The sequence below is a fragment of the Primulina eburnea genome, chromosome 10 (assembly GCF_022965805.1).
Source record: "Primulina eburnea isolate SZY01 chromosome 10, ASM2296580v1, whole genome shotgun sequence".
NCBI lineage: Eukaryota > Viridiplantae > Streptophyta > Magnoliopsida > Lamiales > Gesneriaceae > Primulina > Primulina eburnea.
In genome coordinates this window covers 34658775-34796323 of record NC_133110.1, presented here as the reverse complement: position 1 = coordinate 34796323, position 137549 = coordinate 34658775, and the positions used below count along the sequence as shown (strand labels likewise).

Genomic DNA, 137549 nt, shown 5'->3' with positions numbered 1-137549 from the left:
AAAAAAAAAAAAAAAACCTATTGTATGCACCCCAAATTATATCAATAATTTGTTTTATTTTTCACTTAGGCATTTTTTTGTAAAATTACTTATGTTCTTGTATATATTAAAATTATGAATTCGATCGTTCTCTCATATCTTGAATATTATTACAAATTTTAATTTGTTTATGTGATAAGAAAAACTTTAAATCGTGATATTTAAACATTAAAATTTTATTGATGTTTATTAAATTATTTGGTTGAAAATTTTGATGTAATTATACTAAATTTTCACCAAAATCGCAGAGGTAAAAAGAGAAAGAAAGTTTGGGGTTTTGGAATCTCACTTTGATGGCCTTGTAAATATTGTCGGCAAACATTTAAATGAGGGGGGACCAGTCAAAGAAACGTGTAGTGGTTGGTTGCAGGAAATTTTACGAGAATTACGTAGAAGACGGAAGACGCGTTTTATACGCGTTTTCACACTAACATGAGGCTCTATAAATAGAGCTCCCTTCTTCATTCTGAAATCATCCCTTTTTCGAGTTTTTTCTCATCTTATAAGCATTTGAGAGCTTAGTTCTATAATATTTGTGAGGTGTTTTGTTCTCCTGTATTAAAAGAGTGTGTGTTCTCTTTGGAAACACAGTGAGTGAGTTGTACACCACAAAATATTATAGTTGAAATTCTTTTCATCTTGCCCGTAGTTTTACCCTAATAATTTTTAGGGGTTTTCCACGTAAATCTCGGTGTCCAGTTTATTCTTTATTTTCGGGTTTTATTATCTCAAATTCTGCACGTGGGACCAACAAGTGGTATCAGATCCTTGGTTTAAAATTTCTTAAAATTCTGAGTATGCTCTGTGGTTGCAGCCTAGACTGATCTTCCACATCAGAAAATATTTTTTGAGATTTTTAATTTAAAGCGGGATTATTTTGTCCAGTCTACTAAATTTTTGTAGACATGATGGCGGAAAGGTACGAGATAGCAAAATTCAACGGAAGCAATTTTATATTATGGAAAATAAAGATACAAACAGTTTTAAGAAAGGAGAATTGCTTGGCGGCTATTGGAGATAGACCGGTGGAAATTACGGAAGATGGAAAGTGGAATGAGATGAATGATAATGTTGTTGCCAATTTACACTTGGCTATAGCAGACAAAGTTTTGTCAAGTATCTCTGAGATAAAAACAGCCAAAGTTATCTGGGATACTCTGACAAAGATGTACGAGGTCAAGTCCCTACATAATATGATTTTCCTAAAGAGAAGGCTTTATACTCTTCGAATGACGGAATCCTCATCGATAACCGACCATATCAATACACTAAATACTTTATTTGCCTAACTCACTTCCATGGGACATAAAATAGGAGAAATGAACGTGCGGAGCTTTTACTTCAAAGTCTACCAGATTCATATGATCAACTTATCATCAACATAACCAACAAGATTCTTATGGGCTTTCTAAGATTCGACGATGTCTTAACTGCGGTTCTCGGAGAAGAAAGCCGACGCAAGAATGAGGAAGATAGGTTGGTAACCTCGAAATAGGCAGAGGTTTTACCGATGATAAGAGGAAGCATGGACCGTGACTCCAGTGGGAGCCAAAGACGAGGTAGATCAAAGTCGAGAAGTAAGAAGAAAAATATTTATTGCTATAAATGTGACGGTAAAGGGCACTTCAAGAAAGAATGTACGAGTATCGAAAAGAGTTCTCAAGGAAATGTGGCCAGTACTTGAGGCAGTGGTGAAATATTATTCAGCGAAGCGGCAACTGTTGCAAAAGGCAGGCACAAATTTTGTGACACATGGATTATGGACTCAGGAGCGACATGGCACATGACGTCTCGGAGAGAATGGTTTGATCATTATGAACCAGTCTCAGGAGGATCTATATTCATGAGAAATGATCATGCCTTGGAAATCGCTGGAGTCGGTACTATCAAAATTAAAATGTTTGATGGCACCATTCGCACCATACAAGAGGTACGACATGTGAAGGGACTGACGAAAAATCTGTTGTCCTTGAGGCAATTGGATGACATCGGGTGCGAAACTCGGATCGAGAACGAGATCATGAAAATTGTGAAGGGTGCGCTTGTGATTATGAAGGCGGAAAAAGTTGCTGCAAATCTGTATGTACTTTTGGGAGAAACACACAAAGAGGCGGAACTAGCTGTTGCGACAGTTGGTTCAGGAGAAGAATTAACAGTGTTATGGCATAGAAAGCTCGGGCATATGTCAGAACGAGGGTTGAAAATTCTCTCAGAACGGAAGCTGCTGCCAGGACTTGCAAAATTGTCACTACCCTTTTGTGAGCATTGTGTTACCAATAAACAACATAGCTTAAAGTTTGACACTTCTACTGCCAGGAGCAAAAGTATATTGGAGCTGATTCATTCAGATGTTTGGCAAGAACCGGTTGTATCCCTAGGAGGAGCGAGATACTTTGTCTCGTTCATTGAAGATTTCTCTAGGAGATGTTGGATGTATCCAATCAAGAAGAAATCAGATGTTTTTCAGATCTTCAAAGATTTCAAAGCGCAGGTTGAACTTGATTCTGAAAAGAAAATCAAGTGTTTGAGGACTGACAATGGAAGAGAATATACCAGTGATGAGTTTGATGCATATTGTCAACATGAGGGCATCAAAAGGCAATTCACGACGACTTACACACCTCAACAGAATGGAGTGGCAGAGCGGATGGACAGAAATTTTTTGGACAGAACAAGAGCTATGTCGAGGACTGCGGGTCTAGACAAGTCATTTTGGGCGGAAGCAGTCAAAACCGCTGGTTATATTATCAATCGTTCTCCTTCAGTGGCGATTGATCTGAAGACTCCGATGGAGATGTGGACCGGGAAGCCGACATATTATTCTCATTTGCATACATATGGAAATCATGCGTACGTTCTGTACAATGAGCAAGAAAGATCAAAGTTGGATTCGAAATCCAGAAATGTATCTTTGGGTTATGCTGATGGAGTATTGGGATTTCGCTTGTGGGATCCTACTGTTCACAAGCTTGTCATCAGCAGGGATGTTATCTTCGAGGAAGATAAAGTAAAGGGAGACCTTTGCACACCGAATTCAGAAACTACTATTTTTCAGGTGGAAAATAAGACGGACGGTTTCAGAGCATGAAGAACAATAACATGTTGAGTCTGAGGTGTCAAATGTGATGCAGTCAACTCGAGACAGAAGACCACCATGTTAGCTTTCAGATTATGTCGCTGAAAGCAATATTGCATATTGTCTATTATTAGAGGATGGTGAGCCATCGAGTTTCCACGAGGCTACTCAAAGCTCTGATGTATCTTTGTGGATGATAGCAATGCAAGAAGAGTTGGAGGCATTAGACAGAAATAAACTTGGGATCTTGTTACACTAGCACGAGGGAGAAAAGCCATTGGAAACAGATGGGTCTATAAGATCATGTGTGATGGCAATAACCAAGTGGAGCGGTATCGTGCTAGATTAGTGGTAAAAGGTTATACTCAGAAAGAATGCATTGACTTCAATGAGATATTTTCTCCTGTGGTTCGGCTTACAACAGTCAGAGTAGTGTTGGCATTGTGTGCGGTGTTTGACCAACATCTAGAACAACTAGATATGAAAACGGCATTTCTTCATAGAGATCTTGAAGAAGAAATCTATATGCTCCAGCCAGAAAGTTTTGCGGAAAAGGGCAAAGAGAACTTGGTTTGCAGGTTGAACAAATCTCTGTACGGCTTCAAACAGGCGCCGAGGTGTTGGTACAAGAGATTTGATTCCTATATCATGAGCCTTGAATACAACAGACTGAGTGCAGACCCTTGTACATATTTCAATAGGTCTGGTGATGATTATATCATTTTGCTGTTGTATGTGGACGACATATTGGTAGTAGGCCTCAACAAATATCAAGTCCAAGAATTGAAAGCACAATTGGCTAGGGAATTTGATATGAAAGACTTGGGACCAGCAAACAAGATTATTGGGATGCAAGTTCACCGAGACAGAAGCAACAGAAAGATTTGGCTTTCTCCGAAAAATTATTTGAAGAAAGTCTTGCAATGCTTCAACATGCAAGATAGTAAGCCAATATCGACCACTCTTCCTGTTAACTTCAAGTTATCCTCCGAGATGTATCCTATTAGTGAAGCAGAGAGGATGGAGATGTCTCGAGTACCATATACATCAGCAGTGAGAAGTTTGATGTTCACCATGATCTGTACAAGACCGGACATTGCTCAAGCAGTGGGAGCAGTTAGTCGGTATATGGCGAATCTTGGAAGAGAGCATTGGAGCACTGTTAAGAGGATCCTTAGATACATTAAGGGTACCCCGAATGCTGAATTATGTTATGGAGGATCGGATTTTACACTCAGGGGCTATGTCGATTCAGATTATGCAGGTGATCCTGATAAAAGAAAATCTACTACTGGTTATGTGTTTACACTTGCGAAGGGAGCAGTAAGCTGGGTTTCAAAACTACACACAGTTGTAGCGTTATCTACAACAGAGGCAGAATACATGGCAGCTACTCAAGCTTGCAAGGAGGCAATATGGATTAAAAGGTTATTGGAGGAGATCGGGCACAAAATAAAATGTTTCTTTGTTTTGTCACAGTCAGAGTGCCTTGCACATAGCAAGGAATCCAGCCTTTCATTCGAGGACGAAACACATTGGAGTCCAATTTCACTTTGTGAGGGAAGTAGTAGAAGAAGGAATTGTGGATATGCGGAAGATTCATACAAAAGAAAACATAGCTGATTTTCTGACCAAGCTAGTGAACACTGATAAGTTTGAGTGGTGTAGATTCTCAAGTGGCCTAGCAGAGACGTAAGCAGCAGGTAATGGCAAGATTGAAAGGATGTGTGGAGATGTGTTTGATTCTCAATCAAATCTCCAAGTGGGAGAAATGTCGACAAACATTTACATGAAGGGGGACCAGTCAAAGAAACGTGTAGTGGTTGGCTGCAGGAAATTTCACGGGAATTACGTGAGAAGATGGAAGACGCGTTTTATACACGTTTTCACACTAACATGAGGCTCTATAAATAGAGCTCTCTCCTTCATTCTGAAATCATCCCTTCTTCGAGTTGTCTCTCATCTTATAAGCATTTGAGTGCTTAGTTCTATAATATTTGTGAGGTGTTTTGTTCTCCTGTATTAAGAGAGTGTGTGTTCTCTTTGGAAACACAGTGAGTGAGTTGTACACCACAAAATATTATAGTGGAAATTCTTTTCATCTTGTCCGTGGTTTTTACCCTAATAATTTTTAGGGGTTTTCCACGTAAAATTTGGTGTCCAGTTTATTCTTTATTTTCGGGTTTTATTATCTCAAATTCTGCACGTGGGACCAACAAATATTGAATACCATTGTTTTATCACCAACTCTCAAAGGAAACATTTTTTTATGCACACCAATCAGGGTTTTACCAGTGGCTAAGAATGTCTTCCAAAGATCAATGGAGCATCTTGATCTTCTTCCATATCTAGTATCACGAAGTCAGCTAAGAAGATAAATTTGTCCACTTGTACGAGTATATCCTCGAAAATTCCACGATGATATGTTAGGGACCTATCTGCTAATTGCAATATGATGGTGGTAAGTTTAATACTTGCTCCTAAATATCAAAGTGTTCTATTAACATGATAACCACCAATAATACAAGGCATAGTAAAACTCACTGGATCTTTTAATTTTTGTCGTATTTTCTTTTGGAGAATCGCATTGTACTCTTCAGTCAAATCTTGCAGCTTCAAATATTTTGACATCACGTCCTTAATGAATTTGGTATAGTTAGGCATTTGCAACAAAACATCAGCAAAAGAGATGTTGATATGAGAATCTTCTTGAAATTCTCAAGGAACTTAAAACTTATCATCAAGTACTTGTTTTTTAAATTGCCAATGATATGTTAGAATTGCATTTTGTAGTGGTTGTTGTTATGGCAAAATCACGGGCTTACTACTCTTTTCTTCCATAGACTTGTCATCCTCAAGTACCACTTTGCTACTTTATTCTCTTCATCGGCTTCAACCATTGGATCCACAATTCCAATTTCCTTCACACTTCTCAAAGTAATATCCTTACATTGCTTCTCGGGATTCATTGCAATATTACAAAGAACTGAACACTTTGTTGGTCCTTTATCATAACTGCAAGTTTTCCTATTTGAAACTCAAGAGATTTCATCGTGTCACCCATGTTACTCATATGTGTCTCAATATTATCCAACCTAGACTCAGTCTTCTCGATTCTTTTTGATGATATAGATACAAAAGTATTCATCAAATATTTTAAAGATGGTCTACCCTCACCTTTCTGATTATTGAACCATGTAAGAGGATTCAAAACATTTTTATTGTTGGCATACAAAAAAATTTCATGATTACGCAAACCAGGATTATAGTATTTAGGCGAAGGGTTTCCTCGATAGCTACCATAATTCATATTATTGACATATTGAACTTCCTCGGTGCTAGGTCCTTCCTCAGTAACTATTGCAACTACTTCAGGTGCTGATTGATTTCCTTTGTTCATTGATATTATCTATGTAGTAAGTGCAGTTAAGCAGTGAGTAATGTGATAGTATCTACCCCATGAACTCAAGCATACTTCTTCACTAAGGATCTCTAAGAAGGTAATTGAAAATTATTGATGATCATATGATCCATCATGTCATAGGCTTGATCAGACATTTTTACAAAGATCGTTACACCAACAGCCACATTAACTGACATCCCTGTCGAGGTATTCAACTCATTATAGAACAACTCAATTTGAACACAATCTTCATAATTATGGTTCAAACACCTCCTAAGAAAATCTTTGTAGTGTTCTCATGCTTCATAAAATTGCTCGAACTCATGTTTTCTGAATGTGTTAATCTCAATCTTCAGTTCGACAGACTTGGCTGTTGGAAAATATTTATCAAGAAATTTTGAAGTCATGTCTAGCCATGTGGTAATACTGCCTAATGGTAGTGACTGGAGCCAATTCCATTCATGATCCATGAGAGAAAATGGAAACAAACTCAATATAATAATATTTTCAGAAACACCATTAAATTTTACCTTATCCGCAATCTCCAAGAAAGTTCTAAAATGAAAGGGGATAATATGTAGTGTCTGAGCCCCCCAAACTGATTTTGCTTCACCAAATTAATCAACGGCAACTTCAACTCTAAATTTTTGGTATTGGAAATTCCACGAACTATGCTCTAATAATTGTTATTGTTGGGATCGAGAAAGAGTTTAGAGGGGGGATGAATGGACTATTTCAAATTTTCTTCTTTAAAATGTTTATTTCAACCATTTTTAGGCGGTTGAAAATTCTTCTCAAGCGGTTGGAAATGTGAACAACTATTAAGTGCAGAAAACGGTTCACAATCTCCAATAGAAACTTAAACATGCTAACATGCTTAATCAACAATTAGAAACTGGAAAAGTAAGTGCTTGTGAGAAGTAAAGTGACACAAGATTTTTTATGGATGTTTGGAGAATGAATACTCATACGTCACCCCTTCTTCCTCCTTAGGAAGGATTTCACTAAAAGACTTTGGCTTTACAAACTTCTTGCAACAGCGCACTCCAATCAGGACTTATCTCACTGTCTGTTTTGGAACTCTTAGTGATCACTTTACACTACTGGATATTTAAGAACACTTAGTTCACCAGACACCAAGACTAAATCGAAAAAAACCGAAAGGTTACTGATATGAATAATCAATTTGGTTTGAGTAGCACGAAAATGATCCTTAGATGATCGAATGTATTTCTTTTCATAGCATGCTGAAAGAGTGATGAAGTATGTAGACTTTTTAGCGCTCGGAGATCTTTGAAATATGCAATCTTACGATAATTTTTCAGTTGTCAAGAGGTGTGTCTGCTTAGCATACTACTCCGTTAATATACACGATTTCCTTAACAGTTGGAAAGGACATGCAACGTTAACCTGATCCTCTGAACAGATGTGTTGCTATCGACTTTATGAGCATTAAATGTTCTTCAATAAACGCATTTAATGTTCTTTTTGCTCACCATAGTTCTGAAGCACTTTCTAAGAGGAGTTCCTTCTATAGAAACTGTTTTCATCTTTAGAACTTGAAGTCTATACTTGATCTTCCTTTTTCTGGGATAGAGATATAAATGTAGATCATTCTTAGAACTGACGTAAGGATAAGTTGATTACGAGGCGGTGTAATACTTTGATTGTATAGAGCCGTTCAGAGAATGTCTTTGAGCAATAAATGGTTCTCTTTAATGATCTGATCAAGCTTCTCTTTATTCAGATGATAGAATTTTCCAGCGGTCTGAAATACAAGCGGTCGAGACTTCTTTGAGCTTTAGCAGGTTAGAAAGATATTACATATGTTGAGCTGGGCGGTTGAACTGATACATGTCACATATATAAACCGCAGCTGTTTTCGTGTTGTTTTGTTTTTGCCATACACCAAAATTCTTATGAATAATAATTTCTTAATAATTTCTCTCTTTTTGGTGATGACAAAACCTAGCTGCAAGGCTATGTAACACAATAATTTTGAAGGAGATATATAAGAGCAAAATATATTGTATTTCATTAAGTAAATGAAATTACAACATACAAAGTAACCAACCAACTTAGTGTTTCTTTGGACCTGAACTTTGTTCTACTGTTTTTGCCTTTTCTCCCTTTCCTTTTAACTCATGTAATTCTTTCATAAGAGATAATTCTGCTTTTTGAATTACTCTTTATCGCTCTCTTTCCCCATTTGACATCACCATGAACAAGGAAAGTCATAATCTCTGCAAGCTGAGCGCCTTGGGCATCTATGCGTTGTTCTAGATTCGTTTGAACACGAGTCATTTGCTCTGATAGACCAAGGCATAGGTTAATATGAGCAAGATTATGTTTTGCTTGCTGGAGGGAGACACTTGTTTCCAGGGAGGAAAGATCATTGCGAAGAGCAGACTTCATGTCCTAACAATTTTTTTTTTAATTTTTATATATACTTTTAGATTTGTAATGATTATATCACTCTAATACAAAAAAAAAAAAAAAAAAAAAAAAAAAAAAAAAAAAAAAAAATTCATGAAAAACCTTTTAAAGATTTTAATTTTAATAAAATCTCTACATTTTTCTCACAAGTTGTTTCAACACCAAAATTTTAATATACATGTACGCATCGAATGCTAGCTTTTTAAACTTAACATTCCCAAATAGTCTCAAAATATTACAAATCGTTAGATCTTAAATTGTTAAAAATATTTAGATAAAAAACAGTGAAGCCTAACAATGTCGATAATATCATTGTCATAGAATATTTTTATAACATAAGAAATGATAGACTATTAAAATTAGTATGTAGTTTGAAGAGTTTTAGTGAACAATCTTTCGAGGAGGTGGAAATACAAAGTTCAGTAAAGATAGAAATCTATGGAGTCGATGAATCATGGAAAAGTATCTTATCATACATTTATACAGATATTTTGATCTTTTACCAAATAAAATAAAATCTTCTTACATAATCTAGGTAACCCAATTTTTATTGATGTTTTTTTTTTTGTCGAACATTTTCAAAATTGTAAGCCCTCGGACAATTTTTGAGTTCCTTTACAGCTAAACAGGCTGTAAAATTTATAACCGTGGAATAAAGGACTTCCACAAAAGGATAGATGGAGTCATTATTCTTGTCCTGAACTTCACTTATGCCAATTATATGTATGTTTGCTCATTTAGAGCGCATCATTCTTCTCAAGTTTTCACCTAAAAATGTCATAAAGTACAAATGAAACACAAACTGAAAGGGATTTATTCAATCACATAGTTACAGACCAAAAAGAACCTAACAGGCAAGGTGGTATTGATAAATCATAACTCATAGATGCACCTGATTTATAGGAAGACTTCATCAATGCCTAGCATCAGCGATATCGAACCAGCTTAACAAGACAGAACATCATGCTCAAATATAAGCAAGAGATCCACAAAACACACAACCAACTATAAATAGAAACAGCATATTAATCTTACAAGACCAAAACATAGGATATGACTAACACACGGATCTCCTTCTCCTCACGCCTCTACTTTATTATAAAGCATCCATATCCAGCCCTGCTACTTGTGGCATCAATATTTAGTTCTTCCATCGCCCTCGGTGATCACATCTTTAAATGCACCTCCACTCGGGATCATAGGCAAGACGTGTTCTTGATGAGGTACAATTACATCCAACAAGTATGGTCCAGGGGTATCCAACATCTTTTGAATTGCTGCCCTTAGATCATCCTTCATTGACACACGAGCGGCAGGTACATCACAAGCCTCAGCAAACTTAAGCATATCGGGAAAAATCTGAGTCTCTTTCGCAGGATTTCCAAGATATGTATGTGCCCGGTTAGACTTGTAGAAACGATCTTCCCACTGGACCACCATTCCCAGATGCTGATTGTTTAGTAACATAATCTTGACCGGAAGGTTCTCCACTCTAATGGTGGCCAGCTCCTGCACATTCATTATGAAACTCCCGTCACCATCAATATCCACAACGACAGCATCTGGTCTTGCAACGGCAGCTCCAATGGCTGCTGGAAGTCCAAACCCCATAGCCCCCAAGCCACCGGAAGTCAACCACTGCCTAGGCCTGTTGTACTTATAATGTTGCGCAGCCCACATCTGATGCTGTCCAACACCAGTGCTAATGATTGCATTTCCACCGGTCAGTTCATCAAGAATCTGAATTGCGTATTGAGGAGGAATAGCATCACCAAATGTCTTATAACCCAAGGGATACTTCATCTTCTGCTCTTTTAGTTCCTCCCTCCAGGCCGAAAAATCAAGATTAACCTTACCCACTTCCCCTTTCTCCTCCAATATCCAATTCAAACCCTTGAGAGCCGGTTTAATATCCGCACAAAGGGAAACATGTGGTTGCTTGTTCTTACCAATCTCGGCCGAATCAATATCAATGTGAACAATTTTAGCTCGACTAGCAAACGCCTCCAACTTACCAGTCACGCGATCATCGAACCGAACCCCAAAAGCAAGAAGCAAATCACTCTTGTCCACGGCATAGTTTGCATAAACAGTACCATGCATTCCCAGCATTTGCAAGGCCAACTCCTCGTCCGAGCCAGGAAAAGAACCAAGTCCCATCAACGTACTCGCCACAGGAATTCCTGTGAGCTCCACAAACCGCCTCAACTCCTCGCTCGAATTCAAACACCCACCACCCACATAAAGAACCGGCCTTTTAGACTCGGATATCAACCTAATTATCTGCTCTAACAACCTCTCACTAGGTGGCTTAGGTAACCTAGACAAGTAACCAGTTAAACTCATAGGCTGTGCCCAATTCGGAACTGTCATTTGCTGTTGAATATCCTTAGGAACATCAATCAAGACTGGACCAGGGCGGCCAGACCTCGCGATGAAAAACGCTTCTTTCACAATTCTAGGTATATCCTCAACATCCAACACGAGATAGTTGTGCTTGGTAATGGACCGAGTTACCTCGACGATGGGGGTTTCTTGAAAAGCATCGGTACCAATCATGCGGCGGGGAACCTGGCCTGTGATGGCGACGATCGGGACACTATCCAGGAGGGCATCAGCCAGCCCGGACACCAAATTGGTGGCACCAGGGCCGGAGGTGGCGATGCAGACTCCAGGTAACCCGGATGCGCGTGCATACCCCTCGGCGGCGAAGACCCCACCCTGCTCGTGGCGAGGAAGGATATTCCTGATGGTCTTGGAGCGCGTGAGCGCCTGATGAATCTCCATCGACGCGCCACCAGGGTACGCAAACACGTCGGTGACGCCTTCCCGTTCCAACGCTTCCACCAGTATGTCGCATCCCTTTCTCGGCTCATCGGGAGCAAATCGGGAGATAAAAGCTTCTTCTTGTCGCGTATCCCTCTCCGGAGAAGATAGGACGTTACAGATTCGAAGTCCCCGGCCACGGGAGACAAATGCTGTTGCCTTCTGGGTATTACGGGGGAGACAAAGGGCATATCTGGCAAGAAGCTTCGGCGAATTGGATGAAGAAGAGAAAGTGGATTGGTTGCGCATGGCGGAGGAGGTGGAGGTCGGAGCAGCAGCCGCCATTATGGACGGTGGAGATGCACGGCGGCGTTGTATATGTGTGTGTATTAGTAGGGTTGTCTGGATAAAGTATTAAAGAGAGGAAGCACATAGATATCCATATATATATATATTATAAAATTTAGTGGTGGTGGTGAGCCAATTACTTAATTTAATTTTATATATATATAAAAAATTAAATTTATTAATTAATTTATGGTGGTTGAAAAATTTAATACTAGCATATAACCACAATGAGGTTGTGTGCGTCTTATTATAGCCTTCTCTATTATATACGAGGTTGGGTCATTCATATGATACCTATGTCAATATTGTTATTTTTTATATTTTGAAATAATATTTGATCATCCAACAAAAATAAATATCAAGCCTATGTTGAAAATTAAGATGTTTGTATCTCGAAATTCTGGTCAGATAAAAACAAGGCTATAAAAAGCGTGAAGCGCGCTGAAGCACGGATGTCAAGCTCCAAGTTAAAGCGAGATTAGCACAGCCTTAAGGGTGAAAAACGTTTTTATCTTTAGTGTAATTGTAATTATCTCAAACTAATAAATAGATAAAATAATACATATGATAAATTTAAGTCTGATGCATTAATTCTCATTTTTATAAAAGCATACAAATATCAAAATTACAATATTTATTTGTTTTTGCAACTAGATCAAATTAAAAAAATACTAAATATGTGTCGAATCATTATCAGACATGTTTAATCATAATTAAAAGTAAAAAATAAACATCTAAATTATGAACCTAATTTATTATTTTAAAATAAAAAGACATAACTTCAAAATAAAAAAAAATTAAAAATAAATAGATGCGATTAATTGTGCTTAAGTACACTTAATTAAACGTCTTAATTACGTTTAATTAGGTCAAACTACAATTTAACTGTTTTTTTCGCTTTTCTCTGAAGCAGGGCGTTTTTGTCGAGTTTCAAACTTAAGCGGGCTTTTTACAACACTGGATAAAAATCGGATTTTATCTTTTTGAGAATGAGGATCTTCAGATAATAGGTTAGAAGATTAAACGATTTAGCGTTTTTCTTAAAAAAATATATAATTGGAGGTTTTTATAATAATATCGAATTGAATTCATGGATGTGAGATTTGATATTAATTTAAAATATATTACATTGACTCAAATATTAATAGTCGATGATTTATTTATAATCCAGTACTATAATTTTAAAAGCTTATCAACAATTTAATTCTCTCTAGGGTTGCGACTCGCATAAGAGCTGGCCGCCTGTTTGTGCAGGGTTTGATTCGTATGATCCTTGGATTCATACGGTGGTTCTCTGATTTCTAGTATAATGGATCCGAGTGAGATTTCCTGCCTAGTGAACGAGATGAAACTTTCATGCACAGATCCGAAGGAAATTGTGAATCTTGAAGAAGCGGACGTCCGGATAGGGGAGGAACGCTTATCTCGTTGTCTAGTAGCCAAAGTCTTCGTGTCAAAGACCATTAACTGAGAAGCTTTTAAGCAACAGATGCCTCGCACGACACAGACTGAGAGACATGTGATCATTGAGGTGACAGGTGAAAATACTTTTGTCTTTGAATTTTATTCTCAACGAGATCGGAATAGGGTTTTGAATGGTGGCCCGTGGAAATTTTCTCGAAATATCCTAGTGTTTCAAGAATTAATTGGGTTGAGAAATCCAAGATCCATTCTTTTAAAGGAACAATTCAACTCCATAACTGTAACGTCTCACTCATTTTTAAAATTCTACTGGATATTTTTTTAAAAAAAATAAAAGCTCGCATTTTCGAAATAACATTTAAAATGATCTTAAATATTCGACCATAAAAATAGCGTCATTTAAAAATAATCAAACTCATCTTTTAAAATAATCATATTTATTTTAACATAAAAATAGGCATGCTGTCATACTGAAAATATCATTTAAAAATACTCATAAGCATTTGCCAATAAAAATTATAATGGGAAATAAGCGAGTAAAAATCCTAACATCCAAATCATAAACGTGGAAAATTTTCATCTCCTCTCAATATCATAAAATCATAAATGCGCGGAAAACGTGTGGTCCTCGGGTCGTGTCACCGCACCAGTTCTGACTACTCAGAGTTCGGCACCTCCAGTCTCCTCATCATTAAGCTCACCTGCATCACACACGCCTAGTGAGTTTAAAGACTCAACACACCTGTACCAGGAATAACAAGTACATATACGTAGCACACAGCAGTGAAAAATATCATACTCAATATTATATCTTTTCATGAACTTAAAAGCATTCGTGTCAGCAGTAAAAATCATATATGTAAACGTATCCTTTCAAAAAATGGTAATAATCATAGCATGTCATCTCATGTCATCATATACGTAAACGTGTCGTGTAAAAATCATATCGTGTAAAATCATATCATCTCATGTCATCATATACGTTCGTGTCGTGTAAAATCATATCGTATTAAAATCATGTCATCTCATGTCATCATATACGTATACGTGTCGTGTAAAATCATGTCATTTCATGTCATCATATACGTATACATTTTCTTTTTAATTGAATTCAGTTCATTAGCTGTGACTTTCGTATCATCATGTCATCATGTCAGTCGATGGATCCATCTACGTATAACCACAGTACTGGGCGGCGGGGACACCAGCGACACTCTCACCCGTCAACTGGGCCTTGGCCTATCATATCATCATATCATGTCAATGGAAATACGATCGTCGGGCTCCCTCTGGGGCCTTCTCCCGTAAACGGGCTCCCTCTGGGGCCTTTTCCCTCACGATATCTCCAATCATATCATCATGTCATCGTGTCATCGTATTAGTCACAACTAAATCACTTCCTTCAAAACGTGTCATCATATTCATCACTTAATAAAATCATGCATATACGTAATTTTTCCTTTAAACCAAGCATGCAACGTATTTATCGTAATTACATAAAAATCATGAACGTGATGCATAAACATTTAAATCATGATAAGATGTGCTCAGGGCGCTGCCAAGACCAAAATCTCACCTCGGGTGCAAAATGTCCATTTTGCCCCTGGAAACCCCAAAAATGACCGTTTTGCCCTTAGACGTAAAATTTCACGTTTGTGACCTTTTCTTAATTTCATTGACTCTAACATGTCCCAAAAAATTATTTAAGCCTACAAGAATTTTCCCATATTTTTATTTGGCTTAAATAGATGACCTTTAAATTAATCCTTAAATATAACATCTTAATGCGTTTTAATCCCGTATTAAACCAAACCTTAGCATAAAATTTCCAAATTAAAAACTTAGAATTCTAATAATTATTTGAACTTAAATATAATTTTCCATAATTTTATTAAGCTTAAATCTATGCGTTTCAATTAATTCTTTAATTAATGTTTCGTACGGCGATTAAATCCCGGATAAATCCAAAACTCCTTATTTTGCTCTGAAACTTACCAAACTCCTAAAAATATCCCAAAACATATTTAAAATCATTCTTAGACGTAAATTCGAGTCCATTTCATAAATTAACCAATTCTTTTTAAAACTTGGACAGGAGTCCCGACTTTAACCCGAATCGAACCGAAACTTAACCGAATTATCCCCAACTTTTTACCATACCTAATACGCATCTAAAAACTCTTAAAAACCCCAAAACCAGATCCTAAAACCATCGAATCAGGAGCCAGCGAGCTGCTGGAATTCTCAGCACCCACTTTGTATAATCATCTTCCAACACATGGCCCCAACTCATAAATGTTTTAGTCCTAGCTTCTCCAGCACTTAATTGATCGTTATTGCTCACCATTAGGACTCTAATGAACCTCCTAAACTAAGCTTAAACGAGTCCCATAATTCCTGCACAAGCCACGTACAGAAACTTTCAAACCAAACCCACATAAATTTATATCTTAACTATTTTGGTTCTTGCTTCTCTAACACTTAACCGAACTTTATGGTGCACCATTAGGGACCCTAATGAACCCTGCTGGACTCAATAGACACGAGCCTACAACCCCACGACAGCTACACCAGGTCTACAGCCTCTCGCAACTCACACAACCCTTGTTCCTCACGTAGTGCTCTCTATCATCACTCCATTCCCAACGCTCAAGCGACTCTCCTCCTCGTTCCAGCTGTGTTCAAACCTCCCTTGACCGTGGTTCAGACCCCTCACGATCTGTTCCAGGTTTCGGGATGCCCTTGCACAGCCGAGACCGAACCCATCCTCGATCTAGCCCTTAAGCATGCACTAGCGCCCGAAGGAACGGCTTTTCCCTGCATAGACCTGAACCGAGACTCTCTCAAGTTATTCTAACATAACCCTCGACATGAACAGCTCCTTATGACCCGAGATCGGCAGCAGCCCCTTGCACCCAAACATCAAACACGTGATTTAAATGCATAAAATACGGTTTTTCATGAATAAGACGAAGCATAAACGAAGCAACAACGGGTTTAAACATTTTTCATATGCGAGCACACATGTAATAGCATATAATGGCATGAATGATGCAGAAAGAAGGATACAAAGCGTGCCTTTGATGTTTGATGAACAAAAACGAGACGAGGGAGACACCGGGAGAGTTTTAACGCAAGAACAAGCCAAGGTCGAAGCTCCTTGATGTTGCTGCTGAAAGAAAACGAGAGAATGGAGATACTTAGCGTGCCTTGGTGAAAGTTCTTGAACAATGATAGAGGAGCCAACCACCGAAGAGACTCTTTGCTTGAAGGAGAAATGGTACCACCGAAAGCTTTGAAGCAGCAAGTCACTAGAAAGTTGATGATTGGAGGGAAGTGTCGGTTGGTGTTTTTCAAGAATAGAGGCTGGTGGGAGTGAGGGTGTCGGCTATTATGAGGTGGGGTAGTTTAGGTTTAGTTTAAGTATAGTTTATGTTAATTAATATATGTGCTAATGACCCTCAATTAAAATAAAAAGGTTTTAAGATGAATAAGTTTAAAAATATGCCCATTAAATCTAAACACACTCCCGAAAAATATTTCGTATTGGAAAGTTTTTGAAATTATTAACCGAACCCTAAAAAATTCTCCCAATTCGATAAAATTTATGTATCGTTAAAAATTAAAATCAAACGGATAAAAATATCCAATAAATTCTAATTCATGAAAAACATCTTTAAAACATCTTATATTAATTAATAAAAATTAATCGTGTAATAAAATAATTTTTCCTGAAAATTCTCCGGTATCTGATCTTCGTTTGAGCGCGAAATGAAATTTAAAAATCTATAATGCATGAACCTTTAAAATTTCATGAAATAAATCCTATTATGCAATCATAATGTATAAAAATAATTTGACACAATTTAATAAAATAAACATGCATTTTATGCTTTAAAATAATTTAATAAATACCAAAGAAATTTAATAATTTGCATGCATGTGGTTCACGTGGACTTTTAAATTTTCGGGACGTTACAATCTCCCCCCCTTAAATTGAATTTCGTCCCCGAAATTCGTTTATCCTCAATAAACAAAAAAGTTTAGACTCTTAATTCTAGAATCCCAATATTCCACGCTTCCACTGCGCTACTCTGATAAAATAAATGTTAAGATGTCCTTACATCCTCAACCCTAATAATATTTGCCTACCAAAATTCTCGATTTCGAATCACAAATCAAAATGACTTAGGGTGATTTAGTTCTATTCTACTATGGTCTCAAACTTCCCAATATTAGAAATGATAGTCCTAATTTTTATTGCGTCTTACTTTTCTTATACTATACCAATAATGTTCATTGACTTATTACATTGTATTTATGCAGTTTGACCTAAGAAATCTTAGCACCAAAATTTACTGATCGACTTCTATCCTTGGTATTACACTTAGAAGTTAAACCTTACTTCAACCCCATAATAATATTAACCTAAGATCCTTGAATCAAATCTTGTCTTACGGCACCAAACTTACGTCACTTAATTATTTAAAAATTCATCCCAAATATTAAATTGCTGCAAATCTTAATCCTCGAGTAATGTTAATCCATAACACCCAAAATATACAATATCAATCTTCTACCTAAATAATAAAATCATTCTAGCACCAATTACATATTTAAACTATTATCTTCCCAATTGCAATAAATTTGAGGCCTTAGACTTTGGACTTTTCTCATTGAAACGAATGTCGTATTCTTACGTATCCTCAATGCTTAATTAATTCTATCATATAAAACTTAATAAGTTCTCCTATGATAATGATGGACTAACTCTAATAAATCAACTTCACCTATAACCCATAAATTCTAGAATCTTCATATCAAAATTGTAGATTTCTTACTCTATATATAAAAAAATTTTAATATCCGTTCATTGATAACCTATGATGAACACAACTCGTTTCATTTGGTTTTTATTTTACCCAAAATTTTCGTACGAACACTTATTTCATAAACTTAAAATTCAAGCTTACGCGACCCAAATAATATTAGATAACATATATTCACTTATTCTCAAGTTCCTTAATGACTTTCAAAAAATTTCTTAAAACCATGTGTAGTGACCCGTTCCAGAATCACCTACTAATCAAAAACTAAGCATGCAATTAACCTAATTAACAATAATCAGAGATAACAGCGGAAAAGTCAACAACAAAACCGATTATACAACCCAATCGAAGTCTAGAATAACTCAAAAATAAAAATACCCAATACAACCATATCGAATCAAAACAGTACCGATAAACTAAACCAACCAGCTACTCAACGTCCTCCTCCTGCTCCTCCTGAGCTGTCCAACCTGCCCCGTGGGAATGGGGTGTCCAAGAATAAACAAAACCGAGGACGTGAGCGATAAGAACGCCCAGTACAAAAGTATGAGTATACAAACCTATATGAAATGCACATGCTATGATATGATACCAGGGTAGTCAAGAAACAGGAATCACAAAGGATCTCAAAATGCTCAGTCTAGAGGCGCCAAGTGGATAGTGCCGCGCGGTCCAACCTCTGGGTCACTGCATCCACTACAAGACAGACGTGGACCTAAAATGTCCCGGACCACCGAAGCCCTCCCGACCCGTCGGCCACTGTGTACTCTCGGTGTCCATGCGTCCACAAGACAGGGCTGAGCGGCCCCAAGATATAGCTTATCTCGAAAGAGATACAGCTCAACAGCAAAGGCTATCTCGAAGGAGGTACGGCTCAACATGAAATGCAACGTGCAGTAATAAACGTGACATAATAGCATGCATCATATGACATATATCAATGCACCACATAATCATGCAACACATATAAGAATGTATACTCAACCAGGATATCTCGGATAGTACTTTCGTACCTCTATCACAGCAAGCCTAGCCTTACGCAACACCGCTAAACAGGTCTAGCACAAGCCTACGCATCAAAAGCATACTCAATCAATACTACCATGCTTGACTAGCAAAACCAGTACTCCCTAGTACTACCAAAGGTTTAGGGTTTACCTTCGTCCGTCGACAGCCCTTTGATGTCGATTGCCTCGTAACTCAGGCGCCGCTACGCTACTACTCCTGGCAGCTCTTGGCTATCGCTCGACCAACAACTAACCCTAGAAACCTTCCAAACTCTCCAAAATGAGAGAAAACTCAAGAAATTGGCAAGTCAAAAATGAGAAATCCGAGCACTATTTATAGGCCATGTTCGGATCCTCCGAACAACACTTCGGAACGTCCGAACGCTACGTGTCCAATGGCTCTTGACAGCTCATGATCGGATCCTCCGATCATACACTTCGGACCGTCCGAACATGCACGTGTCCAGCTGCTCTTGACACCTCATGATCGGATCCATCGAACCCACTTCGGACCTTCCGAACTCTTCGGTGCTTCCGAACCATCTTCGGTCCGTCCGATCATGACTCGGTCAAAATTACACATTAAACCTTCTTAATCACCATTACTCCGTTAATTACCCAATTTGGAATTCGGGCTACTACACCATGTGTTTACCTCAATTCTTATATGCGTCTATCAATAATCTAACCATCGATCATACCTAATAAATTTTTTTTTTTTTAGAAAAATTAAATTCCACGAAAGATATAATTTTAACTCTTAAGATCACGATTAAAAATTATGATACATCAAACTTAAATTCCCAAAATTTTGTTAGTTTCCATGTCTAGTCTTATAACCTAACTAACTGATCAACTTTATCTTAAATTGTTATCACTCTAAATTCTTAATTTGCCATAGTATTAATTCACTAACGCTTAAATTTTCAAGCCCAATGTTGATTTATCCTACGAAGCCCTTGATTACCATTCCTTATAACATTATAACCCAAGTATATAAAGGTGCTAAATATACTTCAAGCCTAAATCATCGAAAGTTCTCATCATTTAAATCATTCAGTTCTCACTTACTGCTAAACTTGTCCTCCAAATTTCTAAAAAAATTAAAAAATTACTTCTTACTTTCCTCGAATATTATCCGAATTTGTCCTTAATCTCGAGAATCCAACAATTACCCATAATTTCTTGGCGTTCCTAATTTCATTTTATATGTTTCTAGTAACATAAAGTTAATAATTTTAAGCTTATTAAACCCAAAATAAATTCTCATAACCTCGAAAAATTACTGATTTAACCCAAGTATTCCTCTAAAGTTCGAATTTAATCCTCAAAATTTAAAAATTTGCAATTTGATCCTTAAAATTCTCGAAGATTACAATTTTTGCCTTATAACTCTTCGAAATTTGCATTTTTTTTTTATAAAATTTTCGACTTGGCCTCATTAAACCTTAAAATTCTCAAAACTAAAAATTTAATCCCAAGTTTGGTAAATTCGAAATAGTCCCTTAGAATTTTATTGTTGTACTTAGGTCCTCAAATTATTGGTTAATACAGTTAGGTCCTTAAAATTCTCAATCCATTCAATTCAACCCTTAGGTCCCACTAGGTAGAGCATGTATTCTAAATAAATTCTAAGTTTAATAATTCCAAAGATCCTCGTAGTCTTCGAATCATTATTCCTTGTATAAAATCCTCAAAAATTAACTCAACTTGCAACAACGAACCATCAGTAATTTCTTAGAAAATCTACAAGTTCAAAAGCATTCAAAATTTTCAAGATTAATCTATGACCCATAAGGAGGACATCAGTACTACTGACTTAAAAATCAATATAGTCAAATCGTTATCAATCTCTCCTAAAGCTCAATATTCAAATTCTTAGACACGTCCAATTCCAAACGTAACCAACATGCAATTTAATCAATTTTTTTTTTAAACAGTAAATCCTTAAATCATAAAAGCAGTTTAAACATATACCGTAGATCATCATAAAGCGTAAATCATGTTAATATGCATGTGATAAAAGTAAATCATTTAAAACATTTAAATCCTAAAAACTTACAGACTTGAGGCTTGAAGACTGAGCGGCAGAAGCTGGCGGTGGCACAACCCTATACAGGACCCTTGCTCTGATACCAACTGTAACGTCTCACTCATTTTTAAAATTCTACTGGATATTTTTTTTAAAAAAATAAAAGCTCGCATTTTCGAAATAACATTTAAAAATACTCATAAGCATTTGCCAATAAAAATTATAATGGGAAATAAGCGAGTAAAAATCCTAACATCCAAATCATAAACGTGAAAAATTTTCATCTCCTCTCAATATCATAAAATCATAAATGCGCGGAAAACGTGTGGTCCTCGGGTCGTGTCACCGCACCAGTTCTGACTACTCAGAGTTCGGCACCTCCAGTCTCCTCATCATTAAGCTCACCTGCATCACACACGCCTAGTGAGTCTAAAGACTCAACACACCTGTACCAGGAATAACAAGTACATATACGTAGCACACAGCAGTGAAAAATATCATACTCAATATATCTTTTCATGAACTTAAAAGCATTCGTGTCAGCATTAAAAATCATATATGTAAACGTATCCTTTCAAAAAATGGTAATAATCATAGCATGTCATCTCATGTCATCATATACGTAAACGTGTCGTGTAAAAATCATATCGTGTAAAATCATATCATCTCATGTCATCATATACGTTCGTGTCGTGTAAAATCATATCGTATTAAAATCATGTCATCTCATGTCATCATATACGTATACGTGTCGTGTAAAATCATATCGTGTAAAATCATGTCATTTCATGTCATCATATACGTATACATTTTCTTTTTAATTGAATTCAGTTCATTAGCTGTGACTTTCGTATCATCATGTCAGTCGATGGATCCATCTACGTATAACCACAGTACTGGGCGGCGGGGACACCAGCGACACTCTCACCCGTCAACTGGGCCTTGGCCTATCATATCATCATATCATGTCAATGGAAATACGATCGTCGGGCTCCCTCTGGGGCCTTCTCCCGTAAACGGGCTCCCTCTGGGGCCTTTTCCCTCACGATATCTCCAATCATATCATCATGTCATCGTGTCATCGTATTAGTCACAACTAAATCACTTCCTTCAAAACGTGTCATCATATTCATCACTTAATAAAATCATGCATATACGTAATTTTTCCTTTAAACCAAGCATGCAACGTATTTATCGTAATTACATAAAAATCATGAACGTGATGCATAAACATTTAAATCATGATAAGATGTGCTCAGGGCGCTGCCAAGACCAAAATCTCACCTCGGGTGCAAAATGTCCATTTTGCCCCTGGAAACCCCAAAAATGACCGTTTTGCCCTTAGACGTAAAATTTCACGTTTGTGACCTTTTCTTAATTTCATTGACTCTAACATGTCCCAAAGAATTATTTAAGCCTACAAGAATTTTCCCATATTTTTATTTGGCTTAAATAGATGACCTTTAAATTAATCCTTAAATATAACATCTTAATGCGTTTTAATCCCGTATTAAACCAAACCTTAGCATAAAATTTCCAAATTAAAAACTTAGAATTCTAATAATTATTTGAACTTAAATATAATTTTCCATAATTTTATTAAGCTTAAATCTATGCGTTTCAATTAATTCTTTAATTAATGTTTCGTACGGCGATTAAATCCCGGATAAATCCAAAACTCCTTATTTTGCTCTGAAACTTACCAAACTCCTAAAAATATCCCAAAACATATTTAAAATCATTCTTAGACGTAAATTCGAGTCCATTTCATAAATTAACCAATTCTTTTTAAAACTTGGACCGGAGTCCCGACTTTAACCCGAATCGAACCGAAACTTAACCGAATTATCCCCAACTTTTTACCATACCTAATACGCATCTAAAAACTCTTAAAAACCCCAAAACCAGATCCTAAAACCATCGAATCAGGAGCCAGCGAGCTGCTGGAATTCTCAGCACCCACTTTGTATAATCATCTTCCAACACATGGCCCCAACTCATAAATGTTTTAGTCCTAGCTTCTCCAGCACTTAATTGATCGTTATTGCTCACCATTAGGACTCTAATGAACCTCCTAAACTAAGCTTAAACGAGTCCCATAATTCCTGCACAAGCCACGTACAGAAACTTTCAAACCAAACCCACATAAATTTATATCTTAACTATTTTGGTTCTTGCTTCTCTAACACTTAACCGAACTTTATGGTGCACCATTAGGGACCCTAATGAACCCTGCTGGACTCAATAGACACGAGCCTACAACCCCACGACAGCTACACCAGGTCTACAGCCTCTCGCAACTCACACAACCCTTGTTCCTCACGTAGTGCTCTCTATCATCACTCCATTCCCAACGCTCAAGCGACTCTCCTCCTCGTTCCAGCTGTGTTCAAACCTCCCTTGACCGTGGTTCAGACCCCTCACGATCTGTTCCAGGTTTCGGGATGCCCTTGCACAGCCGAGACCGAACCCATCCTCGATCTAGCCCTTAAGCATGCACTAGCGCCCGAAGGAACGGCTTTTCCCTGCATAGACCTGAACCGAGACTCTCTCAGGTTATTCTAACATAACCCTCGACATGAACAGCTCCTTATGACCCGAGATCGGCAGCAGCCCCTTGCACCCAAACATCAAACACGTGATTTAAATGCATAAAATACGGTTTTTCATGAATAAGACGAAGCATAAACGAAGCAACAACGGGTTTAAACATTTTTCATATGCGAGCACACATGTAATAGCATATAATGGCATGAATGATGCAGAAAGAAGGATACAAAGCGTGCCTTTGATGTTTGATGAACAAAAACGAGACGAGGGAGACACCGGGAGAGTTTTAACGCAAGAACAAGCCAAGGTCGAAGCTCCTTGATGTTGCTGCTGAAAGAAAACGAGAGAATGGAGATACTTAGCGTGCCTTGGTGAAAGTTCTTGAACAATGATAGAGGAGCCAACCACCGAAGAGACTCTTTGCTTGAAGGAGAAATGGTACCACCGAAAGCTTTGAAGCAGCAAGTCACTAGAAAGTTGATGATTGGAGGGAAGTGTCGGTTGGTGATTTTCAAGAATAGAGGCTGGTGGGAGTGAGGGTGTCGGCTATTATGAGGTGGGGTAGTTTAGGTTTAGTTTAAGTATAGTTTATGTTAATTAATATATGTGCTAATGACCCTCAATTAAAATAAAAAGGTTTTAAGATGAATAAGTTTAAAAATATGCCCATTAAATCTAAACACACTCCCGAAAAATATTTCGTATTGGAAAGTTTTTGAAATTATTAACCGAACCCTCAAAAATTCTCCCAATTCGATAAAATTTATGTATCGTTAAAAATTAAAATCAAACGGATAAAAATATCCAATAAATTCTAATTCATGAAAAACATCTTTAAAACATCTTATATTAATTAATAAAAATTAATCGTGTAATAAAATAATTTTTCCTGAAAATTCTCCGGTATCCGATCCTCGTTTGAGCGCGAAATGAAATTTAAAAATCTATAATGCATGAACCTTTAAAATTTCATGAAATAAATCCTATTATGCAATCATAATGTATAAAAATAATTTGACATAATTTAATAAAATAAACATGCATTTTATGCTTTAAAATAATTTAATAAATACCAAAGAAATTTAATAATTTGCATGCATGTGGTTCACGTGGACTTTTAAATTTTCGGGAAGTTACAATAACATTCCATTAGCGTTTATGCATGAAGAATTATTAACAAATCTTGGCCGCCAGATAGGGCAGGTTATTGAGGTGGATCGAGGAGAGAATGGGACATTCCTGGGTCGCTTTGCCAGAATTAAAATCCGTCTAGATATCACGAAGCCGCTGAGAAAATGCTTGTGTATTAGCGTCATGAGGGAGGAAGAGGACCCCATGATTTTACTTGTGTATATGAAAGGCTTCCAGACTTATGCTATGCGTGTGGCAGGCTAGGCCACTCACTTCGAGATTGTGAGGACGAAACATCCAACAAAGTGGAGCTTGGGTTCGGAGCATGGATGAGGGCCTCCTCCCACAAAGGGAATACTCGAGGCAGTAGGAATGTGGGGGTCGAACATGATGGTCCACGAACTGATGAGAATTCCTCGGAAGCATCGGACCAACCAGACTCTCAAGCCTTGATCCACCTAGATCCAGATAACAACGGGAATAGGACTATGACAAACGACTATCAGCCTTAAGATAACCATATGATAAACCAGCCTGTGGTGGGGAGTACGAATATACTTGGGGATATTGAAATAAGGGACATTATGATCACCCCAGATCGGATGGCCAAACAACCACTCGAACAGCCCCAAAAGTTTGGGCAAGTTGAGAAACCGGATTTATCTGATTTGGTAAGTGTTGGGCTACAAACAAATACAAATCCTACAACTTAATCGAATAAGTGGAAAAGAAAGGCAAGAGAAAAGAGCTCGAGAACTCCTCATGCTTCAGACTCTCTTTCTGGTACGGGCGCTAAAAGAAGTGAGCAGGATAATCATGCTATGGGATCTGAGGACTACAATAGCCCCAATAAGAAAAGAGCAAGGAAAAGTGAAGAGACCCTATCTTTGAACGACAATGAGGCGGTGGTTGCGCTGCAACCCCGCCGGGATCCATGAATATAATAAGTTGGAATACCCGGGGGCTTGGGAACCCCCAGGCATTCCGGGAATTACGGCGCCTCGTCGCTGAAAAGTGACCCACTCTAATTTTTATGTGAAACCAAAATGAGAGAGGCTAATTGCAGGTGGTGGAAACATCATATAGGTTTTACATGGAGCTTCATGGTGGATTGTCGAGGACGGAGCGGCGGTCTTGCATTATTTTGGCATGAATTAACAGCTGTAACTATTAAATACTATTCTAATGGACATATAGATTGCATTGTCCATGAGTCAGAACAAGTATGGCGCTTCACTGGATTTTATGGTCACCCCGAGGCACACATGCGCCATTTCTCTTGGGAGCTTCTACAGCGGCTTAAAGACATAGCAGAGGTCAGGGACTTACCATGGATTGTAGGTGGGGACTTCAATGAAATATGTTATGATAGTGAAAAGCTGGGTGTCAATAGACGGGTGGCGAGATAGATGCAATCATTCCGAGAAGCGCTTGAAATATGTGAACTCCAAGACCTCCATGGCACTGGTGAGTTCTATACATGGGTAAACAGGTGAGTGTCGAACAATATTATTTTTGAAAAACTAGATCGATTTGTGGCAAACCTGAAGTGGCGCACGCTCTTCCCAATGGCTCGAGCACGGTCATTGGAATTCTATCATTCAGATCATAGGCCAATTAGCATGAACTTACACGAATCAAGGACTCAACCCCGAGCAGGTAATGCAAACAAGGTGTTGCCATTTCAGTTTGAAAAAGGCTGGTTGATGGAGGACGATTGCAGAGAGGTGGTCGAGCAAGGGTGGGGCAACCGGGATATCAATATGTATATTCTGGAGCGTATCGATTCATGCAAGAAAGCACTGACCAGATGGGATGCTGGGAAGCTACGTCGAGTACCAAAACAGCTGAAAGCTAGACGGGCGAAACTAAATCAGTTGAGAACAAGTGCACAGAGGTCAGAAAATGTCATCTAAATAAAAAGCCTAGAAAGTGAAGTAGAGAATTTAGCCACCAGGGAGGAGATGTATTAGCGACAAAGAAGCAGAATATCTTGGCTCAAGGAGGGATCGTAATACCAAATATTTTCACTCAAGAGCCTCTTGTCGCAGATCAGAACTCACTAACAGGCTTGATCTCAAGCCATGGGGACTGGTGTATAGATAACGATGGAATGTCGACTATTGTACTCGACTACTTTGATTCATTATTCACAATGTCTAGCCCTTCGGAAGATGACATTGGAAGAGTCTTGGACGCAGTTGAGCCAAAAATTGATAATCAGATGAATCAGATACTAAGTGCTCCGTTCACTGCAGATGAGGTAAGACGTGCTCTTTTTGATATGCATCCTGATAAAGGTCCTGGCCCTGATGGATTATCTGCTTTTTTTACCAGAAATTTTGGGATGTCGTGGACATGGATGTTACAGATGAGGTATTACGGGTACTCAATGAGGGTGGCCCACTTGAGGCTTGGAATGCCACGCTTGTCACGCTCATCCCCAAAACAAAAAATCTGATGCTTATGAAAGAGTTTCGCCCAATCAGTTTATGTAATGTTTGCTACAAAATTGTTTCAAGGTCCTTCACCAATCGACTAAGGCCAATTCTCTCCAAAATTATTGAGGAATCCCAAAGTGCTTTTATCCTAGGCCGCCTTATTACCGACAATTTTATAGTGGGATTTGAAGTTCTGCACTGGCTGAGAAGCAGGAAAACTGGTCACATGGGATATGCAGCCCTTAAACTGGACATGAGTAAAGCCTATGACCGAGTGGAATGGGAGTTTCTGCAGCAGATGATGATCAGACTGGGTTTTGAACATAATTGGATTGAGAGGGTAATGAATTGTGTTAAATCTGTCTCATATTTTTCAGAATAAACTAGGAAGTGGCAGGCCCTATTAAACCAACTCTCTGATTGCGCCAGGGAGATCCATTGTCTCATTATCTCTTTGTCTTGTGTGCCCACGGTCTTTCCTCTCTACTGAATGCTTATGAACGCAGAGGCTTAGTCCGGGGAGTAAAAATAACACCAACTAGTCCATCAGTTTCGCACATATTCTTTGCAGATAACAGTCTGGTGTTCTTTAGAGCGACAATGGAGACAGAGGCACATGTGAAGGAGTGTTTATCCACATATGAAAAGGCCTCGGGACAGCTTATTAATTATGATAAGTCAGCTTTATCTTTCAGCCCCAATACTCATATATTGCTAATGGATACGATAAAAAATATCTTGACTATTCCAGTGGTGCATCAACATGATCTATATCTGGGACTCCCGATCTTTTCATTAAGAAGTAATAGACTCCAATTTAAATATCTGACAGATAGAGTGGTTCAGCGAATCCAAGGGTGGGGTAACAAATGTTTCTCTAGGGGGGGGGGGGGGGGGGGGGGGAGGAGATTATAATAAAATCAATTCTACAAGTTATTCCCACCTTTGCTATGTCTTGCTTCAAGATACCCACCCTTGTTTGTGACGATATGGAACGAGAATGTGCGAATTTCTGGTGGGGAGTTGAGAATGGTAAGAGGAAACTACATTGGAAAACTTGGGATTTCCTATGCCAAGCAAAAAGTAGGGGCGGCCTCGGATTCAGGAAAATAGCTGAATTTAACAGAGCTTTGCTAGCCAAACAATTATGGCGCCTCATTCAATACCCTGATTCTCTAGCTGGTAGAGTGTTGAAAGGACGATACGTTTGATATGGTCCAGTACTAGAAGCAAGTTTGGGTAATAACCCCTCTTACATTTGGCGATCGATCTTATGGAGTAAAGATATTCTGGTGAAGGGCTTAATCTGGAGAGTGGGAGACGGAAAAAACATAAATATATTTAATGATAGATGGATACCAAGCATGCAAGACCTCTCGGTGATGCAACCGCTACTCTAAATCGCGAACATTCTGTTAGTACATTGATCAAAAATGGCGGATGGGATACGGATTTGATCACAACCAGCTTTAATCTTTACATAGCTGGTGAAATTCTCAAAATCCCATTGGATAACGCTGGAGTACGTGATTCCTTTTTCTGGAAATATGATGCCAAGGGCAGATATACAGTAAGAGATGGATGCCGACTTCAACGGGGGTTATTCATACCTCCAACCCATCAATCGGTACATCCTAATGAAGATTGGTGGTCTTTTATTTGGAATCTATCTATCCCACCGAAGATACATATATTTTGGTGGAGTATCTCTCACGATTGTATTCCGACAAAAAAAATCTCTATCGGCATCATGTCCCGGTCACTGAATCCTGTAGCTTATGCAATTTCTCGATAGACTTCACTAGTCATGCTCTATTCTTCTGCGCTGCAATTAAACATCTATGGAAGAACCCTATGTTTACTCCAGTCCTACGAGGTGGCTCTCACTCTTGCACTTTGGAACTTTGTCTGTGGTTGAAAGAGCAATTATCTAAGGCAGACTTTGAAAACTTTGCAACTCACACATGGACGGTTTGGCGAGAGAAGCAAAATGCTATCCATAGGGAGAAGAATATGGCAGCTAAGGTTTCCTGGAGCATATCTCTTTTATCTGATTTTCACAAAGCCAAAAACAAAGAGCAATTAGTTGTTATACCACTGAAAGGAAATCCAGAGAAGATATGGACACCGCCAAGGCATTGCTCATTCAAGCTCAATGTGGATGCGGCTGTGGACGAGAAGAGACATCATTTTAGTATTGGTGGAGTAGTCGTGACAATCAGGGCGTTTGTTGTTGGCGTTTGGGAAACAAAGAAACCAACAATTATCAGTCGTACATGGAGAATTGTGGCAATCCAGGAAGAAATTCTACTTATCTATGATAAAGGTTTTACCAATGTACAAGTAGCATCTGATTCTCTATTGGCAATGCAAGCAGTCACTACCGATCAAGAAGATCTTGGCTATATTGGACTTTGTGCAACAGCTATTAGGGAGCGTTTGAAGAGACCTGCTATCTTTGATTGCATTCATGTCTACCGATCGTCGAATAAAGTTGCTCCAATATTGCTCGTTTTGCTTTTTCTTCGCCTTCACCTTTTGTTTGATTGAATGGTGAATTTCCCTCTTGGTTGGTTAATCTTGTAATGGATGATTTTGATAAGTGCATTTTACGCACTTATATTAGTCCTATATTTCATATAGATTGTTAGTCTTTTCAGGCGGAATTACGTGTTTTTGTTATTTTTGGTGTGAATGCAGGAACTTAGGTACGACCACGACGTGGGCATGAAAATGCATTAAAATGGTACTCATGGGAAGAAAAGTGAGAAAAACAGGAGCCGAGGGCAAGGCAATGGCGCACATGCGCGGCGTATTCCCGCGCACATGCGCGCAACTGGCAGAAAGAGCCGCGTATATGCGCTCCCAAATCCGCGCACATGCGCGGCCCAAACAGTGTGATTCGCGCATATGCGCGAGTAAGATCGCGCATATGCGCGAGAGTTGCCCCAAGAACATTGGCCGAGAGCTGCGCGCATATGCGCGCGACGCGAGATTCAGAAATAAAAAGGGTTCGGCGTGGATCTTAAAAGGGGTTCCGAAATATTATTGAGCAGCCGTCATACCACTCGAGAGAAAGGAGAAAAAGTGAGAGCGCATGGAGCACGGGACGTGAAGAACGGAGATAGAAGACGCTGAATCCGAACACGGAGCCGTAGATCTCCGGATCAAAAATTAGCAAGTCGGGATTTTGATATTTTCGCATGCACTGCAAAACAAAAAGACTATAGATTAACAAAATAAAGAAAACAAAATAAAATGAAGTCTAAATTAAAATCAATACTACTTAGTAATGATATCAATATGCAATTAAATAGTTTACTCCCCGGCAACGGCGCCAAAAACTTGTTGGTTCTCCGACCACACTCCTAGTTCCGGTCATCTTCTTGTTCAAGTAAGGGGTCTCTCTTCAGATTTTATTAAAATTTTCAGGTTTCATAGAAATTGGTTCAAGTAATTTGGTGGAACTCTTGATATCGTGAAGTGGGTACGTCGAATTGTTATACATTCTCTGTGATTGGGTTGTACGTTGAATTGCTTATTGGCTTATTGGTGATGTGAAATTATATTGTTCGAGTTTGGGAAGTCCGATTGTGTTCAATTTTGGCCTATTGTGGATTGAGTTTGGTGTTGATTGTTATATTGTGATTATTGAATTGAGATGGCACCGAAGAAAAAATCAAAGAAGGGCGCTTCTTCTTCTGCGAGCTTTGATTCGCACCGATTTTGGAATGAAGAGCACAACAGGTGTATGAGAGCTCGATGACTCGGTCGATTATCCTAGAGAGGGGATTTAATTTATCGACATTATGTAGTTTTATTGAGCGAGAATTGGAAAGAAGACAGTGGGTTGAATTTGCTCAACCACCTCCAGACGCTGTGATTTCTGTCGTCAGAGAGTTCTATGCCAATCTGCGGATACGGCATGATGGTTCAAAGGTACTTGTGAGAGGAAAATTGGTATCGTTTGATTCTCAGACGATAAATACGATATATGAGATGCCGAGCCTCGAAGAGGACGAGTACAGTGCATTCTTAGACGATGGGGTCGATTATTCAGAGGTAATCCGGACTGTGTGTCAGGCAGGAGCCGTATGGAAAATGAGCGCGAGTGGTCCAATCTCACTGAAGAAATCCGAGATGACTCCTAATGCAAGTGCGTGGACGTCATTCGTGTTGGCTCGAGTTCTCCCATCCTCACATTACCACGACGTAACCAAAGACAAGGTCGCGCTTGTCTTTGCAATTTTGATGGGCAAATCTGTGAACTTGGGAAGACTAATATATGGCTCGATCATGAGAGCCGGCATTGGATTAACACCGGTCGCCTTGCCATGCCCCCACATTGTTACCGAACTCTGCAGACAGGCCGGCGTCTCTTGGTCGCCTGATGAGCAAGTACTTAAGCCGAAGGCTCCCATCGTTGCGCCCTACATGCCTCCCGTTGATTCAGATGACGAGGACCTGCCACAGGCACCGCTTCAACCACTACCACCAGCGGCAGCAGCCAGAGAGCGCAGGGGAGACAGATTGAGGCGATTAGAGATTGAGATACAGGAGCAGAGGAGATTACTAGTTGAGCAGCGCCAGGTGCTGGATTCGCTTCAGTACCGCACGGACTATGCCATGGGGTATATGATGGACTTCACGTCCGTTCTTGCTCAGCGGTTCCCGCCTTTAGGTCCATATGATCCCATGTTTCCCCAGACACCTGTTTGGCCACCACAGTATCCACCACCACCACCACAGTATCCAGGACCTCCTCCGCAGGCCCCACCCCAGCACATGGATGAGGACGTTGATGATGATGACGGCGAGCACTGACGCTCGTCGTGCGAGGTATGCTTGTCTCGTTTATTTCTTGTTTATACATTGAGGACAATGCATATTTTAAGTTTGGGGGGTTGATTTTATCTGATTTGACGAGATTATTTGCTTTAGTTGGTTGATTTTATCTGATGATCTGAGTAGATTATTTGCTTTAGTTTTTAATTTTGATGTTCATTTATTTATTTTAATAATAAAAAAAATCGTTTATTTATTTTCATTGCATGTTAGAATTGTTAGGACTAGTCATGGATAAGCTATTGTGAGGCTGATGATGAAAATAAAATCGTGAGTCTGAAGCATGAATGTATTCGTGTTTACTTGGGAGTCACATTTTTTTGCACTGTCATGTTTGTTGATATTGTTGGTGCTCAGAGACTATTTGCGTGCCTGTGATGCCAATTAAACAAGAGAAGTCTGATTTTAGTAACCCTTACAAGACATTAACGGACATTTTTGCGAACACAGAAATGATCTAGGCATTCTTTCGCAATATCTTTGGGCATATCTTCTTTGCTCATTATCAACTGTTAGCCCATCGAGCTTCGAATAGATTGAGATGCTTAACTTTCCTTTGTGCACCTATATCATATATCATTTTGATTGAAAATTGCATGTGACTGGTTTGTATGAGTTGACTAATGAATTGACGGAATCTAGAACTTGTTTGGACACTTTTCGAGGCGAAATACGGATAATATGTGACATAGGAATGATTTAGGCGATCTTTGGAACCGTTCAAGCCTTCGAGCCTACCTAACGAACATGAAATATCTCTAGTGTCCCATTTTGAGCTTACTAAAAATCAAGTGGTGTGTGTCAATGACACACAATTATCCCTCACTTGTATTTATTCTACATCCCAAAACAACTACCTAATGAAGCTTATACACTTATTATCCTACCTAAATTTTGAGATAAATAAGTTCATTGGTGTGGAATGATTCAAACACTCCTTGAAAATAAAAAGAGAAAAATTGAATGTACAGAAAGGAGTTCAAAGAAAAAAAAAAGAAAAACGATGGAAAGAATGAATCAAAAGTGGTGAGAAAGAAAGCATTTGGTATATGATGGAAATGAATGAAAAGAAAACAATAAATGGGTGGTGAGTGAAAAGAAAACGAAAACGAGTGAAATTGATGAAGTTCAAATATTTCTCTCAAATTTTGATCTCCATGCCTTTATTGTAGCAATGAGCCGTAGCCTAACGTTACAAGCCTACAAGACCTATTAACCTTGTCACATTTATCCAATATACTAGTGGAGAAAAGTTGTTCAAATCAAGCCTATCGATACCTGATAAACATGGTTAATGAGTATAGACTTTAATCATTTGCATGTAAGCATCTCCTTGTGTGATTTCAGCTTTGGTATACTTGTGATGAATATCTTTTGAGCCAAACAATTACCAATAAAGTCCTTGTGATCTGTGTAAGTAAATGTGTGTTTTAATGAAGTGTAAGTTGCACGAACTGAGGAATTCTTAAGTTTATGAGGCGATTTGGCACTGTGAATCTATTTGAGCATTCGATTAGGTAGATAAACATTGACATACCACACACGCACGTGACTCTCAAGTAATACGAATCACATAAAAATAAATGAATCTGAAGCCACTGTCATTTTTTGCATATCCATGACTATAGTTGTTAGTGTTTATTTCTTCCTTGAGTCTGCATTCTTATTTTTAGTTGTATTTTTGCTCGGGACTAGCAAAAGTTTAAGTTTGGGGGGATTTGATAAGTGCATTTTATGCACTTATATTAGTCCTATATTTCATATAGATTGTTAGTCTTTTCGGGCGGAATTACGCGTTTTTGTTATTTTTCGTGTGAGTGCAGGAACTTAGGTACGACCACGACGTGGGCATGAAAATGCATTAAAATGGTACTCATGGGAAGAAAAGTGAGAAAAACAGGAGCCGAGGGCAAAGCAATGGCGCACATGCGCGGCGTATTCCCGCGCACATGCGTGCAACTGGCAGAAAGAGCCCCGCATATGCGCTCCCAAATCCGCGCACATGCGCGGCCCAAACAGTGTGATTCGCGCATATGCGCGAGTAAGATAGCGCATATGCGCAAGAGTTGCCCCAAGAACATTGGCCGAGAGCTGCGCGCATATGCGCCGCTCATGGCGCGCATATGCGCGCGACGCGAGATTCAGAAATAAAAAGGGTTCGGCGTGGATCTTAAAAGGGGTTCCGAAATATTATTGAGCAGCCGTCATACCACTCGAGAGAAAGGAGAAAAAGTGAGAGCGCACGGAGCACGGGACGCGAAGAACGGAGATAGAAGACGCTGAATCCGGACACGGAGACGCACTTCCATCTCTCGCCAACACGTTCTTAATTCGGTTTCTTACTTTTACGTTTTTAATGATTACAAACAGGTTTTGTATTGATTTAATTACGAGTATGAACTAATTCTATTTTCTAGAGATTGATGTAGTCTTGGTTGAACCTACGTTATTGACTTTTTAACTTTTCATCTAATTAATTCGTCGTGTTTATTTGTGATTTCTTGTGATTAATGCTTTTGGATTACTGGCCATAATTCGATTGATTGAATAATTAAAATCTAACACTCGAAAGAGGGGATTGAAATTAGGACAGGAGAAATCACATCGTTAGATATTTATAACGTGCAAAAGACGTATAACTCTGACGAATCCATAAGAGGACCTTGATTGCATTTGTTGCGTGTTGCTTGATTTTGAATAGACATATTAAAATCGGTAATAGGTAATACAGTTCTATTTATCACTCGACAGAGGGAGTAGAAACATTGCGAGTTCTTGGTTATAAATGCGATGCAATTTTATAACATGTTAGTTAATGCCGAGTTAGCATAGGGGAAGCCAGACGAAATCATATCTCTAGATTTATTTCTTCAGTGAATTCTATACTGCGTGCTAGAATTATAGTAATTGCTATTTTATTTGAAGTGATTGCAAACCAATTATTCGATTTGTCTAAATAAAGTTGAGCTATGTCAATTATGGTAATTAATATACAAATTTGAATAATTACTCCTCGTGGGATCGATATCTGTACTCATACAGTACTAAAACTTGACATCGTATACTTGCGGTAGTGAAAACACGCAACATATTTGATTCAATAAAATTACGAGTTTTACCTTAAAAAAAATAGTCGATGATTTACTTTAATTTCAATTTAACAATATTATAACGTGGATGCATACTCTCAGTTGAGTCCGTGAGGTGTTGATCTTAGATATCATATCCAAAATATCAATTTTTTTTTATATGATAATAAATGTTTTTATATTTGATCGATGATCGAATCGGTCTATTTTAAAATAACGGTTCATCCGAAAAGCCGGATACGATAATTGTTATAATACTAAATAATAATATAATATAAAAAATAATATATTTTAGATTTTAAACATCTTAAATATGTATATAAATATTAAAATATACATTTTTCAATGTTTAAAAAATTAAATAAACTATAATACTAGTAAAAATAATTTTTTAAAAAAGTTCAAAATCCAAATAATCATTTATATATATATAATATAACACAAAATTAAATTTTTAAAAATCGTGAACCTGTCCAACAAGAATTTATCGATTTGACTAGTTCTATATCAGTTCGATGGGATTGACTTGTAAAATGGTTTCTGGACGATGCAAGGATTAGACTCGTGACCAGGTTTCGATCGAACTGATCGAACCTACCGGTCCGATTTGGTTATGCAAACACAGAAGAACATAAAAAATTATAAACTATACCAAATCATAAATTACTGATCGTAAATTTCGATCTAATAATAATAAATAATATTGTCACGTGTCAGTATCCAAATATCTGAAGATGTCTTCGTCAATTGGATTCGAAGATCATCGCTGCAGCTCATATTTATTAGTTAGGCGCATTGCCAATTTGCTATTTTGCATTCATCATTTACGGCTTGTAATTCGATTACCTAAAATTAATTCCTCTCACGTTTAAGTCAACAAGATTTATAAGTGCTCGATGCATTCTCCACTCATTAAATTGTTCAACTTCGAACTGAATTTGAGCCCAAAAATACGTATATCTTTGATACGCAAACAAAAAATTATCAAAAAAAATTTACAAAAATGACAATCTCAACAAAAAATCATGTATGAACTCCTCTAGGATTAGCCAGGCAAAAGCTCACCTACCATGATTAAGCAAAAAAAAATAAAAAATCAAACGAGATCATAAATTATTTGTAGGATTGAATGTTTGTCGTTTTACTAAAAGTTATAGCTAGTAGTAATGGTGCAACTCAAATATTTTAAACCGCACAACAGCTCAAACTACACGGTTCGATCGCTCTACCAAACAATGACAATTATTGCACCCAACAATCTCCCTCCCAATACTTGCACTCTTTGCAATCAAAGAGAATCGAACTCGTGACATTGGCTCTGATACCAATTGTAGGACCGAACGCTTGCCTCTTTACCAAAAGCTATAGCTTATGGTAATGGTGCAACTCAAATCTTTTAAACCGCACAGCAGCTCAAACACTACGGTTCGATCGCTCTACCAAACAATGACAATTATTGTACCCAACATTAATAATAGTAAGTTTTTTATCAGACCGTCACAATATATTTATTGGTGAAAAATGGTCAACTCTGCTCATATTTACTAAAAAAGTAATATTTTTTTTTATTGATGACCCAAATAAAATATCTTTATCACAAAATTGATTTATGAGATCGTATCATAAGAAATTTTGTGTACTAATTGTAACTTATTTGTATAAAGTGTCAATCTCAATTTTTTTAAATCTAAATATGTGAACATGTTTTCATTTATTGGATCTGCCTTAGCTGGCTGGGGCCGAATACTTTAAATATGGCGAGTTCGTTGAAATCAAGAGGTGGCTCATATTTTAAATTAAGTTCAGCTCCAAACTTATTTTAATATTTTACATAATTAATTGATTGGTATCACCTTTGTACCTAAATATCTATAGTGTATTTTATTACATATCTTTACTTAATTGTAATTAATATTGAATAAATTGTATCGTAAAGTTATATTGAACTTCATTCTCACTAATATTTAGATAATAAATTTATTTAATTATCAATATGAATAGATTACATTTAGTGCTTAGATTTTCTCTTGAATTGTATTATTATGGTGATGCAAAAACTTGTCTGAGATGGTCTCACGGGTCGTATTTCGTGAGACGGATATCTTATTTGGGTCATCCATAAAAAAATATTATTTTTTATGCTAAAAGTGTTATTTTTTATTGTGAATATCGGTAGGTTGATCTGTCTCACAAATAAAGATTCGTGATACCGTCTCATAAGAGACGTACTCTTATTGTAATACAAACATTGTGATACAATTGCATTCAAATTTAATTTAATTTAAATTTTTTGCATAATGAATTATTTTGGAATTCCTAATTTATTTATTTCGTTATAACTAATGCCTATTACCTTGCATTATATTAACTAGCATAAAAAAACACATGCGATGCATGCACATTATTTATTCAATATTTAAAAAATAATAAATTGAAAAAAAAATTAATGGTAATTAAGGGAAAAAAAGTTGTGCGAAATTGTTGGATAATCAAGTCTTTTCAGATTCCACTAACTTATAACTAAATAAAATGTTATTTTATTAATTTTAAGTTTGTTTTATTATTTTTATTTATTTTTATTAAAGTTTTTTGTATTATTATTTTCAAATTATCTGCCTTAAAAGTATATTATATCATTAATATTTTAATCAAATTAAATATTTAAATTTTAAACTCAACTTATAACTATATATTATATCTATGACGCCATTGGTTTGAATGATGGTAAGATGAAAGAAGTATATATGAATGACAAAATTTATATATATGAATAATATAATGATTTATAACTTTAATTTTATAAATTTAAATTAAATATTAATTTAAAGAATTATGTATATTATTTAATGTCTTATTATTCATACAAAACAATCTCATATGAAAAAAATTGACCTCCTGGTATGATCAATTATTAATTTATCATTTGGTTCCTATCAAATTATTGACCAGACCAATTATTAAAGAGTAAGTCTCTTGTGAGACGGTCTCACGAATCTTTATCTGTGAGATAGGTCAACTCTACCGATATTCACAATAAAAAGTAATACTCTTAACATAAAAAATAATACTTTGTCATAGATAACCCAAATAAAATATTCGTCTCACAAAATACGACTCGTGAGACCGTCTACACAAGTTTTTGTCATTATTAAATTATCATATGGCCCTTGTTCCAAGACAAATTATAGAACTGCACATACTATACTGACTAATTACAAAATTCGATAAAAACTTTCAGCCCGATAAGCTAATTATAAGAGCCGTCAAAACCAGCTAGACAGACCCGTTATGTCCAATAGACATATTGGGTTGGAACTTCCGGACCTGTCCGCCGAATGATAGGTTGTGGTGGGTTAGGTAAGTCAGTCTCAACACGCCTAATATAACTAAAAACCGTTTAAGTCAGTCTCGCAAAACAACAAGTTACGGCAATTCGAGAGCCAGCCCGCTTCACTAACCCGTTTTGTTTGATAGATTATTGCTTACTCGTCAAAGGTTGTTTTTGGAATTTCAAATATCATCAACCTCGTCAATATTATTTTCGAGGTAGGTTCGGGTATTTCGGAGATGTGGATAATAGTCTCATACCCGCCCCAAATTACATCGGGGATTTAAAAAAATCCTTGAACCCGAAAAAATCGGAGATCCCCATCCCCGTTTCGGGTTTTCTCCGCGGGGTCCCAAACCCGTGGGGAAAGTTGTTATCCCTATTTGTGAGACGATCTCACGAATCTTTATTTGTGAGACGGGTCAACCCTACCGATATTCACAATAAAAAGTAATACTTTTTCATAGATGACTCAAATAAGATATCTGTCTCATAAAATACGACCTGTGAGACCGTCTCACACAAGTTTTTGCTCACCAACTCTGCCACATGGGCCTTATCTTTGAGAATCCACAAACTAATAAAATGCATGAAATTTGGATAAATTCTCAACCGGCCCACCACTTCTCAGGAGAAAAGCTCACTAACTCCAAAACAATGTTAAAGAAGCATGTCGCCAAACTTATCAACAAAAGTAGTCGTAGCAAAGTTTCCTTTTCTGTTTCAGAAAATAATTTCATTTCGTACATGAGAATGCAACAAATAACTTGGAAAATTCGTACCCAAAATTGTCAATTAGTTCACCACAGAAGATGGATTTTCCACTTCTGGACACGCCCCATCAGTATTGCTACAACTGGCCGGCTTCAACTTTTCACCAGTTTCTACCATTTATCCATCTCCTTCACAAAACGAAACATTGATAAAAACATGAAACAAAAACTTAAAGCTTCAAGAAATAAAAGGTCACACCTAATAATTAACCATGCAGATTTATATGAAATAGCAAATTTTACTTTAAGTAAAAGTTAAAGGGTACAATATCAAATGTATTTGGATTATCTTATCCCAAAACATATCTGAAAAGAAAAATAATTTTTGGTTTTCATGATATAATTTATTTATTAAATTATTTTTTATTAATAAGATTGTGTAAAATAATTTATTAAGAATTTTGTCTTTCTAAATCTTAGATAATTATGATAAGATTATCATGATGTTATATTATTGTTTAAAAGAATTTATTTTGTAATAAAACTCTTGTTTCCAAATTTCGTACAGAAATTCCGACAATATACACAAGTTCCAAATCTGGATAGTTGAAAATTTTGTATCGCATAGGAAAATGAAAGGGCTTACTAGTAGTTACCAAAGTAATTTCACAGTTTCATAAGACAAACACAATATGTAAAGTGAATCAACTGTTTTGGAACAATTAAAGATGATTATGTTGAAATAATAATAAGATCAGCCAACACTCTAAGATCATTTGTTGGACTCAAATTTTTATATCCAACATATTTAAAATTTCCAGCACAAAAAAATTCAAATGATAACAAGATCAACCATCACTCTAAGATCAAAACGACATTTCTATTTGACATTAATATAAAGAGCAGGTCTCTTGTGAGATGATCTCACAAATCTTTATCTGTGAGACGTGTCAACCCTACCGATATTCACAATAAAAAGTAATATTCTTAGCATAAAAGTAATATTTTTTCATAGATGACCCAAATAAGATATATGTCTCACAGAATACGACCCGTGAGACCGTCTCACACAAGCTTTTGCCTAATATAAAAGATAGTGCGGAGAGTTATGAACGATTCTCAACGGATACTAACCCGAGAGAAAAGATCACCAACTGCGCCACACCAACATTGCATTATAGGTTTGTTTCATTGATTGTTTCTCTTAAGCAGAACATCACATCTGGGAAATAAATCACAAACCAATAGAGTGCATGAAATTAACGTCGATTCTCAACCAGACCATGCAGAAAAGTTCAACAGTGCCAACACCAAAATGAAACAACTTACGGGTAATATATATGTGAAATGTATTATGACTAATCGAAAACATAAGCACAAGATCTAAATCTGTATTGTTGCAAGGACATATCACATACAAAATACCCAATATTAATATCTAAAAACGTTTAAGATTAAGAAATTAGAGTATTTATTAGTATATTAATTTGGAAATATAGTTGGCACAATTTTTGCCGCAATGCCGTTGGGGGCCTCTCCTTCAAAAAGAAAAAGAGTAATAATAAACATAGAGAGGTAGGCGAGCCCCTTGCCATGAATATCGAAGAAGGTCGCCATTGTTTTTTTTTGTTTTTTTTTAACAACAAAACTTGTAATTTTATTGCAATAGATCAATTGTTACAAGATTTACTAACCTCGAGGGAAACTCACCATTCATCCACACAAAAGAAGAATGATAGTAAGAAGAAAAATTAGCAATATTGTGAGCTACATTATTAGTCAATCTACTCTCATGAATAAAATCTACAACTACGGGTTTTTTGATAAGGTCTTTGACTTCTGAAATACGAAGACCCGCATAACCAATGTCTTCCTTAAAGTTCGTGACTGCTTGCACTGCCAATAAGGAATCAGTTGATACTTGAACATCATAGAACTGTTTGTCATATAGGATCTTGATACCTTCTTTGATGGCCTCTAATTCTCCCATAAGTACTGAAGTAGGTTTTGATATTTGTTTACCAAAGGCCAAAAGTAGTCGGCCTTGATTGTCTCGGGGTATTCCACCAACACTGTATTGATTCAGGTTCTCATTGACACATGAAACAACATTTAGCTTTAGAGCATTATTTCCTGGTTTCTTCCACGTATTGGCCGAAGGTTGCTTCTTAGGAGTCGTTTTTCAGCAAGTCTAGCATCTTGGAATTCTGAAAGAAAGGCTCGACTCCACGTGATGTTCATTTCATTCAATAGCCTATCATTACCATGCATGATATCTAGCTTTTCTTCCAAACGGCCCAAGCTTGTATAGCAAATTTTTCGAACTCACCTCGTGATAGTTGCTCACTCATCCACCAACAGAAATCCATCGTACTAGCCTCCTTGACTGCTTTCATCACTTGGTAGTATTCCGTATCCTTCCAAAGTCGCTTGATAAACTAACAGAAGAACAATGAATGTCATGTAGAATCAAGCTTTAAATGACAAAATGAGCAATTCCCACTAACCGGTACATGATGGTAAATAGTTTCTTGTTTGTAGGTATGATGTCATGTGATACTCGCCACCAAAAAATACGTACCTTCGGCGGTAGGGAGAGACTCCAAATAAAGGACCACCATTTTTGCATTGAATTCTCATACTGGTTGTCCGGTGGAAAGAAAAGTCCTCTTTGTAATCGAACACCATCGTGCACTGAGTAGTGGCCTTTGGATCAAACCTCCAAAATCTTATATCATTCGATTCTTGGGCCGCAAGGGGAATCTTTATGATTTCTTCTGCAATAAAAAGGGTTGAAGTGGTTCCTGATTAATGCGGTATTCCAAACTCCATTCTCAATCAATGAGTCCAATGTCCCATCTCTTTGCCATGCCCCATTTGTATTGCCTATTTTTGATGTCAGACTTGGTACCCAACTGTCCTCAAATATTTTAATTGATTGTTCTTTCCCAACTCGTCAAATCAATCCTTTCTCAAGAATACCCCTACTCCAAATAAGAGATCGCCAAATAAATGATGGATTATTACATATTCCCGCATCCATGATATCTCCATGTCTGAAATAACGTCCTTTTAGGACTTGGGCCACTAGCGAGGATGTATTTCATAGTAAGCGCCAGAATTGATTTGCCAAGAGCGCTCGGTTGAATTCTTCTATTTTCCGGAATCCAAGTCCTCCCCTCGCTTTAGGTTTGCAAAGGAAATCCCAGGACCGCCAGTGCATTTTCCTCTTTCCATTCTCCACGCCCCACCAAAATTTTGCACATTCTTTCTCAATCTCTTCACAAATGGATTTAGGAATTCTAAAACAAGACATAGCATAAGTGGGAATGGATTGGAGTATCGATTTGATGAGGACCTCTTTCCCCCCGACCGAGAAGCATTTTTGTCCCCATCCTTGAGTTCGCTTAGCAACTCTTTCCACCAGATATCTAAATTGGAGTCTCTTGATTTTCAGTGAAATCGTGGGCAAACCGAGGTAGAGATCGTGTATTTGAACCATTGAAATGGTCAAAATCCGTTTGATCGAATCAACAAGAAGTGAGTTTGTATTTGGGCTAAAAGAGAGTGCGACTTTTCATAATTTATCAATTGACCCGAGGCTCTCTCGTAAAGATATAGACATTCTTTCACCCAGCCCCCTTCCTCCATCGAAGCCCTGAAAAACACCAAACTATCATTTGCAAAAAATATGTAAGATATAGAGGGACTAGTTGAAGCAATTTACACCCCTCGGATCCAGCCCCTCGCCTTGTATGAGTTAAAGAGGGCAGATAGCCCATAGGCACACAATACAAATAGGTATGGCGATAACAGGTCTAAAATGTCTCCTGGTAGGCCTCGGGTCATGAATTAAGCTTATTTTTATTGTTATTTCGCCAAATTTAATATATATATGAAGTTTAATCAATCAATATGAAAAAAAATTAAAGATAAGCTAGGCAGGAACCTTTTTGATATTATGACAAAAAAATATTGTTTTATTATTAATATAAAAAGAAGTTAAAAAGTATTTTAATTTAAAGGCGATTTCATTATAAAATAATTATAATTAAAATTTTTTTAAAAAAAAAAGACAAAAAAAGGAGGCATCATTGTGTGGGGTATAAAATGGTCAAGAAAGTGATTTGGTCGAACACATGGAACCATTCCAAGGTTTATTTTTTGCAGTGTTTTAAAGAGTCCATTTAAGCTCCACTTAAGCACGTTTAAAGTTGAAGCTCGACAAAAACGCCCGCTTCGGAGAAAAACGGAAAAAAGAGTTTAAGCTGTAGTTTGACCGAATTAAGCGTAATTAAGACGTTTAATTAAGTGTGTTTAAGTACAATTAATCGCATCTATTTTTTTGAAAAATTTTATTTTGAAGACATGTCTTTTTATTTGACAATAATAAATTAGATTTATAATTTATATGTTTATTTCTAAATTTTATTTATCATTAAGCATGTCTGATAATGATTTGACAAATATTTAGCATTTTTTAATATGATCTAGTTGTAAAAACAAATAAAGATTGTAATTTTGAGATTTTTATGCTTTTATTAATATTAGAATTAATGCATCAGACTTAAATTTATCATATTTATGTATTATTTTATCTATTTATTGGTTTCAGATAATTACAATTAAACTAAAAATAAAAAACGTTTTTTCACGCATAAGCTTGTGCTAATCTCGCTTAGGCTTGAAAAACTTGGAGCTCGACATCCACGCTTCGGGGTGCTTCACGCTTTTTAGAACCTGATTTTTTTTGTTGTTTAAGTAGCCAACGGAATTAAAGGTTTCATTTACTAAATAATAATAATAAATAAATAAATAAAGTTTTCATAAAGAAGAGCTTGGTCGATTCAATTGAAGTAGCCGCATTATTATTTGGACTTTGATAATTTTGATTATTTCTCACCAAGCTTTTTATCGATTCGAATCTTCTGTCTGAATATGATAGATAAATTCAATGAAAACATTTATTAATATATTAAATGGTGATGATCAATATTAATTTTATTATAATTTTCAATTTAAAATTTGACATAATAGTAAAAAAATTATTAGTTCTACTGATAATTATTATGATGGATTATCATAATAATAATAATAATAATAAAAATTCACAATTACAATATTATTGTTAACGTAAAATGATAAATAAAAAATCAACAACACTATTAATTATTATAATTTGTAATTGCAATAATAATTGTAAAATTTTCAATTATAATATACTTGTCGAGTTAAAATCTATATTAATAGATTAAATAAACTAAATCGGGCATTAACTTGATGTTTTCAATACCTTGTCCACGTTGACGGAAAATAGTGGAATTAGTCATCTAAAGCCATCCATGATAAGAAGGATATTTTTTTCAAATATTTGTGGACTACCTAATCCACATCATTAATCAAATATTTTTGTACTCAAATATCTCATATTTCACAATCAAATATCACACCAATCAAATATTTATAAGTCTCACCGTCTTTAATTAATATTTTATTTCCATATGAATTTTATAATATAATACATATATAATCTTGATTTTGATTTTAAAATATAGTAAAATTTTGATTTTTTTAATAACAAATGAACATGTTATCTGCATGATTATTTTATTAAATTGTATAATAAAAAGTTACATGTATATGATCGTCAAAATTAATCATCAATCAAAACTCTAAATATATAAGACATGAAAAAGAGATATTAATTATAATTAGAAAACACGGAAGTTATTTTCTATGTAAAAAAATATATATGTCATAATCCTTATAATGAATATAAGTTATAATAATAACTGATTAAAATTTGTCAAAATATTTGATCTTTTACATATGATATTTTAATATATTTGTTTAATTATTTTGAAATCAAACTAGCTAATTTAACAAATATAAAAATAACATTTTTTTATGAAAGTTTATTTCTTTGATTATATTTCAAATTTTTATGGTAAAAATCATATCAGTAATATAAAATTTATATTTAATAATTATTATATGAGTTTATTTGATTTTATTTTATATTTATTATATAATCTTATTTAAATGTGTATTTCATTACATATATTGATTTATTTATTATTTTAATTGTATTTAACAAAAAAATTAATAGTAATCAATATAGTATACAAAAGATCGATTCTGATATAAAATTAATTATCTATGATATATAGTTCTAAAAACAAAATTAAAAAAGTCATGTAACATGTTAAATATTATTTAAATTGAATATTATAAGTTATATTTTACTATCAATATTACTATTTCATTAGTTTTGATTTTGTTTTGATGAATTATTCACGAATATTTTAAATTGATAATTATTTGTCCTTAATATGCTCCACTTATATAAATTATGATTTACGCATTGATAAAATCCATAATTTGGTTGATTTTTATGTTATTATGTCTTATACGCGGTGTTTGGATATATATTTAAATTTGGTTCTTCATTTCGTTCTATATATTGTTCTCTTTATAATTCATTATATAACATTAAATCAACAGACTGAATTTTAATTTCTGAAACAATTTTGAAGCAAGTTATATAAGTTTTAAATTGATTTATTCGTCTAATATCACAATAAATTAAATCAAGATAAATAACTAAATGATTAAAATTATTTTTTAAAAAATCAAAATTTTAATCTTTATTATATATTTGATATTTACGTGTATCACTCGTGCTTCATGCCATAATATAATAAAGCGTAGATAAATCAAATTTCAAACTAGACTGTTATCGTTCCAAATGGTTGCACAAGCCAATAGAGTAATTGATATCCACCAACGATCAACACTGTTCGGTGAACGACTCCACCAACACAACCGTTGCAGCTCAACTTCCAGTAAACAACCACAAAACTAGCCAAACTACTTTCTCTATATAAGCAAAAGCCAATGATCTTCATCCCCCATCACCATTACTCACAATCATCCACCAAATTCTTAGCAAATGGCAAGCAACAAGCAGCGGGAAGATCTTCGTGCGAATGCAGAAATAGTCCATGGAGCTGAGGAGTGCTACAAGCACTCCCTAAAGATGCTGGAAGAACTTGGATTTCCGAGAGGTGTGCTCCCACTCAAGAACCTCGAAGAGTGCGGTCTAGTGCGCGAGACTGGGTACGTGTGGATGAAACAGAAGGCCCCTTACGATCATTTCTTCGCCGGGACGAACAGTGTTGTTAGATATGACACAGAGGTGACTGCAATTGTGGAGAAAGGCAAGATGAAGAAGATGAGTGGTGTTAAAAGTAAGCAGCTTCTTCTATGGGTACCAATAGTTGAAATGAGCATTGAAGAATCAATGGGGAACAAGATTTACTTCAAGACTCCAGTAGGAATTGGGAGGTCTTTTCCTATCACTTCTTTCATGGATGAAGAGGAAAAGCACCAGCATTTGGAGAAAATATGTGAATCCATTGAAACTTAACTAAATTCCAATACATATTTTCCAGCTATTTGCTTTGTATTTCATGCCATGCCTTGGCCATTGCAACTGTGTACCTTCTGAATAAAAGTTTGAAGGAGTCTTGTGTTTTAGTTTATGAATGATTTGAATGATGCTGCCAAACAAACAAAATAAATAAAGATATTACAAACTACGGTACTTAAGTTTATTTTGGGATGGTCGATGATTTGTAGTTCATCTGATACAAAAGTCTCAACTTTAATTGGGACTGAATTTCAGGTTCGAAACTCGATTTTAATATTCTTCTCCCTAAGCAAAGGATACGAGCCTAGAATGAAAGTTTCACTTCTATTTAAGTTGACCTTCAAGCAACACTAGATGATTTTCAACTTCAAATGATAATCAGCACTCTAAAGTCTAAATCCTTCTCCTACCGAGCGTGCCACACCGTGAAAGACACCAGCTACATTGTTGTAAATAATTGTAATATAATGTCGATAAATTTATGGTACAAATTATTTAAATTAATTATATATAAAATACTATGATATCTTACCACACTCATAATTTTATGGTTGACGAATCAAATAAAATATTATAAAAAATAATAATTATTATTCTTACATTATTTTCTTAGGTTAAACGTTAAACAATTGTCGGAATAAAAAATTAGTGTGGTATTTGGTGCAAAAAATCATCATTTTGATTCAAAATTGGCGCTAAAACTTTACTAGAGCCCTTCCGAAACTTCTGTCATGGTTGCTATTTAAATATCTTATGATGGAGTCCTAAATAATACAGCTCTGATTAGTGTAGAGATTTGTCTTTTGAAACTAAAAGAATTAAAGAGGATTAATCCACACATGATGATGCATGGCTCATGTTGAGTTTTTGAAAAAATCAATTTCACCATACCATCATAACCTTGTCAACGCCACTTGCACATGTGAGCTAAAAGCCAAATCTACTCATATATATGTCCTCATCCCATCTCAAGAAAGACAGAATTAAAGATGCATGGGCATGTAATACAAAATAAAGTTCTAAAGCAGTTATCATTACACTACAACACACTTTACACATCTACACTACTGAAGTAAAGTGTGATGCTTTTACATAGGTCGATAGGCTAATCAAAGTCATAACTCAGTAATCTGTTTATGCTCTCAAGCGGGCGATCAACTCATCCTGTTAATAGAAATGAAAGCACAAGTGAGGTAAATAAAATTGAAGTCGCCGCAGGACTACCAGATACATAAATGTTGTCATTGTCAGATTGTATGATCTTTCATCACACTAGGATTAAAAGTATGGGAGCTACAAGATAAATATAATAGAACTTGCCTTTTTCCCTTTTTGTGAGAGTCCTTTCTTCTTGAGAAGAGCACGAAGTCTTTCTACTGTCAAGTTCTGAAGATTTTTGTCAACCACCTGGGATGATCCCTCTACATATAAAACAATGTGCATCATAGTAATTTAGTCACAATAAACTAACTAAAAGCAATGATAAATTATGGAACATAATCCATTCCCTTTCTCTAGCTATTCCACATAGTAATATAGAGGGAGGTCAAATCAAAGATAACTACAAGGTACTTGAAACAAGGATTTCGTTGCTTCGTGCATCATGTGCTCCCTGCTTTTGTCTCGGGTTTAACCAAATAGAGAGTTGGTTTCCCAGCTAAATCTTAACTCACTAGATGCTATCGAGCTTGAATCTTCTTTGTTTATCCTCACATGGAGTGGTCATGAAGTGAAAATATAGTCATCAATGTCTGTGTCGACTTGGAAGTACAAATGTAGACAATGAAGAGATGATTTTCAAGGCACTGCTAATTGAAAAGCTAAAGTTCATTTGCAAGTTAATGATATCAAACTTGGGTTCAACTTCAGCTTGGTCCAATTCACTCATTCAAGATCAAGAAAACAATGGAATCACCACAGTTACACCTACTATGATTATAAGATTCAACTTGTATCAAGCTCAAATTATTATGCCAGTGCTAGTTCACACTCTTTACAACTCATCTTAAATACCATCCACATTTGAAGAACATCAAATAACTTTCTTCCATTTTCAACCAAAAAACATTAAGGACCTAAGAATTAGAATACTGGCAGTCCCTAAGAGTGCATAGAGGTGGCTAACAAGAGAGGAAGCCACTCCACCTTGCGAAGATTCAGGATTCATAACAGTTGCATATTGTTCGGTCAATGAGCTATCAAACAGAATCTATAAGCATTTCACCTTGCAAAGAACTCAGCTGAGTGCTGGACATTGCCCTCTTCCCTGCAGCCTTGCTGTCCAAAGCTCTATCAGCAGACCTGAGAAGATGAGGAAGAGAGCAGGAACCAAATGGTTACAAAGGGAGGAATTAACCCAAAGTGAGTTAGAATCTATTCACACAGCTAACGGCCCAGTAAGATGGACTTATCACCTTTTCTTAGAACTCTGACCTGCAGCTGGACCTTTTCCATCTTTTACAGAAGAAGCAGACTTATTCTTAAGCATAAGAGACCTAATCAGTATATTTGTCTGGTTTGTCTTTATAAGCTGCTCCTCTGATACAACAAGATCATGGTGATATATTCAATCTTTCAAATTAGCAATGACAAAAACATAAGTACAAACAGGCCACATTAAACATAAAAAATAAAAAGGATATGCAGGTGTCCATTTAATCAAAACTTCCAGGATGCTAAGATAACCAAAACTTCCAGGATGCTAAGATATAACTATCAACATATTGGAATAGACAAATGAGATCTTCCAAGTACAACTGTCAGAGGCTGGCCATGCGAAGTGAATTGATTTGCCACAAAAAAGTAAACACGCTTTAACAGATTCTAGCATCAAATAGCACCATAAAAGAGACATCGACAATCGAAAAAAAAATTTACACGCAGAAAGACCGATTGTAAACATGTAACATGTCCTTTGAGAAAAAAATAATCATATCCGAGATACATAATAATTTTTTTTTGATACGAAACATTATTTTTATTTAACTTTTTGAAAAAAAAAGTTACAAAGGAAGTGGATGAGACATCCACCGGTTTTTTGAAGCTAAAATAAAGATAAAAAAGTCAACTTAGAATGAAACGCCAATCCCTAACAAGATCAGATATAAATAAATGATGAAAAGCTTGAACTCTGGTAGTCCAAGTCGCCACTCTGAATCTAACATTTATCTGCAGAACCTAAACTTATTAATCGTGACCTGGAGGCGATGTATCATGATCACAAACATACACCCGCATTCCACCCTGCACAGTTGTCCAACTTGTTAACAACAGACAAAGGTGAAAAGCTATGGACATACTTTTAGGGAATTTAATAACCATTAAATATACTCCTTCCCTGTATATTTACAGAACCAAATAAGCAACCACCAAAAGATATCAGAAAAAAGCAGTTATAATTGTGAAAAATAACACTCCAAATTTCATTAGATTTCAAATGATAAGTAGAAGATATGATTTCAGAATACAGTTTGAGAGTATCTGAGATTCAAGAATGTTTGGAAAAATTCTGGTAGTACATTTTGATTCAGTCGTTCTAAACCTTTATTTCGGCCACATGTTTCATTCATAACTCAATCTTAGACGTGTTCAGATCTCAGCAAGAAACATGGGCTTCATGAGGTGACATGCCTAAACAAATTCAAAGTGTGTCGGAACTCCAAGATCAGCATACTGGAATGTTTATTCATCACCTAGCCAGTTACCAACAAGTACTAACTTTGAAAGGCTAACTGCATAAACTGTCACAAAGTTCAAGCTAAGAAATCCGTCATTACAGCCTTCTTTCATTATAATCTCCCTGTGGAAAACTGTTCGTTGAATACCGTCCCATCTGCAATACCAAGAAAACTGTTGATTTTCATCTTTTCAATTTCCCCAGTATACATAATGCTTCTTTTGGAGAGTCGGTGACCTCAAGTAAGGAATGAGATATTTTTTTCCAGAACCAATCCCCATTTTCTCCCCGTAGCTAATTCAAACTAAACACATGGCTTAATTGCCAAAAACTGCATTCAACGTCGTCGAAGTTAATATTCGGTCAGCATCTAAATGTACGTTCCTTGCTCATATACCAAAGGTTAAAAACCTTTGAAGTTCCAGAATTTACCAATCCAGACCAACATTGTAAAGATGATCGGTAGCATAATCATTCAAGAATTAGTAATACATCATGCAACAAAAAATAAAATAAAAAAATTAGGGTTTTCGAAAAAGAATAATACCGGATTGGAGGAAAAGACTCTGGAGGAAAAGAGTCCGCGAGAGGGGAGGTTGGCCAGAAATTCAGTGGCAGTGGCAGTATTGCCCGAATCGGGCGGCGATGGTGATGCGCAACCACCATCCATGGCGCCTTTTAATTTCACAGTTAAATTAAATAAAATTATATAAATAAATGTAATAACAATTGTCAGTGGAGAGAGTCGAAGCAAATCGTACGATATTCGTAGGAAACCAAGCGGGAAGATAAACCAATTTTTCGAATTAGTTTTTTTTTTTTTTAAATTGAACATCGAAAGATCTTATAATAAATTGATGACGATCAAGATAACATTAATTTTAGTTATCAAAAATTAATTTTTTTTTTTCCTGTCATAACGCCATTTGGTGTGTTATAGGATTTGGATAATTTTTATAATGTTGTATTATTTGGTGTTTGGATTGAATTCTATAGTCACATAATAACCCTAATTTTGATTATTAAACTTTGATTTTTTTTTATTAGGGACACAATTGGTTTGTAATATATGATATTGATAATTTTTAATTATTCTGTATTTGATTTAATTTCTACAATCACAATCTTTGATTTTTTGTGAGACAATGTCATGAATTTATCTCATATTTAAAATAATAAATAATATTTCTGACAAAAAAATGAATGACCATAATAAGAAATAAGTATGTCTTTTGTGAGACGGTCTCACGAATAGTCACTTACTGATATTCACAATAAAAAATAATACTTTTAGGGTATGTTTGGTTTGAGTGATAAGCAAATGATAGATTGTTAAACTAATGTTTGTCTCATTTTTTATGTGTCTAATTAATCATGAAGCTCATGATAAAAAAAAAAAACTTATTTGGGTGAAAAGACATCCCATTGTTTTGGGAGGATTGAGAATCCAATTCTTAAAATATAACATAAATTACCATTTTACCCACATAATTTTGAAAACATTGCTACAAGTATCATTTTATATACCAAATTGTCATCAATGTTAGTTTAAGATATTTTTGTCTCAACAACAAAAAATGTAAAATTTATCATTCTCATTAAAATCTTATCAAACAAAACATTCTTCATCACTACACATTATATATCCTTACCTTAAGTTTTGTCATCAATCCAATTAGTTATCATATCCTACACACCAAACATATCATTAGCATAAAAGTAATACTTTTTCATAAATAGCCCAAATAAGATATTTATATTATTAAATACGATCCATAACACGTCTCACACAAATTTTTAGCGTAACAAATTTGATAGAGTCGTCCTTCTCACGAAAACCTTTATGTTTGGAAGTGTACCAAAACTCTATGTGATCCACATCAAATCAGTAAGTAGTATTTGACTAATAAGACGGGACAAATGTTTTGTTACATCAAAATCGTTAAATTTATTTTTAAATAGAAATCCCTCAACTAAAAACGTGCATATTTTCTGTTCGTTAGTTGAACTACCCAACAACCATTGGCGGAATTTTCGAAGCTTGGCGGATTTTTCGAAGCTCAGACTTTGCTTCTTCCTGAGTTCAGCTTTGAAGTGGTAATATTCTGAATCTTGTGTTGTGAAATTTCTTCCCATTTCCTTTTTGTTTCTGTTTTTCAAAAGAGTAATTCGATATAGTCCTTCCCCGGCTTTGAGTTATGGACATTTCTGTGCCATTGGAACAAATTCAAAGCAGCTCGATGCTTGCATGTTCGCTCACAAATTCAGTAAATCTGAAACAAAAATTCCCACTTTACGAGTATTTTTCATTCGATAAGAGAAAATATGGAGCACCCTTTTCCCATTTTCGGTGTTCTATGTTAGATCATGAATTAAGACCTCGACCTATGCCTAAACCTTCCAAAGGAGATGAGAAGATTTTCAAGGAAGACGCAGAAAACGTTTTGAAAGATGCCCAGATTGCGAATTCAAGCTCTTGCTCTGGTATTTGTGGTCAAATAGAGAAGCTTGTTTTGTGTAAAAGGTACCACGAGGCTCTTGAATTGTTTGAGATTTTGGAATGCGAGAGTAATTTTGTTGTTGACAATAGTACTTATGATGCACTGATAAGCGCTTGCATTGGACTGAGATCGATAAGAGGTGTCAAGCGGGTGTTTAGTCATATGCTTAATCTCGAGGTTGGCCTGGATTTATATATGATGAATAGGGTATTGGCGATGCACGTGAAATGTGGTATGATGATTGATGCGCATCAATTATTTGACGATATGCCAGAAAGGAATTTGGTTTCTTGGAACACTATGATCTGTGGACTTGTGGATTCCGCTAACTACATAGGTGCGTTCAGGTTGTTTTTGATGATGTGGGAGGAATTCTCAGATGCTGGGTCTAGGACAATAGCAACCATGATTCGAGCATCTGCTGGCTTGGAGCTGATTGGTATTGGACAGCAGTTGCATTCCTGCGCTTTGAAGATGTGTGTGAGTAAGGATATCTTCGTGTCGTGTACATTGATTGACATGTATAGCAAGTGTGGTAACATCGAGGATGCGAGATTTGTGTTTGATGAGATGCCGGAAAAAACCACTGTAGGATGGAACAGTATAATCGCGGGTTATGCATTTAATGGTTATAGTGAAGAAGCTTTGAGCGTTTACTATGAAATGCAGGATTTTGGCACCAAAATGGATCATTTTACTTACACAAATATTTTAGCAGTTTGTACAAGGCTAGCCTCATTAGAGCATGCCAAACATGTTCACGCCGGTCTAGTTAGAAATGGATTCGAGTCAGATATTGTTGCTAATACTGCACTTGTGGACTTCTATAGCAAATGGGGAAGGATAGCAGATGCTCGGAATGTCTTTGAGAAAATGCCCCAAAAAAATATCCGGTCTTGGAATGCATTAATATCTGGATATGGTAGTCATGGAAGGGGAGCCGAGGCAGTTGAATTATTTGAGCTCATGGTTCGTGAACGAATGGTGCCCAATCATGTTACTTTTTTGGCAGTCTTATCTGCTTGTAGCTATTCGGGGCTCTCTGATCGTGGGTGGGAAATATTCGAATCTATGAGTAGGGACTACAAGGTGAAGCCTCGGGCAAAGCACTATGCTTGCATGGTTGAATTATTAGGCAGAGAAGGGCTCTTGGATGAAGCTTTGGCATTTATAAGAAATGCTCCGTTTAGACCTACAAAAAATATGTGGGCTGCATTGCTCACAGCTTGTAGGGCCCACAAGAATTTTGTGCTTGGTAAATATGCAACCGAGCAACTATATGGAATGGAACCAGAAAAGCTCTCTAATTATGTGGTGCTTTTGAATATTTATAATGGTTCTGGGAAATTGGAAGAAGCAGCAGAAGTTTTCCAAACCTTGAGGAAAAAGGGCCTGAGAATGGTGCCTGCTTGTACTTGGATAGAAATAAAGAGGCAGCCGAATGCTTTCTATACTGGAGACAAGTCCCATCCTCAAACGAAGGATATATATGATAATTTAGATTACGTCATGCTGCAAATCTCAAGGCTTGGATATGCTCCTGAGGGAAATAATATGCTTCCGGATGTTGATGAAAGAGAACAGTCGATGATACTTCATCATAGTGAAAAGCTAGCGATTTCGTTTGGGCTTATTAATACTCCTAGTTCAACTCCTTTGCAACTTGTCCAGAGCCATAGAATTTGCAATGATTGCCACAATGCTATCAAACTGATTTCCTTGGTTAGCAAACGGGAAATTGTTTTCAGGGATGCTAGTAGGTTCCATCGTTTTAAAGATGGCAGATGTTCTTGTGGTGATTACTGGTGACAACCATTTTGCTAATTTTGTAAAACAGCAGGACAAATAGCTTGTTGTTCTGTTCAATATGATCGTGGAACATAAATTATTTGATTGTAAGATTATCCAAACTAATTTTGTATCCTTTGGGAATTAGTTCACGTTCTTTGGTCACTTCAGATTGTAGCTGAGTACCTGGGGATGATATGTGTTGTCATTTTTGCAGAGTTTCAAACTTAATTCCGTGATCAATTGTGTTGTTTAGGGGTAGAATTATATTTTCTCTTCCGTGCATCTTTTTCTGTCCTTGTCTTTATATCTCATAACTTGGAGTGTCCATTTCTTGTAATTAGTGTTATTGGAAACATCATCTGATACCTTGTTCTAGAATACCTTCACTCATTATCCATTATCATTTCCTATTTAAATTTTTATGTCATCATCATATATGTGTAAGGTAAGCTTGCAGGTTATGTCTCTTATCATCAGGAGTCTACATCTTTATATGAGGAAATTTGTAACTATGACGGAAAAGTTGGGATTTTCTGTTATGTTCAAGTTATTTCGTCAGCCATCAAAACATATTTGTCACATCTCAAAACTTAAAAAGATCAGTTCTACCATTTTCAACACTCCAACATGGATACTTTACACATATCTTCCTTGCTATTGAAGGTGAAAGCTTGTCACGACCCGAGACCGAGAGACATCCGGCGTTCTACAATGGAAAAGACCTAATAGTATAATATCGTAATGATATGATAATTGTAGTGGGTGGGTGTTATACGAGTTTAGAGTTGGTGTTATATGAGTTTAGCGTCAAATCTAGCCGGCGAGCTATTCTCCGAAAATACTCGTTATTAAGAATTAAGGTTTCAAAGCAACAATTGGTGCGTCTTGAGTGAAGGATCGACGCAATGAGAATGCGCCTTGCTAAGGCTTGAGCTCTTGGAGTTGCTTGTTGGGAGTATGTCCTATGCTTGTTAGCGATTGAAAGCACTAGGATCTGGATTTGTCTTATTGACCAGCTTTTAGACTTTGAAAAATCAAGTGGCAAGACAGGGTTGTTTCACAATCACATAATCGCAAAACAACAAGTCTCGTAGTAGTTAAATAACCAGTCTATTTCATAAAATAGATCATTATCTTTACAAAATGATTAAAAACAAAATGCGGAAGCGTACAACAATAAACAAAAGAAAACTTCTTTTTCACGAAATGGGGCTCGATTACCCCAAAACTGATCTTGCTCTTCATCCTCCAATTGTTCTTCGCTCAAGTATGGGATGGAGCACGAAGGGTGAGTATTTGGAGAAATACTCAACGAGGAGGGGTCGATCGAATGCAGAATATATAACCATAGAACAAATCTTTCAAGTATTGACAAGCATGGTATCATCATAGCAAGTCTTGATCTCATATCAAGAAACATATTTCAAATAACCAATAGCATGGAAACTCATATCATACTCCATGACGTTACTGATCAGTCTCCTATATATAATTTTTCTAAGAGGTGAGGCCATATATCGGTTATTCTTACCCACCACATTAGAACCATAGCATGGTTACTCTTACCCACCATGTAAGGGCCATAATTCGGAAAATGTCCTTTACCATTTCAAATTACCATTTCAAATCAAATTGTAGCAGTGCTAAAAACAAATATTTTTATCATGCTTGCAATAAAAAATACATATCTTAATTATCGAACTGTTCAAGAATATCACAACCAGCAGCAGTTTGACATTAAGCAATTCGATGGTTCCATATTCAAATGGTGGTTCTAAGTGTTGGCATCAACAGGAATCGAGTCAAGAGAGTATGCATTAGGTCCTCCTGGGTGACTAGGAGCATTAACAGAATGTCGTAAAACTCTGTAGGCTCGTGGCAATTGAATGGAATGAAAATCGGTTGATCTTGCATGGTTCACATTTGAAATGCCATCAAATCACTAATTGTCTCGTGGATATTACCTGACCTAGGTAACAGTTTTAAGTTGATTAGACCACCATGTGCTCAACATGAGAACTAAAAATTCTTTGTGGGAAACGAAATGTTCAATCCATTATATCTTATTCTACATGGTTTATCAATACCCAGGCTGATGGAGTTGAAAATTATTCATGATGTTGTATCCCTTAAACGATCTCTCTTTTATGTATTTTTATGCATCGATGAATCTTTTTGTGATTTCATTATGTCTTAATGTGCTAGAGAGACACAAATTGATTGACACCATGGAGTTCCCCCACTTAGATATACTAATGGGCGGTGGTGGCCTGTGGGTGGGTGGGTGGGAGTGGTAGTGAGCAAAGTGAACAAGAGCAAGAGCGGCTAATTCATGGAATGGAGGGGAGTCCATTATTCCCCCCTTCCCTCATCCAGAACAAGTCTTTGAAAGCACAAGAGAAAGGTGTCTTGCTAGCTCGTTGAATTGTGCTGGATCTCACCAATATGACTAATTCAAAGAGTGATGTTAACTGCTCAAAAAATAGCCACAGGTAATATTCATTGGCCTTTTTTTTCGATCTTTTTCTTAATTTGGAGGGCCTAAGTTTGTTTTATAATGACAGTATCAGCACTTTTATCTGAATTATATAAGAGAAAGTCGGATTATTCCATCCTACCCCTGCAGACACTGCTTGCATGAGTACATCCAAGGGTCGGAATTTTTTCTGGCCCAATTTTTTTTTTTTAATTTTTTTTTTCCATGAAGTGGAATCTCAACCATTCATATGGGGATCGAACGAACCGAGAAAGTCGATACAAAGTTATTAGCCTCCTTCAGTGGAGGCTCAGGGCTGTTGACAGTACACTTTTTTAAATTACTACATATTTACATATTATTAAGCTCACTTTCCAAAAAATCTGCAATACCGAGAATAATATTGCTCATTCTTGGGGTGAAAATCCCGTGTACCCTTGATATACTTAGAACAGAAGTCATGAAAATTCACCACTAGGATAAAATCTGAATTAAAAAATATCGATTGTAACCTTAAACGTGGAGCCAAACCAAAATACATTCTGCAATTATTCTGAATGAAGTTAAAAACTGATGTATAATTTTAAAATACTCTTGAACAATCTAAAAAAAAATGGAAAATGAATAATAAAAGACTACCTACTCTTTCATGATCCCATAACCCAATGCCTTTGCACGAATATCTCAAATACATATACTTTCCGTATGACATGTATACACAAGATAAAAATTAATCCATGGACCATATTTAATTTATTTGATATATATATTTGAACTATGAAAACTTTGAAATCAATGATGCAGCACTTTATAGTTTTAACTTTATTGCTTCTAATAATAAAGCATGTATCCCACTCCCAAACTGTTAACGCCATGGTGTTATCTACATTTCTAATTTGTCAGTGTTTGAGTCCTACAAAAAAATGAAAACTTGCCCACCTTCAAAAGTCCTCTGCCATGTTCTCTGCACTACTTTATATAAATAGTTCATTTTAATGAACAGCCTCGAACTTTTATCCGTGCCTCAAAAATTTATAATTTTCTCCAAATCTGACCTGGTAGAAGTTTAAATCTTTTTATTTGTGATCCGATATGGATCATTACTGCAATTATTCAGTTGATGATGAAATATTTTTGTGGGTTTTTCATATAAATCTAATATTGGGCCTTGTTGATTTTACTGTGGAATGAAATGCTGACAATTTGAAAAGACAAATGTTAAGGATTTGTCATAATCTTTGTGCTGAGGATCACTCAATAACATGCATGGTCCTATCTCTTTTCCTGTGTTTGCCTTTACGAAATTAAATTTGATTGATAATCGAATTGGTGGATGTGCTGAATACATCATATACGCAAGTGACAGAAAGTGTAGAATACAGAAGCTGTCATATTCAAAAAACAAATGATTGATAGTATGTTGGTATCAAGAAATGTAACATTCAACCATTATTTTGTCTATTTTTTCATACTTCGAGATATAAATCATTCACAACATCAATGGTTCAAAATCACCAGAATAATTAATCTGTCATCTTATTACATTTTTTCCCTGAAGTTTTTGTTTGCGATTTTAATAATAATCGTCTTAAGTATACATATCCGTAAGTTATAGAACTTTTTTTTTGTTCGTTTCATTCGAACTATTTTGGTGGTAATTCTTGATATTCCAAATATTGCCTGTATCGGGGATGACAATATGCATGTGAAAAGTTAAAGAAAATCATTTTCATTCATCAGATACTGCATCTGGTTCAGCACTCGGTGAGGACGCTACGACATTGATATGCTGTGTGGGTGAATAATAGTTGATAATTTTAGGGTCAGGCCTTTTTGTTCCCATACCTTGTTGCTGCTATACGTGCAAAAGTAAGAGCAACTTTTGAAAGGACCAAAACTATTATATGGTATATTTGGTGTTGTGTGTTCACTAATTATTTTGTCATGGCACTATCCTATTGTGTGTATGTGTGTGTGTGTGTGTGTGAGTTTCATTTTGTTTGGAGTACACTCAGTCTGGTTTTTTGCGTAGTGAGATTTCGATCTGGAAATTGTGAAAAAATTATCACTGTTATAGAAGCTATCAAATAACATGATTATGCAGAATATAACTCGCTCATACTCGAGGATTAAGCATGATGAGGTGGTCTCTCGTATAATTGATGTTAAACATAGAAATTCATTTGATTCTTTGTAAAGTCATCGTCTAACCAACCGGCTCGGCTCGGACACTAAACCATCCGTGCCTGTTCATGCTATCCTGCCCTATTACCAAGTCTCCATAGCCATTTTGTTCTGTCTCATACCTACTACACAATCGTTCATGAAGTGGCATATTAAGTTTCACAGACTCTATCATCTAATGTACTAGCTTCTTAGTTTCAGACTTTACTGTAGGTGTTGCCGACAATCTTTAGAGCCGTCGCCGTCGTCCTTTGATCCCAGCTCAGGACGGCTTTTGGGGAGCCTTTATGTCATCTTGCTGACGGCCCTTAAAGCATCCTTAATGCTGTGACTTAAGCTGATGTATGTCCACAAGATCATTCCTAGGTGTGTAAATATTGATGGGATGTGATCAAGAAATCATACAAAAGCAATTATTCAGATGGAAACATGTCAAATGGGTAGCTGTTACACACTGTTAATAGTGTTAGTAATGTTTTTAGTAAGACTTACAATCTTATCCTGAAATTGTATCGTGTTTCTTTCATGTGTTGGGTTTCCAGACATGGATAGTGGGTGTAAAGTTAAGAAGTTGAATACAATTGTATACAGCTATGCTGTCCTCTTCTCACTGAATTCTTGTTTGCTTTTTGTTCTCATTCATTTGCCTTTTCTAACCCCCATAAGGTTCTAAACTTGACTATGACCATATCAAACTTCTTTAAAGTCTGTAATTTTCACCAAGATTCATCACTCCGCTTTTAAATAGTTCGCGGAAACTGTCGTCGTCGTCGCTGTGGTTGTTCTTCCACAGTTTTTTTGCTTCATAGGGAAAAAGTTGTATTAATGCGTGATTATTGCTGGTATTACTGTTGTTATTATGTGTAATATATAAGCAAGAATTTTTTTTTAAAAAAAAGTCCAATTTATATGTTCATTCACACTTTAAAAACTGCATTTATTGTGTGTATCTAAAAATAATAAAATGATAATCACTGGGTATATTTTAATCTTATTGTCTGAAATAAAATGCTTTACATGAGAATTGCAAATTATAATATCGCAATATACTTTCCCTCGCCTTATATTAAGTAAACGATTTAACTTTGTTTAAAACTGAAAATTAGGCAGACTTGCATTCTACAATCTGGGAAGTCGAAGGATTAGAGCAGAAATTAATTTAATACAATTTATAGAGGCTAATATATTTTATTAAAAAATTTACCAACTTCCCTCTAATAAAAAAGGTGTTAGAAAAAATGAAGCCAGACAAATCCGTGATGGGTTTTTTTTCTTTTATCTTTTTTTTCCCTTTTAAATTTTCACTGTACAACTTATTCTGTATCTGTAACCCTGCGTAACTTAATAAAAGCTCAATTCAGTGTAAATTAACGTAAACTGAATCCATCATATATTAACTAATCCACTCCACCATATTAATGAAACTTTACAATAAAATTAATACGTAGGATACCAAAAACCATAATTCATATATATATATATAGATATATATATATATATATATATATATATATAGATAAACGTGTGGAAATGTGAGACTCTAGCTGTTCGAAGTATTCAAACATGGTATACTGAAAATATGAGAAATCATAAGGACGATACATGTAGATTTTCAGTATGCATGTGAATATGTTGTGTGCTGCATTATTAGCTCTATGAATTTTCATTCACGCTTGAATACTTCCAACATATTCTGATTACATCGAAGAAAACAACTCAGATTCTGTCGATAAATGGAACTAAAAGATTCAAGAATTAAAATTGAACTACCTTAAAGTGATGCAATTTCTGCTACCCGGATCCTCCTTTTTTATTCATGATCAATTCATTTCTCTGATTAAGACTTGAATATTCTTGAATCCACCCAAACTTCTGTTGCTAACCCTTTACTTCAAACGTTTTCCATTTGAAGATTTCAAGGCCTAAACTTAATCCTACAAGATTGGCAGGTGATCTCCATACATGTCGAATCGATCTTTCGAGTAGCCCTATCCTTCATTTTCTCCACCCTTTCCACCTCCTCTCGAGTCCTCTCCCATATATTGCGTGCACGTGCGAATTCGGCCTGAGCTAGCTCCATCTCCCTCCTCGTAAGATCCCGTAGACGGTCTGCATACGATTTCTCCATCGACGCCAGCCGAATTTGCTCGGCAGCTTGCCATTTCAGAGCTTCAACGCAGCTAGAATCTATCTTCATATGATCACTATAGCTCTCTCTAACTTTTGATCTTAGTAGAACACCGTTATTGTCCGAGGGTGGCTTGAGTACTGGTGACACACTTATTGATAGCTTGAGGTCTAGCGACGGAGGCTCGAAATGATCGATCAACGATCGGTATGAATCCGTCGGCCCCCAAGACGGAGGAGGATATGATGAGGAGGCTGCTGCATGATGTGGAATGCTGGAGAATAGTTGCATTTCTTGATGCTCTTCTTCCATGGAAGAATAATGTGACATAATTAATATGTATGTATTGTATTTTAGAATTATTAATATTATGGGGTGGCTAAGGGTGGTTTTCTGAAAGAGTTGGAAAGAAAATCGGACACATTTATAAGCATTTCCCACAAAAGGGTTACTTTAAAAAATGACCCTATATCGATCTCCATGCAAAAATAATAATAATAACTTAAACAATATCACAAAAACTACTGTGAGACGGTCTTACGAGTCAATTTTGTGAAAGTATATTCTATATGGGGTCATCCACGAAAAAGTTTTAGTTTTTATGTCAAAAATATTAATTTTTATTGTAAATATGAACATGATTAATCCGTCTCACGAATAAATATATGTGAGACTGTCATATGAAAGACATACTCAAACAATATTGATCCAATGTATCGATGGATCTTGGACTAGATTTTTGTGTGTTGACCTGACCTAGTTTTTCACTTCATATGTTGCCATTAATTCCTATTTTTCACTTCAAATGTAATTTTAGATTATATTTCTAAAATTATAATTTTTTTTATTTAGTCTCCCTCTTTCATGTGGTCACATACATATGCACCAAAATGTATATTGTTGATATAATGCCCTAGTCCTAGATGAAGACCCCGTTCTTTTAAGTCCTTTTTTTCTCCCAGAAGCGCCTAATTTTGTTAGTAAACTACTAATTGACTCGAAGATTTCTCCCTTATTTAATATTAATTGGACTTTATATTAAATTAAATAAAGAAATTTGGGAGGAAAGATTTGCTTATAGAAGGGATAATTACAAATCCACGTGCAATGGGTTTTTTATTTTATTTTATTTTATTTATGTTTTGTGGTATTTAATTAGAGGACCTTTTTTTAAGGGCACTTTGCTTTTGTTTGCATGGTAGGCCTAAGCTTGCCTGCCCTCTTGCCAATAGTGTAAAAAGTCATCTACTTTTTTTTCACTACATAAAGCCCACGCTCCCAAGCACGTGGGGTGGGTGGGAATGGTTCGGAATTGATCCAGCTAGATTTGTGAGCCAATATATTATTTATATTTTTCTAAAAAATATATAAATTTAGGTTTAATTTTTAAAATAAAATTAAAATCTTGAAAATATTTAAAACATATGTCTAATCCCAGACAAAAACTTGTGTGAGACGGTCTCACGGGTCGTATTTTGTCAGACAGATCTCTTTTTTAGTTATCCATGAAAAAATATTATTTTTTATGTTAAGAGTATTACTTTTTATTGTGAATATCGGTAAGATTGACCCGTCTCACAGATAAAGATTCGTGAGACCGTCTCACAAGAGACCTACTCCTAATCCCATCTCTTCTTTCGGTAGATTCCGAATAGCAGGGAGTGCTTTGGTGCAAGCGTATGAAGCTGATTTTTTTGCATTCAACTCTCATGTTATCTCACAAGAGACCTACTCCTAATCCCGTCTCTTCCTTCGGTAGATTCCGAATAGCAGAGAGGGTTTGGTGCAAGCGTACAACTCTCGTCTCACAAGAGACTTATTCTTAAACGTCCAGGGAGGACGTTAATACAAAAGAGTAAACACTGGTACGAAGCCAAATGAATTCATGATTATGGGGCTTTTGTGAAAGTGTTTACTGTTTAGATGAACTCATCTCATCATATGGGATTCAAGATTTCTGTGCATTAACATGTGCCGCCAGTTTGGCTACCATTGAGGACTTTACCTTTTTAATTTCTTTTTGCAAAACAAATAATTAAAATATCGAGTTTAAGATGAATCACTAATATTAAATTAGACAGAAAAGATGAGGTTTAAATTTTATTTAAGCTTGGAATTCTTGACATATTTAGTATATATGTTTGAAATTGGAAAATCATATCAAATTATTAGAAGATTATGTGTCTTGTGAGACGATCTCACGAATCTTTATCTGTGGGACGGTCAACCCTACCGATATTCACAATAAAAAATAATACTTTTAGCATAAAATGTAATATTTTTTCATGTATGACTAAACATAAAAGATATGTCTCACAAAATACGATCTGATCTCACATAAGTTTTTGTCTTATCAGAAAATAAAATACTCTTTAAGAGAAGTGGGCTAGCAACCATTTTCCAAGTTGATTTGATATTGTCTTTATCTCATTATCGGCACTTAAATATGTGTAATTTTTTATTTTTTTTGCCTTTTCCTGTAATAAAAAAATAATAATTAGAAAAAGTGATAAATTTTAATTAATTTGCGCATCACTTTGAAAATGAAATGAAATTTATGTTTTGATTAGTCATATAGCCATATATTTTCAATTTATCACAAATAGAACATGATAAAATCAACCATTTTTTTACTGATTTTTATATAAAGCACAAATCCGATGCAAATCGATTTCTGAATCTCTAATTTTCATCGCATCATATTATTTTTGAAGTTGTATGATAACAGTGGGGTGTATTTGATTCAGAGTTTTGATAATTTTTAATGATAAATTTTTATAGATTTGATAGATTTTTATTGATTTTACAGAATCTCACAGATTTATAAATAAATTTATGTGAATTCATGTAAACTTTTTTCCGAGATTTTTATAGATTTTTGTGAATTTTTTTTATAGAATTTTATAAAATTTATACTTAATTATAACATATTATTTATTTATTAATTTCTTTGAACCAATAATTAATTAATATATATAACATATTCAGTTTGAAATAATTTTTCAATATTTATATTAATAAATAAAATTACTATTTAAAGTTAAATCATTTAATCTTTGCATATATATATATATATATATATATATATATATATATATATATATATATATGAGTTTTTATGCATGTTTGTAAATTTTTTAAAATACATCAAACGATTTATTTGTAACCTTGTTTTTGAATTGATAATATACATGTGAAAAGAATATTATTTAACATTGTGTAGGATATAATTTTGTATAAAAATATCATAGCTTACATATTAATTTGAAAATTGCTAAAAAGAATTTAAAAAATCATGGTTGTTACAAGGCTATTCAATTATTAAAAATTAATGGACATTTTTTTGGACAATCTTTTATTATTATTATTGAATATTACATTAATTTGTATAAATCATAAATTAAAAATCACAAAATCAATTCTATAATTCAAAATATCCTATGATATTAAAATAAAAAATTATTAAATGAACAATCAGCTAAAAAATGAAAATTTTGAAAAGAAAATATGAAAATATATATAGAGATATACTTCGAAAATTTGAGAGATTGATATAGATAGATGAGAGGAGAAAAGATAAGAAGATATGTGATATGAGAGATAGAATGAAATAAATAACTTGTGTATGCTTTTGAGGTTTTAAAAATCCATCCAAATCTTTGGTTGAACCAAATATAATTTTTGACAAATAATTGTACATTAGGACTTTAATATTTGTATGTTAATGAATTCCATGAAGTTATTAAAACTCTATTGAAAATCTGAATACCTATAAACTTGTATAGAGTTTTTAAAAGTCAATGTTGAATATCACCTGACTTTTTAAAATTCTATGAAAGTCTATTTGAATATCATTAGACTTCTATAGAGTACATATAAATCTTAATTGAATACATCTAGATTTTCAAAATCTAAAAAATCATTAAAAGGCAACAAATCTCCTACGTTGAAAAATGATTTACAAAATTTTCACATTTAATTTTATAACTAAGCTCTTGAAATTTTTCGATAAATACGTTGCCAAATAAAGAAAACAGCTGAAAAAGAAAATAAATATATCAAAGGGGAGAGAGAGCATAACAGTCGAGAAAGAAGTCAAAATGATATTTTACGATATAACAAAAGACATTGAGGTTATTTTGAATATGATTTTATATAATTAACTGATATAATCTCATCTTTTTATAAAGTCTAACTTACTTTGAAATGATATATAATTTACTATTTTTTAGACATTTTGTTTAAAAGAAAAAAAAAAAAGAAGAGGAAATTATAACCAATTGATCCTATGAATGCATGTATTGAAAAAATCAGAAATGTCTATGCAAATATTATTAATTCTTCAAAAGAAGTTTAATTAAAATGATTATAGGCCATTGATCATTGGTCCAAGCGTGTCAAATAGTGGCACAGACTCGCATTCGAAACCTCATCCCCGATTGATGGAAGGGGTCATTTCAAATGCACGTCCTGTTAGAATTGCACCAATTCTCTTCTCTATATCTCACTTTTAAATTTGTTCGAGTTCTATTTAGATTGAATGATTTGATTTCGACAAGAAATTTGAAATAGAGGATTTTAAATGTCTGCATAAACCAAGGATTTGAAACTCCAAAGAAAAACAACAAAAATGAAAGCTAAAAAGTTTCAAATCCCGCCATGCAAATGCATTGAGGACATTTGGACACAAACCATTCACAAAATATATTGTTATTGGACAAAATTTAGATCCATCCATTGTAAACAAGCGATACTAACATAAAGATCGCAATGCGTAGAAAAGGAGAAAAAAAATTGGAATGAAACTAAAATCTACAATTGATAAAACAAAAAGTACTTGCTACCAAATCAAGCAACCATCATTTGTGTGTAATGCATGAAAACATCCCAACAAATTGCACCAGAGAAAATGGAAGAGAAGTAAAATTAACTAGTGACACGAGGAGTTGAAAGCAAGGTTCACTTTATTGTTTGTCGTCAACAGTAACAATTATGAATGGTTATAAAATATATGCACAGGGCAGGTTTCTGTCCATCTTCCTAGCATTGTCGTATCGACTAATTCTTGTGCTGGTAAAGGAAAACTGAAACTGAATCATGTCGCTTTCTTATCTAATCGAGAACGCACAGATGGGGACAAAACAAAGTCAGATTAGCCATTGGTTTCTGACTTGGGGAGGTTGTTTAACCATAAACCATCTAAAAGAACAGAAACGTAAGTATAACTTAAATACCTGTATGTAATTGTACAATGCTGGGGGTTTCAGGGGCCGTCCAAAATTGAGTGGCTGACTCGAGAAAAGGGTCGAAAGAACAAATTGAACAAAAGCAAGCCTTCACATGAAATAGCTAAGCGATTTTTTCCGCCTTGAGCCTCCTTCACCGTAAATTTCATTCCACTGGAGAAGCTCCGTCATGTTTGACGATTCGGATGAAACACTTGCAGAGACCTACGCAGAAGAAAGACGTGTAGTTTAGGACATGGATAGATTGATGAAAAAAGTAACAGGATTCTAATGGTATTTGGCGCACCATTTCATGAGCGAATTTGAAGTCGCCCATATTTAGCGGGCGGATATCGGAACTACCACTTAAAGCGGGTGGAGATCTCCCTTCAGCAAGAGCAGCAGCTTGTTCCTATCAATTAACTCCAACAATTAAAAGACTAGAAATTTCGCAAAAACAAGGGCCAGCATCTCTTCTGAAAGGATTTTTGCAAAAAATAAATAAGTTGATCCTTTTCTCCAATCTAAGAAGGTACTGTCATACTAAAAACAAAATAAGGCTAAACAGAAGAAATATGCATCCGGAACCAGAACATAATAGCTGCAACAAGATAGTCAATGGACTCTAGATCTTAAACATCCTCATAAATAATCCAATCATGAGAAACAACAAAAAGGTTCCGGAAACGGCCCGTTGCAGTAACTTGACTGGAAAGAGATGACAATTCACATTGCTTACTCAGCCAGCCAAAACCCACTATAGGATACACATGCCACATGAGTTTAATTCTCACATCTCATAAGCGATCTGTTTCTGACTCCCTCTAGATTGTTCAATAAAAGTTGAAAAATATCAAACAGGTGAAAATACCTTTTTTTCTTTTTCTAAAATCTCTCTGATTGGGCAATGTGCAGCTGTCACACACAGATTCTGAAATTAAAAAAAAAACAGATGTTAAATTAAAGAGAGCTCAACTTCTCAAATCATTTATAACTAAAGCTTGGAAGCACCAAACCTTTAGGTCGCTTCCAGAATAGCCATTGGTCATGCTTGATACTGAACCCAGATCCAGGTCAGGAGATAAGTCCTCTTTAGCCAGAATCACTCTTAAAATCTTTTCTCTGTTAGCAGTATCTGGTAAGTAGACCATCAATCTACAAAAAATACAGCATAAGCACAAGAGTCAAATGTTTCATGTTCAAATTTGAACATTCAGAATTTTTAGTCTCATTTTTACCTACGTGGGAGCCGCCTTATCACAGCCTCGTCAAGGTCAAAAGGCCTGTTTGTTGCTGCAAGTACCAAAACACGTTCAGTATCTTTTGTTCGCAGCCCATCCCAGTTCAACATAAATTCATTTTTCATTTTACGCATGGCCTCATGTTCTCCAGGGTTTTCCCTACGTCCCAGCATGCTATCAACCTACAATATTAATAAAAGTATAACATTGACAGGGTCAGTGCAGAATGTTGAAGGTTTAAAGGATTAGTAACAGTGTAGAGTAATATGGCATACTTCATCAACAAATATAACACTAGGTGCCATTTTGCTGGCTAGTGAGAAGACAGCCTTGACATATTTCTCACCCTCACCAAACCACTGCAAGAAGAAATAAGAAAGTGATTGGAGTTATATGGATGAAGGCACTACTTGTTATGACATCACCTGAAATAGTATAATAGTCAAATCGAACTTGCTCTTGAACAACCTTTGAAGTTATACTGGACATTGAAATGTTAATGAAGTTTGCACCCGCTTCAGTGGCAACAGACTTTGCAAGCATTGTCTTTCCTGTTCCAGGGGGGCCAAATAGAAGTATACCTTTGCAGGGCTGCATGATAAAAAAAATGAAAGGGTTCTACTGAAACCAAGAGTGTATGAATAAATCTCTCTAAAAAAAATATTGGTTATCCAAGCAATCCAAAAGCAGCAGAAAAGACAAAATGTTTGTTCATGTTTCCAGAAATAAATTCATGTATGCTTCCAGAAATAATATAGCTATTTTTGTATATGTTTTTTCAATAATTTAATGTCTGGGAAACATAAACAAGACCTATATTACTTTCAAATACTTTTACCCGAATATATCTCAATTCCATTTTCACGTTCCCTCGTATAATCATTACTTTAATTTATCTTATTATCACTCCAATCAACAACACATTATTAATATGTATTCTAACTCGAAATACTATTTATAAAATTTTTATATCCACTTATTATTAAAGCAGAAAAATAACCCAATGTGCTGATAAATATCTCATTTACAAAACATGATCAAATACACAAGTTACAGCACATTCCCCGATATGACTTTTGGAAATATATTTTCATGGTATATTTTCCATAAAATAAAGGAGATGTGACCATACTCTAAAATCTCACACGCAAACCAAAAATTGCATTTGAAATTGAATGCTAAATTCGAGAACGGAGTATAGTGAATAAAAGACTTCTATTTAAAGCACATACCCATGGTGAATAAAAGACTTCTATTTAAAACACATGCCCATGGCAACCGCGAAAGGTCTTTAAATAAATCCCCTTTTACATTGGTATCAGGCATAGGCACATGATCACAATCTTCATTGGATCACTACATATTGCCATAGACTACAAGATGGGTGGACGAAAAGACACTTTGATAGGGACCACATGTGATTGCACAAGGCATGTAAGAAAAGATATCTCAGATGCAAAACATTGCTGTCACAACAATTATAAACATCCCACCAAAACTAGATTCCACAGCAGTCAAATTACTTTTACTGAAACTCTCCATTCAGTATAGAGGCAGCAATTACAGTAAATGGAATAAAAACACAACCTTGGTGAGTTGACCCTTGCTGAAAAGCTCTGGCCTCTGTAAAGGAAGCATCACCAGCTCCTTCAACGTATCTTTCACATTTTCCAGCGCTCCTATATCATCAAATGTCACCCCAATATCACTAGGAGGGATCACATCAGCCAAAAGCCTCTTCTCAAATTCGTTGTCTGTCTCAACATCCTGATAGGTCCCAAACACAATTTTGTAAATGGATAAAGACACAAATCAACAACAGACAATAACGTATTGAATGATGCCAATTAAATATCACCTTGAGGGACTTCTTTAAAGTTTTGGATTCATTCAATATTGATTGTAAAATTCCAATGCCATGGAGAATGCTGCAAATAATACCATAATACTTCTAACTATTAATTGATATTTATAAATATATAATAAGTGGCTGCTTTCTAATACCTCTCCACGGATAAAACAAGCCTGGGTTGTGCTTCAGCTTTAGGGTCCATCATCAAATGATTACTTAAAGCCCATCCGACAACCTTCTCCGCACCTTCAAATTATTTCAAAAACTACTTTTTAGATTTGTATCCAACAGTTTTGTATCATGCCAGAAGTGCTTTGTATCATGCCAGAAGTGCAAGCATCAAAATGAAAAAATGTAGGATCTAATTTCTGGTACATGGACACCAAAAGAAACACTTACTCTCATTTGTAAGTGATAAGTCTTTGATACTCAATGTATCCAATCCATCACACCCCAATTCACAACGGTTCAAGACCTGCATATAAGATGAACTCATCAAACAAAGCACCAGCTGTCTCAGGGTACAGCAGTACAAAAAATTCAACGGGAAACATATATACAACTAATGAGATACAAACATGGTAAGGCCCTTTGTTAGTGCCAATAACTGCTGATGTTTATAGAGAAGAAACCTATGCATAAATGAAGGTATTGAATGTTAGTCTGCCTTTGTGTCATTCAGATTAGGTCTTTTGTTCAATGGGGACAATAACAACAAAAAAAATTTAAATGGTTGATGGAAAAACTTTTAACTAAGAATATTCATACCAAATAGGGATAACAAGGACGTTGGCTAAAAGAACTAAAACTGCTATATATATATATACAATGAAAAAAAAATTCTCACCGTTTGTATATTAGACAAATTGGCTTTAAGTTTCAATGTTTCAGCATCCCGATCCAATTGGCACTTCCAACTGACCAGAAGCTCTTCATCCTGCAGTTTTGATATGCATCATTGCACCTTTTTTGGCACAGTATACACACACACACACATACATGTATATGGATGCCATTTCAACAACAAACCTGAGGCGTGTGAATAGTCACTTTGTTGGGAAATAGTTTGGACAGAAGCTTAGTTGCCTTGGTGACATCCTTCGGTCTATCACGTAACCTCCCAAAACCATCCTGGGTTAATCAATACTAAATTATTTTGAGGCCAACATCAAAAGTGATAAATATCAAGAACCAGATTATAAATCTAAAGAAAAGAAACTAGAATACACCAGCTATATGACAAGAACCAAAAAGATATACAGGCATAGTTCTGGAAGTCAAAACAAAAACACTCCAAAAGGAAAATCAAACATTTCTGTTCACTTTGATTGAGGTTTGGATCAAAGAAACACTAAGAACTCCTGTCCGTTCCATTATTATAAAAGTGAATGGGAAGGAAAAGAATACTTCTTTCTAAAGAAATACGATTCACAAAGTTCTCGAGATGAATCTCCTGATAAGCATAAAAGGCACACATAAAAGTGAAGCAACTCGAGAATGCTTTAAAGGTACGTCACTTTAGAGGGAGTAACAAAAGGCCATAAATCTTGCACATTCAAATGCATACTTCGTCATTGTATTCGCCCAAAAAAGAAGATAAACAATACCAGGACAATAAAGACAAATAATTAAAGACTCTTACAGGGAAATTCAAGTCAAGTAAAGTAGTCTGATTGCCACCTAATTTTGTGCACAGCAAACCACCAGGATGAGACTGCAGAAGGGAAAACTGGCTTACCAAATGAAACTCAAAATAGTTGTGATAAAATTTTGACTTCAAACTTAAAACACAAATAATATGCTCTGTCAAATCATGAGCCGTGATCAGCAGAATTAAGAAGGAATTAAAATCTGTAAATGTATTTTGGATATCATGCACAAACTCTACCTTTTCCTTGCGACTGTCAGTCTGAATGTGTGAACCAATTATAACTACGTTATCAGGAAGCCTCTCAAGTTTGTTCTTGAATAGAGTATATGATCCTGAATTTCCAGCCATGACTTTCTCTGCATCTTTCATAAACAAAATGAAAGGGGAAGCTCTGCTCTCATCGAACATGGTCTATTGATAGAGACAAGTGAAACTAATTAATCTATAAGAAAATACAATGAAAAGTAATGATTGTAAACAAGGTGATTTTCAACACAAAAGCAATCCCACCTCAAACATTGTGTTAATAAGCAACTTATCTGTATCCTCAACAACAGAGCTGTCCAAGCGTAGTTCATTGGCTGGGTGGAGATAAAGAGAGAAAATGCATGAGTACAAATGAAATCTAAGAATTTCATATGGCTCATACAAATACGGCAACATGATCTAATGTGTGAGAAAGTAGAAATCGTGATAAAGTTGGACATCACCATGGCAGAAGAATCCGTGACCATTATCACAAAGGCCTCCAAAATCTACTCCATCTAGTATGAATTTGTCAAATCTAACACCAATTTTTGACAGTGGATTATCTTCAAATGGCAACAGCACCTTCCCTCGCATTCCAGGAGTTGGGCCCCTAGAGATCAAGCTAAAAAGTTGTTACATCATAAACCATGCAATAAATAAAAATGCTCCTGTTTTTAAATATAAAATGTGCAAAACTGCAAAAATCCAAACAAGAAAAAGATAGCATCCATTACTAATAAAAGCCCTTAGACTAGAGAACAAATACTTAATTTGGTTTTGATTTAATATATTCAAGGTTCACAATTTAGAGAACTCCGTAACTTACATCAAATGCTAATGAATAAAGAAAATTGTTCACTTTATGTACAATTGTACATTCAACATTACAGCAACTAGAAGCATAAATTTACAGTGGTAACAAGATCAGGTGTAGACAATCAGTGAGGCATATGATGATTTTGCGAGCCAGCACTATTTTGTTGCATTACATGTTAAGTGCAGAGGCAGAATGGGCCTTAAGATGCAGTACATCAACGATATGACTCACACATCAAACTAAAATTCTGAGACAGAAAAACTCCCGCCATTATTAAGCTATTATTCCAGTTAAATGTGCTGTCATTGAGTGTATAGCAAGATAAGGGTACAACAAGGTGCTTATTAAAGAACATTGTAGTGAAATCTAGCATCAGCACACGTTCTCAATAAGACACTTGACATTTTCTTAGATAGGAATTGAATTTCATATGTGCTTCATGGCAAAAGCACAAGCTTCACCAAAGGGCAGTGCCTTAGCTAGCTTCCAGATCCAAGGGATGAGTCTATTTTGAGTCCTAATCTTAAGCGTGTGTCTCATGAACTATTAAATAACCATATTTCTATAGGACAATACAAACGTGAAAGCCAGGCTGGAAATTAACATTACCCAGTAGAACCTCCAATGAATTTAACTCTGTCACCTGAAACAATTTTCAACAACCAGGCTAAAATCAGAGGTGAAAAACTATAAAGAATTGTTTCAGAATGCTGCTAGAACACAAGCACTGACCTATCAAAACACAGCACACTTACCAAATTTGATTGAAGGCTTAGATGCGCTCACAGAAATAAGAACCATGTGAGGTTCCATTTTTAACAATGGATCTGAACCAAGGGGAGGACTCAACGAAGTCGGGGTAGCTATCTCACCAGATGCAAGTTCCATGTCTTTAGCAAGCTCTGCAGATCCAGTAACTTGTTTGCAACTGTGGCACATTTTTTTTGCACTGAGTCCCTCTTTGAGAAGCTCGACATCCTTATAAGAACCCTAAAACGAAAGAACAACCAATATATGACACTCCATCCATTTGTTTCTGATCAAAGTAAATAAAATCCATAACCTAATAATGTATACACGACACTTCATCCATCCATCCGCGTCAAATAAAAATTGTTCGAAAATAAATTTAAAGTCGAAGAAACACGTAATCACCAAATAAATACTGCTCCGTGTATTTGAAATTGCATTTTTTCTCACCCATTCTTTTTAAAAAGAAAAAAGTTCTATTGAATCTGTGGTTCTACTAATTCATGTTTGGTACATAAACAGCGGACAAAGATCGTGTCCCCAAAGATTGTGTCAAGCATGAAAAGCAATTTTTGTCAGCTTTTATGTAGCATGTTTTGTAAGACAATAGTTGGGAGTTTCCTAAAGACTGATGTACAAAAAGGATCCTCAATGAGTAACTGATGCACAAAGAAGTTCCTTGATCAAAGAGTATAAAAAAAAACCAAAGTCAGATCTAGGGCAATATAATCGTACTCCCAAAAAGGAATGGCTGTCAAATATAAGCAATTTAGCCCCAAAGTAATGAGCAAGAGCCTTTGCTAACATCTCTTGATAGATGTCGGACCCTGAAAAATACAAATACAAACACAATTCAGGCCTCATTGAATCATGGTACAGGAAATTAAAAACGATTGTGAATGTGCCACATAAATACTAAAACAAACTAGTCAGCGACCTGCAGGACCAGAAAGCAAAATTCTTGGATTCAACGTAGGAAGCTTTGAGGTAATTTTTTTTACTAGATCCTTGTGCTTCAGTTGTATATATGAAGTTGCAACTAACAAACTTTTTGTACTTTCACTGCAAGTTAAACACAATAATTAGTAAATGGGGGCATGCGTTTTTTATTTGTTATTTATAAATTAGAAACAAGAAACCAGAAAACCAACAGAAGAACGGTTGTATATCCACGTCATAGATCTTCAGTAAGAACCTGAACTAAAAGTCTTCTTAGATTATATCCTGTCAAAGCATTACCTCAAATAGTATGGAAAATTCTCAAATGAAACTTCTAATTGCTGCCCATATAAAATGGATGCAAGTATGCCTTCTCTAAATACTGAAGTTCGTGTATCCGTGCCTGATAGTGATGCCGGAATTGATTCCTTAATCCAACCTCTCTTGTCCTGTTTGCACAATGGCTGCTTAATTGTAAATTATAGGAAATGTAACATTATGAATGTTGAAGCAAGTGTGCTACGTGTGGTCACTGTTTCTTGCCTCTGATCCAGATTCTGCATATCCATCAAGAGGGTAGATCTTGCCAGCAGGACCAATATCCACAGCTGCTTCAGTCCCTAAATTTGTTGCAGAGTAGAATTCTCGTCTGTAAAGCTCATCTTTATTGAAAGTAGGGGAGCCGAGTGGTTCACTCCATCGATACTTTTTACCACTGGCCTGTGATGTAGGCTTAAACCGTGACAAATCTGGATGCAAGTTAGAAAGGGAAGCCAAAATAGAAGCGCCAGCAACAGCTGATGCCTCTCCAGCACGCCTTTCAGTGTGGATTAACTTTCCCACATTAGTCTGAACATGAGGTGGGGGGCTCTTAATTATTTTTTCATAAGATAGCTGCTGGAAAATCTATATGGATGAGGATTAAGGCCACTCAGATGAACATAGGATATTTTGGTAAAATGAAAAAGAAAGTAGGTCGACTAGCAACAGTACAAAAATCACAAGGATACATATGCATGACTTCCAAAATATCCAAAAACCACTTCATCCCCTGAATTGAGATAATATCTTGAATTTTTCTTAATTGCTTTACCATTCACTTGCACACGTCCTTTGTTTCCGCAGCTTTCTAGCACGGCAACACGTTTATCCACATGCTGATGATTGCTCCAAAATAAATAATGGAAAAACTTTCAGATTAAAAAGTATGAATTTAGTCTTCAGAATAAACAACTGCAATTTAAATACAAGTAGGGTAATCTCCATATGACATTTCATAATCCTCTCTTTCGCAGAATCAACAACACTATTAAAAAGGAACAATATATCATGAACGAAGCAAAATTCCACATTATCTTCGCTTCCACTTATTATGAGGATTTTACATTTATCAAGGCATGATGTAAAATGTTCAAAATCCCGTTGCACAGAAAAAACTGAAGGAAGCGTATAATACAAATTACAAGTATGTTTGGATACAAGAAATACCTGGGTGAGCCTTAGTGAACAGAAGATTGCACTATTTGTTTGATCACGGATCAAAAGATCTGCTTGTTTGCTTGATCCCACTAAGAAATTTGTGGCGCGCACAGAAATGGTTGGTTTCTGCAAACAGACAGACTGTACTCACTCCATTGAATTACAAATCACTAAACATTTACAATTGAATATGGTCGTCAGATGAGAGATATAACACAACAGCTCTGTCTGATACACACACCACTGCACCAGAACCACTAAAGAATACAAATTAAAAAAAATCACCAGAGGGGATTCAGATAAAAGCCTGCACCAAGGCGTGTTCGTCTCGAAACCTTGAAGTCGCTTCCATGAAGTGAACGAGTTCCTGGGCTTGTCATCTACAGCGGCCGTAGCACCTGAATTTTCAAAAAAAATAAAAATCGAAATGACCAATATTCAGCATTTCCGCACATGCAACGATTCCAAGAACAACTTTACATCAATTTCAACGTAAAACCTCATACTAACCTTCAGCAATCACCGGAATAGCATCAGAGATCGAAGCGGCTGCAGCGGTGACGGCAGGGAGTTCAGGCGGATCATTGGAACTTATTTCCTTCGGATTCTCCGCCAGCTGAATCTCAGATGACTTCGAATTGCTGCCATTTATATGATTCTTAATATTATTACTACTGCTCTCACCCTACACCGAGAATGAAAAATTGAAAACCGATGAAAAAATCAACGTTCCGCATCAAATAATCCAGCAAATAGAGAAAACGGCTTAGAATTCCCCAGGGTAAAAAAAAATTAAGAGAGAGAAGATGAATGTGCCTTTTGACGCTTGGGAGAGGTGGGCTTGCTGCTATCGTCGGACGGCGAAGATGATCTCTTTTTATTCTCCGGCAGAGATCCATTTCGCCTCGTCGACACCATTTCCGCTGGTTCCTTCAGCAATGCTGCGTGTGTAACATAAATACATAGCTTATAAATATATATTATACGGTAGATATTATATTATTTAGATAGACCAGAAAGATTTGTAATCAAAATAAATATTATAAGATAATATCTGTAAAAATTTGTATGATTTAATTTTTTTTTATAAATAAGTTGAATGTGTTCAATGAAAATTACAACTCTCGTTCTATCTTTTCTTTCATGTATTATCTTTGATCGTCTTTCTTTTTTTTATGGTTTATAATACGTTATCATTGTGATGCTATCATTGTGATGCGGTAAATTGATAATATAAAATAGATGATTTCATATATTGAAAAACTAAAGATATTCACGGCTGATATCTGATATTAGATCCAAGATCCATAAGTATTAATGAGAGATATAAATCTATGTCAAAGTATCAATATTTATAAAGAAATATGGGTCAAAATATCAAAAATCTGTCGATGTTCATGAATATTAATGTTTATTTATTGATGAATATTATAAAATTTTAAGATTTGAAAATAAAGACAAATCAAATTAAAGAAATAATTGATTTCCTTTTTTTATTGTGGATATAATTTTGACTAGTCTCGAAATTATTAGACTAAAATGGTATTTATTTTAAAGTGCTGATAAATGATAAAATATTGTATTACATAATGTTGTTTTATATGTTCTCCAAATATACAAAAAATCTAATATGGAATGACATTCATGAGAGATCGAATGTTGGTATTTAAGGTAAAAGATCTATTTTATACATGTAAAAATTTGAAAAAGTACTTATAATTTGAAAATGTAAGTTCAAATTCTCAATTTCAATATCTTAGTTATAGTATTTTGTTTATTCAAAGAGAGATAAAGGGAAGACGATTATTCAAAGTTGTCTAATTAATGTGATCTATTCTGTAACATGAATGTGATAGTGCCAATGAACACAATTAATATCAAAAAATATATAATATCTCAAATGAGATATGAATTATAAAATTGAAACAAAATATTGAGATATATATCAAGTCCGATATAAAGTTTGTGGATGCCGATGATATCTACCCAAATTATATTTTCATTGTATGTTTATATGAATGTATTGATGATCTAGAAGATCGTTTTTCACTGATGATGAAAAAAGATGATGATATATTTGATACAATAAAATAATGATAAACATTGACATATATGGATTTGTGAATCCCATATCAATATTGATTTTGTATAAATATATATGACAAATCAATAGTTCTAGAAGAGCTAATATTCTCCAAAAGTATCATTTTAGCATAATCGATTGGGTTGAACATTCAAATTATATAAGTAGTTAACAAACTATTGATAGTACACAAAGATATTAATGATGGAGCCAAAAGTTATTGGATCGATAAAAATGAAGCTTTTTTAATCAAATATCGAGAAAAATTTATGAATTTTTATTTATGGCTTATCAAATTTGATAGTATTATTATAAGCTCAAGCTGACAGAAATTCTCATATTATCTGGAATGAATAAATATGGGCCCACAAATCGCAATTTGATGTTTGCGAAAATACGTTTTGAGAAAAAATTTCAGAATATATAATCAAGACAAGATTAATTAAAAAAATATGAATATCAATTTTATGATTATAAATACGTTAGTTTCGTTGATTTATTCCGCCTCAAATAAAGTATTGAAACAATTGATTTTGGTAATGAATACATCATATTTCGAGGATATCTGAAATACATGTTGTATATTTGATGCCAACTGATAATGTGTTATGTGCTACAAATGAATTAGAGTAAATCTCTTGAAGAGATTGTAAATATGTCAAAAATAATGTGAATATTATTATCAAATATTATGAGCAATGAGATTTTTATGACGCAATTTCTCATTTGTTATTATTGTAATAATTCCACGTTGAGGAGGAGGAAATAGATGTTAAAAGAATATTTTTGAGATCGATCCCATTATAATATAGAGTGAACATGAAATTCCAAATTTAAATCTCAAAATATGTTATTTGATCTTGTGCATAAGATCGATTATAATATTTAGTTTTATTAATATTCTAGTTGAGTAATGTATACAACTCGTTTGAAGTGACGAATAACCCTTTTAAAGAAAATGAATGAATATCTCAACATCAAAATAATAATAGAGACTAGTCATTATGAAAGAAATTGATGTCATACTGGACATATATTATATTACTTGCAAGTAAACATAAAAGCCGCTAAAAGTGTGATCAACCAAATATTTAAATGAATCCAATTTGGATGGTGTTATTCGTGAATAATAATAAGTATATTAAAAGATGAGATTTCACATATTATTTGGGATCAAAATAATATAATTACGAATATGTTTTTACTATAATGCAAAATGTTGATTATCTTGAAATACAATTTGTAGTGATTCTTAATAAAAATGTTTGACAAATGACATGCGAGATATGAGCACATTTAGCTCATAGTTTCTAACCCAAATTCGGTCATGAGAAAATATTTTTAGTTGTTATAGATAGCTTAATTTGACAGTAATATACATCGAAAATCTTTTTAGGATTTGATGTGTCAAATGAATTTAGATTAAATGAACAAAACTATTATTTCAATAGGACATGTCATTATACAAATTAAAATGATTATCGTACATGTGATACTTTCAGCTTAGTATTCTTAAAGAGTTTACTAAAATGAATAAATAATTGAAATATAAATTTGCGATAGAATACTTGAAAAAAACAAAATTATGTTCACTATTATAGATTGAACTTTTTCTAGAAGAATATATGTACATAAGTTATAGTACAAAGAAAATGTACGAAAAATACTTTTATAATTTGCATCAATTTGTGGTTTTTGACAATTTGATACTCAAAGTATCATTTTCGCCAACTTGAAAGATGAAGAAAAGATATTTGGTCTTGAAGTACCATATACAAGGTTTGGTAATTTTATATATACTAGTTACTCTGCACACGTGTTGCGTGTGTATACAATTTTTTTTATCATTATCGATGGACTAAAATGAAATTTGACAAAATATGGAAGGACTAAATTGATATTTGAATGGTTGAAATAAAAATAAAAGTATATGTTGAAATTAAAAAAAAACAAAAGTGTAATATTAATATCGTATAAAGGTAAAACTGGAAATAAAAAGTTGGTGACCTCTCTAGGTAGTTATTATCATGTCCTCGCTTAATAATATGGCACAAATATATATGTAAAAGTCTTGTTTAAATTCAGTCTCAACCAAGTAAACAAGTGTAAGAGGGTCTACAAAAATATTACAATAATCTCCTCTCAAAAGTTTAAGAATGTCTGTAAAAATATTGCAATAATTATATATTAATATACATTTATTGTTAATGATTATTTTGATTATTTTATTATATAATCGGGTTTTTAAATTTTTGTATAATTCAACTTATAAAACATTTAAATTGTTTTTAAATATAAATAAAGTAAATAGAATTAAACTCTATTTTATGAAATAATATATTAAATTAATTCTTTAAGCGACTAAAAACATTAAGGATATGTTATTTATCCACCTATCCAATTTTCTTGTTACTTTTATTCAAAACAAAATAAAATTATTATAATATAATATAATATTTTCTATTAAATTTGGAGAATATTTATATTATTATATTTATAATATTAATTAATTTATTATTATCAAGATTTGTATATTAAAAAATATTAACCCAATACTATAAAAGCCCCTGCCCTTATCAATAATTTATTACTTTTATTTATATTTTAAAATAATTATATCATCTCTCACATAAAAAAAAATTATAAAATATTTTATAACTTTTATATTTTAATATAATATCTAGAATTTCACACAAATATTATTTAGAACAAAAAATTTAATGTGTGCATGCGTTATCATAATATTAATATATTAATTAAAGTTGCAAAAAATGAATATTTATATTTTATATATATATTTAATGGCCCTCAATTTTTATGAACGATTGAAAATATTAAAAAAATTAATTAATTTTATTTGGAGTGAATTTTTAATTAAATTTTCACAAGGACAATCTTCGGCTTCCCCTCAACAAAACTATTCTCAAACCCAGCCGCCGCTGCAACCATCCTGGGCCGGCGAAAGCAGCCGGATCATTCCACCCCGAGCATTATAGCACGAATAGATGTAATGTTCCACTGATTTTATTGTCGATTTCAATCGTTCACCTTGCCAAAACAAACAGGTAAAAAATTATTTTGCCTTGATTATCATGTTTCTGTGCAATATTGAGTGTGCACGGGGTTTTTTTTTTTGCTTATGTAACAGAGTTTGACGGAAGAAATGAATGGTTGTTGGTGTGTTTCGTTTCAAAGATCGCGTCTCTCAGCACAATCAATTTCTTTACCGGATTTCACTTTGTTTTTTTGTTTATTAATCAGTTTGAAGCTCCCTCTATGTTTTATATTCATGGAAAATATTATCTGTTACCTTTTTACACAATGTGGTGTGACAAAGTAATTAGTTCTTCACTTTTTTTTTTTCAAATAGATGTCAGCCATACATCTAATTTCTATATATTCTCATAGATACGATGACAGGAAGATTACGACAGACATGCCAAGTGTGTGGCAGCAGCGTTGGCTTTATGATATCTGATGATGGATTTTTCTATTGTGGCTACTGTAACTCACAAGCAGAAGATATATTTGATACAGGAGTCGATGAAGAACAGATTATCAACCATTACTCAGCCTCTCACAGCCGAGTTCGGCCAGCCCAAGTCATTGCTGCTGAGCCTATCTCCCAGGTAAAATGCACACCGTCTCAGTTTTGGGATCATCCGTATATGATGGAGGATGATATTGATAATGAATTTGACCCGACAAAGCCTGTCAACATTGGATCGTGTCAAAATAATTTTAGCTACGACGACTACCATTCCACTATTAGGTCGAGATACTTGACAGGTTTTCAGGTTATGATCCAATTGCAATGCGAGGCTTTGGTTGAGAAGTTTAACGTTAGCCCATTAATTGTTGGTCTTGCTGGGCCAATATGGTTAAGGTTTTTGGCTTCCACTAGGATTATGGCTGATGAATGGGCAGACCAAGTCATTCATGATTCCGAGGGTCAGACACAAGGTATAGCCCATCCTTTATTGTTCAGAAAGTTAAAATGACTGCATATCATTATGATCATGGTCTAGTTAAATTGTCTTTTGAAAAAAAAATGGATCTCCTTAGCCTAGTCCCATTCCCTAAGTGGAGAATATTTTAGATCATCGAACCTGGGATCACAAGCGTGTACAAGATTACTAATGGGTGTAAAAGTGGTTTGTTTTGAGAGAAGTACTCGGATGTCTTGAATAGTTTGCATATGTATTGAAAGGATTTGTTACATCGTCATTGTGTCCTACTGGAAACATAAGTCAATTACATTTCATGTTAGTTGTTAACTTAAATGGAATTTTAAAGATATGCAGTGGTGATTAGAGTACGGGCATGTCACAATGAACACTTTCGATCACTTTCCACTGTTTTCTTTGACATGAATTCAAAATCATTTTATTTTTTCATCGTTCTCTTAACATTGGAAATGCAGGGGAAGCAGAAGAATTTCAGCCTAGTGCTAAATATCGTGGCGACCCTGTTAATATCCTTGGGAAGCGTGTGGTAATGATATGGTATAGATCTCTCCGAAGCAGAATACCCATCTCTTGTTCATTAGCCATCTCTTTCCTTGTTTGTCATGTGGCTAGAGAGGCAATTCTGCCATCTGACATATTGAAGTGGACTCTCGAAGGAAAGCTTCTTATTTTTCCGCTTTTTGTGAAATTGAAAAGCAGATTGGATCTCATTCTAAGGCATGCCCCATCAATGTCAGTCGTATGTTCAGGCCCATCCAAGCGGTCTCATCACAGAAGTTGGAATCAATGGCAGCTGATATTGCATTGAAAATTGGTTTGGAGTTACCTCCTGTGAACTTTCATGCTATTGCTTCCCGCTATTGCTCTCAGTTATCTCTGCCATCAGGAGAAATACTTTCTCTGGCTTGTCGCATATACGAATGGTCTATGCCTACGGAGTTGTATCTGTCAGATAACGAGTTGAGGATTCCAACTCGTGTATGTGTCATGTCTATACTCATTGTGACAATCAGGATTCTTTTTGACATAAATGGCTACGGAATGTGGGAATCAAGTTTGTCCAATCCCAGTACAACATCTCATGAATTAAATAAAGAAATCGAGTCTCAGTCTGATTATAATATGAGGGATAATGCTGCTGAGAAATCATCTTCGAACAATTCAAAATCTCATTTCACCAAATTTCGTATTCCAGATTCTGGATCGAATGGGATAGAGCTTCTACAAATTCTTGAATCAAAATATAGCGAACTATATGATGCATATGGTAATGGTATTTATCAATATCTTGCGTATTTTTCTTGGATAAAAATTCCATTGTTTGGTTTTCAGTTTCCGTGTACGAGAAATGTAGCTTGTTGAAATATTTCTTTCCTTTGACAGCATATTGCCATGACTTGTCGTCGTACCTCCAGTATTGCAAAGATGTAGTTTTTTCTGGATTGCGACCATCATTTGAGGATCTGGAAGAAGAAAAGTTGTTGGAAGAGTTTTGGGATCTTTATCAAAATGACAAGGTATAAGAGTTTTACTTTTTTAAAATTTAGAAAATCATTTAACTTTTCAATCTTTGGCATTATCCATATGGCTCTGGAATATAAATTTTTTATCATAGACCAATCCTTATCATTAAGAATGCTGATGTAATAAGCACAATTGGCTAAATTCGTATCACCATCTTTGCATCCACAAATTCACAAACATATTTCTATTTGAATATTGGTGAAATTTCGGAGTTGTAATAAGATCTTTTCACCTCCACTGTGCCAATTATCATCCCCTTGGATTTTTTCCTTAGATTGATTTAAAAAATATTTGGATGATTGTACACTGCTTTCGTTAAATCCAAATTGACTTGTATAACTCCTAGTGTTTTTTAGGTGGCATTTTATTTTCCTAGAAAGGCATTCTTCAATTTCAGAATCCTTGTTTGCAGGGGCGCGTAGGATTATGTACTCAGGACAAACCTTTGCACAATGATAAAAGTTCAGGACATGCTAATCGACCTTTGACAGATTCTCATAGGGATGCACGTATAAGACAACTGAAGTTGGACATGGAAGAACACAAATTTTGTTATGTTCCTCCACGGGTTAAGGTGAAGAGGAAAGACTATGTCCATTATGTTAGGAAAAGGAAAGAAGTGTATATATATGCTGTTCATGCTGATTATTACATCTTACTTCGGTCATGTGCTAAGGTTGCCCAAGTTGAAACCAGGATCATGCATCAGGCAACCTTGAATTTTGAGCGGAGATTGAAATGGCTTGAAAAAATGATTGTTTATTCGGTAAACCTGAAGCAGAATCTTGATGATTATTGTGACTTCTGTCGTGACGACCAGGAACAAAACCATGATGATGATACTATGGAGCAGAACATTTGATAAACTATTCCACTCTCTCTAGGCTATAAATACCATCCTGGGTTGGTCTTGGTTCTGAACCAGTACCTCATATTTTCATGTCCGGGCTCCAACCGCATCCTCTGTGTATGGACGAGTCCACCACTCACTGCTTGCGTAGATCAGTTCGTGTGGTTATCAGGTGGGACCAATCCATTTAAAATTCTAGTGTAGGTTTGTACAAAGTCATATAAGGTATATTTTGGATGAATAGGAAACATGCCTCACAAAAGTGCAGAAAATGTTATGCTGGACTTGCTATGTATAAATTATCAGTTCGTCAGAAATTATAACTTATAAAGCATGATGCATTAACAACCTTTTATATTTCATTGCATGGTTACCAGATTTCATACTTTAAATTGAGGAGTGATTTTGCTCTTTATACCTTGTGATTAGTTAAGCTTAGATTTTGCAAAACCAGAAGGATTGGTCTTATTGCGTAAATATATGTGTGTGTATGTATCTACTTATACTTAAAGAGCGCAGTTGGGAAAATTGGCCAGTTTCTTCCCGGTTGCAGGTTAAGATCCTAAACGTGTCATTTGTATGCCCTTCCACCACAACAGGCGACAGAGATAATGAAGCGTGTTATGCTTTCTTTTCTCCACCGCAACAGCACCCATCGGGCAACAATCATTCTTCGTTTTTTGATTCTCGGGTTTAATCCTGGCTTGCTTTGTTTGGTGTCTCTGGTTCCTTCTCTCCACAGCGGTAGCGACCCAAGGGCAGCAAAGAACGTTGGCTTGCTCTGCTCTCGACTCCCATCTTCTTGCGACTCCCTCGTTTCAACCCTTGTGCGCGGCGCTCCCCCTTACTGGCCTGGGAAAGCTCCTACTGCGTTAGTTATTTTCCTCTTGTTTTTGTTCTTCTTTCCCCAATTTTCTTCATTATCGGGTGCGCCGCTCTTGTTAGGGCTTCCCGATTTCTTGAGTTTTTTGTTTTTATTATTTTTCTTGTGACTGTAGGTGCAGTTGGTTTTAATTTACCATCTTTGTGGCCACAATTACTATGAGGTGAATACTTTTTCTTTGGTTTGGTTGCTACTACCATGTTTTCTATTTGAATGGTTTTTAGTCATTAATTGTCATGGAATTAAGGGAAGTTGACTACCATGGCATATTCTAAATAAATGGTCTCTTATGTCTTTCATAATCAATCCAAATGCAGAAGAAGAATGAGATCCCTACAGAATTCCAACAAAGCAAAATATGCGAATGGCATTGTATTGGCTTTTCCAAGGATGTCAACCAGGAGATTCATTGATGTTTCATTATTCTGGCCATGGTTCAAGGCAAAGGAATTACAATGGAGATGAAGTTGATGGATATGATGAAACCTTGTGTCCTCTTGACTTTGAAACACAGGGTATGATTGTAGATGATGAGATTAATGCATCTATTGTGAGACCTCTACCTCACGGTGTTAAGCTTCATGCAATAATAGATGCGTGTCATAGCGGAACAGTTCTTGATTTACCGTTTTCTATGCCGGATGAATAGGTAGGCTTAAAACACCTTTTATTTATATTTTCAAGAGTGACATAATCCTGTGTTTTTATCATGTCTGGTTAGAAGTAGGTGGTGTAGTTTTTGGAATCACAGCTGGTATCTCATAAAATTTAAGAATAAATGGTGCCAAAGTGAGATATAACATGATACTGATTGTCATCTGCCAAATATGTTAGACAAGTGTGGTGCTTAAGTTTCCAATAAATTCAATTCTCTCTCAATGTTATCTATGTTTGTTTTACTCTCATTTCCCTCTCTACAGACAGCAACTAATCATTCCCATGTTTAGCTTTAGATATAATACTGCATGGGGTCATGGCTTTTAATTTTCAATATATTATGTGGCCAAGCCCATTATTTCTCTAGATTAGGCTACTGACACAGGAACCACTAAAGTGGGAAAACAAACTGTGGGCACTTAGTTCCTAGACCTGGAATGTTTTCGGTGTTTTATATAAATGGGATCAATGGAATAAGTATGCTGATCGAGGTTGAATTAGGTTGTTCTTCAGTCACTTACATGGTAGGGTAATGTTATGTTCTCGTTGATCTTGTTTGGTATCCATTAGTTACTCATGTCAACCGAGCTGCACCATATAGTAATCCATTCAGTTATTCAGTAGCTGTTTTCTGTATAAAACTGAACCTTGGTAATGACCAGTCTGTTCCTCACTTTCACAAGTTAGTCATCCAAGAAAAAGCATGTTTGAAGAAAATATCAATGCCTTCACCACTTAAGGTGATGAGGTTCTATGATCAGTGTTACAGTGACCATCTCATTATTATTTATGAATCATTCCTTGAAGGGTCATTACCATGACATAAAATGGAAGTTATCTGTTGTTTGATCAAAATGTCAAGCAATGGTGTTAAGCTTCTAAACTTTAAGAAAGATGTTTGGAGGCTGGTGTTTCCATTGATTTATAGAATAAGGATTCTCGAAACTTTTCGATTGCTTTCATGGTGGGATTTAATCATGTAGACTCAAAATAATGATGACTCTCATATCCTTGAGAAGTAGTGCTAAATTGACATGTGGGTATGTCTGTCATCAGTATTCCTCTCTTGGTACTTGTGCCAAAAGAATGGTTTTCTTTTTGCTGTATTAAATATTATGGTTTGCTACTTGTATCAAAACAGGAGTGGCCAATATGCGTGGGAGGACCATCGTCCTCGATCAGGTGTGTGGAAAGGAACAAATGGTGGTGAGGTAATTTCTTTTAGTGGTTGTGATGATGATCAAACCTCAGCTGATACCTCTGTAAGTTAATAATGTTGATAGGAACATTAAAATATTATGTTATGAAACAAGAAACTTGTTAAGGTATTATTTTCCTTCGATCTTTCGAGTAGGCTCTATCAAAAATCACTTCAACAGGTGTCATGCCCTTTTGTTTTATAGTGATCTTATTTTCCACAAAATACGTGCTGTTCTTGGCTTTGGAATGTAAAATTTTCTTCTCTGCTCTTATATTATTGAAGAACTGTCATTTTTCTTGACTATTGAACTATGGAGTTAAGTGAGTTAAAGTGACTTCACAGACCAAAATTTGTGGCCTGTGTCACACGAAGGTCGTTTCTATGTTTCCACGTCACATTTCCATGAATTTCCTGTCTGTATTGTGTTTGTGATTAAGATCCTAGATAATGGTTCATTAATCTCTGCTGGTTGCTGCTTGTTAACACTAACGATAGCATGCCCGAATATTTGAAACAGGGTGATTTATAATATTTGAGAAATAGGATAACGATTGCAGAATCCTTCGCCATAAAAAAAAAAATTTTTGCTTTTGATCTAAATTTTCTTAGTTTGAAGTTCTTGTATTATATGGGTGAGACAAAAACCAAGACTAGATGTCTATTCCGTGCATTATGATTAAAAAAAATATGTGAATCTGAGCAAGACCATTTGGTTTGGTTGCTAGCGAGTGAGGGAAAAACTCGCCCAATGTATGGTCTGCAACACGCCAGCTACACGACTCACTACATAGGTCTAGGGAAAGCAGGATAATCCCTCCTTTCGATAAGCTGGGTCCATGTAAATGATCGAGACCTCGCAAACAACAACGCTTCTTCCCCATATCTTAAAGGAAGGCTCTGAAAGAGATGGTCGACAGATTTGAATTACATGTTTTCTTGGGTTGATTTTGGGCTTCTTCCACTCCCGCCGTTTTCAAATCGTGTACTGTCACACTTATTTTACTTCTTGTAAACACCAATATCTTCTTTTGATTATTTGCATTTCAATACTTTTAAAAGAAAATAATTCCCACACGCTAATTGTAAATGGATTGGAAAAGCCTCCTTTCACTCGGAATTAGTCTCTGTACTTACATTAGCGTTTTGTGGCCTTTTACACACTTGGTAGACACTTTGATCTTTTCTATCTCTAAATGTGAGGACATGATCAGCTGTCTTACTCAACACGTATGAAAATATGTTGTGAGGTCATTTCCTGATTAATTTCAGACACGACATCGATTTGATTGCTTCTTTGCTAGAAAACTACATCAGTTTAATCATAGGTAAATTTTAAATATCAATTAGTTATTAGGTTTGACTGGTAGGTATTAAGTGGAAATTTCCATGATTCTGAGGACCAAATTATATTAATGTTTTATAATTTTGAAAAGGCCCAAATATTAAAATAAACGTTTACTGTGTTGACATTTACTTACAGTGTGTTTGCTCACATGGATTTAATGAAATTTAGTGAGATTTGTAATAAGAAATCTCATTTAATAAATTTTTAGTACATGATTAATATTGGTAAGATGTGATATAACTAAATGAAATCTTTAAAAAGATGTAAGTATTCATGAGATTCTATGGAGTTTAGGTTATATGAACAAAATAACTTAATTTTTTTTAAAACTAATTAAAATATAATTATTTTTTAAAAAAATACATTTGATTCACAACTTATTTAATCGTATAAATTTTAAAAAATTATTTTTAAATATTAAAAAATTTATATAATTTAAAAATTATGTGGATTATTTTTTTCTTATGATTCTCAATTGTTTTTGGATAATAAAAAACCTAATTTGTCTTATTTTATCTCAATTTTTTATTGATTTTTTTCATTATTAAAATGTTTATTAAATAAAATATTTTTTTATATTTATAAATTATTATAATGTATATAAAAAATAATAAGTAAAATTAATATAACATAATCATAATTATAATTTAATTGAATATATATAAATATATGAAATTGTAAAAATTGGACAATTCATCATATTCATAACATTTAATACTTTGATGATTCGGGAGACAAAACTCACCAAGCATCATTCATTTTTCATCATTTTATTTTCACAATCATCAAACTAAAACAAAACAGATTTTCATCAAATATTAAAATAAAAACAATGTCCATCACTTCTACAGACTTCTGCCCCACAAACCTCAAGGGGACATTAACCACATCAAGTAAGTAATTTTTATTTAGAGAAATTCATTAGACATCAAAAAATGATATTCCAAATACCAGGTATGTGGACACACACTCACAAATGTAAGTCTGATCCAAAATACGGTTACTCTATTTTCGAACTTATAATAACTTATTTATGCAGTAAATCCTTCATCTATACTATTATATTAAGTAGGAGGCCCTAATAATAACCGTTCTACGACGACACCAACTTTCTTTCCTGTTTTATCCTTTTTAATTTTTTATATTTACTATTTACTATTTTATTATAGTTGAACCCCTAATAATAACCGCTCTATGAGAACATCAACTTTCTTTCCTAATTTATCCTTTCTCATTTTTTATATTATATTTTTTCTTAACAAATAATATTATATCCACCGTCATAAGGAAACTGTTCACGTGAAAAATAATATTATTTCTTCTCCAAACTAGCCACCGTGAAAAATAAACTTTCTTCTTTATGTTGTGACGTCATTATGTTGTAATATCATGAATATTTAATATATTAGCCACATGTATTCAGGACACACGCAACGCGTGTGCCACGATTACTAGTTATATTTAAGATAAAGCAATACATTATATTCAATTTGCAACATGTTATTAAATTTCTTCTATTTGAACACCAATTCAGTTTTAGAAAAAAACATTATGCTCACAAATATAAACACATATTTAAACTCTAAAAATAATATAAATATTCATATATTATACTATACACCTGGGTAGGACACCTCAAGAATTGAGGTGCCCATACCTAGTATATTATAATGGTCAAACGATTAATGTCTTTTAAATCAGGTGATTATTACTCGTGAAGGAAATTAAAAAAATTGTGTTTTATTAAACTAAAGTTGTAAAAAAATCTGTCACTATTAGTGAGCTAAAAAGTTTTAAATTTCTTTAATCAAATATAAATGAGTTTTAGTATTGTCTTATCCAATAAGATTTATATTAAAATAATTATCCAGGTCTAAAATTTACGAGTCCGCTTAGAACCCTGAAATCGAAGATAGTTTCATTTTAATAAAAAAAGTCGCATTTCAATGCCAAATGGATCATAACTCGAAAGTCGCGTTTTCAAATTGAGTAGTCCATCTTCTCTGTACCTGGGGTGAAGACTTGTAAAATCCCACAAAAGAAGTATAAACCACCGTCTCCAATGGCGACAGATCTGCTGCACTCCCCATTGCCGAAATCCGCCACGGATTTGTTCGGTGATCCAATTGAGGATTCGCATCCGTTATGGCTGAATCCATCCAAATTCTCCGACCAAGAATTCGATCCGGAATCCTACATCTCGGATCTTCGCACATTTGTTCCATTCGATACACTTCGATCGGAGCTGAGATCGTATTTGGGTGCCCTAAATCACGAGCTCGTCGAGCTCATCAATCGAGACTACTCGGATTTTGTGAGTCTCAGCACTAAGCTCGTCGACGTGGACGCTGCAGTGGTGAGGATGCGGGCTCCACTGCTCGAGATCAAGGAGAAGATTTTGTCTTTCCGGGGATCGGTTGAGGGCTCGTTGATGGCGCTGCAGAGCCGGCTCAAGCAGCGTGCACGAGCCAACGAGGCGAGGGAAGTGTTGGAGTTGTTGCTGGACACGTTTCATGTTGTTTCTAAGGTCAGAGTTTCTGAAGTACATTTTTAGGTTGAAATTCACACGCTACTGCAGTTTTGTTCCCGTGCGTTTGCAAATGGATGAACTGTTTTAGCCTGCTGCTTTTGATGCTTGGGCTGAAGCCGTAGTTCACACCTTAAATAAGTCAATTGCTAGAAATGGCCTTTGTTTTTGGTTTATAATTACATTATCGTCGATAATTCCTTTGAAACATTCTTGTTGATGCTGGCAAAACAGTAGCTCGTAGTGTCGCCCGGTCCATAGCATCTATCTGAGATTGGCTTTTGGTAGATGATACCGACGTGATATATTCCTGTTTGGTTGCATCAATAGATTGTTTACAGCAGAGGAAGTATTCAGACCTTATATGTGTCCTTTGCAAAATTTCACCAACTGTTTGTGCGCCTTAGAATAGTTTGTCCCTGGTGTTTGCTATTTATGTTTGATCAATTTCAAATTATACTGGTTCAGGTTGAAAAATTGATAAAGGAGCTCCCCAGTGTTCCAGCTGATTGGTCCAGTGGAACTTTGAATTCTGGCGAGAAGGGTCAATTAAGCAATGGTATATCCTTTCAACAAGTAGAAAATGGAATGAACCTCAGGGAGACACAAAGCATACTTCTGGAGAGAATTGCTAGTGAAATGAATCGTCTGAAGTTTTATATTGCTCATGCACAGGTCTATCTTGCTCCTTCCTCCGATGGTTTCTCCCACATCTTTTTCTTCTTCTGAAAAGTGAAGGACAATGATAGGCGATAAATATCTTGTTCCACCATTTTGATCCCTGACTTCCATTTATAGTACCTAATCTGGGCTTCTCAAATACTTATCCTGGTTCCTTTCATGTGATGGCAGTACAGAATATGCCGTTCATTGAGAATATGGAGAAGAGGATCCACAATGCTAGCTTGTTACTGGATACAAGCTTGGGACACTGTTTTGTAGATGGACTCGAGAACAGGGATGCAAATGCAGTATACAATTGTTTACGTGCATATGCTGCTATTGATAATACAAATAGCCCTGAAGAAATTTTTCGCTCTATAGTTGTTGCTCCATTCATGCAGATAGTTATCCCTCATGGATCAAATCGAGCAGTTGGCGTGTCATCTACAGATGAGCTTGAGAAAGACTATGAAAGGATCAAGCAGTACATTAGAGATGATTGCATGTTTTTATTGGATATATCATTTACAGGTATGCTTGCTATCCGTTAAAAAAAAAACCATACACCAATGCTATTGTACAGGAATTCTTTGGCTGAAAAGAGTCATTTAAGTGTCAATTCTGTATTTTCTTGGTTAAGTTGATCACTCTTGATTCAGGGTGTGCTAGTATCACGGCGTCATAATGAATATCTTTGAGTTGCTAGATTTTATCCTGCCTAAATGCTCGTTGTCCAAATTTTTTTCTTCTGTGTATCTAGGATTTTTAGCCCTGTTTGTGTATGCATCGCACTCTACCATTTTTTCTTATGGGTTATTTATTTCTGTCTTACAATCCGTGAGGTATAGAATTTCTCTTCCCCCCTTCGGTGTGATCTTTATTTGCTTAAACATGTGCAGAAAATTCAGGTCTACACGTATTTAGCTTTCTCGCAAATTCCATCCTCAAAGAGGTTTTATCAGCCATCCACACAGGAAAACCAGGGGCTTTCTCTCCAGGAAGGCCTACACAGTTTCTCCAAAATTATAAGTCAAGCCTAGATTTTCTGGCTTATCTAGAAGGTATTTGAGATGCCCTTCATAAATTATGTACTTTAATATGCTACATTATGTTATTTTAATTAATTCATCGTGCTTTTGTTGCTGTGCAAGGTTACTGTCCCACTAGGTCTGTAGTTGTTAAACTTCGGGCAGAGGCAGTCTATGTAGAGTTCATGAAGCAATGGAACACTGGGGTTTATTTCTCATTGAGGTACGAAACACAATTCATATTTCCTTTTTCTGATTTGTCTGGGGACTTTCATTTCTAAGGAAGGCGATGAATTAGGTCAAAAGAAAAGTGCAACTCAATATGGATTATCTGATTCATTTTCTCAGGTTTCAGGAAATAGCTGGTGCTTTGGATTCTGAACTTATGAATACTTCACTTGTGCCCTCTCAGAACTCTACCTCAAACCAGCAAAATTCTCAAAAATTATTATTGAAGCAGAGTATTTCTCTTATGGATTGCTTGAGGTCGTGCTGGGCGGATGATGTTCTTGTTCTTTCTTGCTCAGACAAATTTCTACGTTTATTTTTGCAACTTCTTTCAAGGTCTCTGCATTTTTGTCTAGTGAGGCTAGAAGTTTCATGGTTACAATGATTTCTGAATTTTACTCAAAATTTGGAAAATTCAATTTGTTATGGATGTAGATACTCAAGCTGGTTGTCAGCTGGATTAAATGCTCGCAGAGCCAGGAATACTAGCACTAACACTGGATCTGAATGGGCTATTTCTGCAGCCCCGGATGATTTCCTCTATGTATGTATCACATTGTTCTGTTACAATTAAATTCTTCTGTGCAAAAAATTAGTCTGTTCCTTGAACCTATTTCTCACTAGGACAACATAGGGCTTTAAAAACAATTATTTAATGAGCTTTTAGACCTAAAAAGTCGAAATTATTACATACTGGGATAGTTATGAAGACCATAGTTATTGGTATTTTGTTGTAATTTTCTTATTGTTATCTAAGCCTCTGTGTGCCCCCTTGGGAAGACCCAAGACTTTTTTCTCATATATTGTCCCAATCAGTGGCAATCAATTCTGCAAATTCCACGCATTTTACATGTGTAAAAATGTGATCCTTTGTCCTCTATTCCAACTGAAGAATCTTGTTGGATGCCGAGCCTTGTAAATACATCCCTGAAACCACAAGGGATGGCATGAGGAGAAAAAATATAGAGAACTTGCTAAGCACTGAATTCTGCAAGTCCAAATCCCATTTTCTTTTACAAAAAAAAAAATACTCAAATTCATAACATTCAAATATCGTTCATGATTCAACTCATCACCTCATGATAATTATGTGGTTTCTTTTTTTTAATTATTAAAACCATGAATTACAAAAGTTTGTATTATTTAAGTAATATATATATATATATATATATATATATATATATATATATATATATAATTCGATTATTGTATCAATATTCTTTAAGTGAATTTGAAGACTTTTTGGGCTATTTCAACCGATATTTGAAGCGGTGATGATGATAGTGATTTAATTCACGTCAGGTCGGGGATGATGATGACAAATGTTGTCCACTTTCTTATCATTTCTAGATTATTTGAAGCAAGGGTCAAGACTAGGATGAAGATTTCATATACGCGAAGTTGGGATGAGGATTTTCTGGCCAATTAGATAGAACTGGGTATGAGACCAATGAGAACTTAATCCCCGCGAGGATTAAATGGGGAATCCCTGATTAGAACCATTCCTGCCCCTCCCCGCCCCGCCCCGCCCCGCCCCATTGCCATCACTAGTTACAAGGCATGGATTTAGTTCTAACCTCGCCAGGGTTGTAAACATCTAATTAGTTAGCCTGATGGAATGCTAACATATTTATTTCTTTCTTGATGTTATTTTATTATTTAACCATAAATAATTTTCCCCTAGGTTCCCTTTTCTTGTTGGCAGTTCTTGGTTGTCGCCTATATGAATGCTTATGCAAATTTGCAACCATGTTATGGTGTGCCAAAGATGATTATTTCAATTTTGTTGATTAATTATTGTTTCACAGATAACTCATGATTTAAAATCCTTGGTGGAGGAAGTTTGTGGTGACTATCTAAGGCATGTTCTCGAACTTCTGAAGTTGTGTCCTGCTGAAGTACTCGACCTTGTGAAGCTGAGTATTTTACACGGTGGAAACTCCCTCAGAGTTCTTCAGCCTCAAGTAATAAATTTGATAGTAGAAACTCTAGTTGAGAAGTCTGTGGAGGTGAGCCGGCTGCATAAATTTTATTTTCTAATTGATTTTGTTATGTTACCTGTGTTTATAGGCTAATGGCTATCAGTTTAAGTAGGAATTTTTGTAATACTTTCTCATTGTATTTACAGTTATTTTATAGACCCACGAGGAATACCTTACTCATTAGGAATTACTCTGACAGATTTTATAACAAATTGTGTAGGACTTGCGACAATTGAAGGGAATAACTGCCACATATAGGATGACTAACAAGCCTCTACCTGTTAGACATTCACCTTATGTATCTGGTATATTGCGCCCTCTAAAGGTACAACTATTCTTTAAGCTCCAGAATCTTATATAATATAAAATATTGATTTCAGCTGTCTTATAATTGCTAATTTGAAAAAAAAAAGACTTGGAACTTCTGTTTAATATTATGGATGAACGAGGAATTGATCCCAAGCATAACTGATGTTCTCTGTACCTTTATCTCTTGCACTCCTGCTGGCCTGTTGCTTCCATTTTAGCTGCTTCATATAGAAAACTTTCTATCATAACTTTCCTACTTTTTGCAGGCTTTTCTGGAAGGAGAGCGAGCGGCTACATATCTAACCAGTGAGCTTCGTGAGGAACTCTTACATGGAGCTGCAAATGAGATCACTCGTCGATATTATGAATTAGCTGCCGAGCTCATCAATATGGTATGCTGATTATTTAGTGTTCTGGATCTCTTCCTCATTTTTCGATGATTAAAATTTTCTCCTCGTCATATATTGAAATAAATTCCATCTAGATGCTCGTGCCAGTATCACAATTGTGGATCTGAGGAACGGATGTGTTTTGACATCCCAATGAACAAGATTTCACTCCATTTAAAAGTCAGCACGTGATATAAACCAAGTCAATCTACCTTTGGCAGACAAAACAAAATATAAATTTAATGTCTATTTGAAGGTAGTTGAGTAGTATGTGGGAAAGAGATGAGAAGAACTATACTTGAAGATACTTGTGTGTTACACGTGCACACCTCAAGCATTTTCTCTATGTCGCTGAAAACAACTAGGTTTATTACTACTATCCTGATAACCCCGCCGAGGTTCAACACAGCGTCATTGGACTCCTTATTGAGTTCCTGGCTTCCTCATATAGGGCTTCCATTGAGTAGAAACTTGTCTACCAATTTCAATTTTTATTGAAGGATAGGTTATACTTATAGGATATGCTTTTGTCTAAATAACATTGCCTGATTAAACTTGTTGACAGGCCCGAAAAACAGAGTCCTCGCTTCAAAAAATACGTTTAGGTGCACAAAGACGAGCTGGGGCAAGTTCAGATGTCTCAGATCATAATGTGTCTGATACAGACAAGATATGTATGCAGTTATTTCTTGATATTCAGGTGGTATCTCCTACCTCAAAAAAACTTCACAACATCCCTGTTCATTGAATTGGTTGTGTTTCTACTCACTCGTTGCACGCTTTTCTATGACGCTCAGGAGTATGGACGGAACCTCAATTCACTGGGTATTGATGCTAGTACTATTCCAGCATATTGTTCCTTGTGGCAGTGTACAGCTCCTTCAGACAAGCAAAACACAATTAGCTTCTAGTTCCTAATTTGGCTACCACCATTTGCAACGTGACAAATGATTCGAATTCGGTCATATGTTCCAAAATGCTGTGGCGATCTTCTAGCCGAAGCAGAAGCGTTGAAGGAACCAGAGATAGATCTCCGGAATCATTTTTCGCCATCGAATTTTTCTTATATATAGTAGGGTTGTATTTTTTGGTTTGTATTTGTTTTACTCGTATTCTTTCTAATCTCTGTGTTGTTTTACATGGCTTTACTTATATCTTATGATATGATATTAGCAACAGAAGAATCTCCAGCATAGGACATCCCCCCCGTAGATTGAGAAATAAATTTGGAAAAATAGACATATTTCTCTTTTGATATCTAATTGTTTTACTGTTTGTTTCATGTTCAAATAATTCAATTTATTACTGAAGGGGAGCAAAAAAAAAGAATTCAATTTATCAAAGAATTCAATTTAATTGAAAATTTTAATTAAACCTGGGTAAAAAAATCATCAGTATTTGGTCAAAATTTCGCAGACATTAAAATTGGGATAAAAAAAACTTTAAAAATGCAATAATTTATGAGCCGTCGATTTCAATTTGTGATCATCATAAATATTTATAGACACCATTGAACTCACAAATTTCCGGTAAGATTTAATATTATTGAAAATATTTATAATTGCTGTAATAGTTTGCAAATTATTTATAGCTAAACAAGTAATAATTTTATTAAATTATAGTAAAAATATAAACATTTGTATTATTCGTATTTTTTCACAAAAACCCTATAATTTTTTTTAATAATCATTGCTTTAAGCAGTGCACTTTCATAAAACAAATTGAAATTATTATTATTATTTTTTTTTTTGAGGGGAAGAGCTGGTAAATTTATTGCAAAAAATCATCCTTTACAAGCTGAACCAACTAAAAAGGAAATTCACCATTCACCCAAATAACAGGTGACGGGGAAGAAAAAGCAAATTGGGCCATGTGATGTGCTACTTTATTCGCCGATCTATGATCATGAGCCATACTAGAAACCACTGGTGTTGTCAAAAGTTCGATAATAACTGCCGTGCAAAAACCAGTGTAGCCAAGGTCCTCCTGATTGGTAGTGACTGCTTGCACTGCCAACAGATAGTCTGATGCGATATGGACGTTTTGGAAACCTTTTTCATACAAAAGCTTGATACCTTCTCGGATGGCCAGGAGTTCACAGTGAACTACTGTAAGCGGTTGATTAATTTGTTTTCCAAATGCCAGTAACAACCGGCCTTGAGAATCACGAACGACGCCCCCAACACTGTACATATGTCTCTCTTCGTTCACGGCTGCATCAACATTAAGCATTAGGGAATCCGAACTTGGCGGCTTCCAGATTCTTTCGCTGCTGTGCTTCTCGCTTGTACATGTAATTAATTCTTTCAATCGAGCCCGTCGAAATTCAGCTAGCATAGCAGAAGCCCAAGTAATACAGGTGGCAAGCTCTTTCCTCCTATCCCCATGCAAGAAGTTCTGTCTTTCTTTCCAAATTGCCCAGACATGAGTCGCCAGCCCCTCAAAGTCATGCTTAGAGAAATTTTCTTACAACCAAAAGCAGATTTCCAATGTGTTGGTATGTTGCGCCCTTCTTATAACATGCTCAAAAGGGGTGTTCTTCCAAAGATGCTTAGTGGTTGGACAGAAAATTAAATTATGGAATGTTGAGTCTATTGGGTAATTACACAGACTGCAAGACTCATTAACTGGTACATGGTGCCGCAATAAGTTCTGGTTGGTAGGTATACAATCATGAGATATGCTCCACCAAAACAGTTGTATTTTCGGTTGGATAGAGAGACTCCATAAGAAAGCCCACCATGAGTCCAGAGAATGTCCCACTTGATGTTCCGGGGTAGAGAACAACCCCTTTTGTAGACGGCAGCCATCTCGTACTGTGTATTGACCCTTCATTTCATACCGCCAATATAGAGAGTCCTTCTTTCCTGCTGATGGTAGAGGTATCTTAAGTATCTCTCCTGCAACATATGGATTAAATTTAGCCTCAATCTGCTCTGCATCCCACACTCCATACTTTATTAAGGTATTCACAGTAGGTGCAATCTCCCACGGAACAGATGATGGACTGATTTTTGACTGCATAGTTGGGATCCAAGAATCGTCAAAGATATGTATTGATTTTCCATCCCCAACTCTCCATAGTAAGCCACTCACCAATAAATCCTTACTCCAATGGAGCGACCTCCAGATATAGGAGGGATTATTACCTAGCCCTGCATTCAGCACCGATTGATGACGGTAATATCTCCCTTTAAGCACACGGGCAGCAAGTGAGTCAGGGTGTCTAAGAAGGCGCCATACCTGTTTAGCAAGTAAAGCTCGGTTAAACTCTACTAATTTCCTGAAGCCATGTAATGCCCGAGAATTTAATTACCGTAATCTGAAATGATTTGGATATGATTACTGTAAATTGAGATTAATCTGAAATGATTTATAGAATTAATCGAGATGATTATAGACGGATCGGATCAGACTAGAACACATGATAAAGGTGTGATATTGTGTGTGCAAAGAAAGAAGGGCGCACATGCGCGTTGAGGTGCGCGAACTATGCGCGAGCAAGACCGAACCCTTCGCGCATATGCGCGACTTGACTGCGCGCATATGCGCGGCACGTACAGTGGCTCGGGCGCATATGCGCGGGAGAGTAACGCGCATATGCGCGGCGAGACCGAACCTTGGGCGCATATGCGCCGAGACAATGCGCGCATATGCGCCGGCATGCAAAACGGGGTGGTGCCACTTGCCATTGCTAGCGACGTGGATGTATATATATATATATATATATACATACCAACGTTAATCAGAAGGAAAAACGAAGAAATGGGGGAAAAGCTCTCAAATTTCCTCCGAAGCTTATAGTTGCGATTTTATGAAATCTGTCCGTTCGATTTTAAATCCGACTTCGGTACCGAGTTCCTATCAACGTAGGCTACAACTGGACGTAAGTTTTTCTACGTTTTGACACGTTTTGAAATTAAACTATTGTCAGAATTGAATAGGATTCATATATGATGTTCTTGTCATGTTAGACATCATAGAATCGAAGTCAGATTAAAGAACGGACTGGTTATGTAATTGTTATGATTTTTGGAATCAATTTGACTGAGAATTCATATCGGATATGTATTGTTATTGAGATTATGACTGGTATCGATATTGATTATGAGTTCTGGTATTATATCCGTGATGTTTGGACTGACGGGATTATCGAGACAGTATTGTTATGCCGTCGAAACATCAGTTGATTGAAATTGATCAGAGTCGGTATTGATTTAGATTGTATTGATATACCGTATGTTGATTGACATTGATCAGATTGTATTGTGATTTGATATTGATCAGAACAGGTATTGAATTGAATTGTGTATTGATATTATACCTATTCAACTGTTATTACCAGATTGGGAATGGACCGAGATAGAGTCGGGACTTCTTCTTCTTCGTCAGATCGAGAAGAATAAGGTATAAATTAATGTTGAGTTGGGATTGCACAACTCGAGGGAGGTTTGACTCGAGTTTCCCTAAATCACATACTGTACCTTATTGCATTGATATTTGCATTGAGTTGATTGATATACTTGTTCTCTTGATATTAGATAACAGGTATTAGACGAGTTATCTTGTGACAGAAGTGCCGGATAGTGGTGGTATCGCCACGGCACATTGCACGATGTCTCAAGATAGGATATTAGCGATAGAGCTACAGTCCTTGACGGTTAGGTCAGGACACTGGATGTTTGGTTATATCGAGTAATGGAATCTATTACGGAATTCGATATAGGAACACCATATTTGGTTATATCGAGTAAAGGGTATTGGAATTCTTCTATTACGGAATTCGATATAGGAATACCAGGGCACTGGTTATATCGAGTAATAGAGATTATGGTTCCATCCTTTACGGAATTCGATATAGGAATACCACATCTGGAAACCGGGATCCCTAGATTAGGATTGAGTCTAGTCTAAAACGTGGAGTCACGAGCTTGAGTGACAGTTATATTGATTGATATTGATTGATGTTGATTATGTTCCTGAATATGGTTCATGTCCTTTTATGTTCCTGATATTGGTACATGTCTAGAATAGGAATTATTCTTGATATTGAATTATGTTCCTGATATTGGTACATGTTTAGAATATGAATTATTCTTGATATTGATTTATGTTCCTGATATTGGTACATGCTTAGAATAGGATTTATTCTAGAGATTGAATTATGTTCCTGATTAGGGTACATGTTTAGAATATGATTTATGCTTGTTATTGATTTATATCATGAGGTTGATATAGGATATGATTTTTGTTATATGCTCTTATATGATTTATATGATTGCATGTATACATGATTTATACTGAGAATGTAATTCTCACCGGAGTTATCCGGCTGTTGTCTTGTCTGTATGTGTGCATGGCAACAGGTGGGATAGGAGCGGGGTCAAGACGAGAACGAGGCTGGATTAGATAGCGTGGAGATCCGGGCTTCAGAAGCAACTTAGGATTCATCACCGACATGTAGTTGAACCTAGTTGGATTATTGTAGATGACATCAGATTTGTATGTTCATGTTTAACATGTAATTTGATTTTAATTACATTACGTTTCCGCTTTGCATTTTAAAAGAAAAATTTTTAGACCCTGTTTATTATGAATGATTAAATATTCCTAAAGACGATTAAGGAATGGATTAGCGTCCGGGTCCCCACAACAGGTGGTATCAGAGCTGGGTCCTTGAACTGTAGGTTCCTTAGCACTGAGATAGAAAAGAGTGAGCGGGGTAGAAGGTGTTTTCTTTCCTGCTTTTGATTGCTAGCATGTGATATAGTATTATGTTGATTTACATTGAGTATGCTAGCATGCCAGCATGTTTTATTGCGGTTAAATGTACGTTACCTGAATATCTGAATTGATTTGGTAATATATCTGATTTGAAAATAAATCAGAACCAATTTTGATCAGAAGGTAAGCTGATCAGAAAGGGATTGAGATTGATTATCTCCTGTGATTACTGACTCTTGTGATCATCAGATATACCTCGTAGAAGAATTTCAGAAAGGGGTAGTACTTCGTCTGATCAGATAGATGTATCAGAAATTCAGATAAAAACTAAATTAAAAGAGTTCTGAGTGGTATCGGGACGTCTGAAGAGTATGAGAACTGGTTGATGACATAGAAATCCTGTTCGATTGACTTAATTGTACAGATGAACAGAGAATTACACTGGTATTCCCTCAGTTACGAGAAGCTGTCAGAAGTTGGTGGATTACAACCAAAAGAGTACTAGAACTGAGAGGTTCCCGAGGATTTCAGGGAGCTAGATCATCTGGATATGGTGATCAAGGAACAGACCCAGGACACACTTGATGATATAGTGGCAGGTATTGTTCCTTTATGATTATGATGCATATGTATTGATATATACTAATGCAATCAGTATGATTATCCTGGATTGGGTGGCACTGATATACGCTTTACCTGTTGAGTCTGTATCTACTGTAGTATTGTTTCTTTACCTTTTTGGGGAAAGAATCTGATATCAGTGATATTCTGTGATATGTTGTATACTGCAGTAAGTTGAGAATGGGATTGAATTAGGACAGATTGTACTTGTATTGTCGGATGATGACAGCATGATTGATATTGATATATCGAACAAGTACAGATTTATTATAAAGTCTTGCCAGGAGATGGTAAGATTCGAACCTGAAATGGCCAAGGAATGAATGATATACGGTAAGGGATTTAGATTTTGAATTCCTTGATATCTGTATTATGTATGATTCGATGATTATCGAAAGGAATGGAATAATCCCTTATGTATTCAGTTGATGACTGAAGTTGAGCCTATCAGGGAGTGAGTTACTAATAGCAGGAAGTTGGCTATAGTCTTTCAGATGAGATTTCAGGTTGTCCTGTATTAGGAAAAGTGATTTCAGCTTTGATTTGATTCCAGGTATTGGTTTCATTTTCAATACTGATTGACTTGAAAGAATTGAAATATTAGTTGAAAGATTTACTGCCTGAGAATTAGAGTACATGTGATTATATGTTTCTCTGGAAAGTACTTCAGTTCCGATTATGGATTGATGAATCCCGTGTTCAGCAATATTCCGATGATATTATGCTCGTTTTATCTATGACATTTTGATATATTCGCAGCGTATGATTGAATTGAATATTCTGGGAACTGAGATTGTGGTATACAGAATTGTTCGGATATGAATCTCGATTGTGACCGATTGTACTCGGAGTCTATGATATCTGAAAATAGTATACAGACCGAATTATAGTACTGTTGAGACAGGGATCAGTGACCGAGAACGACATTGAATATGGCAGAATTCTCGAAATGTCAGAGATTGCGTCTTATGCAGTCATTAGATCAGCATTGCGTATTGATATCCTGAATCTGATCCGATATTATTATCGTTCTGAGCCTGTGTTTGATATCGATTGTTATGAACCGTTGAGATGATAAACCGTTCAGAAGTTTGATCAGACTGTTCAGAACTTGATTTGATAGTTAGAACAGCACAGAGCCTATTACCAGGTAGGTAATATTTTATTTTATATGATTAGCTGATTTGTTTATGTTAGATATTCGAATTGTAAATTGACAGGTATTGTCAGATGCACACAATAGTAGATTTGATACTATTCTGGTAACAGGAAAAGTGTGATAATTCGAATAGACAGTTTTGATATAAACAGATGCAATCAGTTATGGCAGAAATTGTGCAGACATGTTGGCAGAGATTGTACTGATAAGTCTGAGTTGGTAACAGAAGAAGATAGAAAGATAGAAATCAGAAGATTGGTTACAGAATATGTATATTTCTGAATAGAAATGGGAGTACAGTTCTATGGTGTTCGTAATGATATTACAGCCATTTTCTGTAAATTTTGATATGATATGATTATGATTGACAGATTTCTCAATCTATATCTATCAGTTTGTACCAGATTACGTACAAACAGAACTAAATGACATAGATCGATGTCAAAGAAATAATCAGATGGATTAGAATATTGAATTAGATGATATCAGATTGTGATTTTGATGAAGTGGTACTTGTGATAGACTATATCATAAGCTCTCTTGTGCAGATTTATTATAGATTGAAAGATAGTCGGAGCGAACTATCTAAACACTGGAGGATATCCAGGAACTGTAGTGCGGGAATTTAGCACTAGTTGACATGATTCATTGTCACTTGTGAATTATTGTACAATAATAGCTATCAGATGAGTATCGAAATAGCTTTAGTCGAGGTATTGTACCATGAGAACTGCGGATTTCCTTCGTATGGGAATGATATTGCGGTGATGCCTGAGATTGGATTTGATAAGATCAGAAATCTGATAAGAAAAGTGAAATTGATTCAGAAGAAATGAGGATAGCTCAGAATGCATAGACTAATAAGCCAACGTCGGACGATGACTGTTGATATTTGAAACCGAAGATTGAATATATCTTTGACTGGGATTAACAGATTTGGTAACAGATGATGATATTAAATTATTATGGGACTGTTGCACTGGTGATTGGTATATACGGATGTTGTATAGCCATTGTTCTGAGGTTGATTCTATTACGAGTGATTTCGTGGATATGAGTTTATTGCAGTTTTGTATATCTCTTTCTTATATCTGATTTGAGATATAACATGATTATCTGTATTCCACGAATTGATTGATTGTGATTTCGAGGACGAAATCATATCTTAGAGGGGGAGAAATGTAATGCCCGAGAATTTAATTACCGTAATCTGAAATGATTTGGATATGATTACTGTAAATTGAGATTAATCTGAAATGATTTATAGAATTAATCGAGATGATTATAGACGGATCGGATCAGACTAGAACACATGATAAAGGTGTGATATTGTGTGTGCAAAGAAAGAAGGGCGCACATGCGCGTTGAGGTGCGCGAACTATGCGCGAGCAAGACCGAACCCTTCGCGCATATGCGCGACTTGACTGCGCGCATATGCGCGGCACGTACAGTGGCTCGGGCGCATATGCGCGGGAGAGTAACGCGCATATGCGCGGCGAGACCGAACCTTGGGCGCATATGCGCCGAGACAATGCGCGCATATGCGCCGGCATGCAAAACGGGGTGGTGCCACTTGCCATTGCTAGCGACGTGGATGTATATATATATATATATATATATATACATACCAACGTTAATCAGAAGGAAAAACGAAGAAATGGGGGAAAAGCTCTCAAATTTCCTCCGAAGCTTATAGTTGCGATTTTATGAAATCTGTCCGTTCGATTTTAAATCCGACTTCGGTACCGAGTTCCTATCAACGTAGGCTACAATTGGACGTAAGTTTTTCTACGTTTTGACACGTTTTGAAATTAAACTATTGTCAGAATTGAATAGGATTCATATATGATGTTCTTGTCATGTTAGACATCATAGAATCGAAGTCAGATTAAAGAACGGACTGGTTATGTAATTGTTATGATTTTTGGAATCAATTTGACTGAGAATTCATATCGGATATGTATTGTTATTGAGATTATGACTGGTATCGATATTGATTATGAGTTCTGGTATTATATCCGTGATGTTTGGACTGACGGGATTATCGAGACAGTATTGTTATGCCGTCGAAACATCAGTTGATTGAAATTGATCAGAGTCGGTATTGATTTAGATTGTATTGATATACCGTATGTTGATTGACATTGATCAGATTGTATTGTGATTTGATATTGATCAGAACAGGTATTGAATTGAATTGTGTATTGATATTATACCTATTCAACTGTTATTACCAGATTGGGAATGGACCGAGATAGAGTCGGGACTTCTTCTTCTTCGTCAGATCGAGAAGAATAAGGTATAAATTAATGTTGAGTTGGGATTGCACAACTCGAGGGAGGTTTGACTCGAGTTTCCCTAAATCACATACTGTACCTTATTGCATTGATATTTGCATTGAGTTGATTGATATACTTGTTCTCTTGATATTAGATAACAGGTATTAGACGAGTTATCTTGTGACAGAAGTGCCGGATAGTGGTGGTATCGCCACGGCACATTGCACGATGTCTCAAGATAGGATATTAGCGATAGAGCTACAGTCCTTGACGGTTAGGTCAGGACACTGGATGTTTGATTATATCGAGTAATGGAATCTATTACGGAATTCGATATAGGAACACCATATTTGGTTATATCGAGTAAAGGGTATTGGAATTCTTCTATTACGGAATTCGATATAGGAATACCAGGGCACTGGTTATATCGAGTAATAGAGATTATGGTTCCATCCTTTACGGAATTCGATATAGGAATACCACATCTGGAAACCGGGATCCCTAGACTAGGATTGAGTCTAGTCTAAAACGTGGAGTCACGAGCTTGAGTGACAGTTATATTGATTGATATTGATTGATGTTGATTATGTTCCTGAATATGGTTCATGTCCTTTTATGTTCCTAATATTGGTACATGTCTAGAATATGAATTATTCTTGATATTGAATTATGTTCCTGATATTGGTACATGTTTAGAATATGAATTATTCTTGATATTGATTTATGTTCCTGATATTGGTACATGCTTAGAATAGGATTTATTCTAGAGATTGAATTATGTTCCTGATTAGGGTACATGTTTAGAATATGATTTATGCTTCTTATTGATTTATATCATGAGGTTGATATAGGATATGATTTTTGTTATATGCTCTTATATGATTTATATGATTGCATGTATACATGATTTATACTGAGAATGTAATTCTCACCGGAGTTATCCGGCTGTTGTCTTGTCTGTATGTGTGCATGGCAACAGGTGGGATAGGAGCGGGGTCAAGACGAGAACGAGGCTGGATTAGATAGCGTGGAGATCCGGGCTTCAGAAGCAACTTAGGATTCAGCACCGACATGTAGTTGAACCTAGTTGGATTATTGTAGATGACATCAGATTTGTATGTTCATGTTTAACATGTAATTTGATTTTAATTACATTACGTTTCCGCTTTGCATTTTAAAAGAAAAATTTTTAGACCCTGTTTATTATGAATGATTAAATATTCCTAAAGACGATTAAGGAATGGATTAGCGTCCGGGTCCCCACATGCCACCCCTGATCTTTGGGTTGCATAGAAAATCCCATGACCTCCAATGTAATTTCCTCTGGCCATTATCTATTCCCCACCAGAAGTTTGCAAGTTCTCTTTCAATATCTGTGCACACCATAGTAGGCAATCTGAAACAAGACATCGCATATGAGGGGATGGCTTGTAAAACTGACTTGATTAGCACCTGTTTCCCTCCCTTCGAAAAATACCTGTTGCTCCAGCCTTGGATTCGTCGCACCACCCTTTCTACAAGATATTTAAACTGAAGCCTTTTACTCCTCAGCGACACTGTAGGTAGTCCCAAATAAAGATCATGCTGGTGAACTACAGGGATGGTCAAGATGTTCTTATTCGTATCCATGAGCAAAGGATTGGTGTTGGGACTAAATGAGAGGGATGATTTATCATAATTTATAAGTTGCCCAGACGCCTTCTCATAATTGTAGATAGGCAATCTTTGACCCTTGCCCCTTCTTCCATGGTAGCCCTGAAGAACATCAGACTATCATCAGCAAAAAACAAGTGAGATACAGATGGGCTTGCAGTCGTAATCTTAACCCCTCGTAATAGACCCTTGGCTTCATAAGCATCAAAGAGATTAGATAATCCATGCGCACACAAGACAAATAGATAGGGAGATAGTGGGTCCCCCTGTCTCAGACCTCGACTGGGTTTGATGGGACCAGCTATTTCTTGATTCACTCTGAAGGAGTAAGAAACAGAAGTTACACAATTCATTACCTTAGCGATCCAGTAGTTATTAAATCCCAATCGTGTCATCATCTGTTCCAGGAAATTCCATTCAACCCGATCATAAGCCTTGCTCATGTCTAATTTAAGGGTAGCATAACCACTACGACCAGTACTTCTGCTTCGCATCCAGTGTAAAATTTCAAAGCCCACAATAATGTTATCAGATATCAGGCGACCCGGAATAAAAGCACTCTGAGATGTGCCAACAATTTGTGAAAGGATCGGTCTGAATCGATTCGTGATGGCTCTGGAAACTATTTTAGAGCACACATTGCAGAGACTGATCGGTCTGAAATCCTTCAAGAGTAGTGGATCTTTAATTTTGGGAATAAAAGTAACAAGAGTGTTGTTCCATTCTTGTAAAGAGGCACCGTCATTTAAGACTCTTAAGACAGCTACAGTAACATCCAGACCAACTATTTCCCAGAACTTCTGAAAGAAAAGGGCTGGGAGACCATCTGGGCCAGGGGCTTTATCGGGATGCATGTCAAATAAGGCACGTCTGACCTCTAAATCAGTAAACGGAGCACATAGAAACTGATTCATATGGACATCAACTTTTGGTTCCACTACTTCTAAAACTGGCACCATATACTCGGCCGAAGGTTGAGTGGATGTGAATAAAGATTCAAAATAGTCCAGCACAATTGTCGACATCTCTCTATTTTCCGTGCACCAATCGCCATGACTTGAGATCAACCCAGTGATAGTATTCTGAATTCGGCGGTTAGAGGCTTTAGAATGAAAAAACTTTGTATTACGGTCGCCATCCTTAAGCCATGATATTCTGCTTCTCTGCCTCCAATACATCTCCTCTTTAGAAGCAAGGTCCTCAATTTCCTCTTCTAACTCATTGATCTGGGCTTCATGAGATCGCCAATTGTCACTTTTCCTCAGCCCATTCAGCTTTTCTCGTTGTGCTTTTAGTATTTTGGGAGTATGTCGTATTTTATTCTTATCCCACTGAAGAAGAGCAACTTTGCAGTGTTCCATACGGTCCCCAAGCGAGAGGGTAGGATCACTGGCTTTCCACCCATTTTTAACCACTAATCTACAATCCTCATTCAGTAGCCAACCTTTCTCAAACCTGAAGCTCAAACCCTTATTTCCTCGGATAAATTGATTCGGTACCTGTTCACCATGTAATTTCAAGCAAATGGGTCTATGATCAGAGTGGAAGAACTCCAAAGAATGCACCTTTGCTGATGGAAAAAGAAGTCTCCAATTCAAGTCCCCCACATATCTATCCAGTCTCTCAAATATCAAGTTGTTTGAAACTCTTCTATTCACCCACGTGAAGAACTCCCCATGACAGTGAAGGTCCTGCAAATCACAGATATCCAGGATATCCCTGAAAGCCTGCATTTGAGTTGGAGCCCTTCTATTGCCGCCCAGCTTTTCACTATCAAAGCATATTTCGTTAAAATCTCCTCCTACCAGCCAAGGCATCATTCTCAGTTCTGTCAAGCCCCGAAGTCGATGCAAAAGCTCCCAAGATAAGTGACGAAGATGTGTTTCAGGCTGTCCATAGAAACCTGTGAAGCGCCATACCCGATCTTTTTCTTGAACTAGACAATCAATATGTCCATGTGAGTATGATTTAACCAGCACAGAGAAGGGCTCCTTCCACAACAGTGCTAGGCCACCACTTCTTCCCCTACAGTCAACCATAAAGCAACCCGAGAATCCCAGTTTATTTTTCCAATATCTACAATGAACCTCTCTCATTTTTGTTTCACTAAGAAATAAGAGAGTGGATTTCTTTTCGGCGATAAATCGCCCCAATTCCCGGAATGCCCGTGGGTTCCCAAGCCCCCGAGTATTCCAAATCATGATACTCATGGTTGTCGGTGGGGTTGCGAAGCAACACCCACCGTTTTATCAAGTGAACTCAAGTGCTCGTCTCCATCCTTCACCTTTTTCTTGACAGGGCTCGTGTACTCCTGTGCTGAGGGATCGTACACTGGTGCCCTTTTATTTCCAGATATAGAGTTTGAGGCCGAAGCTTCCAGTTCATCCCTCCCCTTCTCTCGAGCCCTTCTTTTCCAATGTTTCGAAACAGATTTTCTATTTGGGTCACTCATGAAAAAATATTATTTTTATGTCGAAAATATTATTTATTATTATAAATATAAACATGATTAACTCGTCTAATGAATAAAAATAAATGAGATCATCTCAAAAAAACTATTAAAAAACCTATTCTTTCTCAAAATTTGTAATTTACTATAACAATGCAGATTGGGTTAGTTTTAAAATTATTATATTTATTATTATAAATAAAATAATTTATTATTCAAATCAAATAATCAATTTGATAGGGGCAAAATCGTCTCATTCCATCAAACATCAAAACCTCCGAAAGTCGGAGAACGCAAGCAAAGATTTCATCTCTTTGCGTATTTTCTCACCCACCACCAGTACGCAGCAAGGGAGGAGACCAGAATGGACAATCTGGAGGATGTACCGTCGGTGGATCTCATGACGGAGCTTCTCCGACGTATGAAGTGCTCCACCAAGCCCGATAAACGCCTCATCCTCGTTGGTGCGTTCATTTTTTAATGAAGTTTTTTTCCTCTTTCATTTAATGGGTTTTAGGTTTTCGAGCTGTTTTTCATGGTTACAGTTATTGAATCGGGTTTATATGATCGATGGGACGCGCCGGAGTTGTAATTTTGTATCGACAATTTAACTTAGATTTACTTTCGGAAGATAGATAATGCTTTGAAAATTGTTTATCTTGTGAAACTATGTTGATCAATTACAGTATATGCATGTGTGTTTGTGTGAATGATACGTTTTTTTGGTAAATGTATTGAATCTAGTGGACGTGACGATTGTTTCAAGACCAAATGATGCATATTGACTAGTTAACAAAGTGTTTAATTTATTAGGTTTTGTTGCTTGGAATAATGGGCGACTTTGGATTTTAAGTTGAAATCTGAATAGTTCTGTGTGAATCACTGTATTTTTTGTTTAGTTTTTTGTTCTGGTTTTTTAGAGTGGCAGGTGACTTCTTGATGAAGTATCCAAAAGCTCGGATCTGTGGGACTTAATTTTCTCACCAGGATTTGCACATAATTTGGAGTGGCAGTTTATGTGTGTATTTGCTAGTCTTTGTGCATAAGAATTCTGCTGCATCATTTAAGGTTTTAGAATCTCCTGTTGTGGACGACACATACACCAATAAACCGACCTATCCTCAAACTACGTGAAGTTTTAGAACTTGTCAACCTAGTGGTGCACACCCTCGTGATTAGATTGGCCTTGACCAATGCTTGACTCAAGCTCAAGCTTTAATGATGAGTAATCCGGAAATATGTTGAAAAGTCCTGCATCAAAATATGTAGAAAGGTCCTGCATCAAAATTCAAAACAATTTCCTTAGAATGTCTGTAATTTAAGTATTTAACCCAAACATCACGATATCAACCCATGATTCTGAATGATAAATCTTGTTGGGAAATTGACCCAACGATTATATAAGAATTGCAAACCGAATTTCACCGAGGTTTGTTTTTTAGTTATTGAATATCGCTCCTTCGAAATTCCGAAAATGTTAAGTTTGGATTGATTGCAGTCAATGTTCTAAAATTCGGACTGGGCGACTGCCTAGCCTCTAGGCGCTGGCCGTCCGCACAAAAAAAGTGGCAATCGGCCAGCCTAGGCAGCAAGGACGCCTTGTTTGGGTTGATTGCAGTTAGTGTTTTAAAATTCGACCAATTTGGCCGCCTAGGCCCTAGGCGCCGGCCGATCGCACCGAAAAAGTGCTAGTTGGCCAACCTAGGCGGCAAGGATGCCTAGATGCCTTAGGCGGTTCTAGGCGTCGGACGACCGCACCGAAAAATTACTTTTTTTGGGTGGAGTTTTGTTTGAAAAGTTTATAATTAAAAGTCTAATTTTAAAAAAATTAAAGGTAAATTTTTTATAGTATTTCAACCAAAGTCCAACAAAAAATGCAATTTGTTGGCTTTCCTTGACACGCCACACTTCATCTTCGTTTGCATTCTAGAGTGAGAAAACTTCACGAGATGATTTTGCATCCGAAGAAAAAAAGAGGATTACAATGATGTTATCGAGTTTGTGTCCGATGATAAACAAGTTGTTCAAAATTATGGAGAACTGAAGTAAATTTGTGATATTCTATTAGTTGTCTAATTTTGAGCACATTTTAAATTTAATGTTATTTTGTTGGAGTTATAATAGTGTGATTTGTTATGTTGATACCATGGAATCCGCCTAGCGGCGTCTAGTCTCTATCTGGGCGGCCTAAGCGCCGGTTTGACACCTGACTATAGCTTAGCGAATTGTAGAACCTTGATTGAACTAAGAACAAACCTTGATAATTTTGTTTTGTTCAATAAGGACTGACACAATAGAGAACTCTCAAATTGGAGAAGCTCAATAGTGTTTGTTGATGTTATGAACGATATTCAATAAAATAATTGTTTGCATACGATATATGTATTAAAACCTTTAGCTAAGAATACAAAACAGGTTTAAGATAAAATTGTTTAGTGGAACCCGGAAATTTGTCTAGAAAATAGTAGAAAAATTAATAAAAAGTAAACAAGCTTGAGACCCGTTTTAACATAAATGTGCCACTCTACTTAATTAAAATAAGTGGGCCTAGCCATAACTTATTAAATGAATTTAAGACATTAATTTGGTTGATCTACTTTAAGTATAATCTTTTTACATTTTGAATTTCTGGCAATTGCCTAAAAATTTTTGTCATGGAACTTGAATGTGTCCAATTGTTGAGGATGAAAAACCTTTAATCTCCACTTTTGTTCACAGGTCATTGTGTCACTTCGTTTAAGGTCTTATGCTTGAATAGTCACAGAGTACTTGAGCTAAAAAAATAAATTTATCATTATTATCATTCAAATTTTATTTAAATAACTGTATTTCGTTAAATATTTATAATTGCATATTCGACAAATAAATTTGTAAAAGTTAAGAAGATTTTGTCATGAATCTGCAGTCAAGCGCGAGTGATGTGTGAGGAAGCTTGCTAGCTAGGTTGATGTTGGAAAAATTTTGTTGAGCTTGAGTCAGTTGTCTACTTAATTGAGCTTAACAATTTATTTTTTCGTAGTTAAGTTTGAGTATGATTTTTCTCGAGCTTGACTCGGCTGGGTTCTTATGCAACCCTGGTTCAACCTCATGTTTCAAGAAATATTCTCTTGTTTAGATGGTTTCCAAGAACTGTAAGGCTTGATGAAGTTGTTTATGAGTATTATAATGCCTTTTACCTTTTATATGAACTTTGCAGGTCCACCAGGATCGGGGAAAGGTACTCAGTCACCAATGATTAAGGATGAATATTGCTTATGCCATCTGGCCACTGGTGATATGCTGAGAGCTGCTGTGGCTGCCAAGACTCCGCTTGGGGTTAAAGCTAAAGAGGCCATGGACAAGGTACATTCCTTGCTTTATATTCTAAGACCTTTGATGCATAAGTACTTATACGAAAGGCATCTGTTTGTTTGTGAGTTCTTAGGGGGAACTTGTTTCCGATGATTTGGTTGTGGGGATTATCGACGATGCATTGAAGAAACCATCCTGTCATAAAGGTTTTATTCTTGATGGATTTCCAAGGACAACTGTCCAAGCACAAAAGGTTTACTATTTTTTCTTGGAATGGTGTTTCTTGGTCAGTTTCCAACAGTTGTAAATGAGTTAGTGTTCCTTATATTCAGCTGGATGAGATGCTCGAGAAACATGGAACTAAGGTTGACAAAGTTCTTAACTTTGCAATTGATGATGCTATCTTGGAGGAGAGGATTACTGGCCGTTGGATCCATCCTTCTAGCGGTCGTTCATACCACACGAAATTTGCACCTCCTAAAGTTGCTGGTGTCGATGATGTAAGAGTTTATTCTATGTCTATCAATGCTAACTTTCTTTGGGTTCCATCTATAGCTGTAGCTATTTTCTCTTGGAGCCGAACTGTCTCGGTTACTATGTGTATTGAATTTCTCTTCAAGGCCTAGAGGTAATTTCTTAAAATATTTTCGTAGGTAACTGGAGAGCCTTTAATTCAACGTAAGGATGATACTGCAGCTGTGCTCAAGTCGAGACTTGAGGCTTTCCATAAGCAGACTGAACCGGTATGATTTTATTTGATTTTCCTTTTTCCTGTTCCATTCTTTGAATGTCAATCCTTTGAAGCTTTTATCTCATGTTGTAGACATGCAGATGTGAAGTGTTTTTATACCTTATTTCGGGTTCATGCTTTAACAGTTGCGTGGTGTATGCTGAAAATCTTTTGAAAAAGAAAAGTGATTCGATAGAGAAGCTAAAGCATCTGGTTAATTTCATGCGAAATTGATAAAAAAAAAAGTTAGTAACAATACAAGTAGCAAATGTATTAAAGGTTGTGTCCAGTGTAATGGGGAATATTGCCTATAGATTGCAGTTTTATCTGTTGAAAAATTTTAGTTTAAAAAAAGAACGACCATTGGATCTCAACTTTGGCCAAGAGAGAAAATTGGATTTTTGATTTTATTTTAACTGGTGATTGCACATTTCATCCGTTTTCAAGTTGTTTGGCATTTGCAGATCCTTGAGAATGGCCTTAGGATATAGGAGCTAACTTTTTCCATAGGTACATAATTAATTAATATATGTATATGTGTGTATATATATATATATATATATATATATATATATATTAGATTAACCCCTAGGCTGAACCTTTGTGCCTGGACATAATCCAGGGTCAAGCCCTTGAACGGAACACATTTTGGCCGTTAAGTAAGAACTAAAAAACCTTGGTTCACTTCACAGGCTTAAGATGTCTTTAAAGTTTGACTTAAAATGTTGAGATTATGATTTGAAATTGAAATGCAATGTCTCAGTCATACATCGGTCACAGAGCTTGTAAGGTACACATTGAAAAATGTGTACAAAAATCTTTTTAAGATTATGAATTGAAGTGGAAATTCATTGTGTTAGTCATTCATCTGTCACAGAGCTTGAAGGTACATATTGAATAATATGTACAAATCATTAGTATGTCATACCTTAATGGTTTTCTTTTCTGTGAGAGACACATCTTGGTTTGTTTCTTGGTTCTATGACATGCATACACTTTACCATGCTTTGCGTCTCTACAAGCGCTAGTTAACAAATTCAAACTCAAGAAACTCCTATATATGAGAATATGAAAAACTTGGCGCTGGGTCAGCTGTAATCATAATTTGCTTGAGCACCTTCTAGTTTTTGGTGGAGGCTTATTTGATTTAATCACCTCGATACTTTAGTTATTGTTCACGATTTCGCTTTTTTAGCAACCTAGATAGGATTTTTCTCCACTAAAGTCCGGTAAAATCGATTGTTTTCAAATTTTAGGATCCTTAGCTAGCTACCTTTGCCTCACATTCTGAACTGCTTTGGATTTTCAAATGCATAGGTTATCGACTACTATAACAAGAAAGGGATTGTTGCAAATCTCCCCGCAGAAAAATCTCCTCAAGAGGTCACTGCAGAGGTAAAGAAGGTACTCTCCTGATAACAAGGTTGCCATTTTTGTCCACTAAACAATAAGACCTCCGGCTTCTACAATCACTGTACTCTGATTTATTATTCATTTGTTTTTGGTGAGTTGCGACACTGATTGGTGTAGCTTTGAGACTTGTTACAGAATAATTTTCTGGAAACTATTGAGGACGGCTTAATGTATTTCATTGCTACTGCATCATCCATCTGTAGAGACTCTTACTTGGTTTCTTACTTATATGCTACAATTCCTTACTTAACCCCATTGTTAATCCAAAGGCTCGCATGAAGCCAAATCAATAGTCGTAGGTGCTTCCACCAGTTGGCCCACTCTTGCATGGAATGAATTCTATCGCTTTATGTGTGGTCTATATGTCTACACCTCACCAACAATGATGAATAAACGTGTTTGGATTGATAGATTTGAAAATCTATTTAATTATTTGAACGAATTTGCCTTGATGAATTTCAATCTTCTCTTACTATTGCATTTTAAAAAACGTATTTGATTTAAATATTTTTTTATTTTGATTTTTATATTAATAATTGCATTTTAAAAAAGGTTTAAGATATATATATATATATATGTGTGTGTGTGTGTGTATGTGATTTAAGTGATGATGATTGGGTGAAGGGAGGAGCTGTCATTGGTCAGCGTCAAATGTCGAATCAACTGACCGTTTGATTAGGTAAAAAAAATTGTTTAATTGCGAATCCAATCAAAATATTTTATTGGGTTCACTCTCTACTAACAAAATTGTGGTACTATGTCAGACGAAATGTAGTATACTTTATGTGAAAATGTGGTACACTTTCAGTGGAAATGTGAAACTAAAAAAGTATTCAAAGACTGAACACAAAAAAAATCGACGGTTGAGGACTGAAGATCAATTTCTCGATAATGTAAAGGGACTTAAATGTTTACTATTACAGCTCGATGGTTGGCCAATAGATTGAAAATCATTTATGGTGTTATTTACATACATTTTATTCTAATGAATTTGATATTTATCTTCTTTGTTATATAAAAATTTTTGTTTTTTAATTTAAGAAAAAAACTTGTGTGACACGGTTTCACATGTCGTATTTTGTGAGACAGATATTTTATTTGGGTCATTCATGAAAAATTATTATTTTTTATGTTAAGAGTATTAGTTTTTATTGTGAATATCGGTAGAGTTGATTCGTCTCACAAATAAATATATCTTATAAGAGACCTATTTTTAATTTAAATATACGATAAAAATTATATATTCTTCAATATTCCAAAACCAATGAGTAAAAATAAGTCGTCACATAAATTGAAAAACCTGTGGTCCCTTATTGCTTGTTTGTATATTAGGTCTGGAAAAGTTATTTAGGCCAAACCTAACAGCTCATAAAGTCTTGGGAATTAAATACATTTTACATAAGTAAGAAGAAATAATATAAATTGGATAATCTTTTTACATATATGATTTCGAAAACTGTCTATTATAATACTTATTACTGTACGATCAACCAATTCCAACTAGCTCGAGATAAATCAGTTTAATCAATATTAAATCCTTGAAAATTTCTTCCATTATCATAGGAGTTACGAGTTACGACGATAGTGAGAAATCGAGTTTTTAAAATAGCCGATGACACCGAAATTTCATCTATAATTGTTGGGATGCAACCAAAGTCCCACATTGGAAGAATTAGAGAAAGATCATGAGTTTATAAGATGGAATGATATCTCCATTGGTATGAGGCCTTTTGGGTGGTTCTAAAAGCAAAACCATGAGGGTTAAAACCCAAAGTGGACAATATCATACCTGTGTGGAGATATCCGGATTCCATTGGTCCTAACAAGTGGTATCAGAGCCAGGGTCTAGATCGAGCCATGTGGGTGGAATCCTTGATACCTAAACGAAGGAGGTGAGAGCTCCCGATAAAAAATCTTTGATTAAACTCTCAAGGTGGTTGATGCTCTCGGTATTCATGTAAGGCGTGCGCTACAACGCAGTGAAGTGGAGTAACATCGATTGGAGGGCGAATAAGGCTTGAGGGGAGGCTCGGACTATGAGAATAATAGTGGAACTTCGTTTGAGGGGAGGATTGTTGGGATGCAACCAAAGTCTCACATTGGAAGAATTAGAGAAAGATCATGGGTTTATAAGATGGAATGATATCTCCATTGGTATGAGGCCTTTTGGGTGGTTCCAAAAGCAAAACCATGAGGGTTAAAACCCAAAGTGGACAATATCATACCTGTGTGGAGATATCCGGATTCCATTGGTCCTAACAAGTGGTATCAGAGCCAGGGTCTAGATCGAGCCATGTGGGTGGAATCCTTGATACCTAAACGAAGGAGGTGAGAGCTCCCGGTAAAAAATCTTTGATTAAACTCTCAAGGTGGTTGATGCTCCCGGTATTCATGTAAGGCGTGCGCTACAACGCAGTGAAATGGAGTAACCTCGATTGGAGGGCGAATAAGGCTTGAGGGGAGGCTCGGACTATGAGAATAATAGTGGAATTTCGTTTGAGGGGAGGATTGTTGGGATGCAACCAAAGTCCCACATTGGAAGAATTAGAGAAAGATCATGGGTTTATAAGATGGAATGATATCTCCATTGGTATGAGGCCTTTTGGGTGGTTTCAAAAACAAAACCATGAGGGTTAAAACCCAAAGTGGACAATATCATACCTGTGTGGAGATATCCGTATTCCATTGGTCCTAATAAGTGGTATCAGAGCCAGGGTCTAGATCGAGCCATGTGGGTGGAATCCTTGATACCTAAACGAAGGAGGTGAGAGCTCCCGGTAAAAAATCTTTGATTAAACTCTCAAGGTGGTTGATGCTCCCGGTATTCATGTAAGGCGTGCGCTACAACGCAGTGAAGTGGAGTAACCTCGATTGGAGGGCGAATAAGGCTTGAGGGGAGGCTCGGACTATGAGAATAATAGTGGAACTTCGTTTGAGGGGAGGATTGTTGGGATGCAACCAAAGTCCCACATTGGAAGAATTAGAGAAAGATCATGGGTTTATAAGATGGAATGATATCTCAATTGGTATGAGGCCTTTTGGTTAGTTCCAAAAGCAAAACCATGAGGGTTAAAACCCAAAGTGGACAATATCATACCTGTGTGGAGATATCCGGATTCCATTGGTTCTAACAATAATATAATATAAAATACGATTTTTTTAAAGAAATTACAACTTTAAACATTTACAAATGAAAAAGGACTATATGAATTTATCTTAGAAAATACATGTAAATATAAGTATTTCAAGTTGCAAGTGATTTTCTTTTTCAAGCTCCAAATTGAGTCATAACTAAAAGAAGTCAAAGTTTGAAAATTTCATTTATTTAAAAAATATACCGAATAAAATATTACAATGGCACACCATTTATTACTATTTCATTAAAAAAAAGGTTCCGTAAAAAAACGAAATTCATCTCTAGCTCTGTATATTATAAATTTAATCTCTATTTTTAAATTAGCCCAAAATTTGATTGGTTTGGAATATTTAATAAACTATTTCGAAAGATACCAATGATTAAATGTTGACAAAAACTTGTGTGAGACGATTTCACGGATCGTATTCGTGAGATGAATATCTTATTTGGGTTATCCATGAAAAGGTATTATTTTCTATGCTAAAAGTATCACTTTTTATTATGAATATGGGTAGAGTTGACCCGTCTCACCAATTAAAATTCGTGAGACGGTCTCACATGAGACCCACTCTTAAAGGTTTGTCTAATCAATTATTCTAATTGTTTGTATTGGTCTATTAACCATCTGATAATTTTTTACATCTGCTTGCTTAATAACACAACTTTCTTCACGTCTCTTTGATTGAGTTCGACGATTTAGTCTATGTTATATCGGAAGTTATTTTTCTTGTATCTTAATATCATTAGATTATATGATCTTCGTTTGTTAATATAAGTTGGCATCAAATATTAATTATCAAATTGATAAAATGTCACCACATCATAGCGGAGAAAAAACGTCATATGTACGATAGAAAAATCCGATTTCGATCTTTTTTACAATATTATTTCAAGTATCTTACTATTTAATTAAAGTTTAATCCACTATATTAACTACTAAACTTTTTTAAAAAATTATAATTATACTGTAAATATGAAAAAATAATTAACCTGAAAATAAAAAATTTATAATGTTAATATAAATATTTCAATTATATAGACACGTTGCGTGTTCAAATGAACACTAATGTATATTAAATAATCAATATTTATTTGTTTGAACCTAAAATAGGTGTGAAAATTAATAATCTAATTAGATATAACCTCAAATTAATACCCTAACCTATAATCTCATTAACCTATTTATTTTAGAGTATGTCTGTTGTGAGACGTTCTCACGAATCTTTATATGTGAGACGGGTCAACCCTACCGATATTCACAAGAAAAAATAATACTTTTAACATAAAAAGTAATACTTTTTCATGGATGACCCAAATAAGAGATCTGTATCACAAAATACAATCTGTGAGACAGTTTTATATAAGTTTTTTTTTTTGCCCTATTTATAATAAAATAGTTACACATCATTTTCAAATATAAAATCTGCATTTCCATTTTCACCCATACCAAATAACAGTGAACTTTTCATATTTAATATTATTTTCTCCATTATTTTATAAATCCATCGTCATCTTTAAATACATTAACCAATTTCAATATTTTTTATTTTATTAAAACATTCATTAAATATAAATAAAATAAAAACCTTTATTATAAAACATACTTTTCAAATAACTTCTTAATTAATTTATGTAAAAACATATATAAACCTTAATCTGTGTGAAAACATACATAACTTTAAATAAATAGTGGGTCTCATGTGAGACCGTCTCACGGATCTTAATCCGTGAGACGGGTCAACCCTGCTCATATTCACAATAAAAAGTAATACTCTTAGCATAAAAAATAATACTTTTTCATGGACGACCCAAATAAGAGATCTGTCTCACAAATATGACTCGTGAGACCGTCTCACACAAGTTTTTGCCCTAAATATATGAGAGGATAGAATATTTATATAATTTCGATGTCATATTTTATCGATAATCTGATATATATTTACAAATTTATTTATTAATTTTTTTTAATTAAATCTGACCTCCTACATTCTAAGAATTTCCCTTTTGTATTGCATACTCGAAACTTGTGATATTTTCCACCCATAAATTTTATTTGTTATAGAACAAATTATTCAATATATTATATATATAATTAATTTTTTTTTATTAAATAGATTTTATTGAATTAAAAAAATAAAAAAGACAGAATTTATCATGTGTGTGTGGACTGTGCACTAGCCATCATAAATTTTTGCCACCCAAAATCAATTATTTAATGGCCTATTTCATTAAGAAAATGCTCTTTTCCGCTCTCCCGAGCTCATTTTCATGGCGGAAACTCAGCCACTCTCCCCCGACCCCAACAATGGCTACTGTCCCCAAACCAAGATTTACCACAGCCTACGCGCCGCCGTCACTCTGCCACCGCTCTCACAACCCCTTTCCATCGTCGATTACACCCTCTCCCTCCTCCATTCTCCCACCACCCCCACCTCCAGTGCCCTCTCCACCACCCACTTCCTCATAGACGCCGCAACCGGCCACCGCCTCACCTACGCAGAGTTCCTCCGCCAAGTCCGGTCCCTTTCGTCTTCCCTCAATTCACTTTATCCTTATCTCTCCAAGAACGACGTGGCTTTTATCCTCGCGCCGCCCTCCTTCCACGTTCCAGTCCTCTATTTCTCCCTCCTCTCTCTGGGTATCACCGTTTCGCCTTCCAGTCCGTTATCTTCTCCATCGGAGATAACTCACCAAATCGAACTCAGTAAACCCGCCATCTTCTTCGCCACCTCAGCCACCGCCCAGAAGCTTCCGCCGAATCTCCCGTTAGTCCTCCTTGATTCCCCGAAATTTATCTCCATGCTCGAGGCGAAAGCTTCGGGCAGTGCAACCAACGTCGTTGTGAATCAATGTGACCACGCCGCGATTCTCTACTCTTCCGGCACGACGGGTAAAGTGAAAGGCGTCGTTCTAACTCACCGTAACTTGATAGCGGTGATCGCTGGATTTTATCACCATAATTTAGCCTACAAGGAGAAAGCAAAAGAGGAAGAAAATGGTGTTTATGTGCACCCGGTTTCGATATTCACATTGCCGTTGTTCCACGTGTTCGGGTTTTTCATGATTATAAGGGCTGCGTCGATGGGGGAGAGCGTAGTGCTGATGGAGAAATTCGATTTTCTGAAGATGTTAGAAGCTGTGGAAAGGTACAGGGTGACGTATATCCCGGTGGCTCCTCCGCTGGTGGTGGCTATGGTGAAGTCGGATTTGGTGGCAAAGTACGACCTGAGCTCCTTGCAGACAGTGGGCTCCGGCGGAGCTCCGCTGGGGAAGGAGGTTTCCGAGAAGTTCAAGGCTAAATTCCCTCACGTGGAAATTTACCAGGTAGAATAGTATTGATATGGTACAAGCCCACATGCAATGCGAAAGTTAATTTCATTTTTTATGTCTTAATGATAATAATTAGATTGGTAGTGTCTTTAATCTTTATTATAATTATAATTTGTTGCTAAAGTTCATTTGCTTTCCTATCCGTGGGATTTATCCAAACATGTCTTGATTTTTTTATTGAAAGTTGATAGTTTAGGTCCAAAATGCGTTCTCCTATTAAGTAATATAGTCAAGATTGGTTTTTTCATTATTTTATATGTCCAAGCAGCTATAATTGAATGCATTCTGATTTCTTTATAAAATATGTATGAAAGATGAGATGTCAATTAAAGAAAACAAGTTCGATGGATAAGAGTTGCAGATGGTTGCAAGTTCTTGACTTGAACTTGGACTTATATGCATGCTATTGTGGTTCGTGGGAGTTGGGATTTTGACTGATCCAAGATGCTTCAATCTGATAAGCGAAAACAATATCTTCATGCTCGTATTTGTTGCTTATGTGTGGAAACTTTTAGTCCCAAAAATTGGCTGAAGTCTCTGCTTGATGAATTGATTTAACCAATTTGAAATTCCTAAAAATGCCTCATCTAGGTGATTCTTGTTATATATGTTATAGGCATGCTTTTATCCCTGAGGTCGAGGCTCGTCCTTTGCGCTTCGACGTGAGCCAAGGCTCAACCTTTTGCCAAAAAGCCGACTTTACCATGAAACCTCCAACCCTGATGCGCATAATTGGCCCAAGACATTTTGTATTAGGACAGTAAATCCAAAGTGAAATGCAGGATGATAGTAATTTATATTTGTTAATAGACTGATTATCGTCGGCCAACGGTTTGTAAGGTATATATTTGGTTTTTTGTGTTATATTGTTTTCAAATATTAGTTCTACCATATTGCCCCTTTGGCTATGCCTCACTTTACGCTTAGGGCGCATGACCCTTTGGCTATGGCTCACTTTACGCTTAGGCTTTCTGATACTCATGCGCCTTTGCACGGATTGTGCTTGTGACAGTTATGATTCTTATTTGAGATTGGAAATGGGTTATTGGTTAGAGGCTTTATTTGTTGTTGAATAGATCTTATCGATCAATCTCGAGGGATATCTTATCTTCGAAAATTTTAAAAAGCATCAACTTGTAGGTTTCTGATTGCTGTTTATGGTCAAAATATGTGTACTAAATTCAATTTGTTGAATATGAATTTATTGAAAGTATAATCATCGAACTGGACTGGATCTGGATTCTTTGATCATCAACTGAGGTAAATCATGGAATGAAACTCTGATTCTAGAGATGATACTCTTTATTTCTGATTCTCAAAAGGAATGCTATTGAAACTCATTTTGTCCTTAAAGATATGTGTCATCTATTTATTTTCTTTATTTTCAGGGTTATGGCATGACTGAGACTGCAGGGGCGGCAACACGAACCATAGGGCCCGAGGAGGCGGCTCGTTATGGATCTGCTGGTCGTTTGGGTGAGAACTTGGAAGCCAAGATAGTGGATCCTGATTCTGGAGAGGCCTTACCTCCGGGAAAACGGGGAGAATTATGGTTACGAGGGCCTGCGATTATGAAAGGTGATAAATTGATGAGACTTGATATTTGGTCTTTCATATCACCTCTGCAATATTTTAGTTTGACAAAAGAATCTTCTTGACAGGTTACCTGGGTAATGAAGCAGCTACAGCTGAAACCTTGGATTCAGAAGGCTGGCTGAAGACTGGAGATCTCTGCTATTTTGACTCGGATGGGTTTCTCTTTATTGTTGATCGGTTAAAAGAACTGATCAAATACAAGGGGTATCAGGTGCTTGTCGTATTCTAAGAAATCTTTGAGGCTTAAGTTTGTCCATATAATGTTATCTGACAAATAATGAGAAGATATATTACAGGTTCCTCCAGCTGAGTTGGAACATTTGCTTCAATCGATTCCTGATATTGCTGATGCAGCAGTGATTCCGTATGAATTTTGTTTTTTGGAATCTGAATTCTTTAGTTTGTCTTGTTCTTTTTAATTTATTGCAGTTATTGAGCAGTCAATCTAAATCTACCTCAAGTTTGCAACTAGTTATCTCTATTGAGAAAGCGAAAATATTTCAAAATCATAGGAGTCTGAAGTAAAAGCGATTTTGAACTTAAAAAATAAACTTCTTTCTCCTTGCACTTCCCATTAAACAAGACGTATTTCTTCATCCTTCAACTCTCCAACAGGAGCATCAAAAAATGAACATGAAAATCCCTTTTTTGTGTCAAATTTAATATTGTTTCATTTGCTACTTCACATATGATGCTTAACTCTGTTGGTATACATCTGGAATATATAACTGGTCTTCTTTGATTACTTTACATTACAAAGTTGTTGATTGATTACCTCTACGAGCTATCATTCGTGTTTTGACCCTTTCATCTATGTTTGAGATCGTGCAGGTATCCGGATGAAGAAGCTGGTCAGATTCCAATGGCATATGTTGTGAGAAAACCTGGCAGCACCATCTCTGCCACTCAAATAATGGATCTCATTGCAAAACAGGTATGGAAAACCATGTCTTTTGATGAGAAGCATTTCTCGTGTAAATGAAATATGTGTTTAAAACGGTTCGGTAGAAAAGATCAATGCTGTAAAACTCTGGGATTGTTTGGCAAACTCTACTGTTATTTTACTTTCACTGTATGAAACAACGCGCTGTTCCTTGCTGTCTTCCAGGTTGCTCCTCATAAAAAGATCCGACGTGTTGCATTTATCAACTCGATACCAAAATCTCCGGCAGGGAAGATCTTACGAAGGGAGTTGGTCAAGCACTCACTTTCGACCTCTTCATCTAAGCTATGACTGCCCGATTCTATGGTAAAAACTCGCTATCTCTGAAAATCGCAAGTCTTCTTGAACTTACACCCACTAGAAAGTCTTGTGAGTAAATTGAGCTTCACTAGAGTGTTTTTTTTAGAACTTTATTTGTACAAAAAAATGAGACGTGATTCTAAAGTACCATACATCATTTCTAATTTTTTTTTAAATATTTTCCCTCCGAAATTTTATTTTATGTTTGTTTAGCTTTTTGTATAAACATTTTTTTTGTATTAAAGGCACGTTATCTGTTTGATTTTTCGATCTCGAAAACAAAAAAAAAATATTAACGAAAAAAGAAAATTGAAAATTTATTCTTTTCTATTTGTCCCGTATTCTATGTTTTCGAATTTCAATATTCTTCTGTTATCATTTTTATTTTTCAATTTTAGGATTTTTTTTTATATGGGCTCATAGTTAATTTGGTCTAAGTATTTATGGACAACACATTTTTCACTGTGATTTTCTTTTTGATTTTGACATTTTCTTCTTCACCAAATTGCCTATTTTATTACCAAGTTACTAATTGGTTATCTAAGCAATATGGCTCGTGCATTCATAGATGAATTTAAAATTACAAGGAAACGTTGAGTATAACTTAAGATAATTACATTAAACATAATAATTTAATTAATATATAATGATTTCAGTGTCTTTGGTGATTCTATGATAAAAATATATATACAGAAAAAATTGTCAAATAAAATTTGCATTTAAGTTAAGAAATTATCACAATCACTTATTATTTTCAATTCTCTTTTTGATGTTATCTGTAAACGTAAATTCAGTAAGTTTTGTTATAATTTTATTCATGCTAAATATTCTCTTATTATTATTTACTTTAGATTTAGCAAGTTACTCATGTAAATAATTCGAATTTCAATGACGTCATCTTCAAACCGTAGTGGTCATGGAGATGAATACATTTTCGATTTTGATGAACATTTCAGCTACATCCTCGACTTTGATGAAGTCAAACTTGGTCATGAAGAAGAAATCATAGAACTCCCTAACAAAGATGTAAGGACACCCTCGTATGCTCGAGCAAGGAACACGATGGCAACGAGCACAAAGACAGCTCGAGCAAAGCGAATCAAAGTTTGAGATCACTTCGATATTGAAAAAGAAGGAACAAATAACTCTTTTGTCGTATGTAAAATTTGCAAAACCAAATAATCTTACAAAATGGGTGTCGTTCCGGTGGTATATGCACTTTGAAAAAATTATGTAGTCAAGGTACATAAACTTGACATTGATAATTTACAACCATTTAGTAGGGAAACAACCCTACAACAAATTAATCTTTTAAGTTGTAAAGCTTTCACAATTAGAAAAAAATTTCTCGAAAAGCTATCATTTATGAAATGTTGTCAACCTTTTATAATAGCTGACTAAAGAATAATATTTTGTTGAATTTACTAGTATTATTCAACATGATTTTCACAATATTTCTAGACACACACTTAAAAAATATTCCTTTGATATGTATAAGGAATATAAAGAAATATTAAAATTTTTTTTTTTCAAATTTTTTTTGTATAATTAGTTTGACAACTGATATTTAGACTAATTTGAAATATAAATCTTATCTTACTGTTACATGTAATTGGATTGATTAAATTAGGATTATGCAAAAAAAAAATTAGCGTTAGATTATTTAGAATCGTCACACAATGCATACACTATAGGTAGATAGATGTGTTTTAAATGTTGTTAAGATTTATGACATACAAAATAAAATAATGTCAATCAAATTAGATAATGCGGGTGTGGGGACCCGGGTTCTAACTCAGTTCTTTTCGGGATTAATTGGATCATTGTTCAAAAATACGGGTCAAAATTTTGCTTTTAACATTAAATCAAATGTTTATAATTTAAGCAAAATATAGTTCTATATTTATTTCGTTACAACAAACATAATATACATGTCTTGTTTTATCCATATTCTACAAACCAGTATTTAAGTACAGTATATGTCAAAAGTACAACTACTAGTTCATCTGCTACGCCCGTGATCACCACGCTATGTCCATCTCTCATCTCTGTCGCGACCCTGATCCTGCCCCACCTGTTGTTATGCACACATACAGACATAACAACAGCCGGAAACTCCGGTGAGAACAAATCCCAGTATAAAACATGTATGCATGCTGATACATAATCATAAATCATGAATGAAAGCAATAATAATGGGCTCCATAGTCTATGAAACCAATCTATATAAACATGCAATTTAAATCAATTCATGTCTTGACTCGACTCGACTCTACTCTAGGGATCCCGGTGTGAATAAGACGTCACTGTCTGTCATCTACCCTCCCAATCGGGGTAACTGTACGTCTTATTCCTAGACTTCGGTCATGTCTGTATCGAATGTCTACAATCGGAGGATGTCTGCTCCTATGCGTCGATACACCGAACGTCTAGAAGTTTGGCAAATCTGCCAATGACTTTCCTATCTCAAATGCATGAATATAAATCTATAAACGCATAATCATATCAAAAGATTTGAATATAATCTATAAACAAATCATAATCATATCAAAAGATAAACAACTAATCTAGTATGTGATTTTGTTGGGAAACTCAAACTGAATCTCATTTGAGTTGTGTCTTCCCCAAACAAAACATGAATTATACCTTTCGTCGTACAATGTCTGTCGATGTCGAAGTCTCGAATACGAACCTTACCAATATCAATATCCTTAGATAGCCCTTGAAGAGAGGAGCTCAAAACTGAAATTGGATTTAAGTGGATGGCTAAATCTTGAACAAGCTCCATTATAAGATGAAAAGAAACCTTGCACTTGAAAGGAAATTCTCTAAAGTTTCTCTCGTTTCTTGCTGCTCAAATCTGAGGAAATGAAGACACATACACATTAAATTGCATGGCTGAGGCAAGTGTCTTATTTTTCAAGCACCATGTATGACCGCGGGTGCGGTGGCTTCATCAGCGCAGGTGCGCTCAACTCACGGCCTGTCTTTTCATTTTCTAAAATCGTCGACCGCGGGTGCGGTGCATCTAGACCGCGGGTGCGGTGACCTTAATGTCAAAATAGGTACCCTACTGGACATCTACCGCGGGTGCACTCCTTCTTGGACCGCGGGTGCGGTGTCCCTTCGGCCTCACCTTCAAAATCTAGAATTAATGACCGCGGGTGCAGTCTAAAATAAAGTGCAGGTGCGGTCTCTCATTCATGCAATATTTCATCATCTCATCTTATTCACATACAATCTAGGGCATTACATTTCTCTCCGTCTTAGATATAAGTTCGTCCTCGAACTTGAAATCAATCAATCAAAACGTATAAAAACAGCATTATAATCAAAAGCTGAATAAAATACTCACATCATGAGAATAACTTGGTATGCATCTATCTCATATCTGCTTCTGTCTCCCAAGTCGCTTCTTCGATGCCATGACGACTCCACTGGACTTTCACTAGCGGAATAGTCTTCGTTCTGAGTTGTTTTTCTTTCCGATCAAGAATTTGTATCGGTTGTTCAACATAACTCAAAGTCTGATCAAGCTCAGCTTCATCAGGTGGAATGACATGAGAAATATCCGGCATATATCTACGTAACATCGATACATGAAAAACGTCATGTATCCCGGATAGAGAAGGAGGAAGAGCCAATCGATATGCTCGATCGCCAATCTTTTCCAGAATCTCGTATGGACCGATGTATCGGGGAGACAACTTCCCACGCTTGCCAAATCTTACAATGTCTCTGCAGGGAGAAATCTTCAAGAATACTATGTCCCCTTCTTCAAATACAAGCGGTCTACGTCTGATATTGGCATATTTGGCTTGCCTATGCTGTGCTGTTTTCATTCTCGTCTGGATTATCTTCACCTTCTCAGTCATCTCTCGAATCATATCAGGCCCAAGTTCTGGTATCTCAGATATATCATCCCAGTACAACGGAGATCTGCACTTCTTGCCATATAAAGCTTCAAACGGTGCCATCTCAATACTCGTCTGATAACTGTTGTTGTACGAGAATTCACAAAGTGGAAGTGAATCTTGCCAACTAGTGCCAAAGTCTAACACTACAGCTCTCAGCATGTCTTCTAAAGTCTGGATAGTCCGCTCTGACTGTCCATCTGTCTGGGGATGATAAGCAGTACTCAAGTGTAATGTCGTACCTAGAGCTTGCTGCAAACTGTGCCAGAAGTGTGAAGTGAATCGTGGATCACGATCTGATACGATAGACTTCGGCACACCATGCAATCTGACTACCTCTTTGACATATATCGCAGCCATCTGATCGTGTCGGTACGTCATTTTGTATGGAATAAAACACGCTGATTTGGTTAATCTGTCAATAATGACCCAAATCGCGTCACAGCCCCGGGATGATCGAGGTAACTTCGTCACGAAATCCATGGAAATGTGATCTCATTTCCATTCAGGAATAGACAAACTCTGAAGTAGACCTCCGGGCTTCTTTCTCTCGGCCTTTACCCGTTGGCAATTCAAGCACTTAGACACAAATCCTGCAATGTCTGATTTCATCTGTTTTCACCAGAATTGTGTCTTCAAGTCATTGTACATCTTTTTGCCACCAGGATGGATGCTGAACCGACTACAATGCGCTTCTGACAGAATTTGATGCCTCAAATCTGAAACATTTGGTACTACAAGACGGTTATTCACGTACAGAACATGATTACGTACCTGATATTCTGACAAATGTCCTGATCGAACCATCTCAATCGATTTCTGAACATTCAGATCACTTCTTTGTGCTTCTTTGATCCTCATAATCAAGTCTGGCTCAATTTGAATCGAAGCAAGTCGTAGTGGTCTACTACCTGTATCAAATGCTAATCCAGACAAACAACAGTCTTCAATCATATTAGTCACTCCTATCGTCGACAAGGATAAAGCACAAACCTTTCGACTCAAGGCGTCTGCTGCTGCATTTGACTTCCCTGGATAGTATTTGATTTCGCAATCAAAGTCTTTCAATAGATCCAACCATCTACGCTGCCTCATGTTCAACTCTGACTGAGAAAATAGATACTTTAAGCTTTTATGATCAGAATAGATCTCAAATTTCTTGCCATAAAGATAATGACGACAAATATTTAATGTAAATACGATAGCCGCCAATTCGAGATCATGAATGGGGTATCGAATCTCGTGTGGCTTCAGTTGTCTAGAGGCATATGCTATCACATGACCTCGCTGCATAAGGACACACCCCAACCCTCTGTGAGATGCATCACAATAAACAATGAAATCGCCAGTACCTGAAGGAATCATCAAGACAGGTGCACTGGTCAGCCTCTTCTTCAACTCTAGGAAGCCAGACTCACAATCCTCAGACCACACAAACGGAGCATTCTTCTGTGTCAATTGGGTAATCGGTTTCGCAATGCTGGAGAAATCTTTGATAAATCTTCTATGTACCCTGCTAGACCCATGAAACTGCGTATCTCAGGCACAGAAGTCGGTCTTAGCCAACTGATCACAGCTTCAACTTTACTCGGATCCACATAAATATCATTTCCAGATATGATATGACCCAGGAAGACAACATGTCTCAGCCAAAACTCACATTTTGACAGCTTAGCATATAATCTTTCATTTCTCAGTGTTTGCAACACAATTCTCAAATGATTGGCATGCTCATTCAGATTCTTAGAATATACCAAAATATCATCAATAAAAACAATCACAAACTCATCCAAGTACCTCTGAAAGATGCGGTTCATCAAACTCATAAATACCGCTGGAGCATTCGTTAAACCAAAAGGCATGACAATAAATTCGTAATGTCCATACCTGGTTCGGAATGTTGTCTTCGGTATATCAACGTCTCGAACTCTGAGCTGGTGATATCCGGATCTCAAATCAATCTTAGAATAGATAGATGATCCCTGCAACTGATCAAATAAGTCGTCGATACGAGGCAAATGATACTTGTTCTTTATCGTTGCCTTGTTCAGTTTCCTGTAATCGATACACAATCGCATCGAACCATCTTTCTTTCGCACAAATAACACTGGTGCGCCCCAAGGAGATACACTAGGTCTGATATATCCCTTGGCCAGCAAATCTTCCAACTGTACTTTTAATTCTTTCAACTCTATCGGCGCCATCCTATACGGAGCTCTCGAAATAGGAACGGTACCTGGAACGAGATCTATGCTGAAATCAACCTCTCGGGCTGGAGGTAGCCCCGGAATCTCGTCAGGAAAAACATCAGCAAACTCCCGTACTACTGGCAAATCTGTCAATGTCGGGCTCGATTTCTGTAGGTCTACAGAATAAATAAGGTGTCACGCCCCGGGACGGGGGTTGGTTGACACCGGCGTTGCTCTCAAATATTACATTCGAAAACAACAAGCCTCAGAAGTACAGAATCTCATAAACCAGTCTTTTATTCATAATACGAAATAAATCAATTGTCTGTTACAACTCGAATGCTGATGTTTTACAGCGGAAATGTAAAACCAAATATTACAGTATCTTAACAGATGCAGCGGAATAAAAATAAACATAAACTGAGAACAACAGTCTTCTTCACCAGCCCCAGAACTGGATCTGCTCTTCTTCTTCTAACATCTCTTCAGTACTCTTATTTGAGATGGGTTTGGTGGGTGAGTGATATGATTGTCACTCAGTAAGCAGGGGCGGGATTAACTCCCAGTTTTCGAAATCGTTTTCAACAGAAACAGTAATACAATAGTATACAGAAATTCGTATTTCATGACAGAAATCAGAATTCAGACTTTGCAGGTTTCAGAACAGAAATCAGAATTAGTAAGCACTGAACACGTTAGTGAATTTCATGGCTAAACTGATATCAATCCCCTATATGTTCTCTCCTCTAAGGGGTGAGGCCAGAATCAGAATCAGAATTCAGAAATGTTCAGAATATATATTCCTACCATTAGTTCACTAGGGAGTTTCAGTGCTTCAAAACATATGTCAGAATTAACATACAGAAACACACTTTAAAACAGAATTATCAAACGGATTTCAAGTTATTTATATATAAGCCCACTTACCGTAATTTGCTTAAAGTTTCGGTTGAAGTCTACTGGAATTTGGCTGTTCTCGCTACTGGATTTTGCTGCTTGACAAAGGCACTCTTTCTTAACTCGAAATTTAAGTGATAATCTCAAAGCTTGTGTAACTCATTTCAGAGACTTGAGGGTGTTATTTATAGGCCACAATCTGACTGTTACGTTTCCAATTAATGGCCATAATCTGACATTAACAGCCTTTATTCCATGTTAATGCTTCAGTTACAAGTCTGAGCTGAATCAGTAACTGACTGCTGCTTCTTTCTCTCTCTTCTGCTGCTGCTGATTTTTCGTTCTTCTTCTACTGCTGCTGCTGGAAAATACATGTCTGCTGGAAAAGTACCAGCTTCTGAATATTATCTTCTGCTGGAAATTTTGCATTGCTTACTGAAATGCTTTTGCTGGAAATTCGGGTTCTCACATAAGGAACCCTTCTGCTCCTTTCTGCAACAATCTACTCATAGTCAGAGCAGACACTAAGGGAATCCGAGATCTGGAACCCTTACCGTAGAATTTCCATTCTTCTGTCATTTCCGGTCTGAATCTGATGATCTTGTGAAAACAATCTACGGTAGCTCTGTACTTAGTCAACATGTCAATCCCGACAATACAATCAAAATCAGATAAACCAAGTACAACACAGTCTAAATCGATCTCATGCTCCTCAAACTGTAGTATGCAATGTCTAACTGAAGTCACAGATATCAAATCACTTCTCAACGGAGAAGAGATAGACACTACAGTAGACAATGACTCGACATGCAATGTATGTCTCAATGCAAAATGTTCAGAAATGAATGTATGGGATGCACCTGTGTCTATCAGCACATATGTAGGATAACCGCAAAGAAAACAGTTACCTGCAATCACATCATCTGGCGCATCCTGTGCCTGTTCCTCTGTCAGCGCGAACACTCGGGCCTGCTGTCTGGGAGGTTGGCTTACGGTCTGGCTACCTCCTGGTCTCTGCTGCGACTGTGCAAATAGTGGCTGGAATGAATGCACGGATGTCTGTCTCTCAATCTGAAGCACTGATGCAGACGACCCTGTACTCTGGGATCGCTGTGCACCTCTCTGGGGACAAACTCTGGCAAAGTGTCCCTGCTGTCTGCATATGTTACATCTGCCCATCACTCCTTGACACTGCTCAGTGGCATGCCTACCGCCACAAGAACTGCAATAAACACCTGTATAATTGGTACTCTGGCCAGGACCTCTCTGTCTAGACCCACTGGAGCTCGACGAACTGCTCCCTGATTTCTTGAACTGCTTGCCCTTGACTTTCAGAAATTCCGTCTTGCCACTACTACTGCTTCCACTATCAAATCGAGGAGGAGGTGGTGGAAACTGTGCGGCTTCCAGTGGCGGTCTCTGACCCTGAACACTATAGGAAGCTCCTTGCTGCCTAATCAAGCCAGCCTCTGCTCCTTTCGCTCGATTCAGCGCCTCAGAAAAAGTGTTGGGTCGCCCCGTGTTCATTAGGGTGAAGATATCTGGATTCAAACCATTTATGAACTGATCGGCAACTTCCTCATCATTCCTTGCTACATGAGGTTCAAATCGAAGCAAGGACGAGAATTTGGCAACATACTCCTCTATGTTCCACTGGCCCTGTCTCAAGTTGGCGAATTCTGCCCCTTTATCTTTTCGGTAAGACACTGGAAAGAAACGTTGATAAAATTCATCTTTAAATACTTTCCAAGTAATATCAAACCTCGATGGTCTAGGGCTCGTTTCGTCGTTAGCCACCAACTCTTGGCCACTTCTTGCAATTGATGCCCAATCAGCTTCACTCTACGTTCATCTGTATAGGCAAGTGATTCAAATAACATCTTTATATCATCCAGCCAGCTTTCGCAATCCGCTGCATTCTCAGTGCCTTTCAAAGTCGGGGGTCGGAATGACTGAAACCGCTTCAATAGAGTCTCCATAGGTGTGGCGGTCACATCCATCTGAGTACCTGATGTACTCCCTTTTTCTGTCACTTGACATGCAGCTGGTTGCGGTATCCTTCTAGGCGGCATATCTGATATTCAAACAGGTTAGTACACAGTCTATACAAGCTGTCTCAGCCCTCCTCTGATCATATACCTCTGATCCAGAATCGGTTCTGATTTAGGCTTGACAATTATATACTGTAAATCAACTCAGATACAATACAACATATAATAAAGAAAACAATAAATCATGCTAGCATATCAAAAGCAAGGAAGATGACTCGATCTACCCCGCTCATTCTATTCTATCTCAGTCTACAGAACCTACTGCTCTGATACCACCTGTTGTGGGGACCCGGGCTCTAACTCAGTTCTTTTCGGGATTAATCAGATCATTGTTCAAAAATACGTGTCAAAATTTTGTTTTTAACATTAAATCAAATGTTTATAATTTAAGCAAAAGATAGTTCTATATTTATTTCATTACAACAAACATAATATACATGTCTTATTTTATCCATATTCTACAAACCAGAATTTAAGTACAGTACATGTCAAAAGTACAACTACTAGTTCATCTGCTACGCCCGTGATCACCACGCTATGTCCATCTCTCATCTCTGTCGCGACCCTGATCCTGCCCCACATGTTGTTATGCACACATACAGACATAACAACAGCCGGAAACTCCGGTGAGAACAAATCCCAGTATAAAACATGTATGCATGCTGATACATAGTCATAAATCATGAATGAAAGCAATAATAATGGGCTCCATAGTCTATGAAACCAATCTATATAAACATGCAATTTAAATCAATTCATGTCTTGACTCGACTCGACTCTACTCTAGGGATCCCGGTGTGAATAAAACGTCACTGTCTGTCACATACCCTCCCAATCGGGGTAACTGTACGTCTTATTCCTAGACTTCGGTCATGTCTGTATCGAATGTCTACAATCGGAGGATGTCTGCTCCTATGCGTCGATACACCGAACGTCTAGAAGTTTGGCAAATCTGCCAATGACTTTCATATCTCAAATGCATGAATATAAATCTATAAACGCATAATCATATCAAAATATTTGAATATAATCTATAAAAAAAATCATAATCATATCAAAAGATAAACAACTAATCTAGTATGTGATTTTGTTGGGAAACTCAAACTGAATCTCATTTGAGTTGTGTCTTCCCCAAACAAAACATGAATTATATCTTTCGTCGTACAATGTCTGTCGATGTCGAAGTCTCGAATACGAACCTTACCAATATCAATATCCTTAGATAGCCCTTGAAGAGAGGAGCTCAAAACCGAAATTGGATTTAAGTTTGGATGGCTAAATCTTGAACAAGCTCCATTATAAGATGAAAAGAAACCTTGCACTTGAAAGGAAATTCTCTGAAGTTTCTCTCGTTTCTTGCTGCTCAAATCTGAGGAAATGAAGACACATACACATTAAATTGCATGGCTGAGGCAAGTGTCTTATTTTTCAAGCACCACGTATGACCGCGGGTGCGGTGGCTTCATCAGCGCGGGTGCGCTCAACTCACGGCCTGTCTTTTAATTTTCTAAAATCGCCGACCGCGGGTGCGGTGCATCTAGACCGCGGGTGCGGTGACCGTAATGTCGAAATAGGTACCCTACTGGACATCTACCGCGGGTGCACTCCTTCTTGGACCGCGGGTGCGGTGTCCCTTCGGCCTCACCTTCAAAATCTAGAATTAATGAACGCGGGTGCAGTCTAAAATAAAGTGCAGGTGCGGTCTCTCATTCATGCAATATTTCATCATCTCATCTTATTCACATACAATCTAGGGCATTACAGTGGGTGTCAATAATCTTGAGATTAAATACTTTAAAGATTCATTAAAAGCGATTTTATATGATAATTTGCTTCATGTTAAATATGCATGTCATATTATCAACTTATGTGTTAAATGCGTATATGATGAGCATATGTCTATTGTAATAGAAAAATTCAAAGCATATGAAAAATTATTACGTGAAAGGAGACATAGACGTGATTTTTTAAAAATAAAGTCGAATAAAAATGAACTAAAATTAAAAAAAATTTCTCTTTCTATTGAAAATAGATGTAATTCTTTATATAACTTGCTTCATATTTTATTACATTTTCAATATTTAGTTATTTCATATTACAATAATATTGTGGTATAGTGTTTAATGTTGAATGATGATGATCAAATATTTTGAGCAGATGCATTTCTTTGTTAGAAAATTTAAGAAACAATCAAAATTTTTTATGCATTAACTATCGTACTTCAACCATGTTTCTATCTTTATTTTTCAATATGTCGGCTAAAACACTTGACGAATTTCAAAGCTCAAATTTCAATAAAGATCCAAAGTATTCAAATATATTTTAATAAATCATGATAAATTTTAGATGTTCAGTTGTAAAAATAAATATTTTAGACATTTTATTTTTATGATTAATCATCATTGTTTCTACATAAACTACTAAAAATGTCATTAAATAAAATTAATTTTGCATTAAAAGTTAATAAAATTCGTATCCGAAAACGATTCGAACCAGATCGAAATCGGTTTATAAATTATAGAACCGGTTTGCGGTTCGGATTGGTTCCAAGGAACCACCCGACCAGGAACCGAACCGAGAAATCGTTTAACATGTCTACCACGAACCTCTTGACCTAATGATCTCATATGTCCGAAACATAAGACATATCTTCAGGTCGAGAGTTTGCAAAACCCATCCTCGATGAAAATAAAAAAATCCGTAATAGTTATGTTGCTTCTATTCAAATTTAATTAATTATTATAATATATTATCTAATTAAATAATATTATTTTAAAAGTAAAATACTAGAAAAAAACTTGTGTGAGACAGTCTCTTGGGTCATATTTGTGAGACATATCTCTTATTTGGGTCATCAATGAAAAATTATTACTTTTTATACTAAGAGTATTATTTTTTATTGTGAATATTGTTGGGTTTACCCGTCTCACAGATTAAGACATGGGACCACTCTTAAATACTATGCACGCGTAATTCAAAGGCAAGAAATAATTGATTTCTCACCAAATTAATTAAGGCAACCCAACCAATTATCGAATTCATTCAGCTCCATTGAGATATTTCCAAAATCAAATGATAAACCCCCCAATCCACATCGAGGGGATAGATATATATGGTCACTCTGTCAATGATTTTCACTCCCTTCATATTGTCCCATATGAATATTTCAAACCATGTTGCCAAATATTTTATTTACATTAGAAATGTATGGAAGACAAATCGAGTTTTTTTTTAAAAAAATATTTTTGAAATCCATTACGATGAAAGAGTGTAGGACCGAATGCTTACCGTTTTACCAAAAGCTATAGCTAGTAGTAATGGTGCAACTCAAATCTTTTAAACTGCACAGCAGCTTAAGCACCACGGTTCGATCGCTCTACCAAACATAGATAATTATTGCGTCCAACAAAGAGCTTATGTGGCATTTGACGCATATCATCGTCGTATTAGCACAATGTAGGAAAATGACTGATATTTCTGAAATTTGATCACATCATGCTAACTAAATTTGGTATGTTAATATGACAAGGAAGTTTCTTTACTATTTTATCCTTTATAATATTTGTAGGTTAATTTTATTGGTGTGACTTAATTAATAATTTTTGTATCTCTCTCTGTCTCCTTTCGATTTTCTTCATTTGATCTCTAATTTATCTAATAACTAATTTATAAATATCATGTCATAACTAAAATAATATATAATTTTTACACAAAAAATATCAAATACAAAAATATTTAATACAGCACATGTCGCGTGCCACAGAATATAAAAGATTGGGGTGAATATTCAATTATTACCTGTTAAAAAAACTATTTAAATAAAAAAAATATTTGGCAAATATTAATCTGGGGACAAAAATGAATGTTTCAAATTAATAATTATAAAAAATACAAAGAGTAATACACATATACACACAAAATAATAATATTTATTATATTGTCACATATATTCCTTCTTCTATAACATGTTCCAATGCAATCAAGTTTGCAAAAAATATTTACAAATTTTATTTCGATTTTTTTTTATCTAATAATAATCTTCATATTAAATACTTACTGATAATATGTTGAAGACTGAAGGATTTTTCACTTTTATTAAATTAAATATTTTATACAATATCTAGCATGTACGACTAAGTACCTTATATGGTATTTTAAATTTCAATAATATTAGCTTGTTTTAAAATATATATAATATTAATAAATTTTTTTGAAAAATATTCAAGATCGTATTAACTCACTAACACACGACCCCAATTCAACTATAATTTAGTGTAAATAGAGAATTTTGTAATATAATATGCATAAATCGATAAATTAATGATTTCCATAGCATATTAGTAATGCCCGAGAATTTGATTACCGTAATTGAAATTATTTGGGTATATTTA

General features: G+C 35.8%; 10 protein-coding genes, 2 long non-coding RNA genes and 2 pseudogenes across 19 annotated transcripts; 9 read left to right on the top strand and 5 right to left on the bottom strand.

The window, feature by feature from the left end:
• Positions 1-9745: 9745 nt before the first annotated feature.
• LOC140803363 (acetolactate synthase 2, chloroplastic) lies at positions 9746-12144 on the bottom strand. Its single transcript, XM_073159220.1, has one exon. The coding sequence runs from the start codon at positions 12063-12065 to the stop codon at positions 10089-10091; it is 1977 nt and encodes a 658-aa protein (XP_073015321.1). The 5' UTR covers positions 12066-12144; the 3' UTR covers positions 9746-10088.
• Positions 12145-13950: 1806 nt separating this feature from the next.
• Positions 13951-16806, bottom strand: LOC140803922 (uncharacterized). The gene is made up of 2 exons (XR_012111983.1): positions 16569-16806; positions 13951-14191 (listed from the first exon to the last, which is right to left on the bottom strand). It is a non-coding gene; the product is annotated as an uncharacterized lncRNA (long non-coding RNA).
• A 12025-nt stretch (positions 16807-28831) lies between these two features.
• Positions 28832-30030, top strand: LOC140802879 (uncharacterized). The gene is made up of 2 exons (XM_073158498.1): positions 28832-29127; positions 29256-30030. Exons 1-2 carry the CDS (start codon positions 28832-28834, stop codon positions 30028-30030), a joined length of 1071 nt encoding a protein of 356 aa, XP_073014599.1.
• A 16377-nt stretch (positions 30031-46407) lies between these two features.
• Positions 46408-46884, top strand: LOC140802878 (uncharacterized). The gene has a single exon (XM_073158497.1). The coding sequence runs from the start codon at positions 46408-46410 to the stop codon at positions 46882-46884; it is 477 nt and encodes a 158-aa protein (XP_073014598.1).
• A 926-nt stretch (positions 46885-47810) lies between these two features.
• Positions 47811-51365, bottom strand: LOC140803362 (protein LOWER TEMPERATURE 1-like). Its single transcript, XM_073159219.1, has 6 exons — positions 51111-51365; positions 50085-50130; positions 49302-49425; positions 49112-49188; positions 48208-48308; positions 47811-48051 (listed from the first exon to the last, which is right to left on the bottom strand). The coding sequence occupies exons 1-6, from the start codon at positions 51231-51233 to the stop codon at positions 48022-48024; spliced, it is 501 nt and encodes a 166-aa protein (XP_073015320.1). The 5' UTR covers positions 51234-51365; the 3' UTR covers positions 47811-48021.
• Positions 51366-52433: 1068 nt separating this feature from the next.
• Positions 52434-60097, top strand: LOC140803361 (uncharacterized). Its single transcript, XR_012111843.1, has 3 exons — positions 52434-52660; positions 57063-57347; positions 59072-60097. It is a non-coding gene; the product is annotated as an uncharacterized lncRNA (long non-coding RNA).
• LOC140803360 (pentatricopeptide repeat-containing protein At5g50390, chloroplastic-like) lies at positions 52654-55022 on the top strand. Its single transcript, XM_073159218.1, has one exon. It carries the CDS (start codon positions 52762-52764, stop codon positions 54871-54873), a length of 2112 nt encoding a protein of 703 aa, XP_073015319.1. The 5' UTR covers positions 52654-52761; the 3' UTR covers positions 54874-55022.
• A 1333-nt stretch (positions 60098-61430) lies between the features above and the next one.
• LOC140802877 (uncharacterized) lies at positions 61431-61973 on the bottom strand. The gene has a single exon (XM_073158496.1). It carries the CDS (start codon positions 61971-61973, stop codon positions 61431-61433), a length of 543 nt encoding a protein of 180 aa, XP_073014597.1.
• A 4613-nt stretch (positions 61974-66586) lies between these two features.
• Positions 66587-76800, bottom strand: LOC140803359 (uncharacterized). Of its 5 annotated transcripts, none has more exons than XR_012111841.1 (29): positions 76663-76800; positions 76357-76531; positions 76132-76244; positions 75856-75972; positions 75378-75524; positions 74911-75273; positions 74668-74831; positions 74366-74490; positions 74164-74255; positions 73434-73668; positions 73288-73321; positions 72323-72483; positions 72123-72193; positions 71850-72023; positions 71604-71675; positions 70991-71092; positions 70809-70898; positions 70361-70436; positions 70114-70207; positions 69968-70037; positions 69697-69876; positions 68578-68700; positions 68385-68468; positions 68107-68291; positions 67885-68023; positions 67740-67799; positions 67176-67280; positions 66878-67093; positions 66587-66755 (listed from the first exon to the last, which is right to left on the bottom strand). XR_012111841.1 is itself a non-coding variant. In XM_073159215.1 (28 exons), the coding sequence occupies exons 1-28, from the start codon at positions 76762-76764 to the stop codon at positions 66980-66982; spliced, it is 3567 nt and encodes a 1188-aa protein (XP_073015316.1). In that variant the 5' UTR covers positions 76765-76800; the 3' UTR covers positions 66587-66979. The 5 variants fall into 5 exon arrangements, 3 of the variants coding, with proteins under 3 accessions (XP_073015316.1, XP_073015317.1, XP_073015318.1); XR_012111842.1 differs by having other exon boundaries at positions 66587-66713; XM_073159215.1 differs by having other exon boundaries at positions 66587-67093.
• A 4059-nt stretch (positions 76801-80859) lies between these two features.
• On the top strand, positions 80860-84812 carry LOC140803358 (TATA box-binding protein-associated factor RNA polymerase I subunit B-like; annotated as a pseudogene).
• Positions 84813-85443: 631 nt separating this feature from the next.
• LOC140802875 (metacaspase-1-like) lies at positions 85444-88233 on the top strand (annotated as a pseudogene).
• Positions 88234-90341: 2108 nt separating this feature from the next.
• LOC140803357 (conserved oligomeric Golgi complex subunit 2-like) lies at positions 90342-96738 on the top strand. Of its 2 annotated transcripts, XM_073159213.1 has the most exons (12): positions 90342-90884; positions 91353-91559; positions 91742-92078; positions 92447-92608; positions 92699-92798; positions 92924-93139; positions 93239-93347; positions 94612-94812; positions 95006-95110; positions 95361-95486; positions 96049-96183; positions 96281-96738. In XM_073159213.1, the coding sequence occupies exons 1-12, from the start codon at positions 90420-90422 to the stop codon at positions 96392-96394; spliced, it is 2277 nt and encodes a 758-aa protein (XP_073015314.1). In that variant the 5' UTR covers positions 90342-90419; the 3' UTR covers positions 96395-96738. The 2 variants fall into 2 exon arrangements, with proteins under 2 accessions (XP_073015314.1, XP_073015315.1); XM_073159214.1 differs by lacking the exon at positions 96049-96183.
• Positions 96739-109616: 12878 nt separating this feature from the next.
• Positions 109617-115123, top strand: LOC140803356 (adenylate kinase 4-like). Its single transcript, XM_073159212.1, has 6 exons — positions 109617-109832; positions 112565-112710; positions 112793-112912; positions 112992-113159; positions 113313-113402; positions 114707-115123. Exons 1-6 carry the CDS (start codon positions 109733-109735, stop codon positions 114803-114805), a joined length of 723 nt encoding a protein of 240 aa, XP_073015313.1. The 5' UTR covers positions 109617-109732; the 3' UTR covers positions 114806-115123.
• A 5048-nt stretch (positions 115124-120171) lies between these two features.
• LOC140803355 (4-coumarate--CoA ligase-like 9) lies at positions 120172-125348 on the top strand. 3 transcript variants are annotated; one of them, XM_073159210.1, is made up of 7 exons: positions 120172-121262; positions 122657-122846; positions 122930-123075; positions 123161-123228; positions 123696-123798; positions 123973-124113; positions 125064-125348. In XM_073159210.1, the coding sequence occupies exons 1-6, from the start codon at positions 120207-120209 to the stop codon at positions 124096-124098; spliced, it is 1689 nt and encodes a 562-aa protein (XP_073015311.1). In that variant the 5' UTR covers positions 120172-120206; the 3' UTR covers positions 124099-124113; positions 125064-125348. The 3 variants fall into 3 exon arrangements, with proteins under 3 accessions (XP_073015311.1, XP_073015312.1, XP_073015310.1); XM_073159211.1 differs by having other exon boundaries at positions 125019-125348; XM_073159209.1 differs by lacking the exon at positions 125064-125348 and having other exon boundaries at positions 120173-121262; positions 123973-124304.
• Positions 125349-137549: the final 12201 nt, after the last annotated feature.

What these genes read in the sequence shown, in the direction of transcription:
- LOC140803363 (XM_073159220.1), bottom strand. Translation starts at nt 12,065, where the DNA reads ATGGCGGCTGCTGCTCCGACCTCCACCTCCTCCGCCATGCGCAACCAA.
- LOC140802879 (XM_073158498.1), top strand. Translation starts at nt 28,832, where the DNA reads ATGGATACCAAGCATGCAAGACCTCTCGGTGATGCAACCGCTACTCTA. An exon ending in GTACATCCTAATGAAGATTG is followed by an intron (nt 29,128 to 29,255) that starts GTGGTCTTTTAT and finishes TGAATCCTGTAG; the next exon opens with CTTATGCAATTTCTCGATAG.
- LOC140802878 (XM_073158497.1), top strand. Translation starts at nt 46,408, where the DNA reads ATGGCAAGCAACAAGCAGCGGGAAGATCTTCGTGCGAATGCAGAAATA.
- LOC140803362 (XM_073159219.1), bottom strand. Translation starts at nt 51,233, where the DNA reads ATGGATGGTGGTTGCGCATCACCATCGCCGCCCGATTCGGGCAATACT. An exon ending in GAGTCTTTTCCTCCAATCCG is followed by an intron (nt 50,131 to 51,110) that starts GTATTATTCTTT and finishes ACAACTGTGCAG; the next exon opens with GGTGGAATGCGGGTGTATGT. An exon ending in TCATGATACATCGCCTCCAG is followed by an intron (nt 49,426 to 50,084) that starts GTCACGATTAAT and finishes TTGTTGTATCAG; the next exon opens with AGGAGCAGCTTATAAAGACA.
- LOC140803360 (XM_073159218.1), top strand. Translation starts at nt 52,762, where the DNA reads ATGGACATTTCTGTGCCATTGGAACAAATTCAAAGCAGCTCGATGCTT.
- LOC140802877 (XM_073158496.1), bottom strand. Translation starts at nt 61,973, where the DNA reads ATGTCACATTATTCTTCCATGGAAGAAGAGCATCAAGAAATGCAACTA.
- LOC140803359 (XM_073159215.1), bottom strand. Translation starts at nt 76,764, where the DNA reads ATGGTGTCGACGAGGCGAAATGGATCTCTGCCGGAGAATAAAAAGAGA. An exon ending in CCTCTCCCAAGCGTCAAAAG is followed by an intron (nt 76,532 to 76,662) that starts GCACATTCATCT and finishes TTCTCGGTGTAG; the next exon opens with GGTGAGAGCAGTAGTAATAA. An exon ending in ACAGCCATTCCTTTTTGGGA is followed by an intron (nt 73,669 to 74,163) that starts GTACGATTATAT and finishes CTTTCGTTTTAG; the next exon opens with GGTTCTTATAAGGATGTCGA.
- LOC140803357 (XM_073159213.1), top strand. Translation starts at nt 90,420, where the DNA reads ATGGCGACAGATCTGCTGCACTCCCCATTGCCGAAATCCGCCACGGAT. An exon ending in TTTATATTGCTCATGCACAG is followed by an intron (nt 91,560 to 91,741) that starts GTCTATCTTGCT and finishes ATGGCAGTACAG; the next exon opens with AATATGCCGTTCATTGAGAA. An exon ending in ATTGGATATATCATTTACAG is followed by an intron (nt 92,079 to 92,446) that starts GTATGCTTGCTA and finishes AAACATGTGCAG; the next exon opens with AAAATTCAGGTCTACACGTA.
- LOC140803356 (XM_073159212.1), top strand. Translation starts at nt 109,733, where the DNA reads ATGGACAATCTGGAGGATGTACCGTCGGTGGATCTCATGACGGAGCTT. An exon ending in TAAACGCCTCATCCTCGTTG is followed by an intron (nt 109,833 to 112,564) that starts GTGCGTTCATTT and finishes TGAACTTTGCAG; the next exon opens with GTCCACCAGGATCGGGGAAA. An exon ending in TCCATAAGCAGACTGAACCG is followed by an intron (nt 113,403 to 114,706) that starts GTATGATTTTAT and finishes TCAAATGCATAG; the next exon opens with GTTATCGACTACTATAACAA.
- LOC140803355 (XM_073159210.1), top strand. Translation starts at nt 120,207, where the DNA reads ATGGCGGAAACTCAGCCACTCTCCCCCGACCCCAACAATGGCTACTGT. An exon ending in TCAAATACAAGGGGTATCAG is followed by an intron (nt 123,076 to 123,160) that starts GTGCTTGTCGTA and finishes GATATATTACAG; the next exon opens with GTTCCTCCAGCTGAGTTGGA. An exon ending in GCTGATGCAGCAGTGATTCC is followed by an intron (nt 123,229 to 123,695) that starts GTATGAATTTTG and finishes GAGATCGTGCAG; the next exon opens with GTATCCGGATGAAGAAGCTG.